The sequence below is a fragment of the Colossoma macropomum genome, unplaced genomic scaffold (genome assembly GCF_904425465.1).
Source record: "Colossoma macropomum unplaced genomic scaffold, Colossoma_macropomum, whole genome shotgun sequence".
Lineage (NCBI taxonomy): Eukaryota > Metazoa > Chordata > Actinopteri > Characiformes > Serrasalmidae > Colossoma > Colossoma macropomum.
This window is the reverse complement of record NW_023494803.1, coordinates 9579141-9723319: the sequence shown is the minus strand read 5'-3', so window position 1 is coordinate 9723319 and position 144179 is coordinate 9579141. Positions and strand designations below refer to the sequence as shown.

At 39.9% G+C, this 144179-nt stretch overlaps 3 protein-coding genes across 6 annotated transcripts in view; all 3 read right to left on the bottom strand.

Moving 5' to 3' along the window:
- The window catches only part of peli1b (pellino E3 ubiquitin protein ligase 1b), a 69354-nt gene extending 16743 nt beyond the window's left edge, over positions 1–52611 (bottom strand). Inside the window, exons 1-3 of one of the 3 annotated variants that reach the window (XM_036592917.1) lie at positions 52221–52611; positions 8498–8725; positions 683–812 (exon numbers count right to left, since the gene is read on the bottom strand). In XM_036592917.1, the coding sequence (XP_036448810.1) occupies positions 683–812; positions 8498–8577 (210 nt within the window). In that variant the 5' untranslated portion in view covers positions 8578–8725; positions 52221–52611. Of the gene's footprint in view, positions 1–682; positions 813–8497; positions 8726–14301; positions 14409–31005; positions 31056–52220 lie in introns of those variants that run through there. The other 2 variants (XM_036592919.1, XM_036592918.1) reach the window with 2 other exon arrangements.
- Positions 52612–68465: 15854 nt separating this feature from the next.
- abch1 (ATP-binding cassette, sub-family H, member 1) lies at positions 68466–110177 on the bottom strand. Its single transcript, XM_036593301.1, is given in 21 exon segments — positions 68466–70572; positions 72305–72409; positions 73061–73220; positions 74966–75069; positions 75728–75755; positions 75757–75817; positions 75971–76041; positions 77454–77510; positions 78579–78628; positions 78762–78832; positions 81512–81612; positions 82590–82758; positions 83799–83895; positions 84650–84824; positions 85952–86026; positions 94121–94214; positions 95395–95502; positions 100364–100518; positions 101185–101344; positions 106060–106196; positions 110045–110177. Coding segments are annotated over 20 exon segments (2085 nt in total). The 5' UTR covers positions 110045–110177; the 3' UTR covers positions 68466–70465.
- A 3999-nt stretch (positions 110178–114176) lies between these two features.
- Positions 114177–139121, bottom strand: aftphb (aftiphilin b). Of its 2 annotated transcripts, none has more exons than XM_036593264.1 (9): positions 138994–139121; positions 132209–133774; positions 131217–131359; positions 129837–129957; positions 129628–129684; positions 128504–128608; positions 127756–127789; positions 117491–117614; positions 114177–114990 (listed from the first exon to the last, which is right to left on the bottom strand). In XM_036593264.1, exons 2-9 carry the CDS (start codon positions 133733–133735, stop codon positions 114858–114860), a joined length of 2244 nt encoding a protein of 747 aa, XP_036449157.1. In that variant the 5' UTR covers positions 133736–133774; positions 138994–139121; the 3' UTR covers positions 114177–114857. The 2 variants fall into 2 exon arrangements, with proteins under 2 accessions (XP_036449157.1, XP_036449158.1); XM_036593265.1 differs by having other exon boundaries at positions 127756–127786.
- Positions 139122–144179: the final 5058 nt, after the last annotated feature.

The following is a 144179-nucleotide window of genomic DNA, read 5'->3' as shown; positions in this document are numbered from 1 at the left end:
CGACTCAGTCTGAACAGCCAGATTGGAATTCATGCGACATTTACGTCAATCCAACTCGACATTCGTCATCGTTTCGCGCTGCTGAGACCTCATAAACATTTAGGCTGATGTTTCTGTACAGAAAATTAGAACAGACTTTTCCAAAGAACAGTCAAAAGTCTGAAAGCAAAGCTTAAAGAATCCAAGGATGCGAACCAAAGAAGTAGAAATTAGGTGCCTTTTTTACCGAGAGCTCAAACACATTCTGGGTAGAGAGCCCAGCTGTCAGCCATCGGAACTTAATGATAGCTCCTGTGATGCCGGCGAAGATGAAACTGAACCCTCCGGGAGCGACTGGCGTTGGTTCATAGTCATGATTGTTTACCTCTGGATGAGCCACATGCAGCAACGTGAAGCACTGTTCTTTCGCGCATACGGGTCAGTTTAGGAGCTGATCTGTGCAGACTGATGTGGATTTGGCGAGAAAATCAGATTTGGGCCACTTTTACCTGCTGTGTGAACATAGCCTAAGATTTCAAACTGAGAAAGAAAATCACTGATTTTTTCACCAGACTGACACCGCAAGCTCAGGCATTGAAATGGGAATTAGGAGAGAAGAAGTAGGATCTGTACATCCCTGTTCCTGGGTCATAAGTGACTGAAAATGATGGAGCAGGTCATGTGTAGAGTGCAATGTTTCTACCTTGGCTGCTTGCGGTGTGCAGGCTACATGGATAGTGCTGGGTTTGACTCCATTCGCTTTGGGCCGCTTGAAGAGAGCGAATCGGCTCTTCCGTCTGCCGCGGTCCCCATTTGGGAGAGAGCCATTGTACCTGCATGCAAAAAACACCAACATGAATACCCCTGAGAACACCTGCCACAGCCCGACGTCTGCATGTTAACCCACAACAGCGGAGAAAAACAGAAAAATCAATTATATCAAGTGTACAAGTAACAGAGAAGCAGAGCCTCCTCTGCCCAAGTAACATACACACACAAATATAGACATCTGAAAGCACTTTATACTCTTTCTTCCGAGTTCACAAGCTATTAATAATACACAAAGAGCCATTCTACATCAAACAAAGAGAGAAAAGAAGGGCAAAGTTCAGTTTTCCATGATACCAGACCTTTAAAGCCTGTAAACACAGAACTAAACCTATAGCAAAAACTACAAACCACAGCAAGAGCAAAGCTCCAGCAAGCTGCTGACCAGCAAAAGAGTGCGTTTATTTCCGTCACTATGGTTCAGAACTACTGTCAATAACGCACTGAACAGACAAACATGACTGAAGGAACTGTTTACATTCACATTTATGGTATTTGGCAGACGCTCTTATCCAGAGCGACTTACAATTTGATCATTTTACACAGGTAGGCAAAGGCAGTGTTACCTACAACAGGCAGTGAAATACAGACAGACAAAAGCAATGTGTCTGAATAACCATCTGCATCACATTGTGTCTACACAGTGGTGTAACTGGATTCAAGGAAAACTGGATTCCCATTTAGAAAAAATGACTTTCAGTTAATACATTTGCCTGTTTAATTGCTATTATGATGTTTCTAATTAATGTATGCTCTCCATGCCACTCCAACCAGCAGCCTTTAACATTAACCTACATGTTCACATTACGCCACCTATCTGGAGCGCGATGACTGTACTAAATATTTGGCTGTCTGACACACCACAGGCCAGACAAGGTTACAGAGATTCCCTGATACACGCCCCCTACTCCCTCCACAGCATTTTAGACCCTTGAAACACATGCAATATTGTAGACACATTTCAAAGCAGAAACTTTATATTCCTTCTTCTGGGTACATGATCTATTAATAATGCACAAAGAGCTGCAGACTCTTCAGATGCTGAGGAGGATGGTTGATCATGGTGGTGTCGGATAACACAACAAAATAAACTTGCTCTTATAAGAGGAGAATATATACTGCACCTCCAGTGGCTTCTATAGTACATATATAGGTGCCTGGTCTTCCTCTTATATAAGCCAACAAGCCTTAGTCCTTTAATGACCACTTTGGGGGCTCTGCTCTCATGTGCTAGGCTACTAATACAGACGCCAGAGAGCTTTCTGTCTGGAGGTAAAGCTCTAACTAAACAGAAACCAATCCTCTTAAACTGCAGAGCTCACACACCTCTGCGTGCGGTCCTGAAATGAAAACGCTTTCAGTATGAAGGGGCTGAAGTACTTTGCTTCTTATGGTCCACTCAGATTCGTTTGAAGCTCATTCACTCTGGAGCTTCCGATCAATGCACTCTGAATCAAAATCAATATTTCCATTCAACGCGCCCTTGATCAAAATCGATACGTCTAGAGGAAAAGCTCTCGCACCACGTCCGGACTCCAGTGTCTGTGTGGAGTTGTACAGGCTCCTGAAGGTGGCGCTATAACAGACTTGTGTTGCTATGGTAATTATAAACATCCATCCATGGTAGCAGTGGACAGTATTGAGAGATCTACCCCACAGATTTTCATGCAATGTACCACTGGCTGCCACACAACCCCATGGCATAACAGATCTATCTACAAGCTTAATAGTGGACAAGGAGTTCTTTTCATCAAATGCTGCTCCTTTTTTCTGTAAACAAATGTTTAGTAATCGTGTTCAAAGAGTTACATTTTTACTTTGTCAGTCGACAGCACTTGTTTCCAAAATGCCTCTGGCTTCTCTAGATGCTGTTTTGCATACTTCAGGCATTGATTTCTGTAATGAGGTCACAGGTAAGGTTTCCTTCTGACTCTTGAACACAGATCATGTTTGTGCAAGCAATGTTGCGCAGTAGAACGGTGCCTCACCACACTTGTGTAAGGCTAAACCTTGCTACAGGACCTTTGCTGTCACATGGGGGGTTTTGCTATACCTTTCTGACCAGCATACAAGCAGTTCTATCTTTGTTTTTTTTTGGTCTTACTGATTGTGCCTTGATTTCTACTGCTCTCCTTGACTGCCACTTCATAATGACATTTCTGACAGCAGCAATCGCGAGCCTTGATATCTTTTTTTAAGCCTTCTCCTGCTTTTTAGGCATCAATTATCTTTATTTTCAGGTCCTCAGTCAGCTGCTTAGAGGACCCCACAGCTGTCGATTGAAGTACAAGGACTGAGGAATCAGAAAATTTATTACGCTCCTGAATTGTCATGAGCTGAGAATTTTTAATAACAATTCATGACCTGCCTAACCAGTCTTAACGAGTCAATTAAGGTCTATGAAAACTTCTGCACACAATTGTACATGTCTGGACAGTTTGTTTTATTGATATGATATTTTCTCTATTTTGGAATAATAGTGAAGTTGTTACAAAAGAATGGGCACATATGGAATTACGCAGTGACTGAACATGAGTTAAACATATTCAAACTTGTATATTAGATTATTCAAAGCCTTTGCTTTGATGCAGCTTTACCCACTCTTGACGTTCTCTCAAGCAGCTTCATAAGGAGCCACCTGGGGTGCTTTTCCAACAGGTTTGAAGAATTTCCTCATACGCTCAGACCTTGCTGCACAAAACAACTCGGGTGGGCATTTAAACGTAAGCCTTTACATCAAAAGTGCCTTTATGAAAAAATAAAAAACAAATCAGATTCCAAGCTATTGGTACTATACACACACACAGAGTCTTATTTAGGCTGTCCACCCTTTACAGTACAGTTTTTCTCCACTTCTACACCAGCAGAAACACAACCATTCCACCGTGTGAGGTGGAACTGCCTTGGACTTTTTAGAGAGGGGTCTAAATAACACACCTCCAGTGAGCTAACCAACACAGAAACACCACACACTCCACACACTGAGAGGATGTAATCATGGAAAGTTTCTGGCTGGGACTCCGGGGATGGGAAGAGCAGTGGAGGCCAATAAATCAGCGCAGAATTCCCAAACAGCTGAGTGAGTCACTCTGAACAGGGAATTTCTGTGGTGTTGCTCAGGACACATGTGTGGTGTTACATATGCAAGTCTTCATCACATTCGCAGCGAACAAGAAGATAAAGAAAAGACGGAAAAGAATGAAAGACAAAGAAGAGAAAGAAAGACTTTCACTGTTAGCTGCTGTGTGGAACAAGCAAAGTACAGAAGGAGCAGTGGAAAACGAGGGGGAAAAGAAATAAAGAACAGTGGAGTGAAGGAGGTTGGTGGGAGAAGCGAGGGAGACTTTTCTCCTCCATAACAACAGAACAGAAACACAAACAACACAGTGTCTCTTTAAACCAAAAAGTATTTATTGGGATCATGACCTACAAATACTTCAGCTATTCATTAACTCCCTCTCTCCGCGCCTCTCTCTCTAAACCACAAATGACTCGTCATATCAGCTTATCAAACTGATAAAAGTGATAAACAGGCTTAAAAGGTACATCATCATATAAACATGACGAATCTGCCTTTACGCTCTTAGTGCAAACTAGTTTGAGATTTGAGGCCAAAGCTCATGCAAAAATCTGATTTACTCAGTTTTACCAGATGTACTGGATCAGCCAAGACATGCCTGGTGACTGAAGTTTGCTTCTTTAGTTTTTGGAGTTACAAAGGTAACATAGCTGAGAAGTAATGGAAACAAAGTGCAAACTGACTGAAATCAACAACTCCTTCACCTCAAACCGTGTGGTGGTGTTAAGCAGTCTCTAAAAGACTTGCTGATATTGCTGAGGCATGATGTACTGCGAAAACTGTATCTATGAAAACTGACAGACAAAAATCAGGCTTTAAGCTATGAGACTAATTTTTAAGAGACTTAAACTTTAGTTTTAAAGTTTTAAACTTTAGTTTAAAAGTTCACCCTGAACTTTTATTCTTTCTGTGGGTGTGTTTATATTTGTACTTCGATTGTCTTGAACTGGACCACATTTTAGGTCTGATTCCCAAATGGACATATTTGACATCAGCCCAAACGACGTAAACAAATGTCTATAGCAGTAGCATTATGGCACAGTTATGTCAATGTTATGCAGCATTATGGCACGGTTATGTCAATGTTATGCAGCATTATGGCACGGTTATGTCAATGTTATGTAGCGGGGTTCAAGTAAAGTGTTACCCAAATGCCATATTGCAAATACCACAACAAATGGGACAGAATGTGTGTCTTACATTTGGCCATCCAACAAACATTCTGAACTACACTGTACTGTGGCCTAGCCAAGACAGCGGGTTTATACAGGTGTTGTTTTATCTGTCTTTTCATATTCTAAAGCTATAAGCCACTCAAGGCTGTGCATTACCAAGGTTTTCCCATGATGCCAAGGGAAGTAAAGTGACTCTAAAGGATGGCCTTGAGTGGAATACAGCTTCTATAAAAGTTGGTCTCATGTTTTTACGCTGAAATTAACCATTCTATAATTGTCAATTCAGAGCTCACAGGGTAAAGAAAAATGTGTGCATCTGAAATTTCGCCAAAGTACGTTTGCAGAGAAGGTATGGTGGTTCATTCTGTGGTCGGTATACATTGACATCTACGGTCCATGTTACATTTATGCATAACAAATCGTACCAAACAGAGCAATCGTACCACAGTTTGTTCATATTGAACCAGATCTGCCAAGTGCGAACACACCCTGAGAGAACCAAGGTTTAACCACTTGAACAGAAGGAACATAAAAGATTTTAAAGGGCCCACATCCTACAGTACTCTCATATTCAATTTCTCCCTTGAGGTCCACTTAGAACATTTGTGTGTTTTCATATACCAAGTGGTCATAATTCATTTTTACATCTCCCTTTATGCCTATTAAACGTTTTTTTTGTATTACTGTGTCTTTCAGACTGCTATATGGAAATCGGCCATCCTGTATTGTGCCTAAGTCAAAAGGAGCCGGTACACTGCTTATAAATTCATTGTGAATGGGGGGGGCTTAACTGCTGAAGGCTGAATATATGCACATATGTAATTAGATGTTTCTCAAAACAGGCTGTTTGTGCAGCTTAGTTTCCGTACATTGACTGTATGGTCTGGGTAGTGAATAGTAGGTTTTGAAACTATAACAATGATTACATGCTACATCAAACTTAAGGGAAATTTGTTCGTCCATGATATGAGCCCTTTAACACACTACTGTATATTCGTTTCTAAAAATCTCCTTGAGGTGGCAGTGAATCCATTAATATTCACTGGCCCACTGGCTTTCTGACACCGTTCTTTTTAGATAATGGTATAGATAAGCAGCGTACTGCAGGGCTACAGCAGGACTGGGACTGAGAAACACTGACCTAGATCAGAGGTCTCCAACCCGGTTCCTCAAGGACCACCAGCCAGCCTTCATTTTCATTCTAACCCAGCTCTAACCACATTGCAGTTGAGGGGATTGATTAACTGACTGAGGTGTATAAAGCACTGGAAAAACAAAAATAATTTATGACTGGCAGGGGGTGCCTCGAGGACTGGGCTGAAGCTCTCTGACCTAGATTACCACACAGGTGGCCCCCACATCGCATACACACACACACACACACACACACACACACACACACACACAACTAGAACAAGCCATTCCGGGAGGAATAAAGCCTATTAAAAACACGCACAGGTTTGTCAGAGGTCATGCAATTCAACTGCATTATAAAATCACTGATAGTCCTGGGCAGCACTGATAAAATTCAGTTATCATTAGGTTAAATGAACTTTTGCTTCCTGGTTCTGCCACTCTATGCTGAAATAACGCCTTTACATACTTGACAAATTGTTTGCTCTGTTTCCTTCCTTTAAAATTACAGCACATCGGAATCTTACACAGCATATTTCTATCACCATTGTAATTACACTGCATTCCAATATAGAGATGTACAATTTAGATATTGCTGCTGTCACAACAAAACTTGCATCTCCATTTTTGTCGTTTTTCAGTTTTTCATATAATTTGATAATAATTTGAAAATGCCTGCTGGTCTTTTTTCACTGTGTGTAAATTTCATGAAGGATGGACCAAAAGAAACGGCCCAAAATTACTCTGAAAAAAAGTCTGGTTTCATTGACTTACATTAAAAGTAAAGTATGTTTTATCCTTCTCCTGTAAAGTTACCATTTTGGAGATACAAGGTTTTGTTCCAACAGCAGCAATTAAAAAGTGATCACAGTAGGCAGCAACAATATATTATTAGTCAGACTAAAGCCTGTAGCCCTCATGACATACAGATGCAGGTTTTTTTGAGTCATGCAGACACTAAGGGTGAATTACAATTTACGAGCTTTATCACCATCACAATTTTAGTTCATTTTAGTTTAGCTGCTTTTATTTCTTTTATCGAGTTATTTTATTCAGCTAATTTTTTTATCATTGAAAGCAGTAGTGAGGTTGACATGCAGGCCAAGCTGAGCTCAGTCATAGCTGAGCTGAAAGTGGAATTGAGGACTAAGGAGAGTTTGAAGCTGCAGGCTTGACTGAACGCGAGGAGAGCCACCACTGAAGTGGCTCACCAGGTACCCCGCTCAGCTGGTGTATCCTGTTCTCCTGGACAAACCAAGCTCAGAGCACACGTTCCAAGGTAACCGTAATGCTGAAACTATGATCACTTCCACTCCGCGGATTGTGCTTTTCAGTCCACAGCCTAAAGCAGGGGTGTCAAACTCAACCACTAAAGGGACCACGTTAAAAAAATCTCAACATGTCCATGGCCCAGAAGAAAAAAATGGTTTTATTTAATTTTTAATTCATGCTGTGCTCTAACCTGAACTGACCACTGTTTATTCAAAATACGCAAAAACTTCAGCAGTAAGATCTAGGCACTTGTAGTAGACCTTGAAAAATTATATGAATACTTGAAGTATTCAAAATTTGAATGTCCCCAGGAGCTCGGTCTTTTAATCGTACCTATTTGCTTGAACTAGCCTTCTGGCATCTCTTCTTTGCTGCAAGTTCATTTAGACTTGGGCTCAATTTCTGAGCTGCTGAGCCAACATTAGGTGTTTATGTTGGCTGAACTGCAGCTGAAATGCAGTTAGTGTGTTTGGTGATACGACTGGTGTGGAACTGTGTAGAACTGATGTATAACTGCTGTCCCTATAGATTTTGTTGGGGTAGAAGAGTCATTACGTTGCAAAGCATGGTGGGGATTGTAGTGCAGCGCAGTGTGAAACGGGCTAATATTAATAGAAAATTAAAATACTTTTATGGGCCAGAAAGGATTGTGTCACGGGCCTCCTAGTTCAGGCATCTCTGCTCTTCTAGATGCTCTAGACAGCGATGATTTGGTTGCACGCTGAGGTGCATGGTATAAATAAAGCGTTCAAAACCAGCTGTTATTTATTTATTTTTAAAATTTCCCATATATTAACAATAACTGTTCTTTTAAGGGCATTTGCTGATGAAATACATAGTTTAGGTGGCTTGAAAAAATGAAGCTTGGGCATATTAAACACAGAATCGAACACCAAGGTAACAAACGGATACAAAATGCGTTCAAAGTATCCCGGCCTTAAAAAAAAAAATACAGTATTAGTGTTAGTGTTAAATTTTCAGAGTGGCTGCAGCAGAACAAGGGTCAAACGTCCCGGTCCATCACTCTTACCCGAGTACGATGAGCTCTCCGTATTTAATTGGCACTTTGGTGGAGGAGGTGGAGATGTTCTCCTGCTCGGGGGAAAACATGGGTACGGCGTGTGTGCGCTTGTGTGCGTGCGGGTGTTCTGGCTCTCCAGTTACGAACGCTACACAACCACACAGTCGGTCTCAGCTGTGTCTCAGCTTCATCGCTGCCAGCATCAGCATCATCGTTGCTGCTGCTACTGCATGAATCCTACAAAGTGAGAGAAAGAGAGAACATGAATATGACCAGTTAGTTACTGAAGTATTAATATAGCAGTGCAAATTCTGGAAGTGGCTAAAACTTTAAAGCTTAAAACTGGATCAATTTGGTGGTTTGATAAAGAGGAATGGACTACTTTGGCAGTTAAAATGATCCCAGCAACCCCAAAGCGAAGATATGTTTAAAAGTATAAGCACAGGCAATGCAGTCAGTGGTTTGATTACCCATATTTGGTCTCGTCTTGCAGTCAGGCGAGAAAATGAAGCATGACGAACAGCCTTATTATTGTGTCATGTAGTATGAGCTGATTACGATCATCATTAAGGTAAGCCTATGAGCTGACCACACAGCCCACCATTCTTTTAGCATTATATTGCACAGGCTATATACGCTACTAACACATGGATGAGTTCATTACATTTCTCATTAACGCAGAAGGAATTTTAATAGCAAATGTGAACTATATGCTAGCTCTGCTTTCTCCTTACACAACCTTACAGCTCAGCTAATTAAAGCTACTAACACCTGTTAGCCTGGCCAAATGGAGCGCACTGAATATCCTCACACACACACACACACACACAGCATGACACAAACGTGCGAGGCGTGTGTAGACAGTGAGGGGGTTAATGAACAGATCCTCTCTCAGCTAACTCTCGCAGTGAGTCTGATTCATCAGGCTTACTGACAAACAGCCTGCTGATCCCATCAGGGACGCTACACACCATTACTGCTACAAGATTGCAAAATCTCGCCTTGTAGTGCTGCTGCAAAATGTCTTGCATAGATGCTACAGGATGGTGAAATCAGACCGTGATAAATGTAGGTGCCCAAGCCCAAGTATTACAGCTGCAAATGAACATATACCGCCATTAAGGCAGTCCCAATTACACCATTAAAAAGATGCATCAATTAAAAAGCATGTTCTCAAAGAAGCAGCTTAGTAATAAGGTCATTATAAAGCTATTAGGCTTTACTGACGGTTTTGTTTCTGAAAAAGAAGTAAAGACTATGCCTCTCGGATGTCTGTTAGAAGCTTCAAATGTCCATGTTGAAGTAGAGCTGGCCTACTTTCAAGATTACATTTGACCTACAGCCGATTCGGTCAGACTCTGAAGATGAGACTACATTAAATTCCTTAACTGTCATCACCACTGAGCAGCTTTTCAGTCGGCAGTTGTGACAGAAGAACCTAAACAACCTGGAATCAGCCAGAAATTAACCGAATACCATTCGCTAAACAAAATGGGCTGTAAGATGCTTTACAGACTGGCTGGAACAAAACAACATTAATATTGATCTGGCAAAAATTGTCAAAAGCGAGCTAAACTTGATATTGCAGCAGTTTTATGGCTCAGTCTGTACTTCAAAAGTCAAGGCTTACAGCAGACCGTGCAGCGAGTGAGCAGAGTTCATTACTCCGATGTAGCAACAAGCTGCTTGTTAAGGAACTATAATTTGGCAGAAGGAACTGCTAACATTAAAACAAATTAAATGCCACGTTCACAGCCCAATTTATTTATTTCTTACTTTATTCATTCGCCTTTGGCTCGTGCCTGTGAGCAAATCACAGTCGTGATGTTATTTCACGATAATATTTCATAATAAACCTGTGTGGCAAGTGAATATATATAGTCACTAGCTTGGCGCTAACGTACAATTGAAATTCCCATAGAAAAAGTGGAAAGAATTTATTGTAGCAGCAGTACTCAAGCTACTTAGAAAGAGAATATTTCTGTATTAAATTATGCACAGTCACGTTACACCACGTTCATGAAATCAGTCTCAAAAAGTGAAATTAAACGTCTCAAATGGCATTAAAAATCATTCAGAATGCATTAAATTGCATTTGTTGACACCTGCAAATACCTTGTTGATGCAGTCTGAAGAAACAGAGCCTCATGGACATATTTTTATGCACTGTTGCCAGTGTTTTATTTATATACTGATCATTTTCAAAGGCTTCTTTTTCAATGAAGTAATCTGAAATCTTTGAAAGGCTCTGCATTGAATGCTATTAAGTAAAACCCACTGATACTAATTGCCAAACAAAAAAAATGCTCAGATTATCATCAAACTAATCGCTAGACCAGCCTATCACTTATCAATTTATTTAATCAATAGCGACAGTCCAAAAATGGCATGTATTACTGCCGCAGCAGCTGACAAACTGTGTATTTTAGTAAATCAAAGCATCAATACCACGAACCAAACATAAAAAATGAATACAAATGACACAGGGACATCTTTAATCATGTCACTTTCCAGTTTCAACCAATGTGTTTATATACGTGTGTGTGTGTGTGTGTGTGTGTGTGTGTGTGTGTGTGTGTGTGTGTGTGTATGTATGTATATATATATACACACACACGCACACGCTTATTATTCAGTAACTACAGGGACTTCAGTGCAAACTGGCTGAGCTACTCTTAGGTTATAAGTGTGTAATAAAACTTTCCGCTCACCTCTCTGGCCGTTTAAGGGGTTAACTCTTCTTTACTGCCAGTACACATGCCACAATGTGGATTCTACTCCATACCGCAACTTTCCCACTAGTCCAGACCCCTTAAACCTAGAGCGATGGATGGTGCCTACATCTTCATTCATATACTGCATTACTGTGTACGCCTTGGCCAGTTCAGCTCACACTGATCACTACACTCACTCACTAAGCCTGCAAACAAGACTTAAAGGGTCAACCTGGGGCTCGTCACAGAGCAGGTGTTCTACTTAAAGCCAAGGCACATGCATAAAAACAGGAGAGGCAGAGAGGCTCTCACATACAGATAGACAATGATCAGAGTTAGAAAAACAGCCAGGATGGAAACTGGCACTTTACTGAGTGTGTCAGCATAATACAGGAGGTGAAAAGGAAGATCTGCAATAGCAGTGAGCTTTATCTGTATTTAACACAGTGATTTTCATTAGAAAACACACATGCAGAATCCTAACAATAGTCATTAACTAGCCACAGGTTACTAGCCCAACTGGTTGAGGGAAAGTCTGATCCCCTTATTGTGATGCAAGCACACCTCAGCACTTAAAGCTGCCAGGTGTTTAAACCACCTTCGGGCCAAAAGCGCTTCGATATGTGCTTTTATTAACCTCTTATTCCCCAGTGTATATTTGTTTTTTTCCATCTGAATTTACATAATCATAAGGCAAATTATTGTATTCTATATATATTCTATAATTCTGCACCCCCATTTCCAAAAAAGTCGGGACGCTGTGCAAAATGTAAATAAAAACTAAAGGCAATGACGTGCAAATCATGAACCCTATATTTCATTGAAAATAGTACAAAGACAACATATCAAATGTTGAAACTGAGAAATTGTATTGTTTTTTTTTAAAATATAGGCCCATTTTGAATTTGATGCCAACAAGTTGGGACAGGGGCAACAAAAGACTGGTAAAGTTGTGTAATGCTAAAAGAACACCTGGTGGTTAATTGGCAACAGGTCAGCAACATGATTGGGTATAAAAAAGCAGAGCCCAGAGAGGCTGAGTCTTTCAGAAGTAAAGATGAGGAGGGGTTCACCACTCTGTGAAAGACTGCACGCTCAAATAGTGCAACAATTCAAGAATAACGTTTCTCAACAAAAAAATAGCAGAAAAAAAGAACTTGTGTTTCATCACCTACAGTACATAATATCATTAAAATATTCAGAGAATCCAGAGAAATCTGTGTATGTAAGGGACAGGGCCAAAAAAAAACCAAAAAAAACAGTATTCTCTTGCTGTGATCTTTAGGCCTTCAGACGGCGCTGCATTAAAAACAGACATGATTCTATAGAGGAAATCTCTGCACGGGCTCAGAAACACTTCTGAAAACCACTGCCTGTGAAAACAGTTTGTCACTGCTTCCACAAATGCAAGTTAAAACTCTAAAATGCAAAGACAAAACCATATATAAACAGGATCCAAAAACGCTGCCACCTTCTGTGGGCCTGAGCTCATTTAAAATAGACAGAGGTGAAGTGGAAAAGTGTCCTGTGGTCCGACAGATTAACATTTGAAATTCTTTTTGGAAATCATGGACACTGTCCTCCTGGATAAAGACCACTCAGCTTGTTATCAGTGCACAGTTCAAAAGCCAGTATTCATGATGGTATAGGGGTGCATTAGTGCACATGGCATGGGTGACGTGCACATCTGTGAAGGCACTATTAATGCTGAATGACAGATGTAGGTTTTGGCAACATATGCCGCCATCCAGATGACGTCTTTTTCAGGGAAGGCCTTGATTATTTCAGCAAGACAATGCCAAACCACATTCTGCATGTATTACAACAGCATTGCTCCATAGTAAAAGAGCCCGTCTGCAGTCCAGATCTGTCACCACTGAAAATATTTGCCGCATTGTGAAATGAAAATTGCGACAAAGGAGACCCCAAACTTTTGAGCAGCTGAAATCCGTTTCTTTTGGTCCATTCTTCATGAAATTTACACACAATATAAAGGACAACAGGCATTTACAAATTATGTTAAAAACTGAAAAAGGGCAAAAATGAAGATAAGAAATTTTCCTCTGACAGCAGCAATATATATATTATATTCTATATATAGAGGCTCCAGTGTATATACTACACACATTAACACATACAACCAGCAGCAGGCATAGAGCAGATAACGCTATCATATTAATGCAGGTCTCTCCCAAGCTGAATCACCTCTGTTCAAGTGCTTTGGTCTTATAAAGCTTAGACAGAGCCTCGGTTATCAGCTCATCAGGCCACACTGACCAGCTGCATGCAGTGCTCATCTTATCTGGGCAGACAGGAAGTCCACTCTGGGCCTTCGGGGAGCTGAAGGATGTTAACCAACTGGCGGCAACACATAGTCCTCTGTGTGCCATGGACACCCTACAGGAAGTGATGTCATTGGGGACAACTGGACACTTTCATCATGCAGGACCATATGAGTCAGGATGGCACACACATCACACATGACCGAGAAACACACTACCCTGTGAATCACAGAGGGAGACTGAGTGCTGATCCAGGACCGGTGATTAAACAAGGGCTGAGCGTGCTGTTCAGTATGCGCCAGACACCAACAGCATTAGTGTGCAGCCTGAATAAAGATTAGAATATTCTACAGGAGATCTGTGCTGGAACGCTAGCAGCCTACTGTATATTCAATGACCTGAGGTTAATAATGTTTTATACACACCAGCCTGTCTGAGACCGAGAGACAGACTCGGTATCTCTGCTTCCTCACAGCTAGTGAGAATAAGACTGTGTGTCTGTATGTGCATCTAGTAAACATGCATGTGTGTGTAGGCAACAAAAAGAATGAAAGAAAGGACAAAAAAATACTTCAATAATGAAAGAAAGTCATTTTCAGTTGTTGTTGGGAGGAAAGGCCGGCACCTAGAAGAACAAAAACCCTGTGTGTTTTGGGCTCCCATCCACACAAAACAGTTTTCTTTCACTAAAAAAGGTTTTTAAAAATGATCTACAGAGTGGAGCTTTGGGAAAATTCTGTGTTCAGTGTTTTTCTAAAAAACGGGAAAAAGAACGCAGCTTTTTGAAAATGCTAACATAACATTGGGCGTCACTCACCAATATCTTCTAAGTTTTTCTTAACTGTGATCTTTTATGGTGGCCTATGGTGCTCTCAAACCGCAGAATTGTTCGCACCTTTGTGCTCTTGAGTGTGTAGATTCTCTTCTTACCTAAGAACAAATCCCACAGAAGAAAACATTGGTGAATGTCAGAATCTTCGGGAAAACTGCGTAAGTGGGTTTTAAGAAGAAATTTGTTTTTACAAACGGTCGGTGAACGAGGCCCAGTGTTACTTGCGCAAGCATGTAGCTGTTTAAATTCACTGAGTGTGCAGATCTCTGAAATATGACTGGGATGTCTGTGTGCTTGGCAATTTAGGGCCAATCTGGGGGTTGATAACATGTTTATAATTCAGTATGACTTCAAATCTGTGAAATATCAAATTATGGATGTCTGACACCGTTAGATCATTTTTGTTCTAGCTTCACAACGCACACTGTATTTTGAGCAGCAAGCATGCTCACAATGTTCTTCCTGAGGTGTATGACATCAGATTTTATATTATCTAGCTCTGCAACAAAGACATTCACCAACAGGGATCACAGATCACATTAACATCATCTGCTTAGCATTTAACAGCATCACATTCTTAAAAAAAGCTGTTTTTTCAGCTATATAGAAATATATTTTATATATATATATATATATATATTATTATTATTTACATAATATATATTAAAGTGTTCTTTGGAACATGAAAACATTCTTCAGATTGATGGCAAATGTGCACAAATGTGCTATAGATGGTTCTATATAGCACCCAAAAGGGTTCTTCTATTGTTACAAGCTTGACATCATAACAACAGAAGAACGCTTTTGGGTGCTATATTCAACCATGTTCTTTACTAAAAGAACCCTTGAAGAACCATCTTTTTAAGAGTTTACAACAAAAACAGCTCAACAAACTGGTAAACAAACACTAACAGCTAACAAAAGTGCTAATCACAGCAGACAACAAACTCACAACTCCCTACAACTGTGAACTAAACTCTGTGAAAGTGAAACTCACTTAAATACACAACTAAAAACTGTACATAGGTCGTTCTCCATTCGGAGGGGAACGGTGTCACAAAGGTTGCAGGGCTTAAAAAGATGCTTAAAATAACAGGCACAGCTCCAAAAGTCGGTATATACATTTACACAGCTGACCTAAGATTAAATAATACTTTTCTCTTATGATTTCTCAGATTCTTCTCTTTTTATCCTGTTTCATAGTCGCTCTGCATCTGTAAAACAGCTCACCACAAAACCAATTTTCAGCATTTGAGAAACCATTTTTAATATAAAACAATACTTTTTAAGAGGTTTAATTTAGGAATTTATATAAAAGTACAAAATACAGAGATTTTGGTCACTGGTGTTATCAGGACCGTTGTCAGCCAATTTACATCATCAATTTTAACCAGAACGTCACTGGAGTCACAGTCACTGGTGTTACACCATACTCATATAACACCAGTGACTGTAAAACACGTTTTGAATTAAGCTCTCCTTTTGGCATATATGATAATAGGAGATGTTACTGGGTATGTTAAGATTGTTCAGTGGGGTGAAAGAAACTGATTTCTTAAAAATGTACCCACCTGAATTTCCGCTCCAAATGGAGAATGACCCACATAAATGGGCAGAAGTGAAACACCTTCTCCAGCACAGATGTTCATACAAACAATAATAAATAAAGAGGCGAATCCTGACTATCAGAGCATTTTAGACACGTGATAGATGGTGTAAATGTTTTGCTTGCGCATGAAGGCACTGCGTCAACATAAATGTCAGTAGTGTCAACACTGTATCGATACACATCAACACAAGCTTATCCAAAATATATTCCTCTATTGATATTTAGAAATAGGATAACACATTAAGTCGGCCAAGCATCAATATCTATGCAGAGCCTCCTTCTATCAGCAGATCTATAAGTACTGGTCCATGATTTCTACAGATTAAGCAAGTAACCGAGAACAATAACTTAGAAGGAGAGCCATTAGATCAATAGACAACACTCCCTCACACGCATACAAAGAGACACAGACACTGGGACGCTCAAAGCCATTCAATCAGCAAAGGAACAGCTAAAACACAGCTGCTTTGTCTGGATACGATCAAGCATAATAACTATAATAATGATAAAATGAAGATGCAAAAACAATCAGATCACTGCATAAGCCCTAAAAGCTCATGGCACCAAAAACCTTCAACGTTTCACAATCTCACTACAGTCGGCACAAGTGGGAAAACAAAGATAAGAGAGGCGACATCAAAAATAGAGACAAAAGGAAAAAACAGGCAACAGAAACGAGTGTCTGTGTTTATGAAGACAGAATGCAAGCAGATGCTCGTCTCAGACGGGTCGTCAGCTAGGCTAAAAGAGACTGTTCTCATCCACCGGGCCGCACAGTTTCACCCGCGATTGTGATTCTGTGTGAAGCTAAAAATGAATGCCCTTGAGTGTACGCCCATGAGATTTCTTAAATTAGTGAAAGAAACTACAACTACCTACGTATTAGAGCATTCCTACAAGAAACAATATACTGCCTAACTTAACGTACATTACGTTAGGCTGGGTGTTCACTACACGACTTCTAACAGATTTCCAAAACGGAGAGCATCACAAACTTAACGTCACAGGATTTCTGTCGTAAGGGAGCTCACACTAGAAGACAGGGCAAAGCGAGAGAACACCACACATCAGGAGTTTGTGCTACGAATAAGAACTCAAACTCCTGATGTCCTCAGAGATCACGACACAAACATAGCTGAACTTACTGGACCCGTTTGTGTTTTTTGTGTAGCGAAAGCGCAAACTGGCTGCTGAGCTGAAATTGTAAAGAGGTGCTCTGACGTCTGGATCCAGCATTATAAACATGATAACGGTGCTTATCTGCCTGTGCTTCACACGCAGCTCCTCTGTCTCCGCTCCACTGGTCAGGCAGCGTGCCCACGTCTCTTTTCCCCATCTTCCAGCTCTCTGATTGGCTGTTGTTTGAATCACTCGTTGAGTAAATCTCTGACCTTCTCACACTGCCGGACTCATGAACGTTTTGAGTCGTAAATATCAAACATGTCTGATGATATCGGAGGGTCTCTGATCACATCAGAACTCGATCGGAGGACTAAAGATTCACTCGTTTCTCCTCTCACAGCAGATCATCCACGCCGTCAGTCACTTCCAATCGAGCTTCCGACCTGGAAAATTGTGCAAATCGTGTAGTGTAGGCTCAGCCTTGCTTTATTTCTATGAAGGAGCCTTAACCTGAACGTGTGATGTCAAGAACATTACAGACAAGCTAGGCTAACTAACAAAAAACTGCCTATTTCACTGATGTTGCAATAAAAGCAACCAGAGGACGTTGATTTGTGATGTCAAAATGGGGCCATGACACAAAAATAAGACCAACGGCAAAGTAGTCAAAAACAAGGATCTCACCTCAGAGCCTGTAAATACACTGAAAACTCTTGGATAACTTAAATGCGAGGGCATGAATACACACATTTTTCAATCCCGTGACTATATCTCTCTCTGAATGACATTAGATGGCAGCATAATTCAAACGAAAAGGATGTTTTGACGCCAAACAATGTCTTTTTTGGCCAAAATGCCACACTGCTTCAAGTTTGTACAGTATGCGCTGTTTGCTGAACAGAACTCCTGATCACCATGTCACTTGTTCCCCCTCAACGTCTTCGGTCCAAATCAAAATTTGTTCTGTTTCCTCCCTGTGACTGTGATTGGTGCTAACCACTGCGTCATGCTTTCTGCACTAAGGGGGGCTTCCAGCATGCTGGGACACCAGGTTCTGTTTGGTGGTACTTTGACTTTGTTTAGCTCTTTTGTCGTTTGAAGTACACTGCCAGCACAGTCCGTAGGGAGAGCAATTGCTTGCAAAAATGTTTCCTGTCAGATAAAAATTGGTGCACAGAAACGCATAAACACAGATGTGTGAACAGCAGTTACATCAGAACGTAACTGACAAAATCTCAATAGTTGCGGCTACTCAGAGCGGAGACAGATCTCAGACAATCTGTATACAATGGCTAAAAGATTTCCCTTCGCTACTTCTGAGCAATGCAACGTTTTCAAATTTACTCTGTGTGCTAGTATAATTACATTTGTGCTTCTGAACCGGATTATTTGTTGTTTATTTAAAAATGACCATAATTGTTAAAGACTGCCAAAGAACTGGGGATGTACAATGAAATGAAATGTATCAGTGTACAGAACTGAAAAAGCAGTGTATCATATTGTAAGCTTGGGCCTTGTGTGTTAGTAAACTGGGATAAAGTTTATGTTTCAAATATTGTACTTTTATAATAATGAATATTCCATAAACTGAAAATGGAAACATTAACATATTAAATGGCACATAGCAAAACAGTCTGATGTTTCAAAGTGTGCTGTTCACTCTCCAGCCCACACAGTCCACATATGGAAATCAAACTGCAAAAACAGTGTATTTTTCATTTGAACTCACTATATTAGTGATGTCACCAAAAACAAAAACATTTGCATACATCTGCGTATATAACAGCAGTTCAGCTCCGCCCATTCAAGCTGAGGTTCTAAGAGATTTTCCAGCCTTTGTGAACACTTCTTTTTCAATAAGCCACAACATAGAGTGGTCAATCACAGAAAACCGATCAGCCATAACATTATGACCACCTCCTTGTTTCTAAGTCCATTTTATCAGCTCCACTTACTATATAGGTGCACTTTGTAGTTCTACAGTTACAGACTGTAGTCCATCTGTTTCTCTGATACTTTATTAGCCCCCTTTTACCCTGTTCTTCAGGGGTCAGGACCCCCATGGACCTTCACAGAGCAGGTACTATTTGGGTGGTGGATCATTCTCAGCACTGCAGTAACACTGACGTGGTGGTGGCGTGTTAGTGTGTGTTGTGCCGGTACGTGTGGATCAGACACAGCAGTGCTGCTGTGATAAAATGGACAATGAGTGTAGAAACAAGGAGGTGGTCATAATGCTATGCCTGATCAGTGTATCACATATAACTTAAAAGCAAAGCAACAGAAACAGTGTGTTTAATGCTAACAGATAAAGACAGGGCAGACAATGGTCAGGTAATAATTAATTATGGCTTGTTTTGGTATAAAAAAAGAACAAAAAGAATAAAGACAACACTGTAAGTGTACTGAGTCTAAGTCCAAATTCTGAAACAGCTATACTGGTTCTGCCCCAATCTGATGATGACTAATGAAACGGCCCAAACAGCAAACACTGAACAGCTCAACTCACTGGACTCTGGTACAACAATACATCTGGTAACGTTGTTTGAAACACAGCACAGTTGGGACTACACCCAGCAGTTAAAACAGATGAGGGTTCAACAAGGACAGTCTTTCGCTCTCTCACACACACAAACACACTTCGGTATTTGGGCAGGGCAGTGCAGTCCTTCCCCAGCTGTTCCTGTCCTAATCACATGCACGTGTTCTCAAAACGTTGGCAGCAATAATATTCCAAAACAAGCTTTATCTCCTTCTCTCTTTCGGCAACTGAATAACAACCTCTGCCTGCCTCACTACCAGTCTTTCTTATTTCCAGCAACAGTCTACTTTTCTTAGAGACACAAACGTCTCTAACCTTTACAAAGATAACTTGCTTCCCACAGAAAGTGGGAGAAGCCTGCCGATGGGAACAGGGTCCACTGATGTGATGAAACTCTGGGTCTGTCCACAAAGCTAGGGCTATTTTAGAGTGGACACATTCAATAGATTCTCTACAAACCCTAAACCAAACACACAGTAGCAGGAGGCTGATAATTTGCAAAATTCATACAGTTGGCTTGATTTGACAGTTAATATAGTTCAAAAGAGCACTCAACATTAAAGAAGTACAATATTTTGTAGTAATGCGCAATTTTGAGGTAACGATGAAGCAACACTGGTAACACTTTATCTGGAGCGGTCCTTCGTAGATGATTAATAAACTTCTAACCCTAACCTTAACCTCAACCTAAAACTTAATCCTAACCCTGACCTTAACCTCAACCTAGCCCTAATCCTAACCCAGGCCTTAACCTCAACCCAAAATCTAATCCTCAACCTAGCCTTTATCCTAACCCTAACCTTAACCTCAGCCCAAAACTTAATCCTAACCCTGACCTTAACCTCAACCTAGCCCTAATCCTAACCCTAACCTTAACCTCAGCCCAAAACCTAATCCTCAACCTAGCCTTTATCCTAACCCTAACCTTAACCTCAGCCCAAAACTTAATCCTAACCCTGACCTTAACCTCAACCTAGCCCTAATCCTAACCCTAACCTTAACCTCAGCCCAAAACCTAATTCTAACCCTCATCTAAAAGGACCATTCATAATAAAATGTCACCGCAGTATTTTGTAGGCTAGCTTATTAATTTTTTTTAGATTCAAATAATATAATCAGTATAAAATAGATTTTCTCCTGTTTGATACCTGTGCATAATGTATTGAGAGGCTGATAATGAATGCAATATAATACATAAGGGGGGGGCGGATACGACAAAAATAAAATATCATGATACTTGAAAACATTTTCACAATACACAATATGTAACCAGTAGAGACGCATTTAAAAACAGTATGAAATACTATGAACACACTAAATAATAAATACTAATTAAACAGGATTAATTATGCTCTCCTTGTGACGAAACATGCAGCCAGTGTTCTTAAAGTACTGACAATATTCACAACATGCTTGTAAATCGTTTCTCGATAACGGTAAAATATCATACTGGCACACACATATTATATTATTACACCCCTAGATAGCACTAAGAAGTAACCACAATTTGTGCACAATTTAAAAGTCCCAAATTACCTAAACTCATCAATGAAAAAATAGTTTAGACTGTTTACATTTACATTTGTTCATGCATGCCGTTAGCATAAAGAGCACCTCCGAGCACTGTTCAATTTCTGAGAGCATCACATTGCACCACTTAGCATTTCGCCATTACTCTATTAAATTAAAGCCATATCTAGACCACAGAAAGCTACAGTGTGGCTTGAAATACAGAGAAAGGCAGTCAGTCTTTCAGATAAACAGACAAACGCTAATGGTAACATTACTAGTCTCGTCTTTTTCAAATCTAATCTTTCAGCTCAAAAAACAGTTTGTAAAGAAGTAGTAACTGATGCCAAGCGTGATAAAGTGATGTTGAAAGTTTTATTTTATGACATTTTTACGAGTAGAGTGTAAAAATGACCATCCATCCGTACTCTAAGTGAGCACTCTCCTACGTGACGCCAAGCAAATCTACATAAAGACTTCTTGCTTGTAGCTCTTCTGACTCAGACCCTGGTCTAAAGCCAGTTCTCCTTTGTGAGTGGCTTTTGTGGGTCTAGCGGGTTTTAAACACATGACCATGTGACCCTTGACCATCTAACCACGGCCAGCTGGACTGCCTTTTCACAAACTCACTCAGGCATGGCAGCTGTGGTTACTGTACCAGCTGTGTTAAAGCACTGCCTACCACTGATACTTGTGTTCTCTATGGGTCTCATTCTCTCCTCATGATCCTCTGATACAAAAAACGTGCATGACTGTCAGAGGACGAGCTTAAGATCTCTACAACAAAATGGAAAGCTGGAGAAACCTTGAGCATGAGTCTATGTTAAACTATATTATTATTAAACAGTAATAACAAGACCTAATAATAAAGATTAATAAAATAAAACAAAACCTCATAAAAACACCCAAAAATAAATAAAGGTAAAATTACAAAAACAAAAAAAAGAATGTGCAAAAATCAGCCAAAGGCCAACTGTGAAAGACGAGTTTTAAGATTTAAAAGCAGACAAGATGTATGACAAAATGCCCCATCGCCAACAGAATGAAGTTTGGACGGTGGAACCACAAGCAAATGGGTAGAAACCACAAGAAGGAAAAGTACAAGTGGGAGAATATGACTGGAGCAAGATACACAGCACTGTTGTTGGGGCAAAACCTTGTATTTCCATTTTTCTCGTTTTTCAGTTTTTGACATAATTTGAAAGTATCTGTTGTTCTTTACATTGTGTGAGAATTTCATGATAAGTGGACGAAAAGAAACGGCCCAAAATGACTTGGAAAAAAGTCTGGTTCCATTGACTTACATTAAAAGTAAAGTAGGTTTTTTCCTTCTCCTGTAAAGTTACCATTTTGGAGATACGAGGTTTTGTTCCGACAGCAGCGATACATAAGAAGTGGTCAGGCCACGGAGAGAAAAGTACTTTGCATCGCACACAAAAATGTGCAGGAATTTCATGTAAACAGAGGTAAGGCTAATGCAGTACTTCTTAAACACCTCCTCCAGTCACATGTTTAAAAATAATGAATAAGACCAAAATTATCAAAGCGAATTGTGGTGAAATTTGAGATTTCATTGTGCACTGAACGGCTTCCTGATCCAAACAAATTAAAGCGTTGTGAGGAAACTTCTACTGAGCAAGGTTTGTACCCTGTAGAGAGTAACCACGCTGAAGGATTCGGGTGATCTTCCAACGTCCGACTGAAAGGCCACACAGCTGTGCTTGAGTAACGATTTCCAGCTGTACGCCACAACCTAAACATTAGCGCCGTGAGTTTTATATAAGTCCGAGGCATGTATCATATCTGGAGACTCTAAAATTAAACCCAACGGTAAAAGGCTGCATTCACTAGGTCAGAATAAACAATATTCAGTTGCACAAATAGAAAACTGTCTGGTTAGACTGATGTGTTTTCATCATTGACAAAAGCAGGCAAAAAACACTGACTGCTGCTGTTCTGGTCAGGGTGTGCGTGTGTGCGCGTGTGCGCGTGTGCGCGCGTGTGTGTAAGCACACAGCCAAAGGACATTCATGAGCTCATCAAATCAGATTATCAGACCACTCCATCACGACACCACACTGCACACTTCAACATCTGGGCACACATTCAAACTGATATGGCATACCCATTAACTGCAAGGCCACCACTACTGTTAAACGTATGCTGCAGCACTATTTCAGACAAGAAAAAGAAAGCGTAAAGACTTCTAGGACGTGGACCTCATCAGACGGTCAAGGTTGGCTTCCTGGACAGCGATTAATTCTAGTCCTAGACTACACAACTTTCTGAATGGAGATTTTCTTCTGACAGGAAAATGTAGTGCAGGAATAAAGTTTAATAATAAACCCAGGGTGGTGGTTTCCAACAGGCCACATAAAGAAGCTATTTGGAATAAGAAAAACATCTCTTGTAGGCTGCATTGGGGGATTTCAGGGGTAATTTCACTCTGCAAATATGAAATCAAGACACTATGCTGTAGTCTGAAGTGAGGGAAAATACCATGGCCACACCACAGTCCTTTAGGAAAGAACCACTGCTTCTCCACAACTAAAGGCTCCCTAAAAAGTGCATGCATGCATGCATATATATATATATATATATATATATATATATATATATATAATATATATATAGGGGTGCAGGAAAAAATCGATTCTTAGATGCATCGCGATGCGGACGTGAACGATTCTGAATCGATTCACAGATGTCAAAAATCGATTTTCTAAATATTTAATTTATAACGTAATGTTGACGGAACGTAAAAGGCAGAACTTGGAAGTGGGTAAGTGCAGCGCCCGGACAGTCTGTGACGGCACATAACAAAAACACTACTGGATGAGTGAGAAACCCGACCGGCTCCCTCTGCATTAAAGCCAGGTTAGGTCAGGAGTCACAGCACAAATGATAAGAAGAGACATTTTGTCCTTTCAACGAAAAACAAACCACCTTGGGAGCCGCAACATTTAATGTCCAGTATGTCTCAGTATGTGATGATGTCCTAGTATGGGCTAAAAATATAAACGAAAACGCAGATTTACTTCGCTCTGCTTTAAGCTTCGCCTATAGCTGCGTTCCTCCCATCTCCGCCAGAAAACTTTTCCTCAGTTGTTGATCAGCTTCTCGTAAAATGTCTTTCAACTACTGTCCAGCTTCTTGTTCGCCTGGAACGGGAGAATTCGAAAGAGAAGCGGACTTCAGCTTCGCCACTTTTTAGTGTGTGACAGATTTAACATACCAGGAAACCAACTGCGCTGCTTATAAATGCGAATAACGCATCGCTGCTATGTGACCTGCAGTCTGCACGGCAATTCTCAGTCGTTGCGAAACAGAGCTTTCGCGCTATGTTGCACACGCCCCGAAGATATTTTACTGACACAGCGATCCCCCCCGTCTCTACAACGAGACCAAAACCGAAGTTATACAATAACTAAAGAAAACGGGTAGAATAGCTGTAACGTGCTGCGTGGAGATCCATCACCACTGGATCTTATTTCACCGTAACTGCGCATTTTATGGCAGATGAGTAGCAGCGTCTGTGCAAATGACCAATAAACTTGAGACTTGAACTCGAAACTTGAGCTCACACAGTGAGAAAATATAAATGCTATATAGAAAAAAAAGATGCATCGATAATCGTTTTATAATCGCAGCCCTCTGAATCGTAATCGAATCGAATCGTGAGGTGCCTAAAGATTCCCACCCCTAATATATATAATACACACACACACACACACACACACACACACACACACACACACACACACATATATATGCTTTTCTGAGCACCGATATTGACTGTGCTTCTAAAACACTAAACAACCACACTTTTCATTACAAAAAACAGCAAAATTAGGCCGGATTAAGTGGATTTGGTTCAGTCCAGTATATGAAATGCTGAATGATACACACACCCCACACACACACACACACACACATACACACTATCTAAGCCGCTTATCTTTCTGGGTCACAGGGACTGCTGGAGCCTATCCCAGCGATCACTGGGCGAAAGGCAGGAAATACCCTGGACAGATCGACAGGGTATATTGAATAATACATTAATAATACATTTATTAAAATATATAGTGATATTTCCGCAATATTGCCCACCCCTAGTTAAAAACCCCTTGGTAAAAAGATCATTGATTAATCCTATGAAGCCATGCCACAGTTACTTTTACAACTAGTCATTCACAACAGAAGCTGGAGTTTATGTCCAAGCTCTTTTATTGCGATCAAAAGGCACACAACGTTATATTATGGTATAAAAGTGGTGTCCTGGTCTTGTCGGGACATCAAACCCTGCTCTCCTATGTGTGGGGCAGTGATGTTATCCAGTACGCCTCACCATTAATGACTAAATGTAAATCAGCCACTGACATATTCTGCACCCCTATTTTGAACACACTGGAATGGATTCTGAACACAGGGCCCCAGAAAGAGTTGACACACACTAGTCTAGCCTGAATAAACGGCTTAACATGTCTGGTGGCCGCTGAGTCCCTCCCAGACCTGGTGAGAAGCAGAGCTTTGTAACCCCTCCGTTCTGCAAACAAATGTGTTTCTGTGTTACTTGTGGCTGCCACAGAAAGCACAAACGCATGGCTGTGCATATGCATTCATCCAGTCACACGTGCACACATGGCCCACCGAAAACCCCCAACAGTGTGCGAGACTGTCCAGAGCTCTAAAGACTGGAGGATGTGATTCATTTAGCACAGACACTGTCAGCTGCTTTAGTCCTGACGTTGTCAGAGGCTGTACAATGCACGGTGTACACTGCAAACAGTCAAAAAGTGATCTAAAAACTACAATAATTATATATATTTCATTTTTAAATTCCAAAATGCACACTGTACATGCCTGATACTGGAATATCCGATTAAGAAAAGAAATTACAAGATGAATTCTAATGTCTGTATGCACTACTAACCACTCCCACTCTTCATGAGTCATGATTGTGTGGCTAAGATACCACATAAGCAAGGGTTCACTATATAGAAGTGGATATTCAAGTGAAAATATTGTACTTGGGTCATTCTCCGTTTGGAGTGGAAATTCAGGTGGTTACATTTTTTTAAATTTCATCCCAAAACTAAATAATCTCAATATGTCCATTAACATCTCCTATTATCATATATGCAAAAAGGAGAGCTTAATTCCAAACATATTGTACAGTCACTGGTGTTATATGAGTATGGTGTAACACCAGTGACGGTGACTCCAGTGACGTTCTGGTTAAAACTGAGGATTTTCTAAATTGGCTGACTCATTGGCCGTCAGGTGACCTTGTGCAGCTCTGTAATAAAAATGATACACAGCATTATTTTGACAAAATTTGAATTACCCAGCCATTAAAGCACATAACACGGGTGAAACATAGAAGTTACATGGTCCAAAGTTATAAAGCAGTATATATGCTATTATCAGAAAAAACAGATGAAGTAATGAAAGACAAGTACATGCAACTAAATATAACAAGTTTCTACGCAGCTCTGGTTCTATAACAGTCTCTTCCTCTTTTTTACTGCAATAAAAGACGTCACAGAGGTAATGAAGGGAACCATCGATTTCAGCGAAAAGACGAGACTCAAACATTTCTACGTTAAGCCCCTTAACAGCAAATCATGTGCGCATACTTCAGAAAGAGGCCTGGAATCTTCCTTGCACACTTCAAACAGACCCCACACGCAACCATCCCATATCCTGCCAACTGTGCGCAACGCACCACACCTCTATGATTAAAAGAGGAATTTCAGAGGGCTCTTTTAAGTCACATACACACAAAGGTTTTAGCACCACTTTACGGTCAAATTAAGATCTAATTACCGAGGAAGCCGAGACACAGAGCCTAAACTCCACAGGGAAGTCGTAAGGGGCTGTATCAGCTTGGTCTGTGGGCTAAAATAGATCCAAGAGGAGAGAAGAAAGTCAAAATGAGAAGGTAACACCCAAGAGAGGGCTGAGACGACCACATCTATGAACAGGGGCAGCATCTGGTTCATGATAGCTATTCATTACATCGGGGTAAAAAGCAGATATGACTGCATTTTCTTCCTTTCCTTTCCCGGACCAGCTTTCTCGGCCTGTAAATTAAATTCACCCTCTATATGAGATGGTACAAGCCTGACGTTTGGTGTGAAAGGACGAAATTGGTTAAGAAGCGGTAGCTCTTGGAGTTCAGCCTCCATCACCACAGGCACACACACACAAACGCAAACACAGACACAGACAGACAAACACACATGGCAAACAGCATGAGACCCAGCACCATGTGGATTTGGAAGCCACTGTCAACTAAGATAAGTACCCCTAAGTGTAGAGTTACAATTGTCTTTCGCCGTACATTACATTTAAAATACACCATCAAAATTTAATTACCAGGCATTCAATTTACGTTCTGTATTAACAGGTTCAAACTTTTTCTATTTTACTTTTGAGAATGAAAATGTCGCTCCGAAAGTGTTTTGCTGCGTCTCGTGGCATTGCTGCTTGCTTATTTCCTGTGCCACCATCTGTTTTCACACATGCGCAGGCGGAGAAATCAGAAAGAAATCAGAGCAAGAGTTTACATGCACTGAGACATCTGATTACTTAGCCAAAATCCAGCTCTATCAGATTTCTAGACCTTACTCTGACCTAAGAAATCAATGTATGATGTTTGCATGAACATTTGACTAATCAGATAGCTGCAGAAATTCAATTATGATCGGATAATTGAGTGCATGTAAACATGCTCAATGTTTAGGGATGCACAATCATATCGGAATCATATCGGTATTATGGTTCATGCATTTTGACTAATTTTGATGTAATTGTAAGAGTTCATGATTGGTCAACAGCAGGGAAGGAAAAACAACCCAAAAAACAAATTAAAATAATATATGGCTGTAGTCTTTTTATATGACACCACAGGCAGAGGAATGCATTTCAAAACCTACATTATTATTCAGAAATAGCTGAGAGAAAACTGGAGCTACTGGTACAACACTGGGACACTGATGAGCACTTTTCTACAGGTAGAAGATCTTCTACAGGTATTTTTTTTCTCCTCAGCGGACAATGTGCCAACATGTTAGTGTGTCAAATAAGTTAGACAACCTAGTTTGTGATAACGCCACACCAGAGGTGGCAATGCAGTCTCTGCCTTCTCAGCCTTAACAACACATTCTTGGAAACGTGCTCATGTTAACAGCAAAGTGGTGCAGTACAACAGTATAGCACAACATACTTGCTCACTAAGCAAAACTTTCACATTTTACTGTTTACTGTCAAAACAAAAAATCAGCTTTGCAGTGATCTGGACACTTTCGCAATCTTCCTGCGAAAGATACAAACACCAATTTGTCTATTGGAAAACTGGGACCTCAAACGGTTTAACAGAGTACTTGAGTACTCATGCATGTCACTAATATTGGAGATATTCTCTTAATAAAAAACATCAGCAGTGGACCACTGTTTAGATTTGATCAATATTTCACAACAATATCTGATGTATTTATTGTATTGTGGAACAAGTAGGCAACACTGGTCTACTGTGTTGAAATGTCTGCATTCTGTTCATTTTACTGCATTTGTGACCCTAAAAAAAATGAAGGTTTTTATAATCCAGGCAGATGTAAATGGGATTTTGGTCTGGCAGTGAGTTTGAGGAGAGAGCTGTTGCAACCTATGTGGGTAGCAACATGAATTTGGGGGGTCTGGGGACCTGAGTCTGGGTATGTTTTATGTATCCGCATCGGCAGATACGTAAATAAATCAGAAAAAGAAATCTGATATCTGCATCAGCCCACAAATCCCATATCAGTGTATCCTTATAGCTTGTCATCAAATTCAATGTCTCCTCTTCTACTTACAAACACTAACTTGGGATGAACTGAAAGTTTAATATTCACATTTTGACAGAATTTCTCTTGTTTCTGACAAGAGAGATATAAAGAATAAAAATACTGTAAAATATTTGTTTTCTTGCTGGATTAAGAATGAAAGAGATCCTCAAGTCGCATATCTCCCTCTCCTTTGACCCTGATCTCTTTAATGTTCCAGCGGCTCCAGTAACAGACAGCATTCGGAGGTCCAACACACCTGAATCACCGTGATTTATCATTGTGATTTTGGTGGCTGGAAAATGCAAATGAGCCCCATAACAAATCAAAATGTTGTTTACTGTGAGCATCCTGACCAATCACAGCTCCAGATTCTGTTTTCTGTGGTCATTCTGATGAATCAACACATTCATATAATCCAACAAAAGCAAATTATATATTTTTATTTTGGTCAAAGTTATGCAGGCCAGTCTGCAACCGTGTCACATTACTGATTCACCAATGTGCTTTTAATATATTGCAATTTATATTACAATATATTGCTATAAGTAGCAACACAATCACATTGGCATTCTGTCCATCTTGTGCAGCCCTACTACACAAGACAGCTCAGACTACTACTCTGGGGAACATCACTATAGGCACTAAATGAATAAATCAGATTACAAATGATCCATACCTCAGGCAAACCAGCACATGCAGAAAGCATGCAACAGTACCCAAATTCAATATCGCAATAGGCAAAGTTCAATGACCCAAGACCATAAAGCGCACAGACAAACACAACGCCAGGCCAGGTTTGGATAGGGAGTCTTCATCTCCGCGCCTGGAGAATCGATCTGGGGTGAGTAGAGGAAACGGCTGCTCGGCAATGCTGAAGTGAGATCTATGCCACAGGATGCAGTCATGTCTCCTTGGCTGCTCCACCACTCAATGGATTACCAGTCTCGGGCAAAAAAAGGCAGAGAAGAGTTTATCAAAGTGGTAGGCTTAATAAATTAGCACCTATTGTGTTTATGGTCTGCCCTACGACTGAGTGAGGTTCGAATCCGTCATATCAGGGTTGAGGTTAAACTAGAGCTGTCAAACGCTTAAAATAATAATGATTAATCACCTTCATTGGTATAGTTGTGATTAATGCCATTTGTCTTATTTTATCGAATTTCAACATGTAAAATGTTGACAATTTCAAATTTATGTTATGTTTTGTGGTTCAGAAGTCAAACTAGGTCAAACAGTGTTAGTGGTGTTAAAAAAGTAATGGCTTTAGTATTTTATTGTTACGCTACTGGATATCAGTATTACTGCTGGGGTGGTACTTGTTTGATATAAAGGCTCACTGCTGAATCAATAAATAAATAATGTGACACACTGTTAGAAAAAAGGTTCTGTGCAGGTATATTTTTCATTCAACAAGGTACAAACAATGTAAATGTTCCTTCAAAGGTACAACAGTGGTTTTAAGGTCTGATTGTGAACCTTAAATAAGTTTTTCCAGGTGAAAAGTACATATTTGTTACTTTTTCATAACGTAATATTTTAAAACAGAACAATAAAATAAAAAGCCTGGAGACGAGACGGGGTGTGTGGAGTCAAAACATCTTATAATTTTAATGGATTATGGTACAATTATGTTCCCTGACTAAAGGTACTGAGATGTACTCTTAAGGAAAGAGTACCCCACCCCTGGGACAAGAGGGGTACTGCCCCAGTGACAGTTACATACCTATGTCTCTGACAGTACATGGTTAAACACTGGCCTGCATTGTTTCGACCAAAACTATTTATCTTTTTAGGATCTTTTCAGCACCCACAGAACAGGATGGTCAGGATGCTCATAGCACCCAGTAACCAACAGTGTGATTGGTGGGTTAATTTGCAGCCTTCCGTATTTTCAGTACTGCAAATGTCAAATGCAATAATAATGAACAAATGTTAGACTCGAGTGAGACTCGCACCGCCATGCAAAGAAGATCAAGTTTTAGCACGAAACTCTGATAACACAGATTAAAAAGCCAGATAAGGCCTGTAAAGTGCCCAGTGTGAAAGGGCATGAGAGCAGACAAGCGACAAACACTTACATACTCACAAACAGTTCCAGTTAACTTCACGCCTCAACCCTCCATCAGTGTCAGACTTCAGCATAGTAAACAATACTGTCTGTCTAGTCTCGATCAGTGAAACCATCAGCAGCTCTGCAAAGGTGTCTAACCCTAACCTTGACCTCACGTCACGAAAGGCAAAAGCAAAAAGGGAATTTCACTCGCAGTAAGAGTAAAAATCAGGACAATATGTCTCTGACCTCACAACAATTCTACTGAGTTAAGACTCTTCAGGAAACAACACATCATGAAATCTCAGTTTTCATCACAATTCAATTTTAATGTTTTGGTACAACCGACTTTCCACCTGGTTCATTCTGTTCTCATTTAAAAACTGTATTTGAACACGACAGCTACAATTGTGCAACCTATCAAAGCAAAATACAGCATGCACTTCAGCTTACACTAGTACGGGTGGTTAAGAGGGTAAAACTATGAAGTGTTAACAGCATTAAAAAAAAGGAGTGGCTTTAACAATTTGTGTTAATGCTAGTGGAGATTAGCACTATCACAGGGATAATGGCTCACTGCTGAATGAATATGGCATGGTTACAAATTGGCCTGCACTCTTTTGCCTAAAACGTTTTACTATTATTGGATTTTATGAATTTTCACAATTAAATTTTATTGCTTTTGTTCACACACACACACACACACATCTGTGGACTGTGGGAGGAAACCCACACAGACACGGGGAGAACATGCCAACTCCACACAGACAAGACCCTGGTCACCCAGCCGGGCAATCGAACCCAGGCCCTTCTTGCTGTGAGGCGACAGCGCTACCCACCGCATCGGGCATCGGGTCGATACCGCACTCGTTTACTCCAATTCAACTCAATTCACCAATACCAGCATTCCGGTTGGTACATATACACACTCGGATTATGTCCAGCTGGGACATAATCCGAGTGTAGCTGAACAATGAACAAACGCAGTGGAGGAGGATCTGGTCACCTTTTGTTACTGACTCACCTTAAACATTCCTCCCCCTACTGGTCACTTTAAACATTCCTCCTTGGCATATTTCTGGCCAGGAATACGCTGTGTGATTTTAGCCCGTTTATAAAACAACACAAACGCAATTATAACCACTTACGGGTGGAGACACGTTGGCCTTGGCGCTTTGTTTGTACACAATGGTCTATTCGAATGTGCCCACTAAAGTAGCACCGTACCAAACCCTGTGTAACTCACTAAGACCAAAAGTTCTGAAATCACACACTGTAAGTCTGACTTTAGAGGACATACAACTACAGCTTGACCAGCCAATCCAAAGATTCAGGGAAGACAAACTCCACATGTGAGCTCCTTGGATGTAAGGATCCTCAGACGCGTTACCCTCGGATGCGATTCCTGCTGTCACTGTGCTATACGAGTTGCTCTTACTGCTGTAAGAGACAGGTGAGGATCAAAACTATGAATCGTACTTTACAGCTGAACAGAAGTGCTTTTCTGAAAGTCCGCTCTTCTCCGCTGCAGCGCCAAACGATCCAAGGTAACTAATGTAGCATATCTAGCTAATGTGCTTCATTTAAAATCTGCTACATTTTAATGATTTAACTGTTAAGATACATCATTCTCATTTACACTAACAACTACTTAATTCAGTAGGTTACTCATTATGGTATCGGACTCAGTATCAATGAGTACTAAAAATTATGTACTCGCTCTGAAAAAAAATGTTATCAATGAATCCCTATTTAATTATTAAAATCAATCAGATTAATGCCTCCCACAGCACGGATGCAAATATACACCTAGTTAGTGTAGTAAAACAGAGTGCTGTACTGAACTATCACTTTAATGAGCTGTTCACTAATGTTCTCCCCAGTTAAAAGTGCATTTAGTCTGAGGTAAATCATCTTTGCACTGTAGGTGCTTCTTTCTAGGAGGCCTGGGGAACCTTCCAGAATGTGCCAGGTCTGTGTGCAGACCCCAGTTTTCTCATTCTGGTTTTCTTTCTTCTTCTCTCAAGCCCTATCTCTCAATCGGCACAGTGAACTTCACAGTAAAAGTAAATCAGAGCAATGATCTATGACAGGTAGGCCTGTTCCTTGAGAGACAGTCAAAACAAAACCAAACTAAAAAGAAACGAAGAATGAAAAAAACAGAAAGCTAATAGAAAAAGAAAAAAAGCAGGGCTTTGAAGCAGCAGGAAGGGGGAGGTGGATCAAAGGTTTCCATCAGGCAGCTCTGAAACTCTGACCAGTCAGAGAGGCTTTTCTAGGCCAGCGGGCGTAGCTGACCCTAACGCGCCCCCAATCCTCCCCAACACACATTTAAACATACACGCGTAGTAGGGCTGATATGAGAAGCACAAAACTGTGATTAAAGTGATAAATCTCTGACTGGGTGGGTATGCCGCAAGACTTTTTTTTTTGTTGTGTAAACTGAAATCTGACAAAATCCTGCCAAAAATGTTCTACTGCAGCAAAATCACAAAAGCTCCTCTCACGATTGAAGAATAAAAAATAATACTACTAATAATGTACATCAGAACTACAAGCCCATTATTTATGAAATGTAAGGCAGATATACAGTCAGCGTTCCCTGAACAGCTACATCAATGATTACACATTTTCTCCATAAGCCTCCAAAAATGAAACATATATTTTGAACTACTATAAGGTGCAGTGTGTAAGATTTAGGGGGACTTATTAGCAGAAATGAAATATAATATACAAAACAATGTTTCTTTAGTGTAGAATCACCTGTAACTACAAATCGTTGTGTTTTCGTTAGCTTAGAATGAGCCCTTCATTTCTACATAGGCAGGGGGGCTTTTCCAACTGTGAGAAATTTTTGTGCTGTGAGAAATTTGAAGACCCAACTTTTGACTAATGGGGGATTATACTTATTATTTAGCACAAGAAAAAGCACGAAAGCGTGAATCCTTGTAGTCAAAGAAGCAAAAACACGGAAGCAAAGAGGGCCGCTGTAGGTTTTACTACATGCTTGGAAAAGAAGGGCTGAGGGAGGGGGATTCAGTTGCTAGTCACCGCTAGATGCCACTCAATCTTACACACTGCACATTTGGAAAGCGTCTTATGGTGATGCACGTTTGTTGTAACAGTAGCCATTACTGCTTCAAACATAGGGCTAGGACATATGACAATATTTATCAGTATTGTGATAAATTACATCACAAGATGCTTTCCTGAGTTTATCGTGGACATTGTTAGTACTTTATAAATACTGACTACATGTTTCATTACAAAAAGAGCATAACTTGGCCTTCGTGCAGTGCAACTGAAAAATGTGTAATAATAATTTAAAAAAAAATTACTGCATTCACAGTTTTTTTTTATATGGCATCACTGGTTCTTTTCTGTCTGCTCCAATTTAACAGATGTCAGGAAAAAGACTGCACTTTGAGTCACTGTGTATCATGAAAATTTCTTTAAACTATTGTGATGTGTTTTTGCCATATTGCCCACCACTATTCAAACATCTTACACACAAATGTGGAGTGAGAACAGTCAATATGGGTTGAAGAATTTTTCCATGCTAGTAGTTCTGTGTAGAGTAACGCACAAGCTCTGCACTTGGGTGTTTGGTACTTGGATATCTAGCTGAAAGGATAAGTCACTCATTCTCAGCTTGGTACAGCATGGTTCAAGCCAGGCTCAGGTAAGCACTGGTTCTTCTGCTACTGCCAGACAATCTGAGTATGTCACTGCGGTGCTGTTCATGTGCAGTAATCTTATCTGTTCTGTGCCTTAGTGATGTGTTCATCATTGAAACTCATCTCATGACACTGATAAAATCACAATTTATCACGCAGCCTTAATGCATACACACACGTCCATGCAGTATGTACTAAATACACTGGTGTGTGCACTAATTATTATTAGGTCCACTTCTGCAGTTCCTAGCAATTCTGCAATAACAGTCAGTGACCCAGAGTCAAAGAATAGGCCACACTTCAGAGAAGGTTAAAGAAAAACACAACTGTTAGAATATCACATGCACAGCTGCATTTGCTGACAGCACAAGTGCCTGGGAGAAGAACTGAGCGATGGGTTTTTTAAACAGGATGCTGAGAAAGACTGAAAAAAGCAGGAGATAAAACAAAAACCACACACCGATTAGAGAGGCCCACAGTGTAGGCCACACAACACAAAAAGCTCACTGCCTAGTCAATTCGTAACCATGCATATATACATATATTTCACGCAAGATCTTAGCAAACATAATGAGGTATATTGAAGAAATGAAGAAAGAAAAGAGAAAAAAAGAGAAAATAAGTAATTAAGAAGCGTTGATTTAGAAAGAAATATGAAGCATCAAGGCTCAGTCGCACTAGCAACTGCCAGCAAGAAAATACATTCATCCCAATGGAATTTGCCACGATGAGCAGTTTCGGCAGCAGTTAGGGCCAAGAAATTTCACCTCGCGTTCAACTTTGGCTTTCACAAATTCTCGCTCTCGACCAATAGCGGTGCAGCTTTAGCTGTGCTGACCTCTGACAGGACGGCACTTCATTTAGCAGCACCCATACATTGGGTGGGTGGGGGGTGGAATAACTTAAGTTTAGCAGTGTTTAAGCACAAACCTTTCTTCTCTTGACTAATTGACTAAACATATCGCTGCTGTCATAACAAAACCTTGTATCACCAAAAAGGTAACTTTACAGGACGAGGAAAAACGTTAACTTTTAATGGAAGTAAAAGGATAAAGAATATTTTCTTTTTTGGGGCCGTTTCTTGGTCCGTTCATCATGAAATTTTGACACATCACAGAGGGCAACTGGCCTTCTCAAATTACGGCAAAAAAAGAAAAATGGCCACTTTTGTGCTCTTACTGTTAATAGTAGGCGAGTTTACCAGCTTGCTAACTGCTATGTTAACAGCTGGACACCCCTCTGCCACCAACCATGCCATTTATCTACAATTGTTCTTGCTACAGATCAGTGTTCAATTTGTTTACTCGTGTCACTGCTGTTCAGTGAGCTAGCAAGCTTGCTACATGAACACAAACTGCAAATGTCTACTGTGACTGCAGTTTAACGCGGGGTGTGCAGTGTGACTTTAAGCCATAGCACAGATTCAGATGTTTAAAAAAATAAATGGGTTTTATGTATATTGGTGATGTAGAGAAATGCATGTTCATGCAATCGTGTCACGTCATCATGGCAGCCTTTCAGCAGGCACTGAGTCTGCGTCCCGAGAAAGTTTACTTAACACAACAACAACAAATGGCTTTTACAGATGAAGAGAACAAAATAACCTCAGCAAATGGTGTTGTTTTCTCAGCACCAAAGCCATGTCACTTTTCTGAGCTGCGAACAACTGGGCAAGTGGTCCTTGACCACAGTTCTGGAGCAACTCAGGGGGGTCAATTACAGGGCTGCCACATTCAAAACGGTAAGGGTGCTAAAATGGATAAAAGTGGATGAAAATGGATGTTTTGTGATCGATTCTCAAAAACACAGTATTGATTTTTAATCAACAGTTTACATCCAAAGATTTGTGAGGTTTATTTTGTGCTGTGTTTAAACCCCAAACTGATAGATGGCAGTATTGTAATCTACCTTCAGCCATTAGACTGTTCCACTTCAGCGTGAACACACAGCGGACCACTAACGTTAGCGTTAGCAAACCTAGCATCTCCTACCTTTTGAGTGAGCACGCCCATATCATTACTATAGCGAAGTAACTGATGCTTTTTAATGTTAAATCAGCCTTACTTCAGGTCTATTGTACAGTCTGTTGTAGGCTAAGGTGATTGAGGATACCAAAATATCCTGCTTATGCTTTTAAAGCTGGTAACAGTTTCTTGTTTGAATTTTCCCGTTCCACCTTAAATGGTGCAGTAGTCACATTCTGGCGCCTAAAGCCCGTAATAACAACTGCTGCTCCATTTAAGGTGGAACTGGAAAATCTGAACAAGAAGCTGGTGAATAGAAGGCAGACTTCAGCTTTGTGTGATCAGAATGTCTTACCTATGGTTTTATGTAGGGAGCTACCTTTGTTTATGTCCTACAGTAGAATATTTCGACAAGACAGCATAATGTGTCAACAAGGCTTCCACAATATGGTGAATACAGTGCCTTGTTACACCAAACCCTCCCAACCACACATCACTGACACCATTGTATCCAAGGTGTACAAGAAGGTAAAAACAAACTTATTTTATCGTGTTACTAATATAGGCAAAAATCAATTCTTTTGTTTTGCGCAAACAGTAGTTCTACGACGTTGAATGTCACAGGGACTGTTATAAATGCAAATGCAGATCCCACTTTTTCTTTTACTCAGATTTTATGCAAATTGTAGTGTTTTTTATACTGATGGTTTTCCAAAAATTCCATTTAAAAAAATGCAGTATATCGTCTTCCTTACAGTATCGCAATACAGCAATATATTGAATTGTAATCCCTGTATCATGATATATGTCGTATCGCCAGGTTCTCGCTGATACACAGTCCTACCTACTGTTCACCACAATAGCATTTGTTATGTAAACTGGGCCAAGAATGTGAGTATATTTTGCTTGAATTCCAACTTAGTGATTTGGTCTTTTTCAACATCATGGAAAAAAGGCTAACTCATCATTTACTCTATAATACTCTATGCACGGTCATTCTGACAGATTGTAATACATGGTTTGATTAGTTGATTAATCGAGTCCATAAATGAACCATTTATAATAAAAACTGTTACTTAAACCCCAGTCTAAAAGCTGTAGCATTTTTCAGGGAGGTCCACTCACTCCTAGTCTAGGATAAGGCTTTATCTGAGCCTGGCAAACAGCACTGGCTGACCATGTGGAAAGAGAAAGGTTTCCGCTTGCTCAGTGTCTGCAGGGTTTGTGGTAGAGCAGTTCGCTGGTGCACGTTTTCGAGGAGAGAGTGCTAGAGCCTTTTAAAGATGGGGGGGGGGTTGGGGTGTAGGAGACTGAATCTAAAAGCCTGGGTATTTAAGGAGACAGTTTTATTACCCCTCAGAGCCCATTTGCCCCCTCTACTGCTGTCTGTCTCAGTCTGTCTCTCTCCATCTGCCAGTTCCTTTCTTTCCCAAATTTATTCAGGGATGAAAAAATGAACCTCATCAAACTGTAGGCTTATTCTCCATCTTAGTATTCAGTAACTACTACAAAATATGAAGTAACTACTACAAAACTAATGTCTAAATAATGTAGTTATGAGAGGAACTGAAATGTGGACACACTCTTGCGATTTAGTCAAAACTGCTATTTTTTTTTTTTACATACTCCATATATAGTTGCTGCATCAAGTGTTCTACATATATACGATGTTTGCTCTCGAACAAGATGTCAACAAAGATCACATCACGATACTTTGACATTTTCACTATACACAATATGTAAGACAATATTTTGATGCAGACACAACTGCCATCAAAAACTCTTTATATAGAAACATGCAGTTGGTCAGTGTTTTTTAAATGCTACCGATATTAATGACGTTATTGTGATACAGTATGCTTTTCTGAGCACGACACATGGTAGCAATAATATAAAATCAGTCATACTGCGCATACTGGCGAATCTTTTGACTAACAACCAACTGTCATTAGTTGCCTATTAATTATTTACCAGCAAACCTATCTATACCCATCAAAATATCCGTCAATAAAAGGGACCGTTCTGTTTCTACTGTTACTGTAGCCTAGACTACAGTAACAGTAGTCTAGCCTACTTTCACAGTGAGCCTTAGTCTTGTTTTTGATCTGCTAAAAAAAATAGCAACTGATGGGCTGGAAATCCACAATTTATTATACCTAAAGCAAGACCTACCAAACCATACCAGAAACTCAACCTGAAGTGCATTACATTTTCTCTTGGACGAAAGGGCCTTCTTTCTTATCGCTTGAGGAAGTTTTCTTTTGATATGGTAACAAACTGTGGTTGTGCTATTATCCTCTCTAAAAATAAGCACTAACACTGCTATTTTTATTGTACGCCTATCAAGCGGGTACAATTAAAAAACAATTATGGAATCCATTGTGAAGCCCAATTCCACAACCCCGTCCTGATTTCTCTTCCCAAGGACCCTCGGCCCGAGTTTTCATTACCACACCAGCCAGAACACTAAACTGTAAAACGCGTCACTGTTTTAATTCAGTTGTGTGCTGGCTTTGTAGCGTTTGTTTACGAATACACTTAAGTTTACGAAAACATATCTAATATGCCTTTAGAGACTCCTCCCGGAGTTGTTGATTGATGGCTGTGATATGTATGATTCATCCAATAACACTGACTGGAAAGCAGGGGAAGTAAGATCAAGACGGGGATGGCTGGTTCAAGTGGAGAATCAAAGATGACTGGCAGGTGGAGGACGCTGATGATTGGTTGAGACATGGGAACCCGTGGGAGAAAGCCCACCCTGAGAACATGCTGTCTGTGAACTTCTACAGACGAGTCGAGGAGACTGAGGAGTGGTCAAAATGCGTTGACGCAAAGGTGGTCCTAGCCACGCCCTATGACGCACCTATCCCTGGCTACATGAACAACACTGAACACCATGAGACTGAATGACTTCAACATTGGTGATTATATCCGGGCAGTTCTGGACAGGAACTTGGATGAGAACATTTCCTGAGTGCCCTAACCCAGTAACAGTTTCTTGAAGGTATAGAGCTGCGACTGAAGCAGGAGAACTCTGTAGTGGCAACACTGCAGGACGTGACAACACTTCAAGACCTCAAAGAGGAATTGCTCTGGGCCTGTTTCTTCTGATAGCTTCCCTGATAAGGTGGCCATCCTGCTGAATGACAAACACCCTGCTATAGCCATCCCTGAGTTCATGAGGATCTTTGTGGACACTGAGAAACTGGACTGGGATATCGCCAAGCGCAGATTTGTGTACACCAATCACACTTTTCTACCTGAAGCTCTGGAGTGCTGACCAGTCGATCTGCTGGAGACTCTGCTACCAAGTCACCTACAGATCATTTACCAGGTCAACGAGATACACTTGGATCATTAAATTAACTTTTTTTTGTTAACCAAGGCAAAACAATTGTTCATTTGTTGGTACATTGTTAATCATTTACAACCTGAGCCTGTATTCATGCTTATAGACTGTCGCAACATCACACAATATCAGACAAAATAATCACAGTAATCACTTCTGTCGTAATCACGAAACTAAGCACTTTTTCTCCATCCCTTCCTCATGACTCATATGGCTGCTTAACCCCTGAGGTCCTGTTTGGGCCGGATAGGAAAACACAGACCTAGTGAAGTCACGCACACGAAACCCGCCCCATTCCCATCACCAACAATAAATGCACATGATCCTTTTTATTCTACTCTGTAATGTTTCACGTAAGGCACTGTAAAGCCCCTGATAAGAGCTTCCAATAAACGCAGACAGTAAAAGAAAAACACAACGCATTTCTCAAACAAACTCACACTGATCTAATAAACGGCTCCACACACGTCACAGATTCAGAGCAGCATAGACGAACATGGACACTCTGTGACTCTTTGTCTGACGCCTTTTCTTGAAGCCATCCAATGTAAATAATAAACGTAAATAGTGATTTGTGCGTCCCTGCCCTGCTTAACCATTCAGGCCTCACAGCTCAAACAGACAAGGCTCGGGTTTGTCTGCGAGAAACACAAAAGACCCAGTGAGATCAAAACGTGTGAGATCAGACCTTCAGTGTGTCAGACTGAGAAAACAAGCGCTCTCTTCAGGGGAGAGGAAATAACATTATGCGCTGGCATGTTCCAAAGCCAGACAGACAGCTGATCCTCAGTTCAAGTGTGCGTTTGTGTTTGTTTTCATACATTTTCTTGACAAAACAATGTCCTGACTATGTAGGGAAAACTAAGAAAAAGAAGGGTGACATACAGAAAAATATAAAATATAAATTGCTCTCTTAGCAAAAGTTTTATATTTCGATGTTTAAAACTGGCAGCAAAATCATTTTGGTTACTGGGGCTACAGTTATGTTTAGGCTCATAAAATTAAAACATATAGGTACCAGAATACATACGACACATACAGGTTACGGGTGTAACTACAGTTTAAAATTCGATTTGATACAGTACAGTGGTGTCATAATTCAACACATGCGACGATTCAGCAAAACTAAGGAGCGGCTAAAAACGTATCGTACATTATATTACACACACACACACACACACACACACATATATATATACACACACATATACATACACACCTTCATTTTACAAGATCTGAAACGAAGGTACATCAGTATCTTAATGTAATGCTCTAGCCACACATGCTAAACACCACACAACTCAATACATCAGCGCTGTATTTTTACATCTGGAATATTGGTCATATTATTACATATTTAATTACATACAGGTATTTACAACACTTAAGGGTCATATTATTACATAAAACAGGGTCCAAAAGTCTAAGACCCATACTGAAAATGTTTTTATTTTGCATTCTCTTCTAATTTAATACAACATTTTTCATTACAAAAGTAGAATCTTTGAAATATTTACACAAAGTTCAGAATTTCTTTGGTATTTGCCCCCCACATCCCCGCCTGACGCCTATGGTGAAAGCACAACTGCAGCTTCATCTGCTGTGAAGTCCGGGCTTTAATCTCCAGGCTAGCTGCTTTTCACACAGAGCTCTGCGATTAAAAAGAGGAGAAATGTTTGTGTTAGGCTGTTTTAGGTTCATCGTACAGGGACTTTTACGTTGAAGAGCCAGAATATAGGTGGAGTGGTGGGTTCTCTGGAGTAGAGAAGAGGACTATGTTTTAGCTGTGGAAAGTAAAAGAACCTCAAGCTGTTTAAGGGTGTTTTCACACCTAAAACCAAGGTTCATGTTTTTGTTACCCTGTATACATTTGGTCCAGTTAGTTTTGGTTTCACATTGCAGCTGCGCAGTAAAGAACTTCGCATGAAACACCTACGTCCTGTCATCACCTGCGTGGGCTGCGTCTTCCTGACGATTGAGCAGGTAGCCGTTTCCTTTTTAAATGGAGAAAAATCAAGAAAATAAGGTAGTTTCATCATTTTTGTGTGTTTTTTTTCAAGTTGACTTTTTTGTTGGACCAAATTACAGTTAAATGTTTCGTCTCTTCCGCTCCCCGTGTGCTCACTTTGGCTACGTTCACATTATAAGCCACATTGCTAAAATCCGATCTCTCTGACAGGATGGTTCACATTTGTTTAGGTAAGTGATTCAAATCTGTCATTAATGTGAACGAACCGGCATCCTGAAATGACCCTCATGCGCACATCCTCCTCAGTAACGTCACGTGAATGAATCACATGCGTCATCAGCACAAACTAACGAGCAGAACGAGCTTCGCTGCCAAGATAATTAACTCTGATCAGTTCTCAGCTTCATTATTAGAGCGAGATGAAGGTGAAAAAGGTGAGATGTGCTGCTTTTCCACCGTTTCCAGGCTTTAATGTCTGTTTGGCGCTGCTGCCATGGTAACGCTGAATGATGGTGCACGCGCAGTGGAAAAAAAAACACACACGAATTCGGACCCTGAAAACATCAGGTCTGAGTCATATTAGGGCAAAAAAATGGGATTTGTGCCACTTCAACCTGGTAATGTGAACGTAGACTTTTACTCCTCTCCCGGTTATTTTTCTTCTTCTATTGTTTAATGGGTGACAATAGCATGCCTCAACTTCCTGTGATTGGTCCAGTAGTCTGAACCATCCAACAATGTGTTTTTACACTGCAAACGAACCAAATCATGGTCCAGTTTGATCCGGACCAAGACCACCTCTTTTTCTTTCCCTGAATGTTACAACATTTGCAATTTGCATTAAGTGACTCACTCACACACACACACACACACACACACACACACACAATGAACGCCTGCGTTCGACACCCTGACTATACCATTATTGCAGTCCTCCTAAAGCTCACACACATACGCAGAATGATAGAGCAGCTGCTGGATGTCTATTAAAAGTAAATGACTATCACAAAGTAAAGGTCCATCAGCCTTAAACTGGCCCTGAGGGAGACCAGCTAGAGAAAATCCTTCCAAACAACACACATGCACCAAACCAATGCCCCCCCGCCCCTCACCCAACACAACCCACACACACCCCACCCAACACAGCCCACACACACCCCACATACCCCCCACACAGTCATAAACACCACAAGTCGTTGTGTGCCTGCAGTCAAGCTTGATTTAATGTACTTTTTTTCTTCCCAGATTTCAGCAGCTTCAAAGCGCTGAAGCTGGTTGGAAAGGCATCATAAGACTGCAGTGAGGACTGGTGTTTTGTCTTGTGTTGGCTGGATAAACCCTCAGATCCTGTTATTATAAATCCAGTGGGAATTTACATTGTAGGACATGGCTGCTGTATTAACGTCACCTTTTCTGGTTCCAAAGAAACACAAAGAAACATGAGATCAACATGAAAAGAAACTACAATGCACTTAATACAAAAAAACCACACTAACGCACACACACAAGTTTCCACCGAGAAATTTTAATGCCAGCCACGATGTCCGGAAATGATTCATTTTCCCAGACAAATGGGTAAAATTCTAGTCACGTAGCAGTTTTTTAAGTTGAACAACACCTATGCTGATGAGAAAATACCAGTCATTTGAATATAAACAACCTAAAACAATGTTTCTTCAGAGTTTAAGATGTGCTTCAGTTTTATCCGGAGGTTTATTTCTCTTTCTCTATGAGCTGTTAATGTTAAACCACAGCGCAGTGGCTCAAATGTCAAAGATTAAAGCAGTTATCAGTTTGTGTTTCTGTGCTTTTTGCCATGGATAACACAATTTTTTCGCCGTTAGATGAGTATAAGGATGCGTTGCCACCTGAAAGAATGAGTGCACACAGCTAACTTGCTCGGTCAATCAAAGCACCCCAGTCTAGCTATTGGCTACACTTAAACAATAACAATTACTGGCACAAACCATTACAAGCCTGCTTCTCGGCGCTGGGACTGAACCTGCTCTCCCACGCGGGAGACAAGTAACTGAACCAATCGGCCCAACGACAACTACAAAACACACACTTAAATGTCATCGTAATTCAGCTTTAATGGAAATTCAACTCAAAATAGAGTGCACACAGAATAGCTCAGACTCTACCGAAAATCGCTACTTTACGTCCCCCCAGAGTCCTTCAAAATAAGAGTCCCAACTACGCTAAACCAAAGAAAGAACAGGGTTATTTTAAAACCAAATACAACACAGCATGTCTGACACCACAATATTGAATAATTAAACAAGACAATAAAATGAAACAAGAATATGTATTTGTTCTTGAGTGTCTATGTAAAAAATTAGGTATATATTTATTTGGTCTTGTAGCCTTTACAGAAAAAGCTGTTGATGTAATCCTGACTGTTTCTCAGCCCTTTAGTGCACAAAAAATGTACTTGCAGTTCTAAGTATTTCTTTTTATTCTGCTGAATAGTAAGAGGTGCTTTTGTAATTTTGTATTTTAAAGAGAGGTTAGTTACATTTCTATTTACATGTACCAAAAAAATGTCTGCACTTGTGTTACATCCAGCCATCCAATCCTATTATTTTAATAGCAATTTATCACTTCTCATATAGTCATAGTGATATCTGATAGTTTTATTGAACATCGCATTTTATGTCAATATCGTGCAACCCTATTAAAGACATGTATTTTTAACATAATGGAGTAATGCCACTGTAGCGTTAGCCACAAATGATGAAGGTGGTGTTAAAATAAACCTAACAGGAGCTTTATTTGTGCCTGTTCTTCTGAATGAACCAGTAAGCAGCCCCATCTGTTAAATGACAGCAGTCCAGGAGGGTCTCTCTCCCATATACAGGACAGCAGGAGGTGGGCTATTTCATTAAGCATAAACATTGATAAGAAATCATACTTTCTTTGTGTTCTTTGTTTTAATCATTAGGGGCGGCCTCTAACTTTAAAATGCGTGTATTCTGGACGTTCTACTTGGCCAGTTCTCTGGCTTTACAAACGTGCGTATTCTGATGTTGTTAGGAGAGCGTTTCTCAGACTTGAGCTTTGTGTGGAGCAGGCAGATGGTGGAGAGGGGAGGGGTGGCGCTTAAATTTCAGCTTTTTAATTATTCAATGACATGAACACAGAGCAGGGAGCACAGAAAAACAAACAGATACGCGTGTCACAATGTCTGACATGGTGCATGTGCGCGCACACACACACACACACACACACACACACACACAGCTCAAGTACCGCTTCCTGACCAGGAGGTTACAATGCTGTTTTCTCAGAAACCAACAGTGACCCAGAAGTGGACGAATGAGTGGTGGCGGAGGGGCTTTAGACACAGGATACGAAACTGCGAACAACTCCTTTCTGTAATATGAAACAAGCAAGAGTGAAAATGACTAATACACACAGAGAGATACAAAGGAATGGGGGATGATCCTGTACAGGAAGATGATGTAGGTGTCCATGTGTCACAACACACAGCTCATCTTTATGCATTACAGCCATAAAACTCAATGGTAACCCTAAGTGCTCCTACAGTGATAATACAGAAACATGAATAATGATCGTTCTGCTTTAAAAGGCAAACTCAAAACACACAATACACCCACTATCACTCACAGAGTCAGGTGTGACTGAAACAAAGAACGCTGTACAAAACAGATAGAGAGGTGAGAAACCACACACACACACACACACACACACACACACACAGAATGGCTGTCAGTTGTTAGCACTTTAGGTCAGAGACGTGTGATGAAGCAGACAAGAGACAAAGCCACTACAGGTGGAGGAGCGGAAAAAAAGAAAGGTGTAAAATGGGTAAATACACACAGTCTGTGAAGGTGAAAACAACCTGTGTAACACACACACATATGTAACAAATCTTCTCCAGCACTGCAAAAACTACAGTACAGTCTTACATCATAAATCTATCATCATCTAATCCACAGTTTTCCCCCGACACCGATAACACACAGAACAACACAATGGATGGCTTAACACAATGGATTCTGCGCCAGGAAACAAAAGCCCTTGAATAAAACAATGCACAGAGAACGGTTTTATTTACAAGAAAGCCAATAAAACAAAATATGGCGAGAGAAACGGAAAAGCCGAAGTCCTCAGTGCACCTAAACATCCTAAACCCGACTCAACAGCTGGGGTTTGAGAGCATCTTGACAGCTATACTTCATAACACACATATTTCAGCCAGTACAGTTAGAGCAAAGTTGTAAAACCACCGTTTTCCACTCTTTCGCATGTGGTGGGAGTAAAAAGCACCAGTGCCAGGACAACGCTGATCAGCTGGGTTTGAATCGCAGATGGAACAGCAGGGATTACTTTATTGGTGGGCTGCGGACAGGCGCTGCACCAGACCGGAAAAATCCAGGATTGCGGTTCGGCACCTTGTAGGTAACTTCTACCACCTAATCTTCTTTAACTAGGGATGCACTGATCAGGATTTTTTGTGACCAACTTTTTTTGGCTGCCTTTCAAATTCCAACTTAACCCCTCGCCACAGGTTCTGACACCCCCCGTTATTCCACTGCTCATTGTTATTGTGGTCTTGAGTGAGACATTGAACCCCAAGTTTCTCCAGGGGTCCTGCAGCATGTCTTCATAACGCCTGCTGCAATGTGACATCACCCCTGCCTCTCTTACCTAGCAGGCTCAAAACAGCACAAGGTAAATAATTCAATCAAAAATACTGATGTGGCCAACAGCAAAGAATGACAGGTAGGTGTGACTGGTTTCTTTTACAAAGCAATGTCATTTTAGAGGGAACTATCACTTTAAATTAAGGTGTAGTCAGTTTTTTGGAGGGCAGGAGGAGAATGGGTCATGATTTAAAAATCTACTGTCCCTTTTCCTCTGCATATGAGAGTGAACCACCCGCTCACGTCCCTACAGTCTGACCCACTTTCCACGACAATCATAATCCCCTAAACTTCACCACGCACAGGCCAAATAAACTCGCAGGCTAGCCATGCTGGAAAATAGACTGGTAATACTGGACCAGTATGGTTCACCGCAACTCTGTACTCACGCTCAGAAAAAAAACTTTCTTACCTATTAACACTTATCAGTCATTTTAGAACACTGAAGCTCTTTTCTTTCCATGCATTGGTGTTTATTTGGGTATGAAAAACAAAGAGGCCCAATCCCATTTCACCCCTCGCCCCTACCACTTAGCCCTACCCCTCCATTTTGCACGTTTATGTCTAGGGCTAGGGTGTCCTGATTCTTGTTGAGATAGAAAGATAGGGTGAAGCACTACATGGCCCTCCAAACAGAGGTTTTTCAGAGACACACTCCAAACAGATTATGAGGGGAAAAAAGAAAAACTGGCAAGATGGCTGCACAAGTGACCACAGAAACCCACAAATGTGAGAATTTTCTCCATTAAAAAATTACAATAATCATTGTATTGTCTTAGTTCAATGTCGTTTCAATGTATTATGGCCTTTTTTTTTTAATAACAAGCATAAAAAAAAATTTCAAAATCGCTAGTACTGCTGATGTCTCGTTAGCTAGCTCGCTAAATTTCCCGTTTAAGGTGGAACAGGAAAATTTGAACAAGAAGCTAACAAATATCTAACTTTAGCTTCATATCGCTGAAGAATTAGGGGTGGCCGATAATAAATAATTACCCCATGATTCCCTAATGAATTCCGCATATGATTCCCTAAATGAAAAAGCCCAGCAGTGAGGTTGCTGAACTTTACCCTCCTCTGCTGTCACTGCAGACTGGAAGGGTTGCCTACAGAGCAGCGTTAGTAGCCTGTTAGCAAAGTAATGTTCTATTTTATTTGAGGGTCCCATTTCATAGGAGAAGATTTCAGTCACTACCTCTTGTAACTCAGTTCCAAGGGGCAAGGTGACACTCGAAAACAACGGGTAGGGGTAAAAATAAGAAATGGGATTAGGCCTAACAGTCTCAGAAGATGCTTAAACAGAAGTAGAACCCAAACACGAACATCAGTACAACACATGTTCTAAAAGACAGCAACAGCTACTGCCAGCTGTTTTTCATGACTGAACATCAAATTCTTTGGAAACAGCTTATCTCTTGGGAGGCCAAACGCAGTACAGGCTTGTCCTGGAGCACCTTGGCACCTCTCCTCTTTAAAAGCATCATACTTTTTCACACGCCATCCAACCTGCAAGCGTGACAAGTGGGTTTTTCTATTGAGGAAAAGGTGGGTGACACAACTGCACAGGTTTCCGTTTTGGTTTCATGAGTCGTGAGAACATAAGTGATGTCTGAGGATGGTAAGAGTGATATTGATGATTAGGATCAGAGTTCTAAAAGCAGAGGAAATAATGTTAGAACTGTGTCATGGCTGATCCTTCCTCAGCACACCGCGCCAACTCATACTTAGGAGGAAGCTCTTTAAAGCCAGCAGTAGCTTATATTACAAGGTGCTTATTACAAGCTTGAGTGAGACACCACAAACTGGAACTGTCAATAACAAAAGCCTAAAACAGAAGCCCAGAAATCCAAATTCCACTGTACAAGACATGAACACTTTGACCCGGTAAAGCATTTTAAACCATAATCAGGTTTAAGAGGTTTTCATTCAACTAATATTCTCAAAAGAGCAAAGCTGTGCGAAGTTAAAAAGTAAATCACAGATTATGAACTTTTCTATCACCTAACATCACTGACACTATTTTTATCCACAACATTTGTTCATCATCACGATGCTGGCCTTCATAATACTGGTATCACGACATAAACTTCTTCCAATACCAATTTCTCAGAATTGTGCAAACCACTGGATGTTTTACTGGATGTTTTATTGTGTGCTGTGACCAATTACAGACAGTTTTTAGGGGTTTATCAAAGCATTTACTTAATCCAACAAACAAATTTCAGTCAAAATAAAGCAAACCTGACTTTAATATCACATCACATATGTAGCAATTTAAAAGCATCATTTCCATTAAGGATGCATCAAAATTGGGCCATTAAAAAACCCTGGGCTGAAAACTTGACGTCTTCAGCTGGAAGAGAAAAGCAGCCAAATGCTGGCCAAAAAAACACTCCACAAAATTCAATAGGCCAGTGATGAAGCAGTGTCACAATCTAAGACTTTAAAAAGAATTCTGATGTTAATGAAAATGAGAAATAGTGATTAAAAATACTATTTATTCCCTCGCTGTCCTGAACTGGTCGGGGACACAACATCCAAGATCTTCTCCATTGCAGGTTTGATACCAATTGAAGACACGACATCTCATGTGATATGCAGACTACAGAATAACAGAAACTAACAGACCCTTTCGCACTATGACACCATCTGTATCCTCAGTTTCAGCTGTTGAGGACGTTGGATTTTACAGAACATGCTGTAGCCCACATAGTGAAATCACTTTAGCAGGTCTATTTTTGTAAACTGCCTTTATTCATTGTCAGCTTTTTTTTTGTTGTTTTTTTCCATAATTCCTAAATAGCATGACCATTTAGGAATAATTAATCTGGGTCCATTTTTAACTCACATATGACAATATTTAATCATAAAGTATCACAATGCGACTTTCTACCCAATCTTTCAGCTCTTAATAGGGACATCAACGCAACCTCTGCTGACAATGAAGTCTCGGTTTGCTATCCCAAGCTCTTGAGTGCAAGCAAGCAGGCAAAGTTTAGCTGTTGTGGAATAAAGTTTACCCATCCAATCTCGTTTATTAAGCCATCGCACGTCCTCGCGGCCATCTGATCTGTGGGTCCAGCAGGATTTAGAGGTGGTATCGCCTTTCAATGCCAACACTGACACTGAGCTGATTGGCTGTATGAGCCAGAGCCCATTCTATCACCTAGAGAGTCTTTAACACAACACAAACAGTACCATCACAGTGCTTAGAGCAAAGCAGTAGCCAGTTTTTCTGCTAATAACCTTAAATTGAGATGGAGAAAATCCCCTGACCCCTGCTGCTCTGAACAGCTAAGATCTAGGTTTCTCATTACTCCTCATGCTGTGTAAAAAAGAAATATTTTAATAGCATTTTATCGTTATGAAATCAGGCAACCCCAAGTGGACGTGCAACCTCTTGGACTGGACGTTCTGGCACACAGAGTTATATCTCACTTACATAAGACAGCTTGCAGACCAAGCTTGACAGGATACTCTGCTTTTTATGACAGACGCTGACGCCAAAGCTGGAATGAAATGAGGGCTACCGTCTTAACTTCCATTTAAATATTGATGCCATCCTCTTCTCCCATTCGATCACATTTTTTGAAACGATTTGTGCAAATGCAGCTTAGGTTTCAAGTGAATCATGATGACGACACAGTTTCAGAGCAGCCAGTGCTGAGTTTCTAAACAGCAAGTTCCCCGCAGTAAGTCGGGTCTCTTATCTATTTTTCAGCGTGGAAAGTGACACCTCTGGCTCGTCGCCAGCATTCAAGGACTTGTGTTTATTTGATTGTGTTAGAAAGGCACGTTCCACACCCTTTTCCTCCAGCCAATGCACTCCGCAGCCACAGCTAGACCTAATCAGGAAAGGAGCTCCATCAATGTCGAGACTGCACAAAAAGGTGTTTCAGTGCAGCTCCTTCAGCATGTTAACCCATTCATGCCCAACAACTATATCGTTCTGATTGCTCTGTCGGGTATTTTGTACAGTTATACTCTGGATAAACATCTAACAGTACATATCTGAACGCAATAACGTCATATTTCATATTTTATTCACAATTACATTTGAATTTTCTACTGAGATAAATATTAGCAGTTGCATGTGACCAAAAGATTAGCCTTAAAGATTAGTTCCATACAGTTTGATCAATTTGAAATCCTCAGATTTGTGCCCAGGCGAACTCAGAGAACATATGGACCAGATATGGACATTAATGGGTTACAATGCTGTGGTGGGATCACGTCCAAACACAACTCTTCTTTAATAAACAGAGGAGACTTTCATGTCAAGAGCAAGTAAAAGAGAGAGAGAGAGAACAAGCTCACCAACGTCAGAAATCAAAAGTAAATACATCAATGACTGGCCACTGTTGTTGAACATAAATAATTCAAGCAGAGGTCCACACAAAGCGGACTCCTGACCGTCCATAAGGCCTGAGGGGAAGGGGGAAGGGGTTAAGGATGTCAACAAAAGTGATTCAAATCATCACGTCAACGCAGGACAAAAGCCCCATTCGGCGGGACAGATGCTGGGCCTGGACGCCGCTATCTGACTATGCAAATCACCCTGGGGGTTTAAATTCAGCAGAACAATAGCCAAACACAACAGCACAGAAAGCAATGCAAACAGTTCATCCAAACCCCACTGTAAAATGCATAAGTACCTCAGGCAGTAATCTAAAGTGGTGTTTATTCATTTAAGCATAAGCACTGTTGTTTAAGACAGGTACAACAGGTTTCTACCCAACCAATAACCTCGAAGCTTTGCACTGCTGCAAAGGAAATTGACTTTCACCATCAAAGCCACAACTCTAGAAACTTGGGGGGTGTGATTTCTTATTCGTGCAGGTGGTTAGGGTGAAATGTAAGTAAGCAAAACCTCAAATAAATCACACAAAATCTTGTTCAGTCTTCACAGCGGCACAGTAATGAACCCAGACTCTCCCAAATATGCACCAGATATGCACTTTTCTTTGGTCAAGCATAAAATGAACCGGTTTGATATTAGGGTAACACAGTTAACCTACCTAACTATGAAGCTCACTGAAGGGCTTATTTTAGTGAGACTCCTAGTTTTAGGTTTTGGGAGGAGAAAGACATTCCCACCTCAACAACACCTATTCAAATCTAATGCACCCTAATAATACAGCGAATTTACGTACAGACGAAGCTGAAGTGAGCTTCTTGTTCCAATTGTCCAGTTCCACCTTAAATGAGGCAGCAGTTATTATAACGCCTCAGGCGCCAGAATGCAACTGCTGCACCATTTAAGGTGGAACGGGAAAATTCGAACAAGAAGCTTGAATAGTAAGCTAACTTCATCCTCGTCTGATAAAGATTATAAAGTGGGTTTTCTTTGTCAAATGTGTGGCTCACAGTGAGCTACCTACTTATTAGTAGCTAGCTGGCTAACGTTAACCTAGGTTAGTAACGTTACTGAGAAACTAATTCTGAGGTAAACTGGTCTAAAACGTGAGACAGCAGTCGATTTTGGTGGACTAACGTTGGCAAAATAAGTCAATAAGAGAGTTTTCACACAATAATAGAGACACATTTTAATGGCAAGTGAACTAAAATATGACACACAATAAAACTGACAGCACAGGAGAGTCAGGATACTTACAAAGACGTTGATATCGTATTTTTATGCTTATCCACTGTGTTCGAGATGGTTCTGCAGCCGGTGTCCGTTGGAGTCGTTAGCTAGCTGTTTTTTTTTATTCTTAATTTTCTTAGCCGATAGCTCTGTTAGCTCGGCTGAAGAAAACAATAAAACGGTTCAAACAGAAGACTAAAGCTAGCTAACCCCGCTAAGTTGCTAACAAAGGCAAAGGTATGAAGAGTTCTTCCAAATGTCAGGATAAAATACACGCGGATAAAATGTTGCCCCTCTGTGAAACAGTCGGTTTTCACGACCCCGAATTTCTAACTGATCGCCACAAAAGATTAACACAGCTGAAGCGACGCTCCGGTCTGCTTTCTCAAGTCTGAACATAAACAGATTGTGGTGTGCGGTGCCCTGTAGTGGATGGAGAAAAAACCTGCCCGCGTCGTTTATTACTCTGAAATGCATTGTGGGTAGTGTAGTTCACTAGAGCGGGGCACAGGCTCCATTGGATGACAGCGAAAAAGTTCAGCTCGGTCCACGGAGCCCCTAAGGTGACGTGTCAAGCTCGAGGCCTCGAATTACTATGCTGAGGCCACGATTTACTATACTGAGGCCACAAATGAATATATCGAAGCCTCAAGTTATATATCAGAATCAGAATCTCATAACTTGTGGCCTCAGTATATTAATTTGTGGCCTCAGTATGGTAAACTGTGGCCTCAACATAGTAATCAGTGGCCTCAATATAGTAATTCATAGCTTCAATAAAGTAAATAGTGGCCTTACTATAGTAATTCATGGCCTCAGTAAAGTAAATTATGGCCTCGGTAAAGTAAATTATGGACTCAATAAAGTAAATTGTGGCCTAATATAGTAAGTTGAGTACTCAATGTGGCCTCAATGTAATAGACTGTGGGCTCAATATATTAATTTCTGGCCTCAATACATTAATTTGTGGCCTCAATATATTCATTTGGGGCCACGCTATATTATAAATACTCTCCATGTCACCTTAGAGGCTCCAAGCAACTCTGAAAAATGTCATGAGAATACTTCATACAGTGTTGTGTCACTAAAACATACATATTTTAATTATATTACACCTCATTCAATTATAGTTATACAATTTTAAAGATCTCATCAACAAATTTGGTTGCTCAGGCCTTAAATGTTTCTCTCTTTTTCAAGAGGTTTTTCCAGGATACTTTAAGACCGAAATGTATACATGATTGTGTTGATTGGCTCCCTATATTGTGGCTCATTCAAAAAGCATTCTGGGCTGAAACGCTCCTTATAACTTCAGTATAAATGGGTGGGCCTAAACTGCTGTGAATAAGCAGATATATGTAAACATGTTGGCTTTTCTGGCATTACAAAACAACAACACATTTAAAATGGGCTGTTTTTTGTAGCTTAATTGCAATATAAATATAGCACATAGACCTGGGAGGGAACTTTGCATCTTGAAATATTTGAAATGTTTATATTTTATATCTTTTTTTTTTATAAAAAATCAAGGAAATTTTAGTTTTCTGTGACACGAGCCCTTCATTTTCAGTATTATGAACACGTATTCTGTGTATTCCTGTACATCCCAACACAGATCCTGGTCACAGATATGCGCTGCTTTGTTTGGTTAGATTGATCATTATTGCTGCTAGGCTACATGTCCACACTCCTAAGCTCTAAATCTCTATGAGGAATAATAGGCCACCATGAGCTCTGTGCAATGGCTCAGAATGTGAGGAGAGGCCAGATATGTATAAAATAAACCTCTGACTGAACTCTGTGGTTAAGGTCAACAGAAACATACACACCCAATAAACCCACGTACTGTCGTTAGACCCAGAGCAATTCAGGCCCGTTTGCCAATATACACCCACATGGAAACACAGTGACACAATTCCACAGATGAGCACACTTGCTGCATCGGAAAGCACCCAAAAGGTCTTCAGGAGACTTTCATATGGTGTCATATGATCGAAGCAGATAAATTCTCTATATATTACACCTCTAGGTGCTATTTTTTTTACACTAGATGACACAATCACACTACCACACTACCAATTATCACTCCAACACAATTCTCTCTTTTCATTCTTACTTGTATTCAAATGGTGTTAATGCTGCACATATCACAACCCAATCGAAACCTGAATGAAAAGAAAATAGACAAATATACTTTGCAAATCATTTTTGACCTTTGTTGTAGTTGCGAAAGTAGATTTTTTTCCCTTTTTTGCTTGACGTAACACTTTCGCTGCTTAGCAGTCTGGGGTCTCCATTGTCATTTATTGCGCTTTATAATATGCTACACATTTTCAATGGGAGGCAGGTCTGGTCTGCAGGCAGGCCAGTCTAGCACCTGCACTCTCATACTACAAAGCCAAGCTGTTGTAAAACATGCAGAATGTGGCTTGGCATTGTCTTGCTGAAACAAGCAGGGACGTCTCTAAAAAGAAGTTGTGTAGAAGGCAGCATGTGTTGCTCAAAAATGCATATGTGCTCCTTAGCATTAATAGTGCCTTCACAGATGTGCCAGTTAACTTAGCACGTTTCCAGGTTGTATCAGTCCATCTCAGATGAGCTTTAGCCCAGAGAAGTCGGCGGCATTTCTGAATGTTGTTGATAGATGGCTTCTGCCTTGCATGGTTGAATCTTAAGTTGCATTTGTAGATGCAGCAAAGAACTGTGTTTACTGACACAAGGTCACAGGCATTTCAATGCTAGGTTTTGGCCTTGTCCTTTACAAACAATAACTTCTCCAGATTCTCTGAATCTTTTAATAATGTAATGGACCCTAAATTCCTTGCAGTGGTGCATTGAGAGACAGTGTTATTAAACTTTTGGACTATTTGCTAACGTTTTTTTGCTAGGAGGCAACTGAGCCTTTCGTAAATGTACCGTTTGTGCCCAATCATGATTTCATCACTTGTTACTTGTTCACCTGTTCACCCATGGAAAGTTAAAAAAGGATGTTTTTGGTCATTTCACAAACTTTCCAGTCTTATTTTGCCGCTGTATTAACTTTTTTGGAATGTGTTATTAAATCTGGTATTAGCGTGTATTTACTTTAGTATATTTAGTATATAGTATATTTACTTTAGCAACCTGCTCAAAATTTCTTCTGAAATCAAGGGTATTAATAGGGAGTTGTCCCACTCTTTGCTGCTACTCTTCTGGGAAGATATTGGATGGAGCTCCATCACTCCATAGTTCCACTTCTCCACAGCCCTGTGCTGGGAGGCCTTATTCCCCTTTAGCTGATGTTTAGCATTGGGATGACCTTAGGTCCAAGTTTGGCTGCTCCAGAGCATCCCATTTTATTTGCCAGTGCTTTTCTATAGAGATTAGTGGAGGCTGGGTCAGCTATAGGTGTGCCTTAAAATAGCTGTCTACATACATTTGGACATTTAGCATCACACACCCTGTTAAATCCAGTGCTTTCCAAGAAGACTGATCATTTTCTCCTGCTTTTGTACTGAGATATTTTGATGGACATTTGTTTTCATATTTCAATTTCAATTAAAATAAATTAATATTGCATCTGCAATGTTGGCTTCCTTGTGTGGTCTGGGTTGATGGAATTGCTGTTTGTTTTTAGTCTTTTGCAAGACAGCTCAGCATTTTGGCAACAGTGAAAGAAGGAAATGTCTCCTCATTTAGGCAGATCGCTTTAAAGGGAAATTCCACTGAGTTTACATAATAAATCTATCACTGAAATGTAAACATTTGTGGCAAAAGTCATGCAAATGGTTTGTTGAAGAGAAACTTACCAACACTAATTCCTTACTTTGATGTTGGTGGGAACCAGGGGTTGTAATGTCAAGACAAATGTAGTCATTTTATTTACTCTCCAAAAAGTTTTTCTATGCAGACTATTTTGCTTGGCAGTGCCACACATGTACCCCTTGGCCATGGCTGAGTTTTTTAAAAATACATTTTAAGCCAAAACCTTCTTAAATCTACGATTAACCGATGTCTTGGTCAATATCTTAGTGATCAAGCAGTGCATTTACAACCATTTCATGGAATAACGTCTGGTTTCTATCACCGCCGCTGTAAACAGTTCTGACTCTCTCTAGAACAGAGCATCTCATCCAACCATTCTGGATGACTTTACATCTTAACCATTTTATTAGGCAAAATTTGCAAACTTGTACAACTGGTGGAGTTTCCCTTTGAGCTAAATCAAAACAGAAGACGCAATAGACTTTCTTGGGTCAGGCCATCTGAGTAACTAATAAATCCTGCTTTCTGAACTTTCCCTCTGGTCAGCAGGTCATAGCAGGCCACACTATGACATTCTCATATTCCAGTTCAGTAATAACATCAGCCAAGCGAATAAACAAATAAACAAACCAGTAAGCGAATAACTCTTCGATGAACGTCATCTCGTCAGGACACAAAATGACCTCGGGTAGATGGACACACTCACACACACACATACACACACACACACACACACACACACACATCCAACATACCTGCAGTGACAGTGATAAATCAGTTTACATCTGACTGTTATTCAGTGGTAAACCGTGACTATTAGAGCCAGGCCTTCAGTTCAGGCCATAAATATGAAGAAAAAACACAGCTATGCTAATGCTAATTTCTCCTAGCAGCCCTATGGGATGCTAGTTGAATCTATCTATCTATCTATCTATCTATCTATCTATCTATCTATCTATCTTCCTACCTACCTGTCGATTTATCTATCTATCTATCTATCTATCTATCTATCTATCTATCTATCTATCTATCTTCCTACCTACCTGTCGATCTATCTATCTATCTATCTATCTATCTATCTATCTATCTATCTATCTATCTATCTATCAATGTGTGTGTGTGTGTGTAGGGCCTATGGAAACAGTACAAAAACGCTGAAAATGAATACAAAGAAGCCAGTTTAATAACAGATTCAGATACAGATTAGGGCTTCTCTGAAGACCTAGAAGGCCCTATAAGCTCCTTCTGCTGTTATCTATATTCATGTCACTATGGCAACAACGCCAACACCTCACCATTGCATTTCTAATGTTCCTACTTTCAGGGTGAGAATGCATAGAGGCCTGAAAAGTAACAGGTATGATTCATGTCAGGTCAGTGTTTTTCTCTCAGCCCGGTGCGAGAACGTTCACACAATGACTGATGGAATCTTGAGTTCTAATTAAGATTTGTTATGACTTTTGAACTCTTTGATCTTTCACACGCACGTGTATTATGACATCACAATGCAGTGTTCTATGACCTAGTTTATACTTCAGAAAATGTGATAGAGATAGACTATCAGTTAAAAGGGAATTTTGCTGATTTTTTTTTCATAAATAAATGATTAGGATGTAAACAAACTCAATCAGCGTGGTTTGATGTGAAAGTCAGACGTGCTGATGATAAGTGGTGATCGGAACCAGAGGTCAGAAATTTTAAAGGATCCATATCATTTTCAATAAGAGTTTGATACAGTACGAACAATGTTAATATTTTAAAACATATCAAGGTCTATCAGTACATTTATGGAAACTATACTGGAAAAAACAATTTATTGTCTCTGTGATGTCATGAAAACCAATACATTTACATATATTCACCTACAGCAGTTTAGCTCCGCCTATTCACTCTGAAATTCTAAGGAATGTTTTAAACTGGCCTGCTTTTTTTTGCACAATACTGAACAACCAGTCAGAACAGAGGTAATTTACATAGCTCAGTCTTAAAGGTGCAGTAACAAAACAGCCTGTTTAATTCAAAGAAATGTAGGAAAATTGTCCATTATGATATGTTTTTTGATACAAAACCGATTGGAGCTGAGGGAGAAACAAATACAAGAAAAATGTAGGATTTGGGCCCTAAAATCTAAAATCTCAAAGCTCCTCACACAAAGTTTTAACACCAAATGTTTATGAATACACTACGTTTTACGGTAAGGTTTTGGCCTATTTTGTTCGCCTAAAACATAAGACAAAATAGTACACACTATTTTAATTAGTACCACACTATTTTATTTACTGTTTTACTATTATTAATATTACATATACAAACTTAGAAGATATGTGTAGGTTTACTGCTTCAAGCATTGCTCAATTTCTCTAAGCACCACAGCACACCACTTAGAATTTTCCACCTACTGCAATAAATCTGTCTGCTATGCGATGCTACACTATGGCAGCCTTTAGGATTAAACAGGTTTATTTTATTACGGCACCTTCAGGACCGATATATATGTGAATGAACTCTGTTCTGACTGTTCTGATTGGCTGTTCTGTGTGGTGCCTCATTCAAAAAGCAGTCCAAACTGATATATACACAACAAAGTGTTAAATTCAGATAGGAAACCTCAGGAACGTGTGAAAAAACAGGTAGCTAGCTCCTCCTTTCAATGTGTGGATCCTTAGGCAGGCTGCAACGATTGATTCGCTTCCTGGCAGCCAGGAGCAGCACAACGTTTAATCATTTTCCCACATCTTCCACTCCAATATCTCGGCTACAGACTGTCCGCAGGAACGCCACTCTTTATAACTTTTGGAATGGGCGGGGCTAAAGTCTTGTGGGCTGCAGACTTCTGAAGTTGTGTGTCGGTTTGTAGTCAAATGCTCATATGAGAGCATTAAGCAGATGGAAAAACTGTATGCCATTTTTCAAAAAACACACCCTGTGGTAAACAGAAATGATCCAAAGCTGATACATTTTGTCCCCATCAAGTGTCACTGGATCATCTTAATTATGAGGTTGTTTAGCAGTTTATGAATATTGCTATATATATGCTGCAAGCAGGCCTGAAATGACGGCACATAAAAGTAAGTCAGCAATAAAAGTTAAATACTATTATATAAGAACAGAACAAACAGAGATACTGAATAGAGTCGATGTATTATGTAAACGTTATTAAAGTCTTAAAATGTGCCATTCATTCACCAGTTCATATAGAAAACTAAGCTGCAGAAACAACCTGCTATGAGCTCATCATGGTTGTGATGTCACAATAGTAGTGATTTTTGAAAAATGCCATTTATTTTTACCATAGGGAAAACCAGCTTAGATCAGTGGAATAGTGCTTTTAAAACAATGAGCGTGTTTAAATGCACTTCATAATGCGACAACTGCAGAAAATTAGCGATAACTGCAGGTTTTGTCAGTGATCTGATCAATGCGTTTATATGCACTTGAGTAATGGGGATAATGGGGAAACTCCGGTTCTACAGGAATCAGACAGTAATCAGATTTCTGCTTTGCAACCAGCCAATAAACACACAGATGAAGACGTGACGTAAACGTAAAGTAAAACTCAAACTTCATGACGCGGCCTTTTTTTAAACGTCACACCACTGTACCTGAAAATATGAACATACATCATCTAGAAGATGAAGAATACTTAAACTCTGCATTTTGTCAAGCATGTATTTAGTTTCAGCGTCGCTCCAAAAGTGTTTTTTTGCTTATTTTCGGTACCGCCATCTTCTTCTCACATGTGCAGACTGAGAAATCTGAAAGAAATCAGAGAGTAAGAGTTCACATGCACTGAGGAATTCACCTCTCTTTGGATTTCTTAATTGGATTTCTAGACCTTACTCTGATCTAAGAAGTCGGAGCAGGCTGTTTACATGACCACTTGATTAATCAGAGGACTGCAGAAACCCGATTATGATCGGATTATTGAGTGCGTGTAAACATATGTGTAAAGATATGTTTACATAGCAAATCAAACTTTTTCATTACAAAAAAGCAATGAACAGTGTGTTTTCCATGATATGTGCCTTTAATATAACCATGCCTATATAGCTCCTTTGAGTTGAGTTGAAAGAACGGCCCTTTTAAATTCTCCTCCTGTGCGATGATGACCACACAGTGTTCCCCAGCAAGGCTCCACAGGGCATTTTGCACCATCTCAAGGGTCATTTCAGGACTGTTATTGATGTGATAACATAAAAAACATAGCAACAGCTGCACCAAACCAAAAGCTGGGAGGTCAGCAAGAGGGCAGAGAGGGACAGAAATGGAGAGAGTGAGATGGAAAAAGAGGAGAAAGAGTAGTAGGGCTGGGGGAGACAGAGGTGTGACCGGATTAGGTGATAGTGCTGCTCTCATGGTTAACACTTCATATCCGGAGAGTCCCGTGTTTGGGAGCTGGCCTCACACTGTTGTCAGGCTGCCATGGAAACAGTAGCTACAGACACAGATATGTTGACTGAATGTTTAGGATATCCCAAAGTCGGAAGGGGCGAGAAAATGGAGTGGTGACATTCCATACATGTTCTACGTACAGTTGCAGGCTGCATGACTTGCAGAAGAGTTGACTATGTACACTGCTTGTCAAAGGTTTCAAGACACTTAGATTTTCACAATGTTTTTAATTAATATGCAAGTTTTCATTGTCTATTTGCAGCAATTTATATACACGTCATAGGTTCACCCCTTAAATGGCCAGGGCAGGCTGGTGGGCCCACAGTTTAATACAGACTTCTATAGCCTAATAATAGCTCAGCCAGTTTGTACTGAAGTCCCTGTAGATGCTGAATAATGAGCCTTAGTATGTAACAAGCCTGGGATTTTAAGAGGTTATATAAGAACTTAAACAATACATGTCTGTAATTCTTTAGTGATTTTTATGTAATATAAACATCATACTTGTCCTATTTAAACTCTGCAAGTATTGGTAAGGGCTCTCCTATTGATTAGGCCTTCAGGAGCTGAACTGGAGGCCTAACATGTCAGATTTACCACTTACATAATTAGCAACTGATGGCAGAGTCAACCGAACATGTTCTGAATGGGTTAACAATGGGTGGGACCAGCAGTGTGAGGAAAAACATCACTCTAGTCCTTCTGGAAGTTCTAGATATGTCACTGACTCTGAAAACGAGCCAGGTGAAAACTCTCTACCAGGAGCCTTCACAGCTACAAAGTAAACAGATGTTAATATGATTGTTACAAGCTTCAAATAAAGCATGGAATATATTTTACAAGCTTTGAATGTTCATGCAAATCGCCATTAGGTGTACTAACATATCAATAAGATCCCATAGGGAAGCTAGCAGAAATTAGCTTTACCATAGATGTGTTTTTGACTGAGTTTTAACATTCATGTTCCAAACTGAAGGTCTAGATCTGTTAGGCACAGTGCACCTCTGGTATGTCCAGTGCCAGGCGTGGGCTACAGGGGTACAAAGCCCCCCAGCATTTGTCTGTGAAGCAGCAAAACTCTTCTCCTGGAGTGATGGAGCTCCATCCAGCACCTTTGAGATGAGCTGGAGTGATCCAGAACTGACCGTCCAACATCAGTACCTGACCTCACTAATGCTCAACCAAACCCGCACAGCAATGTTCCAACATCTAGTATAAAGCACTAAAGCAGCAAAGGAGGGACAAACTCCCAACTAATACTCTTGATTTCAGAAGAAATGTTGGATGAGCACTTTTGGATATAAAATATATAATGAATACCAAAAGTTTTATGGTTTTATGCTTAAAAAACTCTTGAAAAAGATGGTTCTTTAAGGGTTCTTTAGTAAAGTAGATGGTTTTATATGGAACCATAAACACTCAAAGAACTCTTTGCATGATTCAATGGTTCTTTGCATCATGAAATGGTTCTTCAGACCAATGGAGAATATGCTGTAGGTGGTTTTATATAGAACCTTTTGAAAGGGTTCTAGATAAAACAAACTTGACATCGTAACAATAGAACCCTTTTTGGTGCAATATAGAACCGTTCTCAAAAAGGTCCTATATCAAACCATCTACAGCACATTCAGAAGAACTTTTTACCTTTTTATGCAAAGGGTTCTTTGAGTGTTCATGGTTCTGTATCGAACCGTTTTCTTTACTAAAGAACCCTTAAAGACCCATCTTTCTTAAGAGTGTATACATTCTTACTTTATTGAAAGGTAACTGAAATTACAACAGATACACATTTCACAGCACTCTTAGCAAAAAGGGTTCTATATAGTACCAAAAAGGTGGCTTTTGGTTTGGTTCTTTGGCTTGCAACAATAGTAGAACCCTTTTTGTTGCTATACAGAACCCTTTTCAAAAAGGTTCAATATAGAAGCATCTACTTTACATTCTCCATCAATCTGAAGAACTATTTCGCAATGCAAGGAACCCTTAACCACGCAACAGGTTCTTTAAGTGTTCATGATTCTATATAGAATCATTTTCTTAACTAAAGAACCCCTGAAGAACCTTCCCTTTTGAAGAGTGAACCTCAATGGTCAAAGATTTAATGACCACTAAACATTGCACTTTCAAGCTGTCCTCGTATACAATATTGCTGTAATTGCCTGTCCTTGGTGTTACAGCAGCTCCAGCTCTCACACTGAGGAACCGTGGATCTATCTATAGGCTCTTTGAGTTTAATTACACACCGGTAAACTGTGACTCTGAGGCGTTGGCAGTTCACTCCCCACCTCTGTTGATCAGGTTTTGTTAGAGTGCTTTACGTTTAAAGGGCACCCAACCCTCCTCTTAAAGATCTACCACTCTGTAATGTCTTCCGGGTTTCTCAGACGCTAGAGGGCGCTCCCGAGCAAGTCCACAATGAATGGGTTAAGATGCAGCATATGAGTAAAATCCCAGGTTATAAATGCTCAAACATTTTTAATGTAAAGAATACATTTATTTCTTGAACACAGAACAGCATAAAACATTTAAACACCGCTGTTATATTTTTAAGAGCTTTTGAACTCGAGTTGTAGGAGTTTAAAACAGCGCCTCATGTACGTTCATGACGTCAGTGAGCTCGAACAGCCAATGAGCTGCTCCGCTTGCCAACCAATCAGCGCTCAGTAGCAGTAATGCCAGCACCCTGCTGCCCAAAACCCGTTTGTTGTAGAAAAAAGGAAACATACAGGTGAGTTTTCTTTCCTTTTTAAGTGAAACACCTCTACTTTCTACAGTTAAAGGAAAGTTCTGGGCGAGTGATTAGAAACTATTTTAAGTTTTCGTTTTCATCCATTTCGTTTTTAGCTCTATTTACTCCCATTCATTGAGGACTTGCACGCAGGTGCCCTCTGCTGTTTTGCAGTCATGTTTTTGACATAATGGGGGAAATAGGAAGTGGCCAGGCTCCTCATCAACTGGCTCTGGCTAGCTTCTTTAGACTAAACAGACATAAGACTCTGACCCAAACATATGATGCAGATTGCATACTGCCCTCTGGTGGAGTACAGACTTCAGACAGCTCATGGTTCTTCAATAAGAGAACATAAAATGTTAGAGCAAAGCCAACGTGCATGACCAATATCCTAACTTTCTAACTATCCTAGCTTTTTACACTTTCCTGACTATTAGAATACTCAAAGATTCTAAGCCATCCCTAAAAATCCAAGTCGGTATATCAAACTCCACAGTTTTATTAGTCAAATTGAGGGTTTGGAGGACTGCCAATACTTCTCTCTGCCCTTCTTAGATCTGGAATGGCCTTCAAGATGGTGGTAGTGATTCCCCTGAAAGTCTAGTGGGCAATTCTGGAAGGGCCTTTCTTTTCAGAACGCAGTAAAGTTAGCAGCATCTTTCTGTATTATATGCTACCTGCCTCCCCAACACATTTTTGGGTGAAGAACTTCTTGAAACCTACCCAACATGAAGGTCACACAGTACTGTAGAGTTGAGAAGGAGCAGTGTCCATCGAGCATAGCATCGGCTAAATGTCAATCATGGTGTAAAAGTTTGAAACAGATCTAGGACGATCTACGCCTACCCATGCTAACATTATGAGAAGAAGCTGAAAAGTTACACCAGGTCAGTTTAATAGAGCAACATCGACCAACAGTTTAGCAGAAAAGTTGCAGCTGACAAAACTCTTTTCAAAAGCATTGCCGTGTTCTCACAGGGGCTTGTTGTGGCTAACCTTCTTTAGCATGTTCTCATGTTCTTTCTTTGATCTTCCTCCTCTGTCTCTTTCGTTTTCTCTCATCCCTCATATCGCTGGCCCCATTTACAAAGGGATCTCTTCTTAAAGAGCCCCAGAGGAAGACGGCTGATCTAGAATCACACTGCTCCCATGTTTACGGCGATATTAATCACTGAATGTGACCCCAGATTAGCGCTCTTACTCTGAGTTGCCTTATGAGCAGTGGCTTTGATAGGTGAGCATAGCCTTACAGAGCACAAAGGAATACCACTGGAGGTACCCACGACTGACCTCAGATTAGCCGTTAGCGATTTGCGCCTCTGTTGATGTGGCTGACCTGCATTCAAGAGCTCTGGGCTCTGGCGACAACAAAACCCAGCACGAGAGGCTCTTAAAGCATGAGGATTTGAAATGCAAATGTAGGAATATCCTGGAGTAATAAAGGGGTAATAATGAACAGGGTCGAGAGGAGGAGCGCTGTAATTTGAATGGTGCTGGCCAGGGGCCTAATTGATCCTAACTAATAGTATTAAAGGAAGAGTTTAGCTAAAAAAAGTTTGGTAAAAAATATTTTCATAATTTCCCCCTCAAATTCAGCCGATCAGCCAAGTGTCCAGTGTTTGCTTTTTTAGTTTTTCACTGGAGCTACAAGGCTATTGTCCCAGATCGCAGGGTGGCATTGACTTTTCCATTTTTTTGGCCAAGATTGAAATTTCACTGTCAACACTGTGTTAGATCAATATTAAACCATCAAAATAAGTCAGCAGCTCATAACGTTGGCAACAGAGACATTGGATACACATTCATTTGTAGTTGAGCATGAGATGAAAGTTGCCAGTTTGCACCATTGGGCAGTAGTGACAAGTATACACCGATCAGGCATAACATTCTGACCACCTCCTTGTTTCTACGCTCGTTGTCCATTTTATCAGCTCTACTGACCACATACGAGCACTTTGTAGTTCCACAATTACAGACTGTAGTCCATCTGTTTCTCTGCTTACTTTGTTAGCCCCCTTTTACCCTGTTCTTCTGTGGTCAGGACCCCCATGGACCCTCACGGAGCAGGTGCTTGGGTGGTGGATCATTCTCAGCACCACAGTAGCACTGACGTGGTGGCGTGTTAGTGTGTGTCGTACTGGTACGAGTGAATCAGACACAGCAGTTCACGTAAATTGCACATACAAACTAGCCTGAATAATTCAGGTGAAATGCTAACCATGTAGAAAAGCTAGTCAAGTATTGTGTGTGTAGCTTTCTCTCATTACTAGCATGATTAGCATGTTTGGATGAGGCGTTTTGTTAAAATCTGTTCCAGAAACGTTTTGTATGATGAAAGGCTGAGATTTACCAGCTCCAATGAGGCTATAAATGCTATTCCAGCTTTAAAATATTAATGAAGCCCACGTGAGGACCATATATATCAGCTAGCATAACGTCTCACTGTGGTATCGCACCACACACAGAGAGAGAGGCCACATTTAAAAGATTTATAGTTCGGAAAGACACATTTATGAAGGCTGAAGATCATTTCCTAGAGAGAGGACGTGGTCTGTTAGGATAAGCCATTCTGCAGAAGTGTTTTATGGGGAAAGTGACTGAATTATGATCTTTGACACAGAGATGAACACAGTGACACAAAAGTGACCGAATGACTGTCCCAAACCCTGAACTCCAAGCACGCTAGTCTACATTTAAAGCCTCAATCAGGAATCACCGTAACTCACAGGTCAGTTTTGATTATTCCAGAGTTTCTTCTTTCATTCACTCTTAAAAAGATGCTTCTTCAAGGACTCTTTAGTAAAGGTAATGGTTCTGTATAGAAGCATGAACACTCAAAGAACCCTTTGAATAATAAAAGGGTTCTTTGCATCTGAAATGGTTCTTCAGATTGATGGAGAATGTGCTATACATGGTTCTATATAGAACATTTTTGAAGAACCATGTGTTTCTATGTAGAACCATTTGTATGTTTAAATGGACTTTTGAAAAAAGATGGTCCTTCAAGGGTTCTGTAGTAAAGAAAATGGTTCTTTATAGAACCATGAACACTCAAAGAACCCTTTGAATAAGATTGATGGAGAATGTGCTATACGTGGTTCTATATAGAACATTTTTGGAAGAACCATGTGTTCTATGTAGAAGTGGTTCTTTATAGAACCATTAACACTCAAAGAACCCTTTGAATAAGATTGATGGAGAATGTGCTATATGTGGTTCTATATAGAACATTTTGGAAGAACCATGTGTTCTATGTAGAAGTGGTTCTTTATAGAACCATGAACACTCAAAGAGCCCTTTGAATAAGATAGATGGAGAATGTGCTATACAAAAGGGTTCTTCTATTGTTACAAGAACCATGTGTTCTATGTAGAAGTGGTTCTTTATAGAACCATGAACACTCAAAGAGCTCTTTGAATAAGATAGATGGAGAATGTGCTATACAAAAGGGTTCTTCTATTGTTACAAGAACCATGTGTTCTATGTAGAAGTGGTTCTTTATAGAACCATGAACACTCTTTGAATAAGATTGATGGAGAATGTGCTATACATGGTTCTATATAGAACTTTTTTGGAAGAACCATGTGTTCTGCGTAGAACCATTTCTATGTTTAAATACATAGAGTAATTACATTGCCTTTATTAAAGAACCCTTGAAGAACCATTTTTTAAGAGTGAACATAAAGAGTGTGACTCTACTGACATTGTGGCTCTAATCCCAGATCTTCACTCTTATCCCAGAACTGTGCTGTATGTCCAGTGCAGTCTTTAGGAAACTGGACTATGACTGCGCAGCCTGATGCCTGAGACGCTGTTTTACGATAGTTTGGCCAAAAGTATATTTTTAATATCACTCAAAGCCATTTTTATAAACCAACATCATCAACATTCCATATAAACATTCAGAAGACACGTATAGGTTCACTGGTGGTTTTGGATAGTAAATAAAATGGCCATGTTTGTGTTGTAGTCATGGCGACCCCTGGTTCCTATCAGTTAAGAACTTGTTAATAAAGTTCTCTACAATGGAGCCTTTCATAGCAAACTGCTCTGAATAAATTTGTTTACATCTTTGTTTGCAGCTAGAATTATTCTGATATTTTGAAACATGAAATTCCCCTTAAAAGGCTTAACTCAAGGATATTTGTCCAGTAAATGTCCAATTACTAATGGACTGCACTGTCTGCTGGTTTATGATGAGATTCCTCCTACTGATTTAAGTAACAAACATGAGGTCTTGATTTTAGGATCACTCAGCACTTTGAAACTGTATAATTTATCCCAATAATTCTTCTGTAGGCACAAAGAATGTCTTAATGACAAATTATGATCAGATTCCCCTCATTTAAAGCTGCACTATGTCATTTTTGGGGATTTGGAGACCTCTCTGGTGGAAATATGTAATTGCATGCAAGGTGTGGAAGAATATTTTGTAACATGGGTTGTGCTTTGGACTCCTGCCTTGAGCAGGAACTTCCACCACATTTAATTTATTTAATTTTCTAGGCATAATGGCCATTAAGTGCAAGAAAAGCTATTAAAAAGAAAAATACACAGACGGCTCAATATCAGATTGAACAGCTCAGGGAAAGAGCATGAATGCAATTACATATTTCCACCACAGAGGTCTCCAAATCCCCAAAGCTTACATAATGCAGCTTTAAGTGAGGGGAAACTGATCATAATGTGCCACAGAGAAAAACTGACACAGTCGACTAGACAAGAGCTAAACTGTTAGCTTTTATGTTCTAGGTAGCATTGCATGTCAAATAGGTAGCCATTTGAGAAGCACACTGGGTTTCACAAAGCACAGCGTGCAGTGTGTCAAAGTGTCACAAGAAAAAAACAACAAAAAACAGAAATCCTTGTATTGATCTGTTTATAAAAAGCCCAAAATTCCTCCATAGCAATTAACACTGGTCACCAAAATCTTCAATAGCTAGCAATTCACTCCAGACATACTAATATACCATTGCTGTCGTAACAAAAACTCCTTAAGGAAAAAACATCCTTAACTTTCAACGTACAGTACTGTGTAAATGTCAGGGACCACTCCCATTTAATTTCCAGACAAAACAGCCATAAAGTACCACCAAAACTGATACCCCATCAGATAAACAGCACTTAAAGCTTTCATCTTTGAGAGAGAAGAGAAAATCAAGCTGCTTCAGATCTGAAAACATCCACAGGTGTTTCTGTCCATCCTTCCACTGTGAGAAGACGACTCAGCGCTATGGGTCTGAAAGGATGTGTAGCTGTCAAGAAGAACCTCACTGAGAAAAGGAGACACATCAAACAAAGAAGCTGAACCACCCCAGAGTCCAGACCTCAACATCACTGAATGTGTTTGATTACTGCAGAAAATTATCAACCAACCTCTAAGAGTGAACTTTGGAGGTGTGTCTGCAGATTCTTTGAGAAACTGAAAGTGAGTCTCCTGAAAAGAATGGAAGCTGGAATGAAGGTAAAGACATACTAAACACTCAAACATCTGCTATTATTTTTAGTTGTTGAGGCTTTGTTAGTTGCTTAGTTGCACCAAAAGCCGCACTATGCCAGTTTTGGGGATTTGGAGACCTCCCTGGTGGAAACATGTAACTGCATGCAATGTGCAGAGGAATATTTTGTGCTCCAAGCGGATGAATCTGATGATGAGGCGTGTGTATTTTTGTGTTAAATATGTTTTCTTGTACTTAATGGCCATTCTGCCTGGAAATTAAATAAATGAAGGGTGGTTTCTAAAAACTTTGCACAGCACTTTAAGTCAAAGTAATGAAAGTAATTATCAACCAGTACATTCCAAATTAAGTAAAAAAACAGGTTTTGATAGAACAGCAATTATATTTCTCCTGCAACATACAGTCTTACAGTACAGTACTGATTGTAGCTGGTGCTATTGGTCACAAACCCTAAATATCACTATGCTGGCTTTCTTTGCACAAGCAGGCCTGGTAAACATCAGTATTCATGTGTTGCTTTTTCCATTTCAGCACAGTATAAGAGCCAATTCACATAATTAAAAAATCATACATCTGATTTTCAGTACATACCGATCACAGGTTTGGCCGGGCCTGCTATACATGCAATGTAAACATAAATGAACTAATATATTTTTCAGTTTATGGTCCTCGAAGTGTGACCTCCCCTTAGAAGTAAACTATAAAAAAAAAGACAACCAAAAAATGTGTCACATGAGAAGAAATAATTAAGGGGTGGACCTTTTTGAACAGGCATTCTGGCTATTGGCAAAACAGCGCCCTCTCTGTCCAGCATGAGGGGGAAGGCATAAAAAAACATTGTTAAACACGTAAGACTAACATAAAAAGACGATCAATGAACGACTACATATAAGACACAATCAGTTAATGAGCTATTTTGTAAATTATTAATAAAGAAGATGAATCAGAGACGGAAGTCATATTGGCTAATCCCCTCTACTGTGGGGTTACCAGGCACAATTACAATTACAGACATTGGGAAGGGACTACAGGTCTGCTGCCTGACAAAATTTGAGGTTTTGGGCTGACTTTTCATGCACAAGATTGGGCTCGGGTTTGTTCTCTGATTAGCCATTTTTTTATGTAGTAAATTTGTTTTCTGCTTAGTTTCACTTTGACTGCTTTAAAAACTTGTGGGTTTAGTGAGGCATGATGACTGGCTGACCCTCAACGCCGGGCCTGGTTATGCCCCACCCATTTGGAGCCACCCCCCTTCCACTTGAAGGTGTTCCAGCATGCAGTAAATACCCTTCTCCAAAATCCAAGGGTTACATTTGACAAATTACAATGCTTAGAGTTCCAATAGATTTCTCAACATTCATACAAAAGACTGAAAAAGGCCAAAAGCATCCAGACGGGATCCCAAAAGTGACTTCCAGGAGGTTCTGAGGGAACTTCAACAAACAGATGGATCCACAAGTGGGAGTGTGAGATCTGAGAGAGCAGCTCCCAGTAACCCCTGACCCCAACTTCCTCTGAAAGGAAACAAATAAATCCTGTTGTGCGGTTGATTTTGTCCATCTGCTCCTCAGATCATCCCACAGATGTTCTTCTAATGAGGACATCCGCGTCAAATGTATCAAAACAATGAGTGGCAATGAGTTCACAGCAGTGAAACACTTTTTCCATACTGGAAGTCTGATGATTGGCGAGAAGGTCTCAATGCTGAGGGGTTCCCTGAGGTTAGTGGCTCTGGTCCTTAGGAAAAAGGACCTGATTGGCTACTTTGATGCATCTGTCTGTACTGAAGTGAGATGAGCATTCTGACTGGTAGCCCCAGGAGTCATTTATCCACTTCGCAGGACTTTGAGATGTCCACTCAGTGTCTATTCTAACAGAGAGAAAGGTCTGGTCTGGCTGGACACCTCTCTCCCTGACCTGAAGCGTCTTCCTTAACCGGAGCCCCCTCACGTTCTCATCTTGAGGATGATGGTGGCCAGGATGAGGAAGAACGTGTTCCAGCCGAGGGTCACGGCGAATCCCCGCCACACCATCATGCGGGAAAGGCCCCACCCTGAAGAAGAACAGCACAATAGTTAATAGTGTGGTTCTATTAAAGCAACAGTTCTAGGAAATGAGGCTAATGTAGTTCAGAAGTAATAGAAGCTTATAGCCACCAACAAGTATGCGCACAGTCACTGAACCATGACTGTTAGGCCCAATCCCATTTCACCCCTCGGCTCTACCACTTAGCCCTACCCCTCCGTATTGTGCGTTCACATCTAGGGGTAGGATGTCCCGATTTTTGTTGAGGGGTAGGACTAAGTGTTAGGGCTGCACGGCCCTCCAAACGGAGGTTTTCCAGACACATTTTAAACAGAGTGTTATGAGAAAAAAAGAAAAACAGGCAAGGAAACCCACAAATGTGAACATTTTTTCCGTTAAAAATTATAATAACCATTGTATTAATGTCGTTTCAGTGTATCATGGTCCTCTTCTTCATAACAAACATAAAAATAGCTAGTATTATGCTGATGTCTCGGTTGCTAGCTGGCTAAATTTCCTGCTCCATCTTAAATGGTGCAGCAATTACCTTCTGGGAGACAGATATTACTGGGTGGGGGGGGGCACTCTCATTTTTTAGTACCCAGAAACCATTAAGCTTTCTCTGAAGGTCATGAGGGTTCCTCTCCAAATCACACTTCAGAATAGCTGCTACTGTACTTTTGTTCATGTTTACAGATAACAGCATGTCATATTGTCATAAGGCATTTATTGCCGTCTTTAGTCAGTACAGTGTGTTTTCTATACAGAAGCCTGCTTTGCCTGCATGTCCAGAAGGTCACAAAGAATGAAAAGGGGTTGAAGGGTATCTTTAACGCTTTAACACAGATCCAAAAGTGTCTATTTCTGCTGTTTTATGTACTTTTATCTGTTAATCATGTGAATGTGTGAATGCTGTTGCTGCGTTTACTTGACTCACATAAAGAATGTGATCTGACAAAGCTGATTTTATTCTGTTTGTGTCCTAAACCACCACTTCAGCTACTCATGCTCATGCATCCAACAACAAAGAAAGCCTTGTGCTTCTTTTATACAGTGCAAGAAAACACAGTAGCTCACAGAACGCTCTGGTTCTACAAGCTGAAATTGATAAAAAGATTCTGCCAGTGGGCAGCTGCCCATAACTCCTCTGGCGGCAGATTTAAACGAGTGGCTTTCTGTTCATGTGGTTAATCTGAGATGCAGATCTACTGACAGACTCAGTGAATAATTGAGAGAGAGAGACACAAAGAAAGAAAGAAAGAAAGAAAGAAAGAGAGAGATAAAGACAGATGACAGATAGGGAGAAAGACAGACAGCAGAAAGGGAGAGAGACAGAGGGAGAGAGAGAGAGAGAGAGGAGGATGTGTGGTTGCTGCTGGGAGTGTTGGATGACTTTGTTGTCCGCTGCAACATGAGACCATCATGGAAAACGCGCGCGTGTGTGTATGTGTGGCAGTGTACGATTACCACTAAACATGATGCAGGAGAGCGCGTCATATCTGTGAGTGTGTGTGTGTGTGTATGTGTGAGTGGTGTGTGTGTGTGTGTGTATGTGTGTGTGTATATGTGTGTGAGTGGGTGTATGTGTGAAAGAAAAATAATACTATAATCTACTATAACATAATAAAGTCTACAATATACAGGTGTGTCAAACTGGCCTGAGTCATCCTCTTGATACAGATAGACACACAGACAGACAGACAGACAGATAGATATATAGACAGACAGACATTGTGTGTGTGTATGTGGGTGTAATTCACCTCTGTACATAATGCAGCGTAGAGCCTCGGAGGCGTACGTCTGAGGCAGAGCCAGACTCAGATACCTCAGAGGATACGGAATACACTCCACCGGCCAGATAACACCTACAGAGAGAGAGAGACAGAGAGAGAGAGAGAGACAGAGAGAGAGACGGACAGACAGATAGATAGATAGATAGATAGATAGATAGATAGATTGACAGGTAGGTGGGAAGATAGATAGATAGATAGATAGATAGATTGATTGACAGGTAGGTGGGAAGATAGATAGATCGACAGGCAGGTATGAAGATAGATAGATAGATAGATAGATAGGTTGAGTGGGTGATCAAGTAGCAAAAACACACAGAAACGTAAAATGTGTGTAATGTTGTAATGTGTGTATGTTTGTAAGTAGATAATTGAGGTCAGAACCTCTGAGACAATTTCCTCTTCTGTCTCTCAGTAATTACCATGCATTTAGTGCATCTCTCTCTCTCCCTCTCTCTCTCTCTGCCTCTCTCTCTCTCTCTCTCTCTCTCATATCTATCATTGTATATACTCCCTCCGTTCTTCCTCTCAGTCTCATCACTGTCAGTCCATCTGCTTACCCCAGTGGACCAGCCCAGCTCATACTGCACTGATGTCTCTCCTTATCATTCAGCGAGAGAAGCTTTACAACAGATGAGTGCCAGGATACGTTACCATGTGCTACGAATACGCGTCCAGTCTGACACGTAATGTAATAAAACATAAGATTGAGATTTGGGGTCATACCGCTGATGATGAGATTGGGGTAGAAGATGCCCAGAGCCGCCTGATTGGCCGACTGTTCATCATCGATGGCCGAAGAGATGACCAATCCGAAGGAGATTCCAGTCACACCCTGCAGGACGATCAGAGTGACCACTAAAGCCAGAGAGCCCTCATTTGGAATCTGAGGGAGAGAGAGCAAGAGAGAGAGAGAGAGAGAGAGAGAGAGAGAGAGAGAGAGAGATGAAGATAGAGGGGGAGTCAGAGCAAGGAGGAAAGATAAAGAGAAAGGAAAAAGAGAGGAAGATACACAGAAAGAGAAAGATGAAAAGAGAGAGAGAAAAAGAGAGAGAGCTGCATTAAGTCATTTGCCTCATAGTGTTACATGTTTTTTGACTGAGGTATTTCCTGACTGTAAAATAAAGTCATTGGTTTTATGCGATCACTGAATATACAAGCAGGTGCGAAAAGTGTGTGTGTGTGTGTGTGTGTGTGTGTGTGAGAGAGTGTGTGTGTGTGTGTGTGTGTGTCTGTGTGTATATATGTATGCGTGTTTCTACTGAGTCAAGTCATTTACAATGTTTTGAGTTCTTCTTCAATTCTCTTTCAATCACCAGATTCATCCACCTGTGGAGTCCGAAGCACAACCCACGTTACAAACTGTTCTTTGTGCAATTACACATTTCCACCAGAGAGGTCTCCAAACCCCCAAAACCTACACAGTGCAGCTTTTCTGTGCATATTCAGTACAAAACATGGTGAATAAATGTTCATTTATACTTTTTGATTTTATGTTTAAGTTTATTAGTTTATTTTAGGTTACTTTGATTTCATAGGTCATTTTTTCACCTGTAAATTTACAGTAAATTACTGGCTACTAAGTTACATGACTTTTATAGTTGCCATTAAAGATACAGGAGATTACTGTAGTTTAATTCTACAGCAGAGTAACAGCTACAACACAGCAATGTTGTGGTGCAGGTGGAGTCACTCTATACAGCTGTTATTTTATTCTTATTTACTGTTAATACATTACAGCAAATTACTGTGAAAGTAATGTGACTAATAGCCAGTAAATTACTGTAATTTTACAGTGTTATTTTTATACGCACTAATAAATTAGTTTTCAAATGTGTCCTCATGTCGAGCACCTACACAAACACACCAATGACAAATGCAGGCTTCTGTTGTAATTTTCTGGTCAGTACTGAAGGGAGATGGTCTCACTGACCGCTCATTGACTGTCTCACAGATACACTCACAGAGTGAGAGAGACGTGAACTTGAGACACACTGTGTAAAGTATTCATAAGAGATGCACCACACAGCTCACGGGCGTAAATGAGCTGAACCCTGAGCAGCTCTGAAGCACCAACAGAGGCCTGGGCCCTGGGCCTGTCACGATCATGACATTTTAGCTGACAATTAAGTGCCTTATAAATAACTGCGATTAATGATTTCATCTTTTCTTTTTTTTTTCATTTTATGAAACTATTACTGTACAAGGCTCAGCCAGCTGAACTGGCTGATTAGCTGTCTCACTTCCTACCTTTCTTTGCTCTGCAGCTAATGCTTCACACTTAAAAAGATGGTTCTTCAAGAGCTCTTTGGTAAAGGCAATGGTTCTATTTAGAACCATGAGACCTATTCAGAACCATTTCATGCTTAAATGGTTCTTTGCATAGTGAAATGGTTCTTCAGACTGATGGGGAATGTGCTGTAGATGGTTCTCTAGAGAACCTTTTTGAAAAGGGTTCTATATAGTACCAAAATGGGTTCTTCTATTGTGATAATGCCAAGACTGTGACACTAGAAGAACCCTTTTTGGTGCTATATAGAACCCTTTCCAAAAAGGTTCTAGATAGAACCATGTAAGACACATTGTAAACTGTTAAAGGATATACTGTGCAAAAGGCACTCTAACACTCACTTTGAAAACGAGGAGGATAAAGAGCAACAGGAGAATGATCTGGACACTGATGACCAGCAACTGAGAGAAAAGATGAGCCAGCATGGTCTCCAGAGAACTCACACCTACAGAGAAGATGGAGAGAATAATAATTATAATAATAATAATAATAATAATAAGAAGAAGAAGACGAAAAAGAAGGAAAATAAATAATATGAAGAACAGCAATAATAATAAGAAATAATAATAATAAGAAGCAGAAGAAATAGAATTAGTAATAAGGAGAATAACAAAAATAAAAAACTAATAACAATAATAAGAAGAAGCAGAAAAAGACTAAGGAAGACCTTCAGTGAGCTTGTGATCTGACCTCTAATCTAACATAGAGCCCAAACGCCCTCTACTGGTTGATGGAGGAAACTGATCCAACATGCAGTGCAGTCTCAGTTCAGTTTAAGTGACTGGCCAAAAATCCAATTTGCACAATTCTTCCTTTCCTTCAAATGTGGTCGTTCAACCAAGAAATGTTTGACGTCTGAACTTTAATTCTTTACCTTTGCACTGGATAATGCAGCTATATAATGGAAACTAAAATAAAGCTTGAATTTTGTCTGGCTTTACATCACGTGCTAGCTACATTAGCCTCATAGCTTCAGTGCAAAACTAATAAAGCAAACTTGAGATGCCATACACGACTTGGTTGACCAGATTTGGGGTAAGGAGGGAATTTTTAGCTATAAAGCTTAGCTGTGGGTGTGTCATGTGACCTGTTAAACCTCTCACCTGCCACCCAGCACCTGTCCATCAGACCCCTCCTTCCGCTCCAACACGAAGGACAGAGCGGTCAGTCCCACCGCCAGGTAAAAGGTGATGCTGTGAGACAGAAGGGAGGGGGAATGGAGACAGGGAGAGAGAGAGAGAGAGAGAGAGAGAGAGAGAGAGATAGGGATCAGTCATTTTAACTTTCGGGCAGCATTTTACAATAACTGGCACTGGCTTGTACAGTGTGAATGTGGGAGACTGTACCTCAGGACTGCCCCTGGGGTCACAAACGTAGTGAAATCTGTGTTCTGACTGCCGTATATGGGCTCCTCAAACTACACAAGAACAGATAATGGATACAAATAGACAGACAGAGAGTAGAAAAAGAAAGACATTCATGATGAAAAGTGCCATACATAACATCTATAACATGTAATATCATGGAATATAACAAGAACTTTTAAATTGACCCAGTAAGGGCACATTACAGATGGGTGGCCATAGGAAACAACTAGAGAAGACATGGGCCAAGACTGTCCAAAGTGGTGGGGGCTCCTTTAAACAATGCTGCCTAAACACTTACACCCTCAAAACATATAGTAATGTCATAAATTACAAGAAAAGACTCTTGACGCCACTCAACTGTCATTGCAATGTAGATGTAATAACACAATTGTACGCAGCAGGCTAGAGTGTGTCTCATATGTAAGGAAACCTTTAGAGTATTTAGTTTTAAGGAAAATGTATTAAAGCTACACACTTAAAAATGTCGATTCTTCAAGTGTTCTTTAGAAAAAATATATAGAACCCTGAACATACAAAGAACCCTGTGAAATCTTCAGAGTGATGTAGAGTGTGTTTTACATGGTTCTGTACTGAACCTTTTTGAAAAGGGTTCTATATAGCACCGAAAAGGGTTCTTCTATTGTTATAGGCTTGACATCGTAACAATTGAAGAACTCTTTTTGGTGCTATATAGAACCCTTTTCAAAAAGGTTCTATATAGAACCATCTACAGCACATTCTCCATCAATCTGAAGAACACTTTCATGATGCATAATCACGCAAAGGGTTCTTTAAGTGTTAATGTTTCTATTGAGAACCCTGGGAGAACCAAATTTTTTTTTAAGTGTAGCTTAAAAATGAGACCTGCAAGTTACGGTAGGTTAGTTTTCCCTTGGTTGTTAGCCTAACACAGAGAGACTGCTGGGAAATGTAGTTTTTGAATGGTACCAACCATATCAGATTTTTGGAGGTACTGCTTAATAAGGACGGCCCTGTTAACATCTAAATATCATATTTCGGCCATTTGTTGGTCATTGGAATGTTATTCATGGAACACAATTTGTTGATGCCTATTATCTGCCAGGCAAGATTAGTATAGAAAGGAAACAGATATTTAGGTTCCCTAGGGCTTCAAAGACAAAGTATCTCCAAAATGGCAGCTTTAAAAGAGAAGCCAAAAACATTCTTAACTTTTAATGCAGGCTAATGGAAAGAGATGATCTTTTTTGGCCAGCGCGCAGCTATACTAGCAATGTGTGAACACATAAGAATTTGTCTTTTTGGCCTTCGGCCCTCTACAAATATTACACTTTGTGCCCTTGAGACAAACAGTTTGGGCACCCCTGATGTAAACCATGCAATGTCTGTAAAAGTGTTGCTGTTGTTTTTTTAATGTTATGCCATCCATCTAACACTAGAGGGCAGTGCAGCACAGTGTTACAGAGAAGTGAAACAAGCTTACCTTAACAGGGACAGACACCAGGTAGGCCAGACTGCCCATCTTGCTCTCAACAAACGCCTGAAACACATACACACATTCTGAATAAGCTCTCAGTGCATAATCACAATGGAGTAATACTACATAATAATGCGATACTTCAACATAGTTGGTAGTGAGTTACAGAAATACACCATATCACTGGTGTCGGATCAAAACATCATATCCCTATTTTTGTCATTTTTCAGTTTTTTACAATTTGGAAGTACTTGTCGCCACTTGTTGTTTACATTGTGTGCAAATTTAATAATGAACGGACCAAAAGAAACGGCCCAAAACGACTTGGAGAAAAGTCTGGTTCCATTGACTTACATTAAAAGTAAAGTATGTTTTTTCTTTCTCCTTTAAAGTTACCATTTGGAGATACGAGGATTTGCTCTGACAGCAGCGATATACTCTCTTTCAGCACCAATTATATACATATATATGAAACAGAAAATATGACTGCAGCTCAACTCAAAGTAACAGTAATTCATTAATTCTGAAGATCTTAATTTTTTTTTCTCCCCAATGTAGTTGTGTTCACTTCCACTCGTTAACTGGGCACAATACCATTAAAGCTAGCAGGGTGAAGGCTAACACATGCTTCCTCTGAAATCATGCAAATCCAGCCACTACATCTTTGCAAACTGCCGCTAACGCAACAGCAGCTCAACACGCTTGGAGGAGAATACTAACTGTTAATTCTGTTAGGTTAGCTAACAGACACCTAGCATCATGTGGAGTCATAGGGGGAGAGGGAGGACCATCCTACCCACCCACCCAGAGGGACAGAGAGAGGACAATTTATGATCTCTTGGACTCCCAGATACAGATGGCTGTGGCATCACCAGGGATCAAGCTTGTGATCTCCTTATGAAGGCCAGTGCTCACATAGTTGCACGACAGTTGCTTTATGTGTCAATACAAATGACCTTTATCATTCACTGACCACCTGTTTGTCTACTGATTGTTTGACTAGCTTGTTTAAAGAACTGAGCTTTGTCAACTGGTTTTCTATCTGTACACAAAGGTTAATTAAAATAAACAGCATATATTAAATGATGATAACTGTGATGCGCTGACAGTCATGTGGCACTGATTCTGTACCTGAAATGCTTCATGGAGCTTCTTTTGTAGCATTATTGCTATTTGTCGATCTAAAAAAAGAAAATATAACACGTTTATAGACATTTCATTACTTTCATTCACGAGTCCAATGATGACCAGCACTGTGTAGAGTCAAAATGTCCAAACCTGCAATAACTCTGATTAGAAATCAGAAGAACTCACTTGTCAAGTCCAGCCAGACGTGGACGGATCCTCCTTCAACAATGTCTCTGGACACCCTGGGCTGCAACATTCTGTCCAGAGACAAATAATCCACCAATATAAATTATTCTCATGAAATATGAAAAATACTGGGACCCAACTTCAAAAAATAAACTTTTTTTGTATATGCAAACAGTGATGCCTGGCTGAGTAGCTAAAAGCATATCCCCACAACATCTCCTGAGCCACTTGCTCCCACACAAGCCCAAAGCATGACAAATCCACCCCATGTGTAACAGGTGGCAAGATGTTCTTTTCATCAAATGCTGTGTTTCTCCAAACATACCTTTGGTGACTGTCATCAGTTTTTGTTTTATCAGACCACAGCACACCACATTTTATGTTTTTTTTTATGTGTTTTTTTGTGTTAACCAACCAATCAACCAATAAACACCAATTGAGTAATAACATTTGCAGAAATAAGTTTGTTCCATGCAGAGAGGGATTTAATAAAAAATGCGTCATTTCACTGGGAGTGCTAAAACTTTTGAATGATTTAATGAAATTGAAATTCATTTTTATTTTTGACCAAATTCTCATTATACATTAAGCATTTTAAGTGTGTAAACAAGTGGAAAGAAGTTAACACCACCTCAGCATGGAACACACTTAAATCTGGCAGGTTGCTGCAAACTGTAATGCAGTATTATTATTTATTTGCTGAATTTAACATATTGGTGGGGAAAAAGTACATGTACATAAAATATGGTGTGTGCATAAGAGTGGGCACCCTTTCAGTGAGTGCTTAGTAAGATCCCCTTTGGCCTCTGTGCCACTGGCTACCACACAACCCCAAAGCACAATAAATTCACCTCATGTGTAACAGTTGGCAAGGTGTTCTTTTCATCAAATGCTGCTCCTGTGTTTCTCCAAACATACCTTTGGTGACTGTAGCCAAAGAGTTCAATTTTTCATCAGGCCACATTTTATGTTTGTATGTGTTTTTATGTGTAACTCAACCAATAAACAACAATTCTGTCAAAATAAAACCTCATATCTCCATTTTTGTCATTATTCATTTTTTGACATAATTTGAAAGTAACAATTGCCCTTTACATTATATGTAAATTTCATGATGAATGGCCAAAAAAAAAGCCTAAAATTACTTGGAAAAACATCTGGTTCCATCGACTTACATTAAAGTATGTTTATTCTTTTTCCTATAACGTTCTCATTTTAGAGGTACAAGGTTTTGTTCTGACAACAGCGATTTGCAGAAATATGTCATTTTAATTTTTAAGTTTGTTCCATGCAGAAAGGGTTTTAATATAAAACGTGTCACTTGACAGCGGTGCCTAAACTGTCGAATATAAGCTGTACTTAAAACTAATGTTAACGACAAACAGGTATGTGGAATGAAAATTAAGGTACAAAAAAAAAGTCTCCAATTGATTTACTGAATTATATGAATTGTTTATTGTTGTTTATCAGCATGACGATAATCACACTCCATTTACACTTATATACCTGTAATGATTTTCTATTATTCTCTACAAGCTTTGATTACTTGTTAGCAACAAGCTCAAAGCTACCGGGCTGACTGACTGCATTTGTGGTGGAGGGTGGTGGGGGGGGTCTGTGTGAATTAGATTTTTTGCTGGACTATTCCTTTAAAGTACTATGAGTCATGAGAGAGAGGGTTAAAAAGAGGGACAGACAAGATCGACCTGCTTTTCCTCTCTTAAAACCCTGATTCAGACAAGAAGCTATGCAGCCTCTCCCAACCCACCTCTCTCTCTCTCTCTCTCTCTCTCTCCCCTCTGGACTACATTCATCATCACCTGTCTGTCAGAATATTTTTAGAGTGGCAGGAAAACACGTCACTCACCAGTAGACTGTGACATAATTCCAGGTAAATAACAGGTATTACATAAATTCCCACCAATTCAGTCACAACACCCTGCGTTCAAACAGTTAGACTATAAGCTAACATGGTCTTCAGTGAAGCTCATGGCCAATTAATAGACATGGTTAGCTTATCTGTAGAATGCTAACTGATGTCTTTTTGTTTTTTGGGGGGATTTTTACTCTGTTTTTCTATCATTTATTCATGGCTAGTTCCACCCACTGGCTCGGTTTCCCTTAATCACATGATGCAACCGAGCTGGGAGGGGGAAGGCTACCACGTCCACGTGTGAAGCTCCAGCACATGTTTACAAACTGCTGCTATTGCAGCATCAGCTCAACATGCTTGAAGGAAAATGCTAACTGCTAATTATTTTATGTTTCCTAATATTGGCTAGCATTCTGCTGAGTGATGGGAGGGAGGATGGACCACACTACCTGGCCACGGATGGTTGTAGCAACATACTCTTGACAATAGGGTCAAAGCTTAGACGGCTAACTGACGTACAACGATGTCCAATCATTACAGACAAAATTCCAGATTGCTGCTACTATTGCTTTTTTAGCTGTCACACTTTAGTCCACTTCTATAGACAAAAGTGTGTCTTAAGTCCATTAGAGATACTGTACAGTCCACACAGTTTGAGTTATGAGTGGGTTATGATTTAGGCCTGCAGCAAGCTAACTTGTGATATATCAGCTTCAACTCTGTCTTTCTATAATTTATTTCAGCCATTTATATATATATACATATATATTGCTGTTGTCGGAAGAAAACCTCGTATGTCCCATATTTGAAAATGAAAGACGGCCAAAGAGGAAATCAATCTGCAGATTAATGAAGAGTCTGAAATGTCAGACCTCACCTCTTGGTCAGGTAGCTGGTGAAATTCTGGCCGAACTCTATGACCCCCCAGTACTCTCCGTTACGAATCCCGTCAAAAGCCTGATTATGAGACATATTCACCTGCAGGAGAGAAATTACAACTACTTACTGTACAATAACTGATACAGTGTATTTCAGTTTAAATTTGGCTCCACTTTGCTGCCTCACTCTGGCGATGTAAGTAAGCCTGTGAGTGAGTGGAAGTACAAGGTAGGTGTTTCTAACAAAGTGGCCAATGAGTGGAAGCACAAGGCAGGTGTTTCTAATAAAGTGGCCAGGGAGTGGAAGCACAAGGTAGGTGTTTCTAACGGCCAATGAGTAAAAATATGCTCTCATTTATTCAAGCCTTTCTGTTATTTTACAATTATTAATGGCATTTAAATTATGTATCCTGTTTCCTGTTGGCAGTAGTCATAACTAGTAATGGCAGTAATCACTTTGGCATCAGCTGAGATATAACTAACGCAAATCAAGCACAAAACATTCTCACTTCCTCTTCTGCCTCGTGTTTCTTAGAGTGTCTGGGCCCAGCTGCCAAAAAAATGTTCACTTTTGATGACTGTTTGATAGCTGCTGAGCTGTGATGCCGGTTCTTGCAGAGAGAAGTGAAACTCTGTTCATAATAGAAGCTTTACTGAGATGAAGGAGAGAGACAATAGCACAGAGAGGAAGTGAGAGAGAGACTCTGCACCATGTGAAAAAGCCAGACACAGCATTAAATTATAGAAATATCTATTATCTGCCAGGTACCATATTGTGGGACTGTAATTGCACAAAGCAAGATTGTACACACTAACTTTTAATTTTCAAATCATAACAAAAATATTTTGGTTTCTACCTTCGAACACAAATGTGGTATGGATTAAAAGGTTGTGTTAATGAGCTACAAAGGCCATAATAACAGAAACACTTGAACGAATGAGGGATGCAAATTGTCATTTTTAGTTAGTGTTCATGTAACATGATTCAATATTGATATCAAAGGAATCATAAGGCCACAGTATTGCGATACGTGGTTGATCGTGATAGATCGTTCAGCCCTGAGTCTGTGCAGATACCTGGATGACGCTGGTGTTGTCGAGGAAAGAGAGAAGAGAACGGCTGTAGGCGCTGGAGCTCGTTTCGTTATTGACCACAGCTACCTCGATCCCCTTTGGGTCACCTCCGATACACAAACACATCAGACAGATCTGAATCACAGGCAGGAGAAACTGGAAACACAGGGAACTGGAGAGAGAGGGAGAGAGGGTGATAGTCATGTAATTCATTCATTCATATCTATTTATGCTTCATATTTATTTATTTATTTATTTATTTATTTTTCACTCTCATCACTCATTAGTAAATATTCATTTCAGCTGATGACAATATAGCCATTATAAAGGAGAGGGAGGGAGAGAAACAGACAGGAAGATGGAGAGAGGGAGAGAGGGAGAGAGAGAAAGAGAAAGAAGGAGAATAAGAGAGAGAGAAAGGAAGAGGGAGATAGGGAGGGAAAAAAGAGAGAAGGAGAGAAAGGAAGACAAAAAGGGAGAGAGAGAGGAACAGAAAGAGGGAGAGAGATATACAGAGAAAAGAAGAAGGTGAGAGAGAGGGAGAATAAGAGAGAGCGAAAGGAAGAGGGAGAGAAGGAGAGGCAGAGAGGGAGAGATACAGAGAAAACGAGGGAGAGAGGGAAACAGAGGGAGAGAAAGAGAGAGGAATGGAGAGGGAGAGAGAGAGACAGAGAGAGATATACTGAGAAAAAAAGAGGTAGAAGGAGAGAGAGAAGGAGAATAAGAAAGAGCGAAAGGAAGAGGGAGACAGAGAAAAAGAGAGGGAAAGAGAGACAGAGGGGGAGAAAGAGAGACAGCGAAAGGAAGAGGGAGATGGGGAGGGAGAGAGAGGAAGATAGAAAGGAAGAAAAAGAGGGAGAGAGAGAAACAGAGAGGGAGAGAGAGATATACAGAGAAAAAAGAGGGAGAGAGAGAAAAGGAGAATAAGAGAGAGCGAAAGGAAGAGGGAGAGAGGGAGAGAGAGAGATATAGAGAAAAAAGAGGGAGAGAGAGAAAGAGGGGAGAATAAGAGAGAGCGAAAGGAAGAGGGAGAGAGGGAGAGAGAGAGAGAGATACAGAGAAAACAAGAGGGAGAGAGAGAGAGGGAGAATAAGAGAGAGGAACAGAGAGAGAGACACTCAGAAAGCTTTTTACTGTGCACAGTTACTATGTTTTGCACTTAATGACACAAGATATGATTAGATCTATTATTGATCATAATTGATAAATTACCCTGGATTTCTCCTCATCCGCACCATCGTTTTGATCGTCAAAGCAGCAATGTTTCGCCATTTTGGGATGACATGACGTGCTTTCACCTTCCAGTCCGCTGTATACACATACATGCACACATCCTATTTAGCTTGTAACACATGTGAATGTGGTCAGGATGGTCATTTTAACCACTTATTGTATTAAAATAACCACAGTATATAAATATACACTGTACATCCAACAGTTTGTGCACACCTGCTTTTCCAGCGTTTGAAATGAAGGGTATTAATAGTGAGTTTGTCCCCCTTTGCTGCAGTAACAGCCTCTACTCTTTTGGAAAGGCTTTACATGTTGAACATTGCTGTGAGGATTTGATGAAGCATTAGTGTGGTCAGGTACTGATGTTGGATGGTCAGTTCTGGATCACTCCAACTCATCCCAAAGGTGTTGGATGGAGCTCCATCACTCCAGAGACCACAGTTCTACTGCTCCACAGCTCAATGCTGGGGGGGCTTTATACCCACACTCAGCATTGGGCATGGTGATTTTAGGCTCATGTGTGGCTGCTCCTTATTGGTAAGTGCTTTTCTATGGAAATTAGACTGTGTATGCAAAACTGAACACCTGTATGAGCAAGGTGTGACCTTAAATGACCTATATTAGCTCATTAGAATGCACGTCTGGACACCTTTAGACATACAGTGTATCAAATAAGGAGATATAAATGAAAAATGAAAATAGAAGGTTTAATACCTGTTTACTGCATATAGCCAGCACAGTAAGTGCCTTATTTGAATACCTGGCTAAGTAAACACATCTGCATATTCCTGTATATTTAAATAGCTACGCCCTTTGTTAGAATGCAGTACCTTTTAGTTTAGGGATGTCTGTAGCTGCGGGAAGATTCTTCCCAAGGAGTTCTCTGCTCTCGTCCCTCAGGCTGTCCGGAGACGGGCTGTTAGTGTGAGTTGGACCCTGAGGGCTGCCGTTGGACCCCACTTGGTCAGAGTCCTCACAAAGCTGTAGAAAAGCACTCTCCAGGGTCTGACGCAAGCACACGGACACATATTTAGAATTTGTCCTTGTGGTTCCACTTACTGTCTACTTTATAAGCTCCACCTTATACATCGATCAGTCGTAACATTAAAATCATCTCCTTGTTTCTACACTCATTGTCCATTTTATCAGCTCCACTTACTATATAGGTGCACTTTGTAGTTCTACAGTTACAGACTGTAGTCCATCTGTTTCTCTGCATCCTTTGTTACCCTGTTCTTCAATGGTCAGGACCCCCACAAGACCATCACAGAGCAGGTATTATTTGGGTGGTGGGTCACTCTTACCGCAGTGACACTGACGTGGTGGTGTGTTAGTGTGTGTTGTGCTAGTATGAGTGGATCAGACACAGCAGTGCTGCTGGAGTTTTTAAACACTGTGTCCACTCACTGTCCACTCTATTAGACACTCCTACCTTGTTGGTCCACCTTGCAGATGTAAAGTCAGAGACGATAGCTCATCTGCTGCTGCACAGTTTGTGTTGGTCCTTTAGTTGTTCATCAGTGTTGGCTGGATGTTTGTAGCAGCACTGATGTGTATTATCCACTCGCACCAGCACAACACATCAGTGTCACGCAGTGCTGAGAATGACCCATCGCCCAATACCTGCTCTGTGGTGGTCCTGTGGGGGTCCTGACCACTGAGGAACAGGGTAACAAAGTATACAGAGAAAGAGATGGACTACAGTCTGTAACTGTAGAACTACAAAGTGCTCCTTTATAGTAAGTGGAGCTGATAAAATGGACACTGAGTATAGAAACAAGGAGGTGTTTTGGCTGATTGGTGTAGCTCCACTATACAGGTGTACAGTTACAGGCTGTAGTTTATCTGATGCTGCACAATAAATCAGCTGCCCACACTGCAGGGTTGCTGCGGTTTTTACACAAGTCAGGGTCACAGGAGGTTGTGAGTGGACCATCCACCCAAAAATGTCCAGCCAAGAGCAGATGTGTGGTCAGAAACTGGGCTAGATGATTGCTAACGCAAACTGTGCATCAACAGATGGGCACACAGTCTCCAGCTGAACATCAGCAAGGTGAAGCTACAAGAGAGGGGTTTCTGAAGTGCCCAGTGACTGTATCTGTATTTGTGTTTGCGAAAGAGGCTGAACTCACCACTGCGTTGTGCTGCTTCATGACCTCCTCTGGATTGGCTTCAGCTAGCAGTCTCCCGTTCCTCATCAACCCAACCTGCGGAGCAGCAGGAATGGAGGATTTAACACCAGCAATAACAAATCTTGCTCTCACATCAGTAAAAGCCAAAGCTGTATGATGTACAGTACTGCGCAAAAGTCAGAGACCACCCTTCATTTATTAAGTCCCTGTCAAAACAGCTATTAAGTACAAGTTATTAATTTTCAATAAGATATTTCTGTTTAAATATAAAATAATCTACTTGGACAATGAAGAAGAAAGTTATAGAGAGACAACTGAAGTTCAAAAACTGATTAAAAGCTACAGAGAAAGTGAGGCTCCTAACAACCACCTGAATGACCTGGTAGACACCAAAACTGCCCCCATCTGATAAACAGCACTTAAAGCTTTCATCTTTGAGAGAGAGGAGAAAATCAAACTGCTTCAGATCTGAAAACATCCACAGGTGGTTCTGTCCATCCTCCACTGTGAGAAGACGACTCAGCGCTGTGGGTCTGAAAGGATGTGTAGCTGTCAAGAAGAACCTCACTGAGAAAAGGAGATGGACACATCAAACAAAGAAGCTGAACAATGGACTGACCACCCCAGAGTCCAGACCTCAACATCAATGCCCTTTTAGCTTGTGTGAACATTTCATGACAAATGGATCAATAGAAATAAAATAAAATTACCTGTTACATTACCATTTAGAAGTAAGTAAGTTAGATGTTAAGAAAATTTTTTTCTACAGTAAAATGATTATTTTGGCTATATGATCTGTTCATTTGTTATGGCAGTAACAGTTTTTGAGTGTATTTTGATACAAAACTCTCCTAACAACTAATCATCAACCACAAAAACACCAAGAGCGACTGGATTAGATGGTATACCATAGTCCATTTTTATATACTTACGAGTCAGAATTGTTCACAGTGGTGGTGATAGGAACCAGACGTCCACCTTAAGGCTCGCTCACAGAAAGTTATTACATGAAATAGTTATGAATACACTGCCTGATGCCTGAGACACTGCTGATGCAATGATCCATTTGAGAAAAGATTTTGGCCTATTGTGTATTTTTTACAAATACTTTAATGGCGGAGGGGTACATGCAGGACACTACAAGGCTAAATAGTCCCGAAAGAAAATTTTTTGTTTTCAGATTTACCACATTTTGCCATAATGAACATCATACAAAAACTCAGAAGACACATGCAGATTCACTGGTGGTTTTGGATAGTAAGTAAAATGGCTATATTTGTGTTGTAGTCATGGTGACCCCTGGTTCCTATCAGCACCACTGTAAAGAAATCTGAACCATTTCACACCAAACAACTCTGAATCACTCTGTTTACATCTTAACAACATCAAAAAAATGGATGGAATTCCCATTTAACAACTTGAAATGGTTTGTGTGTGAAAATGTAGGATTTTATGATCATTTTTATGTTAATTTTTAATGTTTTTTTATGTTAGTGGTACATAGGCTTTTCTGGCTTGTTAGCTACATTAGCCTTGTAACTCAAGTGCATTTTCGGTGAACTATTCCTTTAACCTAGTGACGTAGTTGCCACATATCCCTCAGTTTGACTGTATAGACGACTCGACCTGCATTACGGGTTGGGTTACTGTTTTTGTAGGAGGTTTTCAGGTCAGCAGACGTTCTGAAGTGTTTGTGCTGCTCGAGGTTGTGTGTTCGATCTCAAAGTGGCAGGTTTTACACAAGAAACGTAAGATTTGACGCACAGGGTCATAAATCAAATGTCATGTTGGTGAAGCTGTTATTTAACCGTTTGCTTTCTGTCTCATCCCACAAACAAAGACAACCGCACTGTTTATGACAAAGACAGTGAGCACAGTTTGAATGTATTCCAAAAGATAAACGCTACACGTGTGACTCACCGCTGTTTTACATAGAGATCTAGACACGGTCACTGCCTGAGCTAAGAAAAGATTTTCTTTTAGGGTGAGTTTTCAATCACCTCACGTCAGAGCTGACACATTTCCATAGCTGTGCACTGGATGACCAGTGTCATGGTCAGTTAAAGGGCCCATAACATGATATTAACATTAACATTAGTAAAACTGTTTAATGCAGCAAGCGAACACTCTCACTTTTTAAAATCTGTAGCCTACCCAGTTCACGTATGGAACCTAGGCTGCAAAAACAGGCCATTCTGAAATGGTCATGGTTGTGATGTCATAAGCATGAACACATCTGGTGTACACACGACCACTGATTACACATGCATACGGTGCACATGTGGCTGTGCATTTTCACTGTTGTAGTGGAAGGTTTGAGGAAAACTAGGACTGTCTAAAGATTAAAACAATGAATCATATTGTGATTAATCACATTTTTTGTGCAGTTAATCGTGATAGATCACATTTGAGCAGCTGGACATCTGCACTACGACAAATGCATTAATGGCAATAAAAACATTCATGGCATTAATAATTTATTACGTTAATGTGTTCACTTGGACAGTTAACATTAAAAAATGTAAGCAATGCACCTACAGAAGAGGTGTGAATGTAAGATCACATGCTTTCACTTTTCACTGGTTACGCTGTGGAGCGTTCGCTGGAGGGTTGCCAGGTCCGCCGTTTTCTCACCAAATTGGGCTGATTGGAAAATGCATTTGTAGGGGAAAAAATGATAAAGCTTCAGTTTTTGGTGGACAGTTAAAAGGAAACTGTGGGCTGAAGATTTTTGATGGACCTGGCAACCGGCCCCATAGAAAATGCTTACAATATAGCAAGAACTGTGCGTTATCTTACATAACTGGCATAACCAGTGAGAGATTTTTGATGATAATAAAACTGAAAACTGGAGCCTGTAATCTTCACGGAAAACTTATTTAAATCAGACATGTCAAACTGGGGACCTTCTGGGCCAAAGTGCTGCGGAGATTAACGTTCACCCTCATCTAACACTCTGAACTCAGTTCATGAAGGCCTTGCTAATTAGCTGATGAGCTGATTCAGGTGTGTTTAATGAAGCAGTGTGGTGAAGTCTGCAGCATTTTGGCCCGTGAGGACTGGAGCCTGACGCATGTGATTTAAATAAAAGGTAGAAACACAATAAAACATTATAAAAACAATATAAGGAGGCACCACCAGCTGCATCTCTTACTGAGATGAGTGTTATCATGCCTGATATTGTAAATGTTGTGGGTAATCACTGTAAAGAGTTTTGTTAGAGGGAAATGCTAATCAAAAAACGAACAAGTCGAGAGGCGCAAATAAATGATACAGCCTTGCATACATTGTGCAGTCCCATGGAGATATATTTAAGTCGACTGTAACAAAATTAATAAAATGGGTATTATAAAAAAGGTTATAGATTGTTATATTGTACCACAATATATCAATATATATTCTATAAAAAATGTCAAACGGCAGGCCAATATATCAGAATATAATATGCCGTCTGAAAAGCTCCCAGGTTTGAACCCACCACTGCCCCTGAAAATAACTCGACCACTGGGCACAACAGACTGTCTAATTCAAATAGATAAACAGAGATTGGATAATGGTCATATAAAAATGAACAATGACTGTGTTTGGTACATAAACCACATAAGGGAAAAGATACAAGAAAAACGTAGACAATGGTTGTTTTACACACCTGTAGCCTGATCTTTCACCATTGGGATCAGGAATATGAGTGTGAGAGATCAGAGATAAGATTCTCAGAGATGGATTATAAGAGATAAGACCTCTTATTATACTACAACAAGATAAATAACCTTTAGATTTACTTCAGACACCATAACCACCTGATCCCGATCCTGTTCGAGGAACTTTGGTTATGTAATTGGTTTTCCTGAGCAAAGTTCACCGAGTGCAAAAGCAAAGGCCTTTAAACGGATTACAGCAGCCTAAGCTCCGCATGAATGGTAGTGATGGCACACGTCCCGACGCTAGACTAATTAGGAGAAAAGACGGGAAAGGTAGGAGAAGGGGAGAAGGAGTGAACGCTAATCACCTACCAAAAAGACTGGCACATGATATTGCACAGTGCATGCCATTTCCAGTGTAGTAGTTTGATTTCTGAAACAAGTCCGTACATCTAACAGCACTGTTAACATTTGCATGCGCTCATCATCCACTTTATTAGAAAGCCCTACTTAGTTTTTCCATTGACTGGCCACTTTATTGGAAACACCTACTTTGTACATCCACTTCATTAGAAACCCCTACTTTGTACATCCACTCACTGGCCACTTTGTTAGAAACCCCTATTTTGTATGTCCACTCACTGGCCACTTTACTAGAAACACCTACTTTGTATGTCCACTCACTGGCCACTTTATTAGAAACCCCTATTTTGTATGTCCACTCACTGGCCACTTTATTAGAAACACCTACTTTGTATGTCCACTCACTGGTCACTTTATTAGAAACATCTACCTTGTATGTCCACTCACTGGCCACTTTATTAGAAACATCTACCTTGCACGTCCACTCACTGACCACTTTACGAGCTCAAAATACCTTATAGCTTCACTATGTAGGTGTACAGTTACAGACTTTAGTCCATCTGTTACTGCGCAGTTTATCAGCCCCTCTAGCCCATTCATCACTGGTCAGTATCTACTATGTCAGTGTAACCACCACCTGAATAATATCAGAACAACAGTAGTCCTGTAGTCATAAACTACAACTGCACAGCAGTTACACTGACATAGTAGTTTTGCTGTTAGGTTGAGATAATACTAATATCCATCCAAGAGCAGCTCTGTGGTCAGAAAATGACCAATGATGAAAGGCTAGAAGATGGCTAACACAAACAGATGAGCTACAGTCTCTAACTGTACACCAGCAAGGTAACTGTTCCCTCACTGGACACAAAGAAAACAGTGTTTTGAGGTATTACAAATCAATACATGAGTAAATGTACTGTACCAAGACGTGACTCACATTTTGCTCCCCAGTGACACAACCTGAAGTTCTTGCTCTATTGTATACCCTTAAAAAAGATGGTTCTTCAAGGGTTCTTTAGTAAAGAAAATGGTTCTATATAGAGCCATCAACACTCAAAGAACCCTCTGCATGATTAAAGGGTTCTTTGCATCACAAAAGCGTTCCTCAGACTGATGGAGGATGTGCTGTAGATGGTTCTATATAGAACCTTTTCGAAAAGGTTTCTTCTATTGTAACAAACTTGACATCATAACAATAGAAGAACCCTTTTTGGTGCTGTGTAGAACCCATTTCAAGCAACACATTCTCCATCAATCTGAAGAACACTTTCGTGGTGCAAAGAATGCTTTAATCATCCAAAGGATTCTTTGAGTGTTGATGGTTCTATATAGATCCATTTTCTTTATTAAAGAACCTTTAAAGAACCAACTTTTTTAAGAGTGTAGGGAAACTGCTTGTTCTGCTACATTTACGCCAGTACTAATAGAATTTGGATGATATTTTGGCCAACTGATATATCAGTCAGGCCTCTGTCACTCTACCATCAAACAGTCTTCTTTTGTGCTTTTGGCAAATGGGGCCAAGGTCAGTTCACAGTTTATAGCACCACCAATCCTGCTCTCAGTACTGTTTATCTCCAGTTCAGCCTGCCGCACATCAAAGCTACTCAAACCACACAGCCCGCATACAATCTGCCATTCACTATCAGAACGATCAGAAGAGCCTTTTGTTCCTCTCTCAGAATGGACATCCACAATTAGACCTCAATGATAAAGCCACTGTTGTTCATTCAACACACAGGCCATTTTACCATGTAAGGCAAGGTGAATGGATGAAGTGCTCTGTCCAACAAAGCACTACTGTCCATAGAGGGTTTCTTATTGGTGCAGTTAATTATTATGATTGCCATGAACGTACAGCGGGAAAGTTCATTTGGGTCACAACCATACTAGTTTTGCACTAGTGCTAAAGCTAACTTACTGAACACGACTTGCTCATGTGGCTTCTGACATTTCATGACTTTTATCTATAAATGGACAGACAATTTCAGATTCAGAAATCAAGAGCTTTTTAGCTAAAAGAATATGGCTAAGCTCTCCAGATGGAGCCCCAGCCTTGAGTCCTGTACCACACTACTGTGCTATTCACAGAGATTCTCCATTAAAAATGCTCCACAGGCCAAGAAACACATCTCTGACCTTTTATTTTTGTCCATTTTTTATAGATAACGGTGTGTTGCAGAGCCAGAAATCACACAGACAAGTCTATTAGAGATACTGAACAACTCAACGTGGTTTGAGGCGAGTGTGTGATGATTTAGGCACAGTTAGCACCATGCTAACTGGTGCAGAGTAAGTGCCTACTACTAGCTGGCTAACTAGCCTTGTAGCTCCAGTGCAAAGCAACAGAAGCAAACTTCAGACACCCGACATGTTCTGTCTTCACTGTCAAACACATTAGATGCTGACTGAATCCACTAACAGGTCTATGAGACGTTTTGTTTTTATCAGCTGTATTATCAAGTATTTTAGAATCCATAGGAGTTTTTTTATGAAGTGTTCTTCCTGCTCCAACATGAGCAAGAATTTCATAAGTTTGATCAGGTATATGATAAAGACTAATCCACAAAGAAAAAAATGCATTCTTTGAGTTATTACATAATCTCAAACAGACTTGCTCACGTAGTTTCCGACACTGTTATCTATAAACATGGACAAAATGTAGGCTTCTAGATGGCCGGTACTACTATTATTAGCTATGCAACTTGCATTCCTCCATTTTTATCAGACCTGAAGTAGATAAGCAAGTCTATTTGAGATTACGTAATAACCTGAGGCACTTGCTAATTGCTAAACTATAAGCTTCCATTATTCGTTAGCTGCATTAGCATCGTAGCTCCAAGCTAAAGAAGCAAAAGTTCAGAAACCAAAAATGCATGGCTGTCATGATCATAAAATTGTAGCTGACGATTAATTGTCCTATAAATAATTGCAATTAACAATTTAACAGTCTTTTCTTGTTCCTTCTATGCTTCCTTTAAAGTACAAGCTAAAAGTGGCCAAATTGGCTTGTTAGCCATCTTGCTTCCTAGCTATGTTTACTACGTAGCTAACACTGGTTCTGTGAAATTGGCACTCACAAAAATGTCTTAGTTACACAGATTCCTGTGCATTCAGGCAAAGCTTTTTCTTGAGGGTGAAAATAAAAGCCAAAAAACTCTCATCCTGCTAGCAAGCTTGCTAAAAACATTAGAATTAGCAGCACAGCTAACAAGGATTACTTAGCACTGCCCTCTAAACATGTCAGAGCACCAAGTAAGACCCTCCAAAACCCCATTATTCACCTCAATGATCGCATTTAATGCATTTATTTACATTTGCCTCAATCTATTCACATTTTGTTAGTGGTGGCTTAATATTTTTGCGAAAAACTAACGTGGAAAATTATAATTGTGATCATCTCACATAATTGCAAGCAGGCAATTAAGTATTAATTACGACAGGCCAGCAAATGTCTTTAATATATGACATTTGAATTAAGGGGGGAAACTGGGCACATTTTACGTTTGGCTGGATCACTCCTTTAAAGTTAACATGAATTCAAAAATGGATCTTTTTACCGTAGCTCATGCCCCTGGTCATATTACACACAATTCATTATATCAGATCATTTAAAAGACAAAGTTTATGTTATTGTTTGCTATCTGGTGTGGACCAGAGGAGGACGGGTTCCCCCTTTGAGTCTTGGTTCATCTCAAGGTTTCTTCCTCTTACGTTTTAGGGGGTTTCTCCGTGTCACTGTCGCCACTGGCAATGCTCTTGGGGGCTCAGACCGGGATTTTTTTCTGTAAAGCTGCTTTGTGACAACACCTGTTGTAGAAGCTCTATATAAATAAGCTTTGACTTGACATGTTTTTCTGTATTTTTACATCAAAATATAATGACTTTTATAAACCGTCTTTTGATTCCTGATTGTCATTGTGCACCAGCAGCGAATAACATATAAACAGCATATAAACAGCATTTCATCTTGTCCTCCCACCACCCCCAACTATCATGGAGGGAAAGTCCTCAGCCAGCTCTCCCTGATACCGTGTTTCACACAAAAAAAATGTGAAATAATTTCCCGTTTGTGATAAAGTGAGACTCGAGGGTCGCTGCTCTGAAGTGTTTTAGAGTCCAAAGTGAGGTTTGAGCGTTAATGATCCAGTGTGTCTCTTACCGTGTTGGCTTGTCTGGCCTCCTCAATGTAATGTGTAGTGATGATGACGGACACCTGTCCACCTCTAACGATCTCCACCAGATGCTGCCATATTCTACACAAACAGGACAGAGTTTAAGTCACAATCAAGCCTACAACAGATATAATAGAGGAGAAGATGACATCTTCTGCCCTTTTTTCATTTTATGCTAATTGCTGCTAGCTAATTTCTGCTGCCCCTATGGGATTCTAGGGGTATGTTAGCACTAAGCTAACGGGGGTTTTACATGAAAATATTTTGGCTGTTTTAGATAAATATGTATCAGTTTTACAGTGACTCAGTACAGAAGCTGTTTTCTGTTCCTAATAACTAACCGGAACCTGGTTTGTGACGTATCATGAAACTGGTCCCACTGTAAACGATCTGATTACTCTATCACTTCCGAATTATGTTAGTAGTTAATCTGACATGTAAGGCCTTCAGTTCAGCTCCTGAAGTCCTAACCAATAGAAGACCTCGCTTGGCTAATTCTACCTAAATACCACAGAGACCAAAAAATCTGCATGGACAAATTTTCATTTTAAATTTTAAACAATTTTACTCATAACCAAAGCTTAACAATGGAAAAAGAGTATTACTACAATACTAGAGTTTAAATACAACAATCCCATTTACAGGAATAAAAAAAAGAAAGGAAAACAAAGCTTGCACAATTATGTCCTGGCACGAGGTAGTCTGGTTCCTGATTTGTTAGAGAGGGATTAAAATAAGCGATGGCCAAGTCTGAGCCTGGATGAAAAACGAACACACAGACTGGTCAACTTTGAGATGCTGGTGAACTGGGGGGTGGAGAGGGGTCACAAAAACAATGAGGGAGCTTGTGGGAGGTTTTGAGAGTGTGTGTGCTGGGTGGGTGCAAACATATCCAACGCAAGGTGTATAGACTGCATATTGCTCTGGGCCACTGATGCAAATCAGTGCATGTGTGCGTTTGGGTAGCTGCAGTTTGCATTCCAGATTTGTTATAGAAAGCAAAACCTACAAAGTTAATGTGTGGGGGTGGGGGGTGTTTGTGAGGAGAGACAGCAATGCAGATTTACTGTGCCGTGTCTCTAGAATGTAGTGCATGGTTCACCAACTACAAACCGATAGAGAGAGAAAGAAAGAGAGAGACTGGTAGTGCCGGTACTTAAGACAGTGCAGTTTAACAAGGGTAAAAGGGAAACCGTGGGTGGGGGGGGGGTGAAGTAAGACAGACAGACTGATGGACAGACGAAAGGATGAAAGTGCATACTTGGCCCGTAGAACAGGGTCCACTCCCACTGTGGGCTCATCAAGGATGAGGAGCTGAGGATTCTGAAGAAGAGCAGCACCAAGTGAGACACGACGACGCTGACCTCCACTGCAAACAAACAAACAATTACCAAAAAAAAAAAAGACATCAGCAAATTATCAACAAAAAAACAACAAACCAATCAGATAAAACATGATTCAATTAATGAAGAAAAAAACAGCTCATTATTAACAAATTATGAACCCAAAAAGAATCAATTATAAACCAAACTATGACCAAAAACAACCAATTAACAATGTAAAAACAACAAATTATCAACCAAACACACAAAAAACTATTATCAAGTAATTATCTACCAAAAACAACTAATCATCAACAAAACACAGAAATGACTAATCGTCAGCCAAACCTTGACCAAAAAACAACGAATTAACAACAAAAAACAACGAATTAACAACAAAAAACAACCAATTATCGCATAACAAACAACCACTTATCAACAAAAAACAAAAACAACCACTTATCAACCAAAACATGACCAAACAACAACTAAGTAACAACAAAAAACAACTAATTATCGACCAAAAAACAATCAATTTTCAAGCAATTATCAACGAAAAAAACAACAAATCATCGACCAAACACAAGAACAGTCGTTCATCTTTCAGCTTCTTGGGGCAACGGCGCCTGTTTGTTTGAAGTCGTTGTCGGGGGAAAAAGGTACAGAAACCGGACAGGTGAGGTGACCGCATCAGTTCATACCAAACATACCACTCAAAAGTCAGCTGAGCTTCAAACAGACACAACCAGACAAGAGAATAAGGATAGAGTGTGAAATGGGGGAAACATGGAAACATGGTGGTGTAGTGTAACAATCAGATCGCTCTGCCCACAGCACTGGACGGAAACAGGGAAGCCTAAACAAAGACAATAGTATACTGTCCACTGTAGCTCAGGATTCCTCAGACATCATACGCACTCTTACTGATTTCCCCCTTCAGGCACACCTGATTCATTTCATAGAGCAGAGAAAATACTGCGGAAACATGACTGTAAAATAAGGAATAGAAATGTTGAGAAATGAAATTATAAATAGTAAAACAGAGCTGGTTCCTGTTGGTCTGCAGTTCAACTTTCACTTCAGCTTTCTTTAAAACCAAAGCCGCACAGTGTGACTGACAAAACAGAGCAAATACACAAACACGAACAACAGGTACTTCTGTCCTCACGGCTGACATTTCTGGCCTGTGAAGTCAAGAGTGATGTTAAAAATACTGACAGATAAACTTTGTCTCAAGTTTAGACCTGTGAGAGAAAAAGCGATCTGCTGCAAAGTTCCCACTAACAGTACACTCTTAAAAAGATGGTGCTTCAAGGGTTCCTTAGTAAAGCAAATAATTCTATATAGAACCATGAACACCCAAAGAACCCCATGCATGTTTAAAGGGTACTTTGCATCACGAAAGGGTTCTTCAGATTGATGGAAAATGTGGATGAATGTGCTACAGACGGTTCTATATAAAACCTTTTTAAAAGGGTTCTATATGGCACCCAAAAGGATTTTCTTGTTGTTATAAGCTCCGACACCCTAAGGATAGAAGAGCGCTTTTGGGTGCTATATGGAACCATTTTCAAAAAGGTTCTATTTAGAACCGTCTCCATCAATCTGAAGAACCCCCTTACCATGCAAAGAACCATTTAATTATACAAAGGGTTCTTTCAGTGTTCAAGGTTCTATGTAGAACCAGTTTCTTTACTAAGGAACCCTTGAAGGACCATCATTTTTAAGTGTGTACACTTCAAGTTGAAGGCGAGGCTTACTCTGCCCTCTAAACGGTCAATGTCAGAGGGCTAGCCCTGCGCTAATTCGATTAAACGCTACAGTAAATGGCTCAGTTCCAACCCCAGTTTAACATACCTTACTCTGGTATTCAGCTACTACTGACTTTCAGCTGCAAGTCATGCTAGCACTGGAGCTAAACTCAGCAGTAGGTTAGCTCACCAGCACTACATTTAGAGATGCATTTCTTAGTCTATGAAGGATTTTCAGTAGAAAGCTCCAAGAATAGAGTAGTACGTGACTGGGGCTTGATCTCCATCTGGGCAACACGCCCTCAGCCTTTTAGCTAACAAGTCCATAGTTGCATAAAAACTAGCCATCTCCAAGCCTGAATTAGCACCCAGTGCAAAACCTTCGAAGCAAACCTCAGACCAGTGTTGCCAACTACTTTCAATGGAAAGTAGCTAAATGTCGCTAGAAGATGTCATAATTATCATATATGTGAAGTCACTGCATCGTATTTGCATTTTGCCTGGTGTTACATGGGGTCAGCCCTTTTTTTGTAATTCATATATTTATTAGGAAATAGCTGTTTAGTTTCACAGAAATGCACTGACAAATTGCATCAGTGCCACCTTATCGTATGGAGAAGTGAGTATACAATAAAAATCCACCATACGCATCACTTAAAGACAACGGCTGTGATTTCTGCTATATTTCCATGTGAAATGATCGCTCAGAGAGAAAGTTAGAAGTGACAGAATATCTTGCTCACACAGTGCGCAGCCTCTGTCTGGGTAACAAACCACAAGAAGGATGTTCTGTTTTCTGTGTGATAGTGAGTGATAAAACATCCATTCATTCATCTTCTGAGATGCTTATCCTCCTGGGTCACGGGGGGTGCTGGAACCTATCCCAGCACTCACTGGGCTGCAGGCAGAAAACATGGACAGTCCATTACAGGGCAGGCATGCATTTTCACAACCAGGGCCAATTTAATGTCTCCAGTTGGCCTGACTGCAGGGACTTTGGACTGTGGGAGGAAACTGGAGCACCCGGAGGAAAACCCATGCAGAAAAGGGGGAGAACATGCAAACTCCACACAGAAAGGACTCTGGTTGTCCGGTCGGGGAATCAAACCTAGACCCTTCTTGCCGTGAGGCAACACGCTACCCACTGCGTCACTGTGCCACCCTATGGTCACACCAATCAAACTGAACTGTTGAAATTTAGGCAAAGGAAGACCAAACAATACAGACCAGCAATGGTCCATGACAACACTAGCAGTGTTTACATGCAAACATGTTTGGCAATCTAATTGAACACATTCCAGTTATAGGTTAAGACTGAGGTGTTATCTGCTCACTCTACTCAACGATCTGACGGAAAATGAGTTTACATGCTCACTACAAGTAATCCGATCCAAAATTATGTGCATAAGTAGAGAACCGCTTAGTGTAGACGTTACCATGACAACAAGCATCATGTGAGTCCAGTCAAAGTGAGATGAGCAGCAGTGAGCAGTGCTTGTGTTTTTAAACACTTTAAAATGATGTCAGACTCAGGAAAACATACTTCACATGTAGTTACTAAAGAAGGGCGAGAGGAAGACGTCGTGCTCTGAGACACATAAGCTGGACGTCCTTCCCACCACCGTCTTTTAAAGACCAGAACACAGACTTCGCCTCCTCTGCAGACCAGTTTCTGCTCCCGCCAATGTTGAACATTATAAACTTTCGCTATGACGTGACGCACATGATCAGAACATACTTAAACTTTCCGATTGAGAATGTAATCAGATACAGGAGTTTACACAGATATTATTCTTCTATTTAACGGATTATTTACAGGAGTACACACCTTGTTCAGTCGGATAGAAACTATTCAGAATGGCCTCAATCAGACTAGTCTGTTCCGATTGAGGTGTATACATGGACGTGTCCTATTCCAATTGAGCTATTAGCCGGATTATTAACAGATTAGCAGGCTGCATGTAAACGTGGCTAGTGTTTGGACACAGTGCAGCTCATTAACGTCTATGTCAGTTGCTGTGCGGAGCGAATGTCACTGAACAGAGTAGATGCAGAGAGAGATATGTGGGCAGTACTGATGGCTCTCTTCTATGGGTAGTAGCTAAGCTTTGTCCAACATTGCTTCAAACACCAAACACGTCTTGGTTGATCGGTTTAAAGGTAAATTTTGATTTGATTCTTTACCAAAATATTCCTCTGAAGCCAACTCCATAGCTGTGAATGCCTTTTTTATTTGCAGCAGTCTCTCCCTGATGCGCCATTTCACAGCCTTAAGAGGAAAGCCATAAAACTCTTTTCTTTCATGGCCTAAATCTGAACAACGGAGAAGCGTCGTTAGGCATTTGAAGATTCAAAGCCCTTGCTAGGCTAGTTAAGTATATATACACTGGCCTTCTGTGAATACCTTACATAAAATACAGAAAACATGGAGAGACTCTTTTAGTTATTACACTTCTAAACTGTGGAGCTCAATTCAGCTTTTATTAGACAGTCAAGCTCAGTGAACACTTTGAAGAAACATTTGGAAAACGTTTCTCTTTAACTTTGCGTTTAACTAAAACTCTCCGTCTCCTGGTATTTATCTTTTAATTTGATCTGTCATTTTCTTATGTGATTTTAAATGAATCCTCATCATGTCTTCTTTTACTGTTAAGCTTTATCACCTGTCTGTAAAGCACTTTGAAAAGTGTTCTATAAAAAAGATAATAATAATAATAATAATAATAATAATAATAATAATAATTATTATTATTATTATATAGAGTGTTTAGTACATGGTTAGATATATAAGTATATATACACAGGTGCATAGACTCGTGGCCTCACGCTGGCTCCCTGAATAAAACGTGGGAGAGAGCAAAGAGGTTGACATTGGGCGGGTTGCCAGATTGGACTGTGCTCATTATGTCACTTGGCAATGATCCTGTTGGACCCACAGGACAAACAATCAGTTATGACAGCCCTGTTGCTCTGTACTGTACCATCTTTCTCTCCTTCTCTTCCTTCTCTTGGCCTCTCTTTCCATCTCTCTTTGTCTATCTTTGTCTATCGGTCAGTCCGTGCATATAAATGGGTGGACATCCTGTGAGGTAATCTCGATTATCTGAACCTAGACAAACTGAACTGAATTGTCCAAAAGTGGTGATGTAGTGTGTACCTGAGCTTTCTAACCAGGCTGTTCTTTTGCGGCAGGTCCAGGAAGTCGATGAGGAAGTTCATCCTGTCCTCTGTTTCTTTGGATGAGAGGCCGTGGATGCGTCCATAGAACCAGAGCGTGTTGCTGATAGTGAATTCATTATACAGAGCAATGTCCTGCAGGAGGAGAGGAAAGATGGTTATAATGCACAACAGTGACCAATACACACATACACACACATTTGTTTTTAAGGACATGGGGAAAATATATAAGTATCCATATGTAATAATAATATGTCCCATGTATTGTACACACATAAGTACCTATATGTAATAATATTATGCCCTTTATGTATTGTATATATGCAAGTATCTATATAATAACATGTATATATGTAAGTGCCTGTGTAGTAATATGTCCCAAATGTATTGTGTACCTAAATATGTGTATGTATGAACAATACGTCCTATATGTATTGTACATATGTAAGTATCTATTTGTAATAATAGAACAGCCCATATGTATTGTGTAATGTCCTAAATGTGACAGTATTAATTATATGCCCCATATGTGTTGTGTAAGTACAAATATGGAGTTATAATTTGCCCCATACTCCCATATGTATTATGTAAGCCTACATCTTTGCTGTCAGTACAAAACAGTATCCAAAATATTTTTTTGTTTACATGATTTGAAAATGCCAGCTGCCACTTACATTTCATGATGAATGGACCAATAAAAATGATCCAAAAAAATCTCAATATATTGTCCTGTAAAGTTATGCATCTTGGAAATACAAGGTATTTGTGATGTGAGTTTTAAGACAGTTTTAAGAGTGTCACCTGTGGCATGTATCCCACCATCCTTCCTGGCACCTCGTGTCCAGGGAACGCTGGAGGTTTCCCCAGAACACTGATGTACCCTCTTGAAATCTTCAGAGTTCCCACAATGCACTTCAGCAACGTCGTCTTCCCACAACCACTGGGGCCGAGCAGCCCGTAACTGAAAACAAACAAATACACAAACAAATTCTTTCTTTTTTCTAAAATGTCTACAAATTATCAGAGACTCCTTATAGTATAGTATACTTGTATCTTATCTGTTGATGCAGTTTGCATTAGTCATTGTCTGGACCTTCATCAACGGTCAGCTTGCGGATATTCTTGGGTGGTGGTCCACTCTTAACCTAGCAGTGACCCTGACGTGTGTAAAAACCACAGCAACACACACTCATACACTCATACCAGCACCACATACGCTGCTATGTCAGTGTCACTGCTGTGCTGAGAATGGACCACCACCCACATAATATCTGGACAACAGCGATCCAGAAACTGACCACTGATGAACTATCTGTGATGAAGTGAACTGTGCAGCGAGTCTGTATGTGTCCACCTACATAGCGGGGCTGTAGTTAGGCAGAGCTCTTAAAATGGCCAGTGAGTGGACATAGACCTCCTCTTCCATTTTATGTAATGACTTCTAACTCGTTGCTCATCGAAAGCAGACAAATTCAGTAAAAAGTCCAGATTCTAAAAGAGCTGAATTCTATTTTTATGTCTTCTTATTGTGCTTCTGTCCCAAAAAACAGTCATTTTTACACGACCATTTTATGCCTTTATGTTTTTGTTACTGTGCCTTTAAGACTGATGCATGTAAATGATATCTGCTCTGACTGGCTGGCTTGTGTTATCATTCAAAAAGCAGTCTGGGCTGGAACACTCCTTTTAGAATCAGTGTGAAGGGGCGGAGCTAAACTGCAGCAGGCTGAATAGGAGGACCGATGTATAACAAAAACAATGCATTTGAAAATGGGCAGCTTAGTAGCCATATATGGACTGCATGGACTGGGGAGTGGATGGTACATATTAAAACATCATCAATGTCTCTATAAGTAATAAAAATGTCTTATATGGGCCCTTTAACTTTAGCAGAGTGACACTGACGCATTATTTAGTTTAACCCCTTAAATGGCCAGGGCTGACCAGCACGTCCAAAGTTTTATTACACACTCCTATAACCTAAGAATAGCTCCACTAGTTTGCACTGAAGTCCCTGTAGTTACTGAGTAATAAGCCTTAGTATGAAAAAAAAACCCTGGACTGTTAAGGGGTTAAATAGCTGGACATGCACGCTCAAAACTGTTAAAACAGAAGATGAATCAAATGTAAATGCGCAGCTCAATTGACGATGATTACATTTACAGTGCTGTGTCCCCTATCAGAGCAGCTGAAGTGTCTTTGACAGCTCTTTAAACCGCTGATAGCAGATGAATGATAGCTGTATGGAATGAAACAATGGACTCAGATAAGCTGATGAGGTGAGTCCTCAAAGAAGACAACACAAACATCAGTGATCTGATTGAATGGCACAAAGATCCTAATCACTGCCGTGGAACAGGAACCACCGCCAACTGCGATCTCTTATTGCACCTTATCTCAGGACTGTGATCTCAGAATGACGCTGCAAATACCAGCCAAAAGTTCAGACGCACTTACAAATAAAGGATTTTTAAAATATTTTCCACAATATATTGTAACAGTGGAGACATCTAAAAGGTGATGTAACACACAGGGGTGTATGGGGTTTTACAGTGCTCAAAAAACCGTTGAACTGATCCTCATTGTCTTCTATTTTAGCATTTTCAAATAGTCGTTGGGCTCAGTGATGTCATCCATAGACACGAAAATGTTCCGCGACTGACTGAAGAAAGCAGGAACGATACCTGGCAGTGTGGCTGTATTATTATTATATCAGTGTCTAGGCTAGCAGTCAGGATTTGTTCAGCACAGTAGGGATTTCTCACGGCTGTGTCATGATGTACATTTACATCTATTCAAACATGCTTTGTTTTCCACCCAGACAGTAACCACGTTTACATGCAGACTAATAATCCATTAGATAATCCGACTAATAGCTCAATCGGAACAGAATTTGTCCATGTAAACATCTCAATCGGAATAGGCTAGTCTGATTGAGGCCATTCGGAATACAATTTCTATCCGACTGAATGAGGTGGGTAATCCTGTAAATAATCTGTTAAATAGAAGAATAATAGCCGTGTAAACGTCTGTATCTGATTACATTCCCAATCAGAAGGTTATACGTTCTGCGCATGTGCCTCACGTCATAGTGAAAGTTTATGATGTTCAACATGGCGGGAGCAGAAACTGGTCTGCAGAGGAAATTAAGTTTTATGCTCTGGTCTTTAAAAGACGGTGGTGGGACGGACGTTCAGCTTATGTGTCTCAGAACACGACGTCTTCCTCTCGGCCTTCTTTAATAAGAACATGTGAAGTATGTTTTCCTGAATCTGACATCATTTTAAAGTAATTAAAAACAAGCACTGCTCACTGCTGCTCATCTCACTCCAACTGGACTCACGGGATGCTTGTTGTCATGGTGTCGTCTACACTAAGTGGTGCTCCATGCATACACGTCATTTTGGATCGGATTATTTGCAGTGAGCATGGAAACAGAGATTTTCCATCAGATTGTCGAGTAGAGTGAGCACAAAAACACCTCAGTCTTAATCTATAATCAGAACGTGTTCAATCAGACTGGCAAAAACCTTTGCATGTAAACACAGCCACTGTTAGCTCGCACAAATAGGTTAGAGTCCGAACTATGAATGACGTTATGTAATTGTGTAATAAATGCAGAGTAACTGATGGACAAAAGCACAACAACTATATGCAAATGTGAAGGCACAAGGCCGGACGTGAGTCCAAAATTAATCTGTGAGTGAGTGAGACCTTCCTCAAAAAAAGAACATCTAGAAGTTTATCGTTATGATTTTGGCCGATCCGTTGTGATTTTATGACATAAATAATGTGAAAAACAAGAAACTTGAATGGGAAAACCAACAAATTACTAGAAACAAGCAGTAAGCATACAATGGCTCAGAAATGCTCAACAAACTACACTCTTAAAAAAGTTCTTCAACGTTTTTTAAGGGTAAAGAGAATGGTTCTCTATAGAACCATGAACACCCAAAGAACCCTTTGTATGAGTAAAGGATTCTTTGCAGCATTACATGTTTCTTCTGATTGATGGAGAATGTGCTGTAGATAGTTCTATACAGAACCTTTTTAAAAGGCCTCTATATAACACCAAAAAGGGTTCTGCTATTGTTTAAAAATGAAAGCGTTCTTCAGAACGAAGGAAAGTGTGCATTAATGTGCTACAGACAGTTCTATATAGAGCTTTTATATAGCACCCAAAAGGGTTCTTCTGTTGTTACAAGCTTGACACTGTAACAATGGAAGAACTCTTTTGGGTGCTATATAGAACCCTTTTCAAAAAGGTTCTATATAGGACCATCTACATCACATTCTCCATCAATCTAAAGAACTATTTCACCATGCAAAGAGCCCTGTAATCATGCAAGAGGTTCTTTGAGTGTCTTTACAGGACCATTGTCTTTACTAAAGAACTCTTAAAGAACCATGTTTTTAGGGTGCATATCAAAGAGCCTGCAAAGCTTGACTCAAAAAAATGAGTATAAATACACAAACACGCGACATGTCAAGCAGGCAATTGACCGGTGTATTACTATGATGTTGGCCGATCCGTTTTGTGAGGTAGATAATCAGGTGCCCTTACGCTGTATTTGAATGCTGCTGCTACATTTCTACCAAAATATCATTGCGTAATTGTATGTGACACATTGTGCTATGCAGCCAATCGCCTCTCACTTTCAGTGTGGCACTTTATTAGATCCATATTTTCATAGGAGAACCCTACGCTGGACACTTGTGATATTTTAAACATCTGGTATTTCTACATAAATTGTCATGGCTGTATTGATTTAAAAAAACAATAATGTGGTGGGACCACCAGACCACTGAATAACAAGCACATCAACATCACACAAGGGTTAAAGCTGTCTAGTCTTTTTCAGCAAACTACAGTAAACTAATAGCAAACTATTATCTATAATTTTCGCATTATCTTTTACAAGGAATCAGTAAAGAAAGAATGATTTTTAAAATCTCTTTTTCTGCCATTTTCTGTTCGATTTGAGTCTGGTGGGACTAAATTTGGCGCAGGTGACATCAGATCTGCCAAAGTACTAATAATAGTCAGCAAAATGTATATGTCAGCTACTCGTCGATCTCTCGCTGCTCTGAGTCCCAGCAAACAGGTTATTTAAGCTTTTCTAAATTTGCTGGCAGTGCTTGTTATGAAGGTCGATTGCACTGTTGTTTGTATCATAGATAGATGCTGCTGGATCCTAGTGATTAATTTCATGTATGAGAGCGTGGTTGTGAGTGGTCCACCTTAAATGCAGGAATAAAAAGCTAACAAGTTAGCTACTCAACTATTATCGAGACTCACAGTATTTCACTGCAATTGTAATTTAAAAGCATGATGCATAATAAGGCAAACAAGAAAGAGGGGAAAGCTGTAAATTAGGCTTTTCACAGTGCTGAGACGTGGAGACGTGGTCACCATGACTGGCCGCATTAGCTCCGAATGTGGGACAGAGTGCAGAGTGCTGACTCAGTGCAGAAAAGAATGCGGCAGAGGGAGAAAAGCGTGAGCTGTCTCGCAGTGAGGTTCAGGTGTGTTGCTGTGTGTGAGGTCAGGTGGGTTTGTGGCTTTTTGCTCACGGACAGAGGCGACGTGTGGAATTAGCGTGACCGGTGCAAAAGTGCACAAGACGCCTGAAGACAGAGGAGAACGTGTGTGTATGTGTGCATGCATGAACTCACATCTGGCCCTGTGGCACAGTCAGGTTGAGGCTGCTGAGCACTTTCAGCTTCCCGTACGAGCGACACACATCCCTGCACTGAATAGCAGCACTGCAGCTTCCAGCAGAGAGAGGAGCCTCCAAATCAGCCTTCATCATCTACAGAGAGAGAGAGAGAGAGAGAGCGAGAGAGAGAGAGAGAGAGACAGAGAGAGAGAGGGAGAGAGAGAAAGAGAGATGAAAGGAGAGAGAAATTCAGAGACAGTTAGATCCCTAGTATCTCACTGGCCATTATATCAGAAACACCTACCTTATAGATCACTATATTGGTGTATAATTACAGACTGGAGTTCATTTGTTGCTTCTCAATTTATCATTCGTTACTGGAAAGGGACCACTGCAAGACCACTTGACACTATTATTTGGCCAGTGATTCAGGTCAGTACAACAGTGAGACAGTGACCTGGTAGTGTGTGTGGTGCTGGAGTGGCTCTGTGGTGAGAAACTGACCACAGATGAAGAGCTAGAGGAAGGATAACACACAGTGTACATCAATAGATGAGCTACAGCCTCTAACTGTAGTACAAGGTAGGCGTTTCTAATAAAGTGGTCAGTGAGGGGAGATGCAAGGTAGGCGTTTCTAATAAAGTGGCCAGTTAATGAAAGTACAAGGTAGGTGTTTCTAATAAAGTGGTCAGTGAGTGGAGATACAAGGTAGGTGTTTGTAATAAAGTGGCTACTTAGTGGAAGTATAAAGAAGGTGTTTCTAATAAAGTGGTCAGTGAGTAGACGTACAAGGTGGGTGTTTCTAATAAAGTGGCCAGTGAGTGAAAGTACAAGGTACGATGTTTCTAAATAAAGTGGTCAGTGAGTGGAGATACAAGGTAGGTGTTTGTAATAAAGTGGCTACTTAGTGGAAGTATAAAGAAGGTGTTTCTAATAAAGTGGCCAGTCACTGTGTAGATCACAGCGTTGTTAATAAGCTGTCAGAGACAATTCAACAGCTGTTAGTAAAACTGACACTGAAAGGTTATCTTCCTCATAAACGTGTAGGGACATCAGTGCCATCTCATTCAGCTGCGTTCTGATCGGTTAGATTCACTCACAGACAGTCATGTCCGCCATGTAGAGGCCAGGGAGAGTCGTGTGGGCAGCGTGTGTGTGATGCAGTAACTGGGTCACTGTAGTCATAATCTGTAATCTGTGGCTTCACTCACTGCCTTTCTCACTCACACTATTCTTAATCCCACAACTTTCATTCCCAGCAGCAAGATTAAAAGTTCCTTGTCATTTATGAGAACTGGGCTTTTTATACTGAATTATTATTATACAAATACCACATTGCTGAAGGAGAATGCCAGGAATTTTTAAGAATTTCCACACTGATGAACAGTTAAGATGTAAACAGTCATTCAGAGTGGTTTGGTGTGTAATGCTCCGCTATAGAGAACCAGAATTGTTCACAGTGGTGGTGATAGGAACCAGACGTCAGATAAGTTTAAGAGATATGCGTCTGGCCTAAAATGTATTTTTATGGCAAAACAGTCCCCTACGAACCACTATCAGGGCTGTCAAATTAATTGTGACGTAAGCAGAACTGATTTTTCAAAATTTCTGCATAATTCTGGTGTCGTCGCGTGAACAAAGTCATTCAGAGTGGTTTGGTGTGAAATGGTTCAGATTTCTTCACAGTGGGGGTAATAGGATCAGGGGTCGCCATGACTACAACACAAATATAGACATTTTATTTACTATCCAAAACCACCAGTGAACCTACACGAGTCTTCTGAGCTTTTTATGGAATGTTGATGATGGTAAAATCGTGTTAAATCTGAAAAATAGGTTTTCTTTGGGGACTATTTTGCCTCAGAACACCCTGCATGTACCCCTCCACCATGAATGGACTTTAAAAATGCATTTTAGGCCAAAACTTGATCTATGTCTCAGACATCAGTCAGTGTATTCATAATCATTTCATGTAATAACCTTCTGTGAGGGAGCTTTTAGAGGTGGACTATCTGGTTCCTATCTGTTGGTAAGCTTCTCTAGAACAGCGCATTTCGCACCGAACCACCCTCAATGACTCTGTTTACATCTCACCCATTTAATTATACAGTAATTCTGAAAATAAATGGTGGAATTTCCCTTTAATTTTGTGTAGTTCATCTCGATTGATCAGATTTGTCGTATTTACTCAGATTTGACCATAAAGTAAGATTTTTTCATTTAAAAAGCGGTGATTTTTGATGTAGCTGTATGAGTGGACAGTGTGTGGGCCGTGTGCTGGTTCCTATCACCACCACCGTAAAGAAATCTGGACCATTTCACACCAAACCACTCTCAACGACTTTTACATCTCAATCACTGAGCATTGCGGAAAGTGGATTTCCCTTTTAATAACTTACAGCATGTATAGTATGGTGAACCTATTTATGCTATTTGGGAAAAATAAAAAGCTACTACTTCAGCACATTCGCTCTTCAAGCTCATTTCACTGAACCATCACATGGTAAATATGACCCATCCTCAGTGTGTGACGTTACAAAGGCTGCGTGAACGAAGACCAGCTGAACGCACTCTGACTCAGCTACCTGTCCTACTGCGTCGCCTATAGCTGCACTACTGCCAACAAACCAGGCGAAGAATCAGCTGATTGATGTCGTTGGAAGTGTCAGTGGCTGAACTGGTTCGGTCTGCAGCTGCAGGATGGAGTAACACAATCACTTCTCCTTCCACCTCACCCAGTCATACAGAGCAAATCAACTGTAGAATACTTGGTTTACTGACTCAGATTTCTCTACAGTGGTGGTGAATGGAACCAGGCGTCGTGACATCTACAATACATTTCATGTACCATGCATAACCACCAGCGGACCTACCTGTGCTGAATTTTAATATGCAAAGCTGATGGTAAAACACTGGTATATTTCATATAACGAACTTTCTTTGGGCACTATTTGGCCTAACAACGGCCTGAATGTATCCCTCTGCCATGAACGCTTTTAAACAGCATGTCTTGCACCAAAATTATCATAAAACAGTGTCTCAGTCATCAGGCAGTGAATTCATAACCATTTCATGTAATAACTTTCTGTGAGGGAGCTTTTAGAGGTGGACGTCTGGTTCCCATCACCACCACTGTGAACGATTCTGACTCTGGAAGCTTCTCTAGAACAGAGCATTCCACACCAAACCACTCTAAAAGACTTTGTTTATGGCATTATAATGTAATTATGCAGGAATTTTGAAATACTGGTCCTCCTCCCCTTTTAATACAGCGCCAAGCATGAGAGCAACATTGCGTTAGCTGCCGTTAAGAGTGGTTCTGTCATAGATTTAGACCTGGTCATTGAGGCTGCCTAAACAAACAAACAAATAAACAAACAAACCAGCTGATGTTGCTGTGTTTGCTTGTATGAGTGCTACAAATAATAACAGAAATAACAAATAAATAAATAAAGGCCTACTGTTGTTGCTTTCTAGATGCATCCGTGCTGCACATTTAGATTAGCAAATAAAAGAAACTTTGCAGTTTTGCAGATATTGCTGCTACACGTGAGTAAATAAACAAACAAATAAATAAATAAATAAATAAAGCAGAACTACTGCTAGTTTTGCTGTTTCACGTGTATCAGTGTTATACATTTAAATAACTAACTGAATAAGTGAATGAATAAAGCAAGGCTGTTGATGCTGTTTTACGTGTATCAGCTTTACACACGTGAATCAATCAATCAATCAATCAATCAATCAATCACTCCTACAGTCTAGTGCTGTGTGTAGATGTGTGTATCACTCCTGTAGCGCAGGTCAGTGCAGGTGATGTGTCCTCTCTGTGCTGTTGATGTGCTGATCTCTGCTGTGTTTACCTGCCGGTTCTCTCTGCGGTGACCGGAGCTGTGAGCTGCTGCTGCCGCTGCTGCTAACGCAGAACCAGCGCTGCACGCTGATGCTAACGACACGCAGCAGACAAATACAGACACAAACGGAGCCGAGCGGCCACTTACCTGCCGAATAAAGGCCTCTGTGTACAAAAATAAGAATATATAGAGTTTAAAATCCTCCCAGGTCGCTCTCCGGAGCAGAGCAGGTGGCTGCGCTCACACAACCCGGCCGGGAGAGCCGCGCTGCACCGCCGCAGCGCAGTTTAATTCACACCCGCATTCCGACAGGCTCCGCCCACCTGCGCTGTGATTGGCTAAATGTCCGCACGCGCAAGCGATGAGGAAAAATGCATTAAAAGTATAATTTTCATACAAAATTTAAAACGTTATGAAGGTAGACGGATAGAAATAAAGTATAAAATACAAAAATATAAAAATTTTACGTGAACATAATTATTTACGTGAACATAATTATTCCGCATTTACGTCACATATATTTTTTGCTACACTGGACTGAAATCACATTCACATTCCTGCCTTGTGTATCTGATATAAGACTACGCGGAAACACAAAAATATAGCATTTTGATAAAACAAAAATATAGAACTTTAGCAATTTGAAACAAATTACATATTTTTTCAAGGATCATAAAGACAAATTACAAAGCAGCATTTCTTATCAGAGTTTGAAACACTGTCCATTCTTGAGTATGCTATTCTGAAACGTGAAAGCCACGCCCCTCTTGCTCTGTGATTGGCTAACAGGTCACGAGCAGTCCAGGGTTCTTGAGTAAACTATATAAAACCATGAGTTTTATATCGAATCATTCCGTGCTTTAATGGTTCTTTGCACGATTAAACGATTTTTCGGATTAACTGAAAATGTGTTGTATATGGTTCTGTACAGAAACCTTTCGAAAATGGTTCTAGATAGCACCAAAAAGGGTTCTGCTCTTGTAAAGATGTCAAACTTGGAACAATAGATGGACCCTCTTTGATGCTATCTAGAACGTCATTTCAAAATGATTCTATATAGAGCCATATACATCACATTCTCCATCAGCCTAAGGAACCATTTCACAACGCAAAGAACCATTTAAGCAGGAAATGGCTCTATACAGAACTCATTGTTCTAAACAGAACCATTTCCTTTCCTAAAGAACCCTAAAAGAGACATCTTTTTAAGGTATTAAACGTTTTTTGAACGCTAAATTACAGTGACAGAACGATGCCTAGCGTTCTAAAACACCAGGCCTTTTGTGAGCGTGGACTACAAGCCAATCACAGCGCGGGAAGCAGGACATCACTAGCCAATCCCAGCGTAGGAGGGCGGGGCTGCCTCTGAATACGGGTGGGGAAAAAAAACTCAGGCCTTCCAGCCTTGTGCGTCACTGGAGACCCAGCCAATCCGATTTCTGCACACTGTGGCGTTTAAAATCACGGATTAGTTCAGTGTTCTAGGTTATAAAAAAGAGACTATAAAACAAAGATAAAAAAATATACATATGATGCATATTAAGTGTTTCCTTAAACCTGGTAATCTGGATCATTTCACAGAGCAGGACTTCTCAGTTAACATAAACACACAGATGACCACAGCATAGGACACATACACTATATGTCCAAAAGTTTGTGGACATCCCTTCTTGTTAGTGAATTCAGATGCACCCACTGCCGAAACAATGACAACATAACAGGTCTTTCTGTAGCAGCTGTACATGAGCCTAAGGTCAACATGCCCAGTGTCAAACTAGAAGGGTACAAAGCCCCCCAGCATTGGGCTGTGGATCAGTGGAACTGTGTTCTCTGGAGTTATGGAGCTCCATCCAATACCTTCCAGAACTGATCATCCAACATCAGTACCTGACCTCACTAATGACTGAATGCAATCAAATCCTCACAGCAAAGCACACATCTAGTGCAAAGCTTTCCCAGAATAGTAGAGGCTGTTACTGCAGGAAAGGGGGTCAAACTCCTTTTCAATACTTTTGATTTGGGAAGAAACATTGAATAAGCATCCACAAACTTTTGGCCATATTGTGTATGCAAATATTTAATTAATTACTGATCTTAGTTTGTCTCTACAGAAATGTATAATATAATACACACAGACACATTGTGTATATTATATATATATATATATATATATATATATATATATATATATATTCTATTCCATTGCACATAAACCATCTAATGTACTGATGGTCACAGCTGGGAGGTATTTCCTGAACCAGCCCTCAAACAATCAATAAGTCAAGTGTATTCACTTCACTGTCATTATATAATTAATATCAGCATCCTCAACATCCGGGGTTCAGAGCTGGTACTGACATTAGGCCTAATAGCTCACCTCCACATGGGGTACAAACATGCTGGACAGGCTCGAGCTGTGCGCTGAGGAGAGATAGTTTGATGCAGGAGTAAGTTTATGACTCAGGCAGATGATGGAGTGGTGAAATACACGTCACCACAAAATCTATTTTTCATAAAACAAACATACAATAAATATACCAACATCTTCAGAAAAGAGGAAAACATATAGTGAATCTTTCTCATTTTACATGCTATGCTAAATGAAAATGAACCCAGAGAAATGTTCTCTGAAGCTCCAACATTCTTCAACCAGGCAATCAATCATTCATGTCATGTTTACGTGTGCAAAATCTGCCTTTTAAAGAGGAATTTAACTGCTGTTCAAAAAATGCAGCATAATTAAATGGTTAAGTTGTAAACAAAGTCATTCAGAGTGGTTTGGTGTGAAATGCTCTCAGTCAGAATTGTTCACAGTGGTGGTGATGGGAACCAGACGTCCACCTCTAAAAGCTCCCTCACGGAACGTTTTCACATGAAATGGTTATGAATTCACTACCTGATGTCTGAGACACTGTTTTAAGGTATTTTGGTCTAAAACGTGTTTAAAATCCATTAACGGTGGAAGGATACCTGCAGGCTGTTATGAGGTAAAATAGTTCGCAAAGAAAACGTATTACTTTCAGATTTAACACTATTTTACCATCATCAGCATCACACATAAAACTCAGAAGACATGTGCAGGTTCAACTGTCATTTTGGATGATAAATAAAGTGTGTTGTTGTCATGGTGACCCCTGGTTCCTATCACCACCACTGTACAGAAATCAGAGAAGTTTCTCCACAATGGAGCACATCAAATCACTATGAATGACTTTGAAGAAATTTGTATACATCCAAACCACTGAATTATGTTGAAAATTTTAAAAATCAGTGGAATTCCCCTTTAAATGTTTAACAATAAATACAAATGAAAGATGAAAGCAAACAAAGTACACATAAACACAACAAAAAGGACCCTTAACGAGGGATAAATACAAACATGTTTAGTTCATTCTGGAAAAAATGTTCACTGGTGATGAAACAAAAGTAAATACAGGCATTAAAAAGAAATTAAATATTCACATGTTGAAAAACGTGTACTAAACTTTTAAAATAGATGGTTCTTCAAGGGTTCTTTAGTAAAGAAAAGGTTCTATAAAGAACACACAAAGAACCCTTTGCATGATTAAAGGGTTCTTTGCATCACGAATGGGTTCTTCAGGACGTACTGTAGATGGCTCTATATAGAACCTTTTTGAAAAGGGTTCTATTGTTGAGATGTCAAGCTGGTAACAATAGAAGAACCAGAAAATCTTGCTAAAGATAAAGGACAGGTTGAGAATTTGATGTACATTCTTAAAAAAAGATGGTGCATCAAAGGTTCTTTAGTAAGAAAAATGGTTCTATATAAAATCATGCACACTCAAAGAACCCTTTGCATGATTAAAGGGTTCTTCAAATTGATGATTAATAACGGAAAATGTGCATTAATGTGCTACAGACAGTTCTATACAGATCATTCTTTTAAAGCGTTCTTATGTAGCACTCAAAAGGGTTCTTCTGTTGTTACAAGCTTGACACCGGAAAAATGGAAGAACTCTTTGGGTGCTAAATAGAACCCTTTTTTTTTTTACCCAATTATCTCCCCAATTTAGTCGTCTCCAATTCCACCCGCTAGTTAGGACTCCCCCAGTCACACGATACTATCAACACTAGGAGGGCGAGGGCTAACACAGGCTTCCTCCGAGACCTGTGAAACCAGCCCCCGTATCTTTTCGCCAGAGGAAAGCGCCAACCGCCAGATCTGTTACGTCAGCTAACAGACGCCTGCGCTGACTAGCATCGCGTTGGGTGATGGGGGGAGAGGGAGGGGCCATCCTACCCACCCAGAGAGAGCGAGGCCAATTGTGCTCTCTCGGACTCCCGGCTACGGATGGCAGTAGCATCACCAGGGATCGAACTCGAAAACAGAACCCTTTTAAAAAAGGTTCTATACAGAACCATCTACAGCAACATTCTCCAGGACCCTTTAATCATTAAAGGACCATTTAATCATGCAAAGTGTTCACAGAGTGTTCATGGTTCTATATAGAACATTTTTCTTTACTAAAGAACCCTTGAAGAACCATCTTTTTTTTAAGAGTGTAGGAACAATGAAATCTTTCAGACACTTTGTAGCTCAAATGTGTCTGAAATAAAAGGAGTGCTCAGAATGTTTGTACTATAAGGCAAACCCCAAAAAACACAGCACAAAAATTCAACATTAATTAATAAAGTAATAATATTTCAAGTAGTAAAATGTGCAGCTCCCATTCCTTCATGTCGTTTAATAAAGAATAAACGCTCTCGTATCAAGCGGGGCGAGTCTGACGGCGTACAACCAGAACTCGTTCAGCAAACAATACTAAAGATTAAAAGCCCTTGAAGACGGACGTGCCTCAGACAGGGAGGCGATTCTTTGGTAGTCACTTGTTCTGGATAAAAGTCAACCTGCCGTACAGGTTCACAGAGCAGCAAAGGTCAAAGGTGACTGAATAATTAAGGCAGCTGTCGAAAATGACTGTATTGTGGTAGCTGGAGGTCAAAGCTGATTGGCAGCTGGGGTCAGAGTGTAAGGGAACATCAGAACTCTGGCCCGCATGAAAGAAAGGTCAGGGAGGACAGAGATGACCCGAGCAGCCTCTTCACTAATCGCTCCATCTCTCTCAGGCTTTCTGTCAGAACATAAACACAAACAGGGAGGACTGGTTCATTTTCTACATTTAATATAAGACTTACATTATAAAACATGTTACTGTAATACTACAGTAGGCTTCATGCACTTATTATTAAAGCTACAGTCTGCACTTGCCATGCACGCCCTACTGAAGACACAAGATTTATGTATTTGAATTAAAGGTACAATCAGTTTAAATTTTATGCAACTGCCATGAAAGCTAGTCAGTATTATTTATGTACCTGCCATAATAAGTTTATATATTTTTTTAGTGCCATTAAAGACATGATTAGTAAGCTCAAAGCACTTGCAACAGAAACATACAATCAGAAGGTTTTATGCATTTGAGATTAAAGGTACAGTCAGTAAGTTTTACGCACTTGCTATTAAATCTACAGTTTATTTAGTTATTTAGTTCCATTAAAGAAATGATCAGTTTAATGCATTTGAGATTAAAGCTACAATCAATAGATTTTATACACTTGTTATTACAGTTCCAGTCTACACTTCCCACAAACACACCACTGAAGATACTAGTCTTATGTTTTTGAGATTAAAGATACAACCAGTAGGTTTTATGCACTTGCCATTAAAGCTACGGCCAGTAGGTTTTATGTACCTCCCATAATAAGTTTACTGACATAGTGCCAACAAAGATATGGTCAGTAAGTTCACGGCCCTTGCTACTAAAATACAATCAGTACGTTTTCTGTGCTTGTTATTAAATCTATGGTCAGCAGGTACTATGCACTTAATATTAAATCGACAATCTGCCCTTATACTGAAGATTAAAGATACAATCAGTATGTTTCGTGCACTGAATATTAAAGCTACAATTAGCAGCTTTTTGTACTTGCCATTTGCCACTGTATGGGCTATGTAGTTTTATGTACTTGTCATTAAAGCTATGGTCAGTTTTTATGCACTTGCTATAATAAGTTCGTTTAGTTATTTATGTCCATCAAAGACATGACCAGTTTACTGCATTTGAGATTAAAGGTACAATCAGTAAGTTTTATGCACTAGCAATTAAAGCTATGGTCAGTAGTTTTTATGTACCTGCCATAAAAATGTATTAACTTAGTGCGAGCAAAGATATGGTGAATAAGCTCATGGCCCTGGCCACTAAAATAGAATCAGTAGGTTTTCTGTGCTTGATATTAAATCTAACAGTAGGTATTATGCACGTGCTATTAACAACAAACTGCACTTTTAAAGCTACAATCAGCTATTTTTGTGCACTTAAAGCTACAAGCATTAAGTATTTGCCATAATAAGTTTATTTAGTTATATAGGTCCAATAAAGATATGACCAGTTTATTGCATTTGAGATTAAAGGTACAATCAGTAAGTTTTATGCACTTGTCATTAAAGCTACGGTCAGTGGGTTTTATGCAACCGCCATACTAAGTTTATTAAGTTATTTAGTTTCATGAAGACATGATCAGTTTAATGCACGCACCACTGAAGATACTAGTTTTATGTTTTTGAGATTAAAGGTACAATCAGTAAGTTTTATGCACTTGCCATTAAAGCTACGGTCAGTGGGTTTTATGTACCTGCCATAAGTTTATTAACATAGTGCCAACAAAGATATGGTCAGTAAGTTCATGGCCCTTGCTACTAAAATACAATCAGTACGTTTTCTGTGCTTGTTATTAAATCTATGGTCAGCAGGTACTATGCACTTGCTATTAAATCAACAATCTGCCCTTTTACTGAAGATTAAAGCTACAATCAGTATGCTTACGCACTTAAGATTAAAGTTGCAATCAGTAGCTTTATATACTTGCCATTTGCCACTGTATGTATCATGTAGTTTTATGTACTTGTCATTAAAGCTATGGTCAATTTTTATGTACTTTCCATAATAAGTTTATTAAGTTATTTTGGTCCATTAAAGACATGACCAGTTTACTGCATTTGGGATTAAAGGTACAATCAGTAAGTTTTATGCACTTGCCATTAAAGCTACAGTAAGCAGTTTTTTATGGACCTGCATGTGTTAATTTAGCACCAATAAGGACATGAGCAGTAAGCCCATAGCCTTTACCATTAAAATACTATCAGTAGGTTTATTGTACTTGTTATAAATCTATGATCAGCAGGTATTATGCACCTGCACTGAAGATTAAAGCTACAATCAGTAAGTTTTATGCACTTAAGATTAAAGTTACAATCAGTAGCTTTATGTACTGTTTTTATTTACTTGCTATAATAAGTTTCTTTAGTTATTTAGGTCCATTATGGGCATAACCAGTCTATTGCATCAGTATTTTGCATCAGTAAATTTTATGTACTTGACATTAAAAAATTTATTAACTTAGTGCCAACAAGACACGGTCAGTAAGTTCATGGCCCTGGCCACTAAAATACAATCAATACAATTATGCACTTGCTATTAGACCAACAATCTGCACTTGCATTTAAAATTAAAGGTACAATCAGTAAGTTTATGCACCACAATGACCAACTTTTATGTGTTTGTGACGACGCACCTGGCCACAGTGCTGGTTTTCTCTGCAGTATCCATCAGTCTATTGAAGGCATCTGCTATGTTGCTGCTCGTGTTATTGCACTCCAGTTTAGCAGTGGTCAGCTCATACAACTCCGGATCTACTCCTACACACACAGGAGACATTTTAAGTAGATCATGTTAACACACACCTAACACCCCTCTGCCCTTCCTGTAATATCAGAAAAGCAAAGGCAAATATCACAATAATGATGAACCAACAATATATAGTGCAGCTCTGCTTTCAACTCAAGGGATTAACAAAAGACACAGGGTGACACCTGAGCAATTTAACACGCCCTCACAGACAACATGCTCAACTCAAACGCCCTGAAAAACAATGCACTGCATTCAGACAGAGGATGCAACAAAACTAGCACGTATACATGCATGAGATAAATGCTGGGAGTGAAACTGGAAATGGAATCAAGCTTTAGCTCTTTCGGTGCAGAAGCCTCTGGGTTCCCTGATAACAGTATGTCCTGCACAAGTGAAACTGAGGGTATACAAGTAATTTTCCTATAGTCAATAAATTACCAACTGCACTGGATTAATTATGTGACAATATTTGACATCTTTTAAATGAGAATTCAAAATTTCTGCATAATTGAATCATTAATATGTAAACTAAGTCATTCAGAGTGAAATGCTCTTTTCTAGGAAAACTTACTGAGTCAGAATTGTTCACAGTGATGGTGATAGGAACCAGACGTCCACCTCTAAAAGCTCCCTCACAGAAAGTTATTACATTAAATGGTTATAAATTCACTGCCTGATGCCTGAGGCATTGAGTGCGTTTACAAGCACTCAATAATCTGATCATAATCGGATTTCTGCAGTTGTCGGATTATTAAAATGGTGATGTAAACAGCACACTCTGATTTCTTGGATCGGAGTAAGGTCTAGAAATCCGATCAAGAAATCTGATAAAGAGGCTGGATTTTAGCTCTGTAATCAGATTTCTCAGTGCATGTGAACTCTTACTCTGATTTCTTTCGGATTTCTCAGTCTGCGCATGTGCAAAAACGAACTGCTGTACCGGAAATAAGCGAGCCGCTTTTGGAGTGACGCTGAAACCAACTATATTTGTGACGAAATGAGGAATTTAAATATTCTTTTGTAGATGATGTATGTTCATATTTTCAGGTAAAGTGACTCGATGTTTAAAAAAAATATGCTGATCAGATTACTGACAAAATCTGAAGTTTTATGATAGTATTGAGATATGGTTTTAACCCATACTGCATTTATCAAACACAATCATGGCAGAGGCGTGCACGCAGGGTGTACAGTGGACTCCACAGTTAATGTATTTTTCGGACTTACAATTTTTTTTTTTTTACCATCATTAATATTCCATACAAAAGCTCAGAAGACAAGTATAGGCTCAATGGCGGTTTTGGATTGCAAATAAATGTTGTGTAGTCATGTTGACCCCTGGTTCCTATCATCACCACTACAAGGGACCATTCACATCAAACCACTCTAAATTATTATGTTTACAACTCAATAACAGAACAGTGCAGAAATGTTTAGAAATAGGTGGAGTTCCCCTTTAACCCCACTAATAGCAACAGGCCTCACGAGTGCATATTTGTCAAGAACCATGAGAGACTATTTAGAGAAGAGGAAGCCGGGCAATTGTATTCACACAGAACAGACCCCAAAAAACACTGACCACTGCACCAAATCACACAAAGTTCAGAAGTAAAGAGAACAGAAAAGCAGGACTCACAGCAAAGCAACCACACCACTGTATGTAACTGTGTCTGTGTTTATATAGCATGTATGGTGTGCATGTATGTGTACAGCAGTGCCTGAAGGTTGTATGCAAAAATTTGGGTGTCCCGGTCAAAACGCTTTGTTGAAAATCAGTTTCACATTTGATACAGAGAACAAACATAAACAATGCATTTTTTGCAATTTTGGTGCACACTTTTAATTTATTTGTTGTTTATTGGATAAAATAAAACAAAATATATCATAAGGCCACATTTTATGTAAAATCTTTTATCTTGACACAGCAGTGCTGCTGGAGTGTTTAAACACTGTGTCCACTTACTGTCCACTCTATAAGACAAGATGTAAATGTAGACAAGATGCAGACAGTAGCTCATCTGCTGCTGCACAGTTTGTATTGGTCATCCTCTAGTCCATCATCAGTGGTCACAGGACGCTGTTGGCTGGAAATTTTTGGTTCTCAGTCCAGCAGTGACAGTGAGGTGTTTAAAAACTCCAGCAGCACTGCTGAGTCCGATCCACTCGCACCAGCACAACACACACTAACACACCACCACCACGTCAGTGTCACTGCAGTGCTGAGAATGTTTTACCATCCAAATAGTACCTGCTCTGTGAGGGTCCTGTGGGGGTCCTGACCACTGAAGAACAGGGTAACAAAGTATGCAGAGAAACAGATGGACTACAGTCTGTAACTAAAAAAGGGCACCTATATGGTCAGTGGAGCTGATAACATGGACACTGAGTGTAGAAACAAGGTTTTAATGTTAAAGGCTAACTGATGTATATTTTATTAATTTTACTGCATTTGTAATCTTACAGAAATAAGTGTTATATAACTAATAGAACTCTAATGCTAATCTAGGCGGATGTACTCAATTATCACCACTGGCCCACAATTCCCATACTGGTGCATCCCTTGATATGTATTGTGTGTACATATATAGCATTGACCAGTGATGTGTGAATAGGGCTGGGTACTGGGTACTAAAAACACTATACAGATGGGTGATGCTTTTTCCGTTACCTTCCTTTAAATCACAAACTAGTGGCTCAAACAAAAACTGAGTGCATAGATAATGTAATTTACTGGCCAATCAGCAGTCTGGATTGGAATAAGCATGATTATTGCTATCATACTTATTTGCTGGTAGGCAGAGGTACTGAAATTTGGTACTGAATGACACTTTTTTGTCTTGATTTAACTGCAATTCGAAAGATATTACAAACGTATTAAATTTCAATACACAGCCCTGATAAACAATGATGTCTGTGTATATACAGTGTGTATGTGGTGTGTTTGCTTTATAATGCAGCATCCATCTGTTCTAACCTGGTAACGGCGTATCAGTATCACTATCTGAGCTACTGTCCTCCACCGGCCCAAAGTAGTCAAGGTTGAGCTGGGAGACTGCGCCCCCTGCTGCTGCAGGTCAGAACAGCAGAGTGCACGCAAAAGAAGCAATAGAGTTTGTTTATATATGGTTACTGAACACTTACGATGACCATGAGCTGCTGACTCCTCACAGATTATCAAACTAAGGCATCTAAACAAGTGCGACAAAGCATCATACACAAGCAGGGCTGCCCATAAGGGGGGAAAAAGGGGGAAGCTGCCAGGGGCCCAAGCACAAAAGCCTGAACATCATAAATTTCATGTTTTGCTGATTTCCTAAGTGAAAATAAGTTAACAAATCCTCTGCACAGAATATACTTAAATTTGGCATTTCCTGCAAATTTTAGTGCACAATTTCTATTTATTTGAGCTTATTAAAATACTAGACCTGCTGTAACTTTTGCACAGACATTTTATGTTTTATTTCCAATATGTTAAAGTTAGCAAATAAACAGTAATTGTGCATTAAAATGTGCAGAAGTGTTTTGCCTGTAGAGGATGTGTTCACTTATTTTCACAACAATATGTAATATAACAAGAGGTGCCCAGACTTTTGCATACGACTATATATTTTTTTCCTGTAAACTAGCAAACAGAAAATACTAAGGATGCTCAAATTAGCATCAGAGGCAAAGCAGATCAGACTGTATACCCTGATGCACATATCAAAGGTTACGGTAGTGTTTTAAACTGGTAGCCATCCTCATCTCAACAGATGGTTAATCATATTAGATCATATTAAACACACCATAAAATGGTAACTGATAAAAGGTCATCTAGCTGTCACATAATGCACATTGTAAAAAAGTTAATTTACTGTAGCATTTGAAATACATAGCAGTTTAGAATGTCTTAGATAAATTAGATGATAGGTGGTGGCTACAATATACAATAATACAAAGGTCAGATTGAATCTATTATTGTGGGGGAAGCCTAGATCTTGTGGGTAGGTTTTTGGGGGGCAGCAATCAGAATGTTAAGTCCTAGAAAAGTGATGTGATAAACTTGTGAATCTTTGTTGTTTTAGTTTCTCCTTTGTCCACTGAAACTATTCTGGGGACTCATATGTGGAATGAGAGCAAACTGACCCCAGATCAGTCAGCACTGTACTGCCAGCTGTACTGAGCTTACCCAAAAGACCTTGACTAATTTTGAGGTGCTCCGGCTGAATGTGAGTTGTACTTGTTGCAGCAGGTTGTATGACAGCATAAAGCCACTATACGGCACACAAACTCACTCGCCACTTTATTAGAAACCCCACTCTTGTGCCACTGATTACTAATTAACAACAAACTATACCCTGCAGTAAACGGTCAATGAGTTTCCACTTTGGTGAATACAGAAACAGAAAATGAACACGTTAGATAACAAATTAATATTTGACCTGCAGTCTGTTTGGTCAGATTCTGGAGAAGTGTGTGACAGCAGAACTACACTCTTAAAAAGATGGTTCTTCATGGGTTGATTAGTAAAGAAAATGGTTCTATATAGAATTCAAAGAACGCTTTGCATGATTAAAGGGTTCTTTGCATCGTGAAAGTGTTCTTCAGATTGATGGAGAATGTGCTGTAGACGGTTCTGTAAAGAACCATTTTTTGTAGCACCCAAGAGAGTTCTTCTATTGTTACGGTGTCAAGCGTGAAATAGTACAAGAACCCTTTTGGGTGCTATATAGAACCTTTAAATAAAAAGGCTCTATGACGAACCGTCTATAGTGCATTCACACACATTTATCAATCAGAACAACCCTTTCATGATACAAAGAACCCTTCAATCATGCAAAGGGCTCTTTAAGCGTCCATTGTTCTATATAGAACCATTTTCTTCTCTAATGAACATTTGAAGCGCCATCTTTTTTAAGAACGTACATCAAATTCTCAACCTGTCCTTCATCCTAAGCAAGCTTTTCGGTCGGCAACTGTGACAGAACAACTAAACAAACTGGAATTATCCAAAAACCAGTAACCAGAAGGCTGTGGGTTCAAATCCCAGGACTGACCCTAGCTCAAATCCTGGCTGTGTCATTAACCTCCAACTGCCCCTGCTGGCGAAGCTTTGCTGCTCCCAGACTGAGAACATATAGGCATCAAAATGACAGAACAGACTGGCAGGAACAAAACCACATGAGGTCAATATTACTGACAATGCTGAGCTGAAAAGGCTACTACTGTACTCAATATAAGAGCACATTTAATACAATGTTCTGGTTTTATTTGCTTTCCTTTTTCTCTTTATTTTTCTGTACCGTCGTATTGAAGCAATAAAACACTTGAGCTCATTTGTTATGGCAATTAGATGTGATTTGACTGCAGGCACCAACTCAAGGCAAGCAATGTTACTTGTGATAACACACTCCCTTTCACGCTCTACTGCTAAAATATAGTGGACTTTTACAGTCGATAGAACTCAAAGAGGAAGAACAAGGTAGACATTTCCAACAAAGTGGCCAGTGAGCATACATTATACAACACCTACCACCAAGAAGGCAGAAAAAGTGTAGAAAAAAAGCAAGCTGTCATTAAAGGAGAGTCTGCACAGGACAGAGAAGAGAGTGAAAAGCAGGACAGGACAGAAAGGAAAGGAATTATCATAATATAAAACTTTTTATTTAACTTATTCTGAGATAACGTTTGACACAAAAGATTGACTTTGCACCGAAAACACAGTGTTTTCTAATAGGAATCATGCTTAAAAAAGGAAACAAAAAGGAAAAAAAATAAAGTGCATCAGAGAGCAGATCCTTTAAGACAGATCAGGGAGAAGAATCACAGTCGGTCGTTATTCATAAAGAAAGAGTAACAAGTGACCGATAAAGAAAATGAGACAGAAAGACAGCACAGATCAGAAATATAGTGTTTTCAAGGACAGTTTTGTGTTGAATTAAATGTACAGTCTTGAAAGGCATATTAACTTTCTATGGCTTTTGTTGTACGTGTAAGGTTGCTCCACTGAACTTCATTGTAGATGCTAAAGTAAAATACAATAATGCAAAGAATTTGTGGTAAATTTTAAAGAAAGCATTTTCTAAATTCAAAATACTGACCTTCACGAAAAGAAAAAACTATTCTGTTCCCATCCAGTCAGCACATTTTATGAGCTTTAATGCAGCACTTCAACCAAAAACGCTAAAGTTGCCAATACTGAATGAAACCTAGCAGGGGTTACTTAGCACAATGCTAATGACATTGTGCAGAAACATGCCCTCAAGATTGCTAATGCAGCTAACAGCTAGCAGGGGCTAGTTAGCATGAAGCTAATGACCTCTTCCACACTACTTCCTGCTAGCTGTTCACTGTTAGCTATGTTAGCAATGTCGAGGGGAGCGTTTCATTAACTGTCATGTCTTTCCGCTTTCTTTAGCTTTATCATCATGGGTTTACTGGACATTAGTAACCATGTAAACGTCTTCCTCTTGCTTATACCAAATGGGACCTTCGTTTGACCCACTGGTAATGGCTGGACACAACCTGATAGTTATAAAGTTGGTGATAGAATGACAGGCTGTCACCATTTGGGTCAACAACTCAACATTTTTAATACTTAAGTATTTAAGTTTTTTTTTTTTGCATATACTGCTCATCAAAACTTTGGGGACACCTTGCTTTTCAAAATGTTTTTAAGACAAATGGGCATGTTTTATTTATTGGTTTGCTATAACCTAACATATTAAAGTGAATGAGGTTAAGCCCGATGATCACATGAGTAAATATGAGGAAGGAAAGCGTAAATATGTCAGTTGGCTGATAATATCGGCCGATACTAACAATACCGCGAGTCACTAATATCATTATCATCGGTCAACTGATAATATTGCTGATGATGCGCAGATGATTAGCTCCTCTTTTTGGTTGCAGCACTGCTGGGATTCGAACTCACAACCTGGTGAATCATGGTTACTATTACAAAAAACATTAAAATGCATATAAACTTTGGCATGAGGATAACACACACACAAATTTTTTGAGAACTAATGAAAAATAAGAAGTTATAAAACTTAAAACAATAGTGCAGAGCATTCTGGGTAGCTTTGCACTTCACCAAGGGCTGCAATATATTATATAAGACCTGAATTCCTGCTGTTTACTTAAGCTTAAGACGTAAAACAACTGAAGACCGACATAAATAGCAAGTTCGATTTAACTAAAACTATAGTATAAAATTTAAATATGAACGTAAAATTATATTAATTATGATTTTAGCCTCATAAAATCACTATCAGTATTGGCCATAAATTTGTCATATCGGTCAGGCCCTAGCCCTGCGATGGACTGGCGACCTGTCCAGGGTGTATCCTGCCTTCCGCCCAATGACAGCTGGGATAGGCTCCAGCACCCCACCGCGACCCAGAAGGATAAGCGGTTTAGATAATGTGTGTGTGCTCAGGCCCTAGCGCAGACCTACGTCATCTGCTGGTTGTGTCAGGATGTTTTAAATCAACATTCATTTGGCGATTGGGGAATATTTATAACGGATTAAAAATGACTTTTTTTTAGCCTTTTTTGTGAAATAGTCACTTTACGACTATAAAAACACACTACAAATGAATACAGCAACATATTTTGCACAGCAATATAACTGTGGAGATCCTGTATTACTGTATTGAAGTCACTTACTCATTTCCATCAGTATAGCTGAACGTGGGGGCAGCACATTATGTTGTACAACCTGTAACGCGCATCACCTCCACACTTTCCTTCCCTAATTGTGTCAATATTAGTGACAGTACTAACTAAAAGTCATGTATTAATATCACTCAAACCCTTTCAGCTGTTTAAACCACCTTTGGGCCAAAAGAGTTTCAATATCTGCTTTTAACAATAAAGTGGAAAAGAAAACTGTCACATAATTATTTAGACAAAATCAGCTCTTCATTCCAAAAGAAGACACTTTGATGAGTGTTGAAGCTGAACATACCCAAAAGACTAGCTGTTTCATTTCAGCAAAAGCTGCAAAAGAAGACAATGCGTCCCCAAAATTTTGACAGGCAGTATGTATTAAGACTTTTTAAAGTCATCCAAATGCAGAGTGATAATCATACTATAAAACTTTCCTCACAGGCCAATTCTGTATAGCGAAATGGCTTCAAACGGGTCCCTACCAGGACAAAAACCTGACAAGGTTAATAAAACGATTAATTAATGAAACTGTAACACTGTGATTGAATGGTGGGTTTGATGTTCCTTACTGATAAAAATAACTGTGTGTGCAGTTTTGCATATTTGAGCAGAAGACCTTATCGCAGTCGTGTCTTCATACTGACCAAACGAGGTAGTGCATATCGGGTACAGTAAAGAGAGAACCAGCGAGGGAGAGACAGGCTGAGAGCGACTGGAAATTCACAGTGCATTTGCAATGAAACAATACATCCATAAACCGAGAGAGAGAGAGAGAGAGAGAGAGAGAGAGAGAGAGAGAGAGAGAGAGAGAGAGAGAGAGAGAGAGAGGAAAGGGGGAATAAAGGAAAGTGGACAAACAACAATCTAGTTCCAGATTAACTGAATAACCTTCTCTCCTTTGACTGTTATGAACACTGTAGAGAATAGTGGACCATAGTGACAGTCCAGTGATTCCCAACCAGAGGTATTTGTGTTCCAGGTAATATGATGATGTCACGGTTATAAAATGTCAATATACAGATTTACACCAATTACAGAGAGTCTGTAAACAACAACAACAACCAGTGCACAGTAACTACAGAAACTGTATACTAACAAGTAGTGGATTGGATGTCGGCCCATTATGTTATTATACTCAAATTAGCTTGACTGTTTTCATGGTTCGCAGTTTTTAAAGCCAATACGAGAATAGTGTGCTTATGTTTCTGAGACCAAATGCACACATGGTTGTTATACAGCGTTCGTTCAAACGTTTTTTTGCCCATAGGAAATAAATGGAGGAATATGTATATATTTTTACATGTATTAGCAACCAATACCAAAGCAACAGCCAACTAATACCGTAGTAGCCACCTGGAATACCATAAAAATGCTTTAGCAACCACATGGGAAAACTCAGCAATGGCTTAGTGACATTTTACCAACTAAGTGGGATTCACAGTAAAGGCCTAGCAACACCTCAGCAACCACCTGGGAAAACAGCAAAGGCCTAGCAACACCTCAGCAACCACCTGAGAAAACACAACAAAGGCCTAGCAACACCTTAACAACCACCTGGGATTCACAGCAAAGGCCTAGCAACATCTCAGCAACCACCTGGGAAAACACAGCACAGGCCTAGCAACACCTTAACAACCACCTGAGAAAACTCAGCAAAGGCCTAGCAACACCTTAACAACCACCTGGGACAACACTGCAACACCTTAGCAACCACCTGGGGCTTCATAGCAACAGCTTTGTTAAGTCAACTTAAAGTTTGTTCTCGAGTGTTCTCCATCTAGTTGTTGATATTTTTTTAATGTAGCACTGTAATTTGCTGGTGCATTGTGTCATTCCAACTTGTTCACAGGCTTTTTAATGTGTTACATACATTTTATGTGTCACGCAAATGTCTTTGAGTTTTGTGATGTATGTTTTTACCACGTCAGCCACCCTTATCCCTGGGGGTAAATGAGCAGCTACTAAGAGGTTATGAGGAAAAATACTATGGAAGAAATTCCATCTAGTTTCCCACCTCTAAGAACTTTAAGATGGGAATGAAAGCTAGCTAGCAAGCAAAGATGAATGTAAATTATGGATATTTTCCCAGTTCATCAATTAAATTAACAAATTTCAGATCATGCTGGTTTACTGTATATAAGGGGGGCACAGGAACCACATTTAAAGAACTGTACGAGTAAAAATGATGGTTGGGAACCACTGGACTACAGCAACTCGGCTGACCCATTGGGTTAAGGCTGCCCATTCTATACAAAAGAGAGCAGGGCAGGAAGCACCACGAGAGAGAGAGAAAAGCAGGACCTGGATCTGATCATAAAGGAGTTGTATAAAAGTGTGGGGGGGAAAAAAGAAGTATAGAAGAAAAGAGTGAGGGAGAGAGAGAAAGAGAGGCAAGCGCAGAAGAAGAGAGGCTGTATCAGGAGTAGGATTTCTGGCGAGAGTGGCGGAGAGCTCTGTCTTGCGTTACAGAGAAAGAAGCTCTGCGCTGAGACGTACCGTCCTCACCACTGCTCAAAGAGGACGCCACCTGCTGGACATAAGTAGAAAACGCAATGTTTAAACAAACTCTGAAATGACTATTCGAATCAAATCAAATCAAATCATGTTTATTCTCACATCACATCTACATACTTACATATGTTTACACACACACACACACACACACACACATATATATATATATATACATACACACACACACATATGTACATACACTCACACACACACACACACACATATATATATATACATACACACACACACATATGTACATACACTCACACACACACACACACACACACACACACACACAAAAGACTAAATATACACACATATTCACAATACACATTAGTATATACCAGTATTGCACCATTCCAATTAGTACAATACAGTTTTGTACAGTAATATAAATTATGAAATAAAAGCTATGATATGTAAAGTTGTACACATTTTCATATATGCAATTTATAATTATATACAATAATATCATTTATAATTTCCCCAAACCTTTCAACGAACTGTTTTAAAATTAGAATTACACAGTTTCCCCCCTTTTACCACATCTGGGGTAAGGGGATGGAGGGCTGTTTACATGTGATTTTGAGCCAAACTATTCCTTTACACCGCTTGCTTTGAATAACAGTTGTCCAAAAGAGTAATTAAAAAGGTCTTATATTCTGTAATGAATTAGCTTTTAGGAGCCCAACCTACAAAATGAGCTAAAATGTGTTTCCATCATCCTTACCTGTGTGCATAGAGTGGACCTGCCCAGACCTGGCGAGGACGGTGTTAGAGGTGCAGGAGAGGCTGGAGAAGGTTTTACAGGATCTTTGGTAGGTTCAAGCATTCCCTGAGAAAAACAGAAAAGAAAGAATGAGATGGAGAGAGAGAGACTATATGTTGATTATGAGATGTTCAAATGCACTCATATGTAGACCTGCGCTGGTAGTACAGACCTCCTATTCGGGTAACTGTGTGGAAAACAACCAGTAAACAGTTACGTAAAATGGAACATTGTTCTACCATTAAGGACTAATTTTAGAGGGCTGAGATTGTGTTGCATAGTCACAAACGCTTCCAGTAAGTTAAGAGAGCCTCTGCTGGTGATGTGGCAGAACAACAGGTAATGGAATCATCTGCATAATTCATTAGTATATTCTGCAAACAGCAGAGGCCCCAAAATGGAACCCTGCTGCACCCCAGCTTTAAAAAAAAAACGTTTTAGACAAAAAAGATCAAAAAGTACATGTTTAGATTAATTACTTAGGTACTTTCTAAACTAACCTAAAACACTAGCCTATCACAATAAAATGTTGTGATTAACACAGTCAAAGGGGTCTCTTATTATCAAGAGTATTCATTTTAACTGCGAAAGAAGCAATTAACAGCAACATAATCAAAAGCAATTTAATACTTAGGGTGATGAATTTTCTTGTGCCATTGTTTAAATTTCTCACTTCAGCAGGAAATAAAATTGTTATATTAGTCAATTAATCTGTCTTAATCATCCTTGCAGTACTTGCAGTCCTACACACGCTTATTGCTTCTAATCTAAGGTCATTAGGCTGTGCTGCCTGTGAAGGGGTAAAGTCCACATAAATATCTTATTGGGCAATAAAAAGGAGATTTACAGTACTTCATGTACTTAATATTAAAAAGGATCGCATTTATGTCACTTCAAATACTGCAAGTGTTTTATAGTTTTATTATACACACTTTATTAAATTGCTGACATCAAACAGGCAGATTAGGATCACACTAGAAATTTAAACAACTGGCTAAGGTTTTGCGTCACAGTGAATCCATTACTGAAGAAGCTGTGTAGTTCAAACTGGTAATGCTACAGTGAACATTTAACATCTAACTCACCAGGCCTGCCGCAAACATAGGCACGATCAGTGGTCGCCTCTTCTGACCAGTGAACAACTGCAGGAGGGATAAACAAACTCGGCTCAAACAGCACTCACAGCGTAAAATTAATAAAGAAGACAGCGGCAGAGGCATTTTAGTCTTCCGACACATTCCGCACACAGTACACATATGAAATCCGTAAAGACTGAATGAGAATGAGAACTCACAATATTGCGGATTCCCAGGCAGTCCAGCAGAATTCTGTTGCTTTGTGAGCCGACCCACTGGACCTTGAGGCCGTGGGCGTTGTGGGTGTCCAGCAGGTGGTGCCACAAAACTGCAGCCTCCCTGAGACAGCACAGGGAAATGGTGAAGTGAAGCAGTAGAATGGCTGTGTTCTAATCTCTACATGGTCACAGTTCACGCAACCAATTCTACCTCATAAGAAATGATGAAATGTGACATTTAAGAAATAAATTCTTGAAGAAATTAATCATTTCTGAGAACATGGTATGGTAATTTCACTTGACATTTGAGTGGCTGAAATTCATACGCACACACACATATATATAATATATATATAATATATATATAATATATATAATACACACTAGGTTCCTTACAAAGTGAACATAATGTAGATAAGATTTAAATAATAATTTAGATTTAAATAATAAGTCAGAGATATCAAGCTGGATTTCTTGGGAGTTTTTCGAACCACATCTTACGTCTTTACGTATTGACGTCATACGCACAGGCTCAAAAAGAAGGTCTGGCTCGATGTTTAGGTCTCAAATGCAAAATCAACATTATACTGATGAAGATATGATGACCATAGATATTTCACTCACATTCTCAGAAGACATGTCCTTCACCAAGTTTTGACTGAGTTCTCTTTGAATACTCTTTCAACTCACAATGATCAGATTCATCTGCTCAGGGTGTGAAGCACAACTTACACTACCAAAGTGTTCTTCCTCACATGGCATGCAATTACACATTTACACCAGAGAGGTCTCCAAATCCCCAAATCAAGCCCCACCGAGGTTTCAGTGCAATTCCCAAAGAAGGCATTAAATTAAGCTATATCAGAATCTGATGATAATTATTTCAATGTTTGGCTGATTAATATTGCCTGCAAAGTGTTAGTTTTAAATAACAACCATTCTCCCAAAGAGAAATATTCAATGTACTGTTCACCTTTGGGACCCTGGCACCAAGATATGTTGTCAATGGCAGTCAAAGTGGAAAGTTTAGTGGGCGATATGGCAAAAATATCATATCAAAATACTTAGACATTTTCACCATATACAAAAACTGCAAAAATGAATACAATGATTTTTATTCAACTTTTCATATACCCAGCTGCACAAAATCAGGACTAATTATGTTCTCACACATGCAGTTGGTCAGTATTCCTTATGTATTGACAATATGTGCAATACGTTTATAAAAAATGTTATCATGATAACAAACTTTATCAAAATAACAGTAAAATATTGTCAGATTGCCCACCTCTACTGACCAGTAAGTGTTCAGAACTCACTGCAGAACAGCGAAGGTGATGAGATGAGTGAGAATGCTGAGGACTAGACTGTGATCCTTACCCCTGAACAGGGTTGCAGCTGTTCTCTTTGTGTTCCTGAAGCTCCAGGAGGGCCTGCAGGGTCTCAACCTGTGCGACCTCAGGTGTGACCTCTGAGGGAAAAGTGCTCTGAAAGAGATGCTGCAGTTTGCAGCTCAACCCAGCCTGAGAAAGAACAAGAGACAAAGGTAGAGAAAGAAGAAAGAGAGTAAGAGAAACACAAAGTAAGAGAAAGAGGAGAGAGGAAGAAGACAGGCAGCAGAGTTAAACGACAGTACTATTGGGCAGTATGGCCTAAAATTTATTTCACTTTTGGTATATATATCAGTGTATAGACATATTCATATCTAAATATTTTATATGCTTAAGTAAGTCTACTTTTTATTTTGAAATAAGTAAACCTGTTTTCTAATCTGAAATATTTTATTGTTCAAAATAGCAAAAACAAAACTGAAATATATGGATAAACCTAAGTCACTATTGCGCTCTAACACTAGGCCTGTGCCCTCAGCAAACCACCTCTAAACATTGTTTCATATCTTAAACTCTACATGGCTGACGTTGGCTTCTTACTTGACAGATGCTGACCTGAAATCTTTGAAAAATATTTTCATATATTGTAAATATTAATAAATAAATAAATTACATATTTTATCATTGTAAGTCAAACATAAAGTGGTGCATTCTGGGAAAAGAGCAGAAACGTGCATTAGCGGAACCCAAAAATAACACAGATGAACTCAAGGCATCCATTATTGTTGCTTTTTAAAATAATTACCAAAATTAAACATTTAATCTGCCATTATTTTCTGGTTTTGTCTATTCAGTTCTGTAATGTTTGTGCGATGCAAATTAGCCTACCTTATCAGAAGCAGCCTGCCTCAACACTAAACTATCTGTCATTTACACAGACCACTGGGTCTACTGATAAGCAGAAACAGGACAGAGAGAGAGAGAGAGGCTCTTTTTATAGCATTATTCTGATAGGATGAGACGTGCATTTTTTCAACTCACCGACACATGGTCACTCTTGAAGCTGTCACAAGGGGGCGCTGTGGCAGTACTACTCTGCTGCCCCTCGTCAAATGCTGCCCATGACTCCTGCTGGTCCTCGCACTCCCCCTGCAACTCAAATGCAGCCCAGCTGTCGCCCACACCCTCTGTCAAACCTCCAAGCGGAGCCGAACTAAAATCCGCAAAGCTATCACTGGGAGGGAGCTCTGAACACCACATTCCTTCAGTGTTAAGATCATTAGCCTCTTCATGTTGTTCCTCAGGTAGCTCCTCTTCCTCCTTCAAGTCCTTCAGGCTGTCTGCATCCCCAAAGTCATCAGTGGTAGAGCAACCTGACAGCGCAGTGACAAAGTCAGCGAATCCCGCTGATTCCGTCCTGCTGAAGTCTGCAAAACCCTGAACGGCATCCCTGAAATCCCCAAAGTCCTCGTCCATCTCAATCCTGGGAACCCCTGAACTGCCATTACCCTCCTGTAAAACCTTATCTACCTCTGCCTCATGCGCTAACTCCACTGTTAGGTCTACTGTAGTCCCATTGACGTCAAAATCTCCTCCTAGCTCCGCACCAGGTACCACTACCGGCAACTGTCCTGCAGGATCTCTTGTAGTCTCGTTATGGTCCACAAAGTCCACGCTCAGCTGCGTATTAGACACCTCATCAACCTCTGCTGCAAGCCCCACCGAGGTTTCAGTGCAATTCCCAAAGTCTTCAGACCCACCGTGAGGGGGTGGATCACTAAAGGAAACAAAGGTTTCTTCATCCAAAGGTCCTTGAAGTCCAGACAACACTTCTCTTCCCTGCATTTCCTTACTTTCACCAATACTTTGATCCTTACCGCCCTTATTGGTACTGAAATCCTGGGATTCACTTAGCACCTCATCTGCCACAGTCCCTCCAGTCTCGGATACCTCTCCCTGGGAGATGTTATCAGCTGAAGGTGGATTAGGACTAATGGAAAACTCTAGGCCAGTCTCTGTGCTGTTAAAGCTTGTTACTGTTGGGACCTCCTGCTCTGTATCGCTGTTACGCTTGCTGTGTCCTCCATCTGTGCCCAGTCTATCTCTGTGCTGGTCCGTGTTGATGTCCTCAAAGTCCTGAGCGACAGAATTGCAAGCTAAACTGTGTTGAACTGTGTTGGAGTCCTGGAGGTCAGAGGGTGGAACACCATTGATGACAATTCTGGATGCCTCTGGATCTCCATTCCCACAGTCACCTATGCCAACACTGGTCTCTGCTAAGCTTTCCTGGGGATTCTCCGTGAGCTTCTCTGCCTCTGTAAATGTTGTGTTTTTCCCTGACGAAGAGGTGCTCTGAACAGATGCGATGTACAGGTCAGGTGGTGAGGTCTCTGCTGCATGTGACTGGCTGAATGTAGTGGGCGTGTCAAACTCTGAGAAGCTGAAGCTGGAGGACACTCCACCGCAGTAACCTCCAAACTCACCAAACTCGTCCTCGTCTTCCTCCTCTCCACCCTCGTCCAGCGGAGGAGGGGAGGAGGAGTACAGGCGGACGACGTCAGGTTCCATGCTCCTCTAGTTCCACCTAGCGGCAACATGCATGAGCACCTGAAAGAGAGACAGAATGCCAGAAACTGATCAAAAGAAAGAACAACTAACCTTACATAAAGTCAATCTAGGAGGATCTCATTTTGAACCTTCCAATACCTTCCAATGTTTCATTTTCTTGTCCATTGACCTGGTAAAATTGTTTGAATGATGTCATGCCACATGATGCATTATTGGCATTTTCATTAAACTTTTAAACAATGTTGAGACGTTTGCAACTGTTGCAGCTGAGTTTCAAGTGAGTTGCAGGATCCTTCACTTTACGCAACTCGAGTGAAATTCAGTTTGGGTGACTGTAAGCGACTTGCAGATGCATAGGCAAAAACTTTGTCCAAAATACTTGTGTGTAACCTTAGAAAACTGGTCAGCTTTAAGGTTAAATGCCCGGCTCAAGAGCACAGTGGCATGAGGACATTTTGGAACTCATGACCAAGTTGTCTGACCACTGCAGAACCGTGACGAAGTCAGCACAAATGTCTTTTGTGTTACAGAGCCACTTTTCAAGCAACTATTCATGCATGCATTTGAAGAGAGTAGGAAAGCTCTAGAGAGCCAGAACGCACCAATAGGGACAGTGCACTCTACAGCACAGGGGTAACACGTTGCTCCTATAAGCTACTCCAATAATTATTCAATATTGATGATGAAAACAATCCACTTGCATGTGTTATAATAAAAACAAAATTAAAAGTTTGTCTTAGGATTTTAGGGTGAATTTAATAATGAGCATAGCAGTGGGACTTGCTGGTAATATTCAGGGCTGCACCACTATGACATTTCCAGGCTGATAACTATAATAATATAATCATTTTCAAATACTTAAAACCAATTTTGTCATAGCAACATGTATAAAATGACTTGCTCTCCCTACATTCTATTGATTTCAAAAAAATTTAGAAAGCTATAAAATAAAGAAGACATTTTTAATAATTAACAGAGCTGCAGATGTTTCCATAATAATTAAGAACGAACTTATAATACAAGTAATATCCAGAATGCCTCATAAACAAGAAGCGGTAACCAAATCTTGCAGATCAAATAGCAATTCTTAGTATTTTATTTCAGGAAATTAATATCAATGGACTATGTTTTATTAATTAAGAATAAGTACTATTTTCTATCATGTTATAACTTCAGACTTTTTCCCAAAATGCTTTAAACTGGGAATAGACCATATGTTTACATTTTGGTGTCTAGTTTAAACCATTGCAATCCACACTTATTAAATATCAGTTATTAAATGACAGGTGATTTCAAACGTCTGAATGCTAGTGTAAACACAAATTCACAGTATAATCTCTACAGAAGGGCAGGTAACTCTGATTAACCCCTTCACATCCAGGTTTAGTACAAAGGCTTATTATTCAGTAACTACAGAGACTTTAATGCAAACTAATGGAGCTATTCTTAGGTTATAGAAGTGTGTAATAAGACTTTGGGCCTGCTGGTGGGCCCATCGTTTGTTAAGAGGCTAAGTGATTATTGATTATGTCAAGTATGCAGTTTTTTTGCCACTTAACTTATAAACCAGCAGCCATTACCAAAAATACAGTGCCAAAGATGCCTGTTGGTTTGTGCAATCAATCACAGCTGGCCCAGGCTAATAAAGGCTAGCTCCTCTGTGTTGTGTTAGCATTTAGAGCTGTGGTATTGAACAATTCGGGCTACTCAGCAACTGAGCTATCTGCCGAGTCACTGAAATGTCCATCGAGTGCTCTCTGAACGTGCTGAGTCATCTCAGAGGTTCCTATCGAGTGTTCTATTAACAATGTTTCTGCAGAGCAAAGTCTACTTAAATCAAAACAGTCAGAGATTCTTCTCATTACTGTTCAGCCCCCTTTAGTTCAACAGAGAAACAGGCAGAAACCCACAGGAGTCAGAAGTGACACAGGTCTTGATCAGCACAGTGAGATTAGAAACAGCCTATTTATTATTTACCCGCCGTGGAGGCCGATTTAGGACGGGACGGTATCGAGGAAGCTGCTCATCATGGGGCTTGATAGAATTGAGCTGTCCTGGATTGTAACAGCACATGATGCCAAACCATAAACTGAAATTCACTTTAACATCCACTCCTTACAAAAGGTTATGACAAGAAATAAGAGAGCGCATGTCTTATACCACATGTGTTACACTGTGCCTAAGTCTTAAAACACCCTTTATTTATTACATTTCCAGTCACAACAGCCACTGAATGTGACATTCAATTTTCAGTGCTGGAAAAAAGAAACTTAATACAACAAAAACATTATTTAGTGTGTCTCTTTACCTTTATTACAGCTTCTATTCTTTTCAGGAGACTCACTTTCAGTATTCTCAAAGAAATGTACAGCCAGACCTCCAAAGTTCAGTCTTAGAAGTTGGTTGCATTTCAGTGATTTTAAAATCTCGACTCCATTGTGTCCTGACAGCTACACATCCTTTCAGACCCACAGCGCTGAGTCGTCTTTCTCACAGTGGAAGGATGGACAGAAACTCCTGTGGATGTTTTCAGATCTGAAGCAGCTTGATTTTCTCCTCTCTCTCAAAGATGAAAGCTTTAAGCTCTGTTTATCTGATGGGGACAGTTTTGGAATAAAAGAGCTTGGAGTGATACGTAAACACGGTTAACGTTTCAAAATACAGCCCATATCTGAAAACTGTGCTGCACAAACAACCTGTTTTGAATTTACTGTTTTGTGACATCACAAAAAATCATATTTCTGCCTATTTAGCCTTCAGCAGTTTGGCTCCACCCACTCACAATGAAGTTATAAAGAGTGTTTCTGCCCTTTTTGAATGAAGCTCACAATACAGCTCAGCCAATCATATCAGAGCTCATTTAGATATCAGTCTTAATGGCACCATAACAAAAACAGCCAGTTATGATGCAGAGAGGTTGGAAAATAGCCATGTGAAAAATAATTAATTATAATTATGTTTTTGGTAAATAAAACCACACAAAGTTCAGAAGTGGAGCTCAAATACAATAAATGTGTAAGATGTAGAGCAGGTATGTCAAACTGGGGACCCCTCCAGCCCAAAGTGCTGTTGGAATTAGCGTTTACCCTCATCTAACACTGTGAATTCAGTTCATGAAGGCCTTGCTTATCAGCTGATGAGCTGAAACAGGCGTGTTTAATGAGGCACTGAGCTGAAGTCTGCAGTGTTTTGGCCTGTGAGGACTGGAGCCTGACACGTGTGATATAAAGAGTTTGGGTAACTCCTGATTTTTCATGCAAGTGGATTATCTTGTATCTAAATACCTCAGAAATATCACCTGAAAAATGAAGAACTTGTGGCTGTTTTGACGGGAAATTCACTAAAGGGTGGTTTCTGACTGTTGTATCTATATGTAATAACATGTTTTTTAACCCTAATTTCAACCTCAGGAACCCCCCAAAAAATATTTTGCTATTTTAGTTTTGAAAAAATAAAACATAGAGCTGTTGTGTAACGGATGAAGCCCTGTTTTTCTCCGGTTTTCCTGCAAAGTCGAATCCTGAACACACACACGCAGGCATGGAGAGTAAACTGATCATGGGGGAACCCTATCTGCCTCTTTGTGTTCACAGACAAACACTATTAATGCTGAAACTGAAGCCAGACCCTTCACTGCACCTGACTACATCTGCAGACCTACCGTAAACACTAAACAGAAAGTTTTCATTAATGCATCCACTACACTGTACAGTATGAACTTTATCATGCTCTGTGTTAGTCCTGGCTGGGGTGTTAAGGCCACTGCAACACTGCAGCTACACTGCACAGAATGCGTCACAGTTAAAGCGCAGATAAATGGCAAGTTAATCCTACTCATGTACATTCCACAGAATAAAACTTTCAAAATTATTTATGCATTTATCTCTACGGTATTAGCAAATAAACTCTATAAACTCACTGTTTTTGAGTTTAAAGATACAATCTGAAAAAGATTAGGTTAGTAACTGGGGATGGACAATATGAGGATATTTTAACGTAATCATGATTGTGATAAATTATTTCACAATACGCTTTTCTGAGCACATCGTGGACACTGACATCAACACTGACCAACTACATGGGTTATAAACAATAAATATAAACAGACCTGCTTAATTCGATTTAGGGTAGTTTATAAAAATACTGAATAAAAATCATCGTAGTTTAATTACGTAGGCTAATGAAGTGAGTAATTAAGTCAATTAAGGGTGCATGATATCAGGGTTCGAACTGTGGCAGAGGTCTTGGGGGTCCCCTGGTGGAAAGTGTGACAATGAGGTGATCTAAATATTGTAAATTATCAAGGGGGGATGAGTCTAATGTTGAACAAGACAGGCAAAAGAAGACAAATTACAATTACAAATTACAAATACAACAAAATACAAATTGGAATTACAAATGATAATTTGAACTTTACAGCTGTGCACGCTCTGACCATATAATCAGGTTCATTCCCTTTTTTTGAGTTAACTCCAAAGGAAACTCACCCACAGGAGAGCGGGGTTCGATTCCTAGGCAGGAATGTCACTGCAATACTAATAAGAATGTTTGGGCTAGACTCCTCATGTATCGTTCACTTACCATTGCAAATGGCTTTAGAAGTCTGATAAATAATGTAAAGTATTTACATAAAATAATGCGTTTACAATATCTGTCTAGCTGTCTAACTGATTTAGCTGTGCCACAGCTAGCTATATAAAAATTAATCAAAGATCAATCAGTAATCTACCTTACAATCACAGTTCTTCATTTATGGATTATAGGTGTCAACTTGCTTTCAAATAAATAAATAAATAAATAGTCAATCAATAAATCAGTTATTGATAAATGTATCAACCATAACAATGAATCTCTATTACACAACTGGCTTAAACTGTGCCAAGTGCTGCCGTACTAAGTGCTCTTACTCGAGTGTACTAGCTAGTGTGCGAGTGAGGCAATTAGAACACAGCCCGGGTTGTACTGGCTTTCTCAAGCCAGGTAGCTCATTAGCTTAGCAGTCACAGTGCAAAAGTGGCCTGTATATACCCTTGTAAAAGCCGACAGTTTCTTCTGACCACTCGTCGACTCTGTCATGGCCAAACTATGGCTACAGCTGTCCAGTTAAATTAAAACGTCTCTATTTATCTGCAGCTTAATGAGAAAACCATCGTGTTAGCTATCCAGCTAGCAAGCTGTGTTTTTGACAGCAGCAGCAACGAGTGCAGAGCAGACCTGTTTGGAGTCAATATGAGAGCGCTCTGTAAAACTCGTCTTACCTTCATTTATCCGCTGATGTAAATCGTGATGACCGCGGGTCAGTCTGCAATTCTGTAACGGCTCATTCCCTGTTTGTGTCCTCCTCCGCGGTGTGTTCCTTTCCCGCAGCGTTATATTTCCAACCCGTTTTCCGACAGGTCCCACGTCCTGCTGCGCTGCGATTGGCTCGTAGCTCAGACTGGCACACGGACCACTGATTGGACAGTTCAGACGTCGTTCACGTCACCATAGCAACCACGGGAAAACGATCAAGCAACTCGGTCATAAACAAAACGAGGCTTATCTAAGTAGTCTTTATTGAAAGTCTCTGTTTTATTATAAATATATTTTATTATCTCAGTGTTTCTGTAAAATTAAACTGCTAAGATGTCGACAAAGTCATTCAGAGTGGTTCGGTGTGAAATGGTTGATTGTAGAGACTCAGATTTCTTTACAGTGGTGGTGATAGGAACCAGGAATCATGATGTCTACAATGCAAATATAGCCATTTTGATTACTATCTAAAACTTCCAGTTAACTGACATGTATCCTCTGAGTTTTACATATATATAACGTTCATAATGGTAAAATAGTGATAAATCTGAAACTGTTTTCTTCGGGTACTATTTTGCCTTAAACTGCCCTGTATGTACCCCTCCGCCATGAATGTGCTTTACAATATATATACATTTTAGGCCAAAGGTTCTTCTCGAAGCTATCATAAAACATCAGGCAACATATCCATGCCCATTTTTATGTAACAGCGTACTGTGGGGAGCTTTTAGAGGTGGATGTCTGGTTCCTATCGCCATCATTATAAACAGTTTTGACTTGGTAAGTTTTTCTAGAACGGAGCTTTTCACACCAAACCACTCTGAACGACTTTGTTGACATCTAAACAAATTCATTACACAGCCATTTTGAAAAATCGGTGGATTTTCCCTTTAATATGTATAGTCAATTTAATTATAAAGATTTACATGCATTCTCTGTTTTTGCTTGCTTGACCTTCGAGAAGGTTACGATAAGGCAGTACAGTAAAACAATATTTTGAATAATGTTTGACTGACTGTATACATATGAGAAGGAAGAGTTGGCAGGTTTCTAAATATTTTTCAGATTACTACCTTCAAACCAGCTGGAAACTTCTCATATTGCCAATTTATGTAATAAGAAATAAATAAGACACTTGTTTATAATCCAAAAACACAGAAGAGCTTATTACTCATCCGTAGCTTCAGCTGCTTCGTTAGCCATTAGCTAAACACAGCGCAGCTGCAGAACAGAAACAACCACCCATATTCCGACAAGCCCCGCCCCTCCTGCGCTATGATTGGCTGGTTGCACTCCGCTGATTGGACAGTTGAGAAGTAGGTCATGCCAACGTTGCAGCGGCTGCGTCCGAAATCACGTAGTAGCTTTCTAAACAGAAAATCACACAATTACCCTCCACACCATACAGAGAAACAACCAGGGGTAGTTTTTCTGATACAGCTTAAGAATTTGAAATAATGTTTTGTAATTGAATGGTCTTGGGGAGCATTTACATGCAATTAATTTGTGTAAAAATGTTTTAAAGTTTTGAATGCTGAATAGATCAACTAGTTTCAAGTTTCAAGTTTATTTGTCATTTGCACAACATGTCAGGACATTTATGCATTGAAATGCTTGTGGTGAGGCTCAGATAGTCGCTCTACAGAAAGTAAATAAGTAAAAGTAAAATATAAAAAAAACAAACAAATTGAAATATATTAAATATACACAAAATATAGATAAAATATACACAAATTTAGAGAAATGTACACAACATATAGAGGCAATATACATTTTAAAGTGACTTCAGTGTCTGTGTTATTGTTCTTTAAAGTGGCTTAGTGTGAAGGTGTTATTGTCCGTAGCAGAGATGATATGATATCTTGATAATGCTGACAAAGTGACCGAGTGGAATGGTAGTTGGGGAAGGACCCACAGCTTCACAGCTTGTTCAGAAGCCTGACAGCCTGTGGGCAGAAGCTGTTCATTAGCCGTGTTGTTCTAGCCTTTATGCTGCAAAATCTCCTGCCTGATGGCAGAATGGTGAACAGGCCGACGCTGTCTGACCGAATCTTTTTGATCTTCCTGAGGCAGTGGGACTGGTAGATGTCCTGTAAGGCTGGTAGTCCGTTGCCTATGATGACTTCTGCTGTCCTCACCACTCCTCTAAGGGCCTTGCAGTTGCAGGCGGTGCAGCTGCTGTACCAGACAGTGATGCAGCCTGCTCTCTATGGTGCATCTGTAGAAGTTGGTGAGGATCTGAGGAGGCAGACCAAACTTCCTGAGCCTGCGCAGGAAGAAGAAACGCTGATGGGCAGATCTCACGATAGTGTTGGTGCGGAGGGACCAGGTGAGGTCATCAGGTCATAACTAAAAATCCTGTTCAGTGCATGGTGCAACAGTGTTTTATTTAATAAAACAGGCACATCAGATTTTATACAAAAGGTTATCAGCTACATTTGGTATCAGCTAACTCTACCTTTCAGGGGAAAAATCAGTTCAGTTTAGTGAAGAGTCTCTTAGAGAAGCATCAAGGGCTCATTAATTGGGACGAAACCCTCAGTTATTTGTTCAGTCCTGTCAGCAAGGTAACATAAGAAAAACAAGGATTCAGTATTTCGAAACAATACTAAGCTTAATCATAGCTTTCATTGCTAGGAATGAAGGTTTGTGATAAACATAGTTCCACTAAAATTTATTTGTATACTTAACATATAAATACTGTATTTCTGATATATTTCAGCTGCACTGTATCTTATTCCTGCCTATTCGTGTTTACAGCCAATCCTAGGACGGAAAACAGGACCCTATTAGCCAATCATGGTAGAGGAGGCGGGCCTTTATCTGAATACGGATGGGGAAACTGCTTCAGTTTTTGGTGCTTTACCGCCACCTGCTGTTAGAGATTGGTGTAACAGCACAGCGCGCTGCAGAGTGAGTTTGTGAGTCTGCAGAGTGAAACCTTTTTATCAGAATACACATCTTTAGTTAGGCCTATTCAACCGCCCTGCTGAAAAGAAGACCATCAGAACCATTAGGATTTGTTTGCTAATGGGAATTGGCTCAACTGTTACCTTTAGAGACCACAAGTTTCTGTAGGACTCCTTTGGATCCCGTTAGGACACTATCAAATGCATCTTAACATGCATGCACCTGATAAACCATTAGAGTCCTTTAGACTGTGATATCAGCCCATCAGGAAAACACACAGTACCATTAGTGGCTACTGGAAACCACCAGAAACCAACAGAAAATTCGAATGGTTCCTATTATACTAAACGCTATTTGTTGTAGCTTCTAACTTGTACAGTTTATTCAAGTGCGCTATTAGTGCACTTCTTTTAAACTAAAAATAAGTGAACATGCTTTGAGTTACATTTTTATGTATTTATCAGAGATATCTTAAACAATATAATACTTTAGTATAGTATAGGCTTATACTGACAGCTATACAGAAGTCTTATCATATATGGCCTATACGTGTGCTTTGTATATTTGTGTATTTCATATATGTTCTATAACTAAAACATATTCTATAACTATATACTATAACTAGTATATAACTAGTATATATCGCTGTTGTCAGAAGAAAACCTCATATCTCCATTTTTGTCGTTTTTCAGTTTTTGACATAATTTGAAAATGCCTGTTGACGTTTACATTGTATGTAAATTTCATAATGAATGGACCAAAAGAAACGACCCAAAATGACTTGGAGAAAAGTCTGGTTCCATTGACTTACATTAAAAGTAAAGTAGGTTTTTTCATTTTCCTGTAAAATTTAGCATTTTGGAGATACAAGGTTTTCTTCCGACAATAGCAATATATACTAGTATATAATTAGTACCTGTAAGTTCACTTACAGTATACAATACAGTTCCTGAGATGTTGTGCAACCGTTACACACAGATAAACATGGAAATCATGTGGTTACACATTGAGCTGTCAGGCCACATGCCAATCTGCTTGCCATTGAGGGCTGATAGTGTAGAGATCCAAAGTAACCACAGACACACACACACACACACACTCTCTCCAGCTCTCGCCTTCTATCCATATATTTCATTTTCTCTTCCTCTCCAAACTTCCTTCATTACCTCCTCATCTTCACCACAATCCTAGAGTAGCCATCATTAAAGCCTCTCTTAAAAAACCTGACCTCAACCCTGATAACTTGGCCAATTACAGACCCATATCTAACCTCTCTTTCCTGTCTTTTCAAATACTCGAAAAATACAGTAATAAAGCAATTGCATGCATTATTTGAAGCTCTTAGACTGAGGCGGGTATGCTGGAAGTTTTCTGTGAGAAATTTGAAAAGATGTTAGAGAACGAATGAAAGAAACGTTTATCCAACAGGCTGTGAACTTAGAGGGGGCAGAAAATTATATCCTAGCACAACTCCTGAACCTAACCTCAGTGTGGTTCACGATTCTCCCAATTCTCAGATCTTAACAATCCAGCCAGACCTAATACTAACTCCAACCCTGTTTTTGAGATTTCAGCAGGGAGGGGATCTGATTAGAGTGGTCTAGATAAGGGAGATGGAGAGTATATACTAGTATATAATTAGTAACTGTAAGTGCATTTATAGTATAGTTCACAGTTTGGCTGCAGTACAAAATAAAACTTAGATGTAAACTAGTTGTGTACTAAAAGTTTACTCTTGCACCTAAAAATACATAAAGAATCCTTTTATAAACTAAAAATTGTGACAATTTAGTCACAAGAAGTATTCAAATAGTACAATTACAAGTATACTATTAATACATTGACATTAGTGGACTTACTACAGGAGGTATGCTTGGGAAATATACTTGAATTTTACTTATGTTTACTTATTAAAATGAACTTTAAGTATACTTTTTGTAAGGAAAGGACTGAACATTCATATTATTGCTTATGGTTTTATTGCATTCTGTAGTTTTCTGTGTGTATTTAAGGACTTTTGCACTGCTGTAACTGAATGTTGTTGTGTTTTGCTCCGTGTTAAATGAAGCATCAGTTTTTTTTTTAGGAAGTTTTTATACAGAATGCTGATGATGGTAAAATAGTGATAAATCTGAAAATAATACGTTTTCTTTGGGAACTCTTTTTCATATTTGCAGTCATTTCTTGTAAATTCTGCATGTGGTTGGTTGGCACAAAGTTAAAAGCTGTAGTTTTGAAGAAA

Excerpts from the sequence above, each read along its gene's own strand:
- aftphb (XM_036593264.1), bottom strand. The coding sequence starts at position 133,735 with ATGGAACCTGACGTCGTCCGCCTGTACTCCTCCTCCCCTCCTCCGCTG. Across the intron at positions 131,360-132,208 it reads TCAAGAGTGACCATGTGTCG|GCTGGGTTGAGCTGCAAACT; the intron begins GTGAGTTGAAAA and ends GTTCTTTCTCAG. Across the intron at positions 128,609-129,627 it reads CTATGTTTGCGGCAGGCCTG|GGAATGCTTGAACCTACCAA; the intron begins GTGAGTTAGATG and ends TGTTTTTCTCAG.